We start from the raw sequence: 144,179 nt of genomic DNA on the forward strand, positions 1-144,179 counted from the left end.
ACTAGAGGGCACAGGGGACAGATTTAAAGGGGCAATAAACAACCTGCTGGAGGAACTCAATGCGTCGAGCAGCACCTAGAACATAAAACAGTACAGCACAGGAACAAGCCCTTCAGCCCACAATGTTGTGCCAAACCAATTACATTAGTGATTACGTTAGCTAAACTAATCCTTTCTGCCTACACAATGCCCATATCCTACCATTTCCCTCACATTCTTGTGCCTATCTAAGAACTTCTTTAACATCCCTATCGTATTTGCCTCCACCACCACCCCAGGCAGCACATTCCAATCTCTGTATAAAAAAAACTAACCCTGCACATCTCCTCTGAACTTACCCCCTATTACCTTAAGTGCATGTCCTCTAGTATTAGACATTTCAACCCTGGGGAAAAGATTCTGACTGTCTACTCTATCTATGCCTCTCATAATCTTATAAACCTCTATCAGATCTCTGTGGGAGGAAAAAAATTGTTGATGTTTCAGGTCGAAACCCTGCATTAGGACTTGCTCCAGATTCCAACATCTGCAGTCTCGTGTCTCTGAAGATTTAAAGGGGACCTGAGGAACAAGTTTTTCCACAGAGGTGGTGGGTACATGGAACAAGCTGCCAGAGGAAGTGGTAGAGGTGGGTACAATTTACAATGTTTAAAAGACATTTGGATGAGTACATGGATAGGAAAGGTTTACTGGGTCAATGGGCCAAAGACAGGCAAATGGGATGAGCTTGGACAGGCACCTTGGTCAGTATGGACAAGTTGGGCCGAAGGGCCTATTACTGTGTTGTATAACTATGACTGACTCCATTGGTCTCCACACTGACTAAATTCATTGGAATCCATCTGCTACTTTCACTTCCGTGACAAACCAATTTTGGTGCAAAACTTTGATCTAACCATTAGTTCTTAAAAGCTAGTGAACAGTACAGAAATAAAACACATTAAAAGCAAATGAATAGAAGGAACAATTACCAAATAAAGCATATTACGTGCTTCTTATGTGCTTTTACGCTCTAAAGGTCCCAAATAATCTAATTCTGCACCTCTCCAGTTTTCAACACAAGACAAAGTTTACCTTTATCCACTTTATTAGGGAATCAGTCAAAATAATGATGTAATATACAAATTAGGAGAAAACATTCACTGGTAACAGGTTCAATCCACCTAACACGATTTAAAAATCATTCAAAAAGACTCGTGTTGAAAGCAATTCAAGCATTAAATTACATGATTTGCAATAATGAAATAGCATCCCAAGTTTTACTAACTCACTGGAATGATACAATATCTTGTAATTCTGTTCTGTATGGGAAGCAGGCAAAAGTTTGGGTGTTTCGAAGCAAAACCGAAAAATCTACATAACTAATAAAGTACAAAAGTGATGCAGCCTAACTACCAGGTAATCACAATATCCATTGGCACTGCTGTTAAGTCATTGAAATGATGAGGTTGGCATTTACAGTTACTTAAAACAGAGTTGCAGCAAAGGCTATTCCATAACTGTCTAAATGAAAAGAAACTGCAGATGTTCATTTTTTAGGTTAAAAATGATTGAAAGTAAAGGAAAAACAAGGTAGGTCAAAATGTGCAGCATGTCCTTCAGTAACCAAAAGAAAAGGCAATGGGGACCCCTTCATCAGGGCTCCATCTAAAAACATTAACCACCATTATATTTTCAAGTAAACAGCATCTTTAGTTTTATGGCTAATATTTGCCATTGGATATTGGGATGCAACCAAGTGTTTTGGGAAAGGAAGAGAAAACATGCTGGCAACTGTTGGATGCAAGTGACTATTGACACAGCAGTGGAAATAAACAACCTCACGCCCTATTTTTGTTAATATAGTTAACAGCTAAACCCTTTAGATACATGATGCCACTGGGTACACTACAATCAATGAAAATAAATAAGTGTAGCTCACACCTATGATCACTCAAGCTAAATTTAGACAGCAGCAAGATTGCAGAAACTAGAATCTCCAATGCAGCTAAAATCCAGTGACACTACCAATGATACATTTACATTTTCCAGGGTAACCTCTTAAGAAATAGTGGAACAAGGTTTTCAATGGCATCAGGGGCAGCATCTCACTGCAAGTCTGGAGAGATGTTTCTTCACTTCTTCCGCTCTTTCTATGACAAAGCAAGCACTACATAAAGGAAAAAAATTGCAGGTTAGATATTAAAAGGAGACAAAATGTGAATGTTCAGTGAATTTAAAAAGGTAATAATCAAAATGTACGATACACTATCTGGATTAAAAAAGTAAACTATGATCACAATTTGGTGGAATTCTAGCAATGGGATCTGTCATTTCTTTGATCTGTACATTTCTTGTATATTACAGGCAAATTCATAATTTAAGATAATTATCAATCTTTATTTCCTGTTGCTTTAAAACCTACCAGCTTCTGCTAACTACTTGATTTGAAAGAAGGAAACATTTTAACTGCACTTCTCAATACTGAAATATTGAACATGAAATACAGTGGAAACATTATGCACAAGCCACTGATATCATACAGAAACATGGAAATGTTATGGCACAAAAGGAGGCTGTCGAGTCTGTGCTGGCTCTGAGTACAGCGACCACATCAATCTTGCTCTTTTTTCATAACCCTTCAAAATATTCTCAGTAAAGCACCTAACTTCTGAAAGACCTGATTGATCCTGCTTTCATCACCCCCACAGGCAGTGACTTCCAGATCATCACCACTTTCCTCGCCCTCATAATTTTAAGGCAAATTTTTACATCTATGTCCTTACTCCTTAATCCATTAATAGAGGCCATTACTCACATCAACAATTAATTTAGCACATTGTGAACCAGCCTGGAACCTTCTGATTTTCTTGAGACATAATACCACAAAATTATTCAAGAGAAAATAGGAAACAAGCTTCTGTGATTTTTGCAATATCAAGTTGTCTTAAAATGCTGCACATCAAATGAATTATTTTAATTGTAACAAATGCACACAAGAGGACCCACTTAGAACAATGTTACGAGCTACCCATAAAGTTGAGTGAGTGAAGCTGGAGGGATAAACATTGACCATAATGCCAAAGAACTCTTGAATGGCACCACTAGATCTTCAACACCCATTCTAGAAGACAGTTTAAACCCTATTACAAAATCCTCCACATCCAACAGAACTATTAGTTGAGGATCTGCTCAGGTTCCTAATTGGTTCTTAAATGTTCAACCTACAAAAACAGTGGGGTGAGACAAGAAACAAAAGTGACAATAATTTAATCATGTCAAATTTGGCACAAGGTTTAGATTTCTGAACAATTATCAATCAATCTACTGGACACTATTCCAAATGTCACTACAGTGTTTTAGCTTTGTTCACAATCTTCTCACCAACTCTCAAAGTTACTTACTTTTAAGAGACTAACCACTTTGGATATTTTCAGAATTTTGAATCCATGTGTTTTATCCCCATTAGCGAACATGCTGAGAACTGCAGAGATTTGTCATGTCCTTCAGAGACTAGTTGCATGTGCAGATTATGATGCACACATCTTTTGGTTAACTAGCCTTTTTTTAAAAAAAATTATGAATCTTCAAGCTGCAAAAGAATGCAACTGCAGCAAGAATCCAGTGAGTATCCAGCTTATGCTTGTTTTCAGAGATCCAGGGGCAAATGTGTGGGATAAAATGCAGGTCTTAAATATCCTTCCTTCAAACAGTTATGCTCATACCAAAGTAGGTCCAAAGCAGCAACTTACCGGTTATAGCTTCCTGCGCGAAGTACTTTACATCCATATCTTGATCCTGACTCAGTTTCTCCAATATTGGTTTGACTTCATTCTGTAAAGTGCTGTGATTTAAAGCAACATTAGTACCCATGACCTTTGAAAAACAAGACAGCAGCATTCTGACTGAAACCCAAAACTATCTTGGATATCATCCAGATCAAAATCTGCTTTCCTGCCTCTCACTCAAACTCTCACTTCCACAACAGATCACTTACTGGTCTGATACAGGATAGAACAACTCATCTAGGGGAGTATCGTCAAAAACTGCAACTAAGCTCATTTGGGCTAGTGGGTGGAAAAAGAAAATCACTCGAATATGCAATTTTAACCTGACTGAAGAGAAAGGGCATAAGTGGATGAACTTCCTTCTATGTAGAAAATAGAAACTGATAGATTGCATAATTTACAATCAAATTATAAATGCACAGTTTCTAGCATGTTGTTAAGTGAAATCGCACTGTGTGGCTATCACTTCTGACCATGATTTGTACTTCATTGGTTGAAGGAGGGAGGTTGAAGGTTTAAAGAGGATTTAAGGGGTAAATTTTCACACAGAGTAGTTGGTATCTGAAATGAGCTACCGGAGGTGGCGGTGGAGGCAGGAATAACATTTAAGACACACCTGGACAGGCACTTTATAAAACTCTGGTTAGGCCGGATCTGGAGTATTGTATTCAATTCTGGTCACCCCATTATAGAAAAGATGTGGAGGCCTTAGAGAGGGTGCAGAAGAGGTTTACCAGGATGTTGCCTGGTACTATAGGTGCAGGTGATGTTGGACGAACTAGGGTTGTTTTCTCCAAAGCGATGGAGGCCGAGGGAAGACCTGATAGTTTATAAAATTATGAGAGGCATAAATAGACAGCTGGTATCTTTTTCCCCCCACAGTCAAAATGTCTAATACTTGATGGCATGCAGTTAAGGTGAGAGGGAGAAGGTTCAAAAGAGATGTGCAGGGCAGTTTTTTTTAATAGAGAGTGATGGGGTGCCTGGAGTGCATTGCCAGAGATGGTGGTGGAGGCAGATACAATAGAGGCATTAAATAGGCACATGAACTTGCAGAGAATGAAGGGATATGGACCATGTGCAGGCAAAGGGATTGTTTAATTAAACGTCATTAATTAGTTCAGCACAACATCATGGGCTGAAGGGCCTGTTCTATGTTCAATGAGGAAGACAGAAGGATATGGAATTAATACAGGCAAGTAGGATTAGCACAGATAGGCATGATGGTCAGCATAGACGCAGTGGGCAAGAAGGCTTGTTTCTATGCTGTACAACTTTGACTATATCTATGGCAATGACTTTGCTTGAAAATGTGCACAATAGCAATCCTCCTGCACCATCTTCTGCCTTCTATTACTAAGCCAATTTTTGATCCACTTTGCCAGCCTGGCCTGGCCCCCATCAGTTCTATCTATTTCGACTAACTTCCCATGCAGGACCTTGCCAAAGGTCTTATTAAAGTCCACACAGACAACATATATTGCATTACCCATGAATAAAAAAGATGCAATCACTATGAGGGGCTCCCAATAGCCACTGGGAGATGGGGGAACATATATGCAGGTAGATCATGGAAAGATGTAAAAATAGGGTTAAGCCCCTCTTGCTTTTAATATATGTACAAAATGCCTTGGGATTCTCCTTAATCCTACTTGCCAAGGACAATTAGTGGCCCCTTAAAGCCCTCTTAATTCCTTGCTTAAGATCGTTCCTGCTTCTGTTGTATTCCTCAAGGAATTTCAGCTTTCCCAAACCTTCCTTTGTTCTTTTTGATTAGTCTTATATCTCTCATCATCCATGGTACCTGAACCTTGCAATCCTTATCTTTCATCCTTAGAATAACATGCTGGTTCTGAACTCCATTCAACTAGCCTTTAAAAAGCTCCCACATGTCAGGTGTGGATTTACCCTCAAACAGCCAGTATCGAACTTCCCCAATATTGAATAGAACTTCCCAAGTACCAAGGGCTTCAATGGGCCAAAATTGCATCCAGGAGGGTTACACAAAACAATAGGCAGATAGTCCAACTAGGCTAGGGCCATAATAGAGCTTACATTGGGGAATGAGCCTGGCCAGGTGATAAAAGTTTTCAGTGGGGAAGCATTTTGGGAACAGTAATCATAAATTTTAAGATAATTATGGATTAAGACTGATCCTCAGGTGAAGGTGCTAAATTGGGGAAGGGCTAATTACTACAGTATCAGGAACAGGAGATAGTAAATTAGGAGCAGCTGTTTGATGGTAAATCCACACCTGATAAGTGGGAGCCTTTTAAAGGCGAGCTAATTGGAGTTTAGGACAGAAATGGTAGGAGGAGATGGATAGCAATGTTTGAGGCATTTAGACAGGCACATGAACAGGTGGGGAATAGAGGGATATGGACCACTGTAGAATGAGAGCACATGGCTGTCCCGTGACCGTAACAACATTGACCCTGCTGGTTGGAGGACAGCATTGCTCTTTGGATCGGAAGTGACACCACTGTCAATCAAGGTGTGGCTCCACCCCACCCATCAGGTGTGGGCATAGGGATTGGCTTTGGAGACCACCTTTGTCCCTGAACCTGTCTGACCATTGGCTGTGGCAGGCACCTTTGTCCTTGATCTCCAAACCATTGGCCTGTCTAAATCACCTAGCTAGGCTCCACCCAGCCTCCTAGCACTATAAAGAATGTTGCAATCCACTGGTCTCTCTCTTGACTGCCCCAGGAGTAGTGAGATAACACTGCAGAGACCACTGGTAAGAATGGGCATCACGTGGTTTGGGAGCGTCTTAGTCAGATTCTAGGGAGTGTTAGGGCTAATGCTTGTTGGGTCAAGGTATTCAGGCATTGAAGTGCTTATCCATTAATTAGCTGTATCTTGTTTATTGTGTGTTTGTGTGTGCGTGTATCTCATCCTTGTTGCAATCCCCCCTCATGTCTGCGGTGTCCTGCGTGTGTGTGAGTGTGCATCTGTTCCTATTCATTCTGTCCCCGCGTTTGTCTTTGTTAATAAAGCATTTTTTAATTACAAAGACTGTGTCTAGAGTTCCTCTACCTTTAAGATTCCAAAAGAACCGTTTCACACAACAACCACGTGCAGGCAGGCAGGTGGGATTAGTTTAGATTGGCATCATGGTTGACACAGACATGATGGGCTGAAGGGCCAGTTTCTGTGCTGTATTATTGTGCTCTCATCAATACCTATTCAAAAAAATTCTAGCAAATTTATGTGACAGGATTTTCCATAAACAATGCTGACTATCCCTAATCAGTCCCTGCCTGTCTGTGTAGATAAATTCTGTCCCTTAAAATTTTTTCCAATAGTTTCCCTACAACTGATTTAAAGCCTGTAGTTATATGTGCTGTCTTCCTTGAACAAAGGAATAAAACAGTTGCTATCCTATGGTCATCTAGCACCTCATCTATGGCTAATGATCACCATTAGAGCCCCAGCAATCTCCTCCCTTGTCTCCCATAACAGCCTGGGATTCATCACATCAGGCTCTCTGGATTTGTTTACCTTTATGCCCTCTAACACATCAAACACCTCCTCCTTCTTAATGCTAACATGCTTCAGAATTTCAGTGTCAACTCACCCCGAACTCTCCATCAACCATGTCTTTCTCCTTAGTGAATACAGATAAGAGGTATTCATTTAGGACCTTGTTCACATTCCCTGGTCCCATGCAAAGATTGCCCCTCTGGTCCTTAAGGGGACCCACCCTTTACCTGGTTACCCTTTTGCTCCTGACATACTTATAAAACACCTTGGGATTCTTAATCTCATCTTCCAATGATATTTCATGGTCCTTTTTGCCCTCCTAATTTCTTTTTTTTTGTTTAAAAATTGTACTCTTCTACACTCTCTATATTCCTGAAGGGAATCTTCCATTTTCAATTACCTATAGCTGTCATGTACTTCCTTTTTTTCCTTCATTAAACTCTCAGTAGTCCTTGTCATCCAGTGTTCCCTAATCTTGCCATACTTACCTTTCAACACTTACAGGAAAATGTTGCCTTTGAAGTCTATCTCCCATTTAAAAGACTCCCATTTGTTAGGTGTTATTCTTAGGTGTTATTCTATCTATAAGCAGCTTCTCCAATCTACTTTTGCCAGGTCCTGTCTTGTTATTGAAATCAGCCTTCCCCCAATTTAGATCTTAACTTGTGGACTATCCTTACCTCTCTTCATAACTATCTCGAAACTTAAGAGAATTATGATCACTATCCCCAATATACTCCCACACTGACCACTTTCCTGGATTCACTTCCTAAGATTAAATCCAGTACAGCCTCTTCTCTAGTAGGACTGACTATGTATTGGCCTCAAAAAGCTCTCCTGGATGCATTTCACAAACTCCCCCCATCCAAGCCACTCATACGAAGTTAGGGAAGTTAAACTCCCCTATCATCAGGACAAATTGCTGTTACACCTTTGTTTACATATCTGGTCCTCTATCTCCCACTGACCGTTTGGGGGCCTGTACAATAACCCCAGTAAAGTGATAGCCACTTTGTTATTTCTAAGTCCTACCCATATAGCCTCACTAGAAGAACCTTCCAAGATACCCTCCTTGAATACTACCATAATGTTCTCCCTAATCAACACTGTGGCGCCCCTTTCCCTTTTACAGCTCCCTCATCATGCCTGAGACATCTACTGTATACTCCGGAACGCTAAGCTGCCCCTCCCACCCCCCCCCCCCCCAGTCTTACCTGTCAAGCTCATCGTGTTAAAGTAAATGCATTTTAGCATACCAATCCTCCCATGCGCCTCATCATGCTCCAGTCTGCTCTGCCTACTGGGCTTGCTTGGGTTATCCTCTATATATTTCATTTAATAAACCTTCTGTAAACTGTTTCCAACAAACTTGTACCTTTCCTTGGGAGACCAATTCTGCACACAGCTTCACCAATGCCCAATTTGACTGAAGAACACTCCCTGCTTTCCCAGCACCAATACCTGTGACACATCACTCGTTATACCTTGCTAATCAGAAAAAGACCAATTTAGGCCCACTTTCCTGTTACCGCCGATCTTCTATCTCTAATATGTTATCTCTTACACCATAAGCTTTCATTTTCCACAATAACCTTTGATGCAATACTTATCAAATATCTTACAGAAATATAAGCTGAGTACACCCACCAATGCTCTTTATCCACATGACATGAGTCCTTCAAAGAATTCCAATGAATTGGTCAAAAATGATTTCCTTTGAACAGTGAAGAAGGTTGTCTAAGGTTAAAACAGGATGGCGCAGCTTGGTCGGCATGGACCAGTTGGGTCAAAGGGCCTGTTTCCGTGCTGTATAACTGTTTGACTCTTTAACCTAAGTGACATCTTTATCACCCAGAGAGTGGTCGGTATATGGAATGAGCTGCCAGAGGAAATGGCCTAGGCAGGTACATTAAAAACATTTAAAAGGAACTTTGACAAGTACATAGATGGGAAAAGTTTGGAGACACGTGGGCTAAATATGCACAAATGGGACTAGCTTAGATGGGAGTCTTGGTTAGCATGGTCCAGTTGGGCCAAAGGACCTGTTTCCATGCTGTATGACTCTATGACTAATTGCCATCACACTAGTGTCTCAATTTCCATTCTAGCTCAAGCAAAAAAAACAACAAATTGGAGACTACAGACTGTCCATGTCCCGAGTTCTGAATCCCAATTAATTTCATGTAATAATTATCCGCAATACTTACTTCGCATCTAAAACCGGTCCTATTTTCTGCAATGATTTAGCCACATTGAAGCGAACATTTGCCACCTGATCACCTGCCATCTGTAGAACCGTTGGCAACATCTGCTTTGCTGTGATATCTTGGCCACAGGCTTCAGACAACACCTGAAAGTTCATCAGAAAAAGCAATGTTTATTCACAGCAATATCTTTAACTAACCAAGACTAAAAAGATCATCTACCTGATTGGTACAAGGCTCAGAATACATTTTGCCCTATTATATGTCACTAGCCAATGGGCGTAGTCCCTGTTGGTACTAATGACGTAAGAAGAGAGATGAGGTTCTGCAAAGAGAATTTACAGAGTTAAGTAGAAAGTTGAAAGGCAGAAGTGGTAGTATTGTGATTTCAGGATTACCCTGTGCCATGTGCTAGCAAGTATAGGAATAGGAAGATAGGACAGCTGAATGTGTGGCTAAAAAGCCAGTGCAGCAGGGAGAGCGTTAGGTATTTGGATCATTGGGATCTCTTCCATGGCAGGGTGACCTGGAGGAGGAGGAAGGGTTGTACCTAAACTAGAGGACCACCAAGATCCTTGCAGGGAGGTTTGCTTGTGCTACTTGGGAGGGTTTAAACTAGCTAGGCAGTTGGGGTGGGACCAAGAACAGTGCAGCAGGTGGCGAGTCAGAATCCTATGTAAAAAAAAAAATTAGAACAGGCAGATCCAGTGGGCAGTGCAGGCAGAGATAGGTGGGGAAGCATGAGAAGGTCAACAGGTTTAACTGTATTTACTTTAATGCCAGAAACCTCGCAGTAACTTGGATGAGCTGAGAGCAATCAATCAGCAGAGGGATTATGATATTGTTGTAAATATAGAAGTGACCTGGATGAGGAAGTGGATGGATGGGTTAGTAAGTTTGCTGAGGACACAAAGGTTGGAGGTGTTGTGGATAGTGTGGAGGGCTGAGAAGTGGCAGATGGAGTTCAACCCAGATAAGTGTGAAGTGGTTCATTTTGCTAAGTCAAATATGATAGCAGAATGTAGTATTAATGGTAAGACTCTTGGCAGTATGGAGGATCAGCAGGATCTTGGGGGTCCAAGTCTATAGGACACTCTGAGCAGCTGCACAGGTTGACTCTGTGGTTAAGGCGGCATATGGTGTATTGTTCTTCATCAATCATGGAACTGAATTTAGGAGCCAAGAGGTAATGTTACAGCTATATAGGACCCTGGTCAGACCCCACTTGGAGTACTGCCCTCAGTTCTGGTCACCTCACTACAGGAAGGATGTGGAAGCCATAGAAAGGGTGCAGAAGAGATGTACAAGGATGTTGCCTGGATTGGGAAGCATGCCTTATGAAAACAGGTTGAGAGAACTCGGCTTTTTCTCCTTGGAGCAATGGAGGACGAGAGGTGAATTGATAGAGGTGCGTAAGATGATAAAAGGCATTGATCGTGTGGATAGTCAGAGGCTTTTTCCCAGGGTTGAAATGGTTGCCACAAGAGGACACAGGTTTAAAGGTGCTGGGGAATAGGTACAGAGGAGATGTCAGGGGTAAGTTTTTTTTTACTCAGAGTGGTGAGTGCGTGGAATGGGCTGCCGGCAACGGTGGTGGAGGCGGATACGATAGGGTCTTTTAAGACTTTCAGATAGGTATATGGAGCTTAGAAAAATAGAGGACTATGGGTAAGCCTAGTAATTTCTAAGGTAGGGACATGTTCGGCACAACTTTGTGAGCCGAAGGGCCTGTATTGTGCTGTAGGTTTTCTATGTTTCTATAGAAATATGGTTGAGGGAAAGGCAGGATGGCAGCTCGGTGTCCTGGGGTATAGATGTTTCAGGGATGGGGTCTTGCACTACCAATCAAGGAGAGCATTACAGCAAGAGACATAGAGAATCTGCAGCAACAAACAATCTCAATTAAGCAGATCTGTGGGAGGAAAAGAATTGTTAGCATTTCAGATCAAAACCCAACATCAGGACAGAGTGGAGAGGCGAGGTGGCCAGTATAAAGAGCAGAAGGGGAATGGTGAGAAAAGAGTCCAAGGTGATTGGTGGACTGAGGAAGGGGTGCAGAATGGCAAGCAAGTTGTGCCAGGTAGGGGAGGGGAGCAGGGTGGAGCTGGGAGACAGTGACAGGTAAATGGTAGATTGAGGTAGACATCTACCATTGTAAGGTTAAGCACTGTAATTGTACCCACCTCTACAGCTTAATCTAGCAGCTTGTTCCACATACCCACTACTCTGTGAAAATTTTGCCCTTCAGTCCCTTTTAACTTTATTCCCCCCTCTCTCCTAGTTTTAGACTCCCCTACCCTGGGAAAAGACTGTGACCATCCACCTTACCTATACCCCGTGGTCTCCCCTCAGCCTCCGGCTCTGCTCCAGGGGGAAAAAAGTCCCAGCCTATTGAGCCTCTCCTTATAGTTCAAGCTGCCAGTCCTGGTAATATCCCTATGAATCTTTTCTGCACCCTTTCCAGCTTAATGACATCCTTCCTTTACGCAGGTGACCAAAAATGTACACAATACTCCAAGTGCAGTCTCACCAATGTCTTATACAGCTGTAACATGACACCCCAACTCCTGTACTCAGTGCCCTGACCAATGAAGGCAAGTGTGCCAAACACCTCCTTCACAACCGTCTACTTATGTCTCCACTTTCAGGGAACTACGTACTTGTAACTCTAGGTGTCTCTGTTCTACAATGCTTCACAGGGCCCTACCGTTTACTATGCTAGTCCTGCCCTGGTTTAACTTACCAAAATGCCACACTTTTAGTTAAATTCCATCTGCCATTCCCTGGACTACTTCTCCAGTTCATCTAGATCCTGTTCTATCCCAGGATGCAATGAGAAGTGAGGGAGGAGATTGTTGGAACTCCAAAGGAGATTTTTGCATCTTTATTAGCCACAGGTGGGGCACCAGAAGATGGGAGGATTACCAACGTTATCCCCTTGTTCAAAAAATGTAGTAGGGAAACTACAGGCTAGTGAGCTTCACATCAATAGGAGGGAAATTATTGGAAAAATTTCTAAGGGAGAGGATTTATGTTACCTTAGAAAGGCAGGACTGATGAGGAGTTCACATGGTTTTGTGCAGGGGAAATCCTGTCTCTCAAATCTGATTTGAGTTTTTTGATGAGCTAATTAAGAATATTGATGATGGCACAGTAGATGTAATTTACCTGGACTTTAGCAAGGCTTTTGAGAAAGTCCCGCACTGTAAGCTGGTCTGGGTTAAGACACATGGAATTCAAGGTGTATTGGCAAACTGGGTCCACAAGTGGCTTGGCAATAAAAGGCACAGGGTAGGGTCGAGGGATGTTTCTCTGACTATGTCTGTAATCAGTGGTGTACTGCCAGGATTGGTGCTGGGACCAAATGACTTGAATGAGAATATAGACAGACTGGCTAGTGAGTTTGCTGATGGCATAAATAATGGTGGAGTAGTTGATGGCGAAAATGATTGTGAAAGGATACAGAAGATCAGTTGGGCAGACCGGTGGCAGTTGTAATTTAATCCAGACAAGTGTGAGGTAATGCATTTTGGGACATCAAATACTAAAGGACATGCACAGTAGATCAGAATCAGATTATCACTGACATGAAATTTCTTGTTTTGCAGCAGTAGTACGATGCAAAAATGTAAAATTACTACAAATTACGAAAATAAATAAATAGTGCAAAAAAAAAAGGAATAATAAGGTAGTGTTTGTGGACTGTTCAGAAATCTGATGGAGGGGAAGAAGCTGTTTCTGAATCATTGAGTGTGAGTCTTCAGGCTCCTGTACCTCCTCCCCAATGGTAGTAATGAGAAGAGGGCATGGAGAAGAGGGCATGTCCTGGACAGTGAGGGTCCTTAGTGATGGATGCTGCCGCCTTGTGGCACCGCCATTTGAAGATGTCCTTGATGGTGGGAGGGTTGTGCCTGTGATGAAACTGGCTGAGTCTACAACCCTCTGCTGCCACTTGAGATTCTGTGCATTGGACCCTCCATACCAGGCTGATGCAACCAGTCAGAATGCTCTCTATCGTACATCTATTGAAATTCATAAGAGTCTTCGGTGACATACCGAATCTCTTCAAACTCCTAACGAAGTAGAGCCGCTGGCTTGCCCTCTTCAGGATTGCATCGATGTGTTGGGCCCAGGGCAGATCCTCCAAGAGGCTGACACCCAGGAACTTTAAGCTGCTCACCATTTCCACCGCTGGCCCCTCAATGAAGACTGATGTGTGTTCTCCCAACTTCCCCTTAAGTCCACAATCAATTCCTTGGCCTTGCTGATGTTGAATGCGAGGTTGTGCAAGGTGACAGGAACCTCAGAAGTTTTGATGTACAGAGGGACATTGGGCTGCAAGTTTTTAGGTTTCTGAAAATGCCAACACAAGTGGATAGGGTCCTGAAGACTTTTGGCACACTTGCCTTTATAAGCCAAAGCACTGAGTACAGGAGTTGTAACATCATTTTGCAGCTATACAAAACATTGGTCAGGCCACACAAAGTATTGTGTACAGTTCTTGCTGCCACACTGTAGTAAGAATGTGATAGCAATAGAGAGAGTGCCAAAGAGATTCACCAGTTGTTGTTGTTTGGAATGGAGAGCTATACTTGTAAGGAGAGATTTGACAGGCTGGGCTTATTCTCACTAGATTGAAGGAAGCTGAGGGGTGACATAGAAGTTTATAAAATTATGAGGGTCATAGGCTAATTAGTGAGGGTCATAAGCTAATTAGTCAGTCTTTTTCCAAAGATTTGGGTGGGGGGGGCGGGGGGAGGGGGTGGTTTAAAACTAGAGGTCATAGGTTTAAGGTGAGAAGGGAAAAATTTAAAGGAGATCTGAGGGCAAATTTTTCCATACAGAGGATACTGGTAATTGGGAACATGTTGCCAGAGCAAGTGGTAGAGGCAGATACAATTACAATGTTTAAGAAGCATTTGAACAGGTACTTGGATAGGAAAAATGTCGAGGGATAGGGGCCTAATGTAGGGAAGTGGGAGTAATCTAGATAGGCATCACGGTCGGTATGGACAAATTAGGCCTAAGGGCCCATTTCTGTGTTACACATCTCTATCCTTTCTCATAATTTGCTGTACGCTATTGAATCCGCCAATATAGATCACCTCCACTACTTCCTCCCTTGGCTATCCATACTTTTGCTACTTCCTGCATCAATTGGTATCAACACACTAATTCATTAATAAGCAGGGTTCAAAAATAAAAAGTATGTCCATACTTCAAAAATGAAAACTATCTAAAATAAAATGAATGACTTTTTAGAAGAATAAACAGCAATAGATTAATAAATCAACAAATAAGGGAACCACTGATTTCCCAGAATCCAGGAACATGAGTTTAAATATCAGATGGTTTAATATATTATCTAACTACTAAAGGTTACATAATCAATACCTTCTTGCAAGTCTTTAAATTTTAAAGAAATAAAAAATTAATCTGTTTTACCTTTAGCATTTCCATAAACTTTAATTATTTTCTTTACACAAATACAGCAGGTACACAAAAATAGGTCTGGATGGAATGATCCTTATGACCAGCATGTTTCATTGAATATAAACACAACAGGAAATCAAACTCCAGTTGGAGAAAGACCAAGTAAGGTACTACTTTAAACAGATTTAAACTTCAGTTCCTTAATCGAGGCTAACATGCTCTAAAATAGACTGCTTTATAGGCAGCTGTTTTCAACCACCCACCCACCCCCAAATACTGGTAGTTTTATAATTCTGGTACAACTCTACTCTGGCAATGCATGATGTGAACCTTTGATAGAATAATTAGATGCTGTTAATTGATTTCTGCAGAATCTAAACATTCACAAAGAGCAGACATAAAAAATATTAATATAAACAGAATTTTTAAACAAATCCATGGTACTTTTTTAAAATTCTTTATATTCAAGTCCGAGTTCTAACTGTATTTTTTACTTCTAATAAAACATACCAGCTTTTGAAGTTTAATACAAGCATCAACAGAATTATACTTACATTAATGCAGAAAAGGGTGGTCATTCTATGAAGGTAGTTGGGATCACTGGCCATGGCAAGTACTTTAGGCACAATGGTAGATTCTGCCCAGTCTTTGCCAAACTTCTCCACCAGTTTGGTCAAGTTGTTGGTTGCAGCCTCTCGAATGGCATATACTGGAAGATACATTCATAATCAAGAAGTGATCTCATCTGATTATTCTTACTACTTGATTTTCAAACAAGTGGAGGAATTCCTTCTTTGTTGAATAAAATACAAATTTCCTCAATGCAAAGCTTGCATTACCTTTTGTTCAATACCAAATTATACACACTGGAAGTTGTGTACTTGGAAAGTAAAATGCAAAGTAAAATTTAGGACCATTGTAATATATCATTAAATATTTTACAAATACACACATCTATTACATCAATAGGTCAACCAATCGCAAATGAATGCAATAAAAATAAAAAGAGGCCAATTAAAATAAATACATTATAGTTGATCCAAGAGGGTGCAACCAATACCAAATAGTCATTATTCAAACCCTAACCGCAATTCAAATTGCAGGGGAAAATGAACCTACACTAAAAGCTAAACACATAGTCAAATCAAATCTGTTGATCATTTTATTGGTCTTTAATCAAAATGTACTTTATTAAAAAAAATCAGCCCTGCCTTTTTGGGAAAAGCACCTTATAATAGAATTATTTGCACCAGGAAAAAAACTCATCTGCATTTCATTTATAAAAATGAAAAGAAATCCAGATTGTAAACATTTGCAATGATAAAATACATCTTTACTAATAACATTACTTGGGAAGCTGAAAGGTCTGAAGGTGGATAAGTCACCTGGACTGGATGGACTACACACTCTAGGGTTCTGAAAGAGGTAGCTGAAGAGATTGTAGAGGCATTAGCAGGGATCTTTCAAGAATCACTAGATTCAGGAATGGTTCCAGAGGACCAGAAAATCGCAAATGTCACTCCACTCTTTAAGAAGGGAGGCAAAAGACATGAAATTATAGGCAAGTTAGCCTGACTTCAGGGGTTGGTAAGATTTGGGAGTCCATTATTAAAGATGAGGTTTCGGGATACTTGGAAGCAAATGATAAAATAGGCCAAAGTCAGTGTGGTTTCCTTATGGGGTGATCTTGCCTGGCAAATCCCTGTTGGAATTCTTTGAGGATGTAATAGGCAGGAGGGCCAAAGGAGAGTCAGTGGATATCGTTTACCTGGATTTTCAGAAGGCCTTTGACAAAGCTTCTAAACAAGATAGGAGCCCATGGTATTAAAGGAAAGGTACCAGCATGGATAGAAGATTGGCTGACTGGCAGAAGGAAAAGAGTGGGAATTAAGGTGGCTTTTTCTGGCTGGCTGCCGGGTGACTAATGGTGTGCCTCAGTGGTCGGTGTTGGGTCCGCTACTTTTCGTGTTATATGTTAATGATGTGCATGATAGAATTGATGGCTTTCTGGCCAAGTTTGCGGATGTTACAAAGGTAGGTGGAGGGGTAGGTAGTGTTGAGGAAGCAGGGAATCTGCAGAAGGACCTGGACAGGTTGAGAACAAGCAAAGAAGTGGCAGATGGAATACAGCATCATGCACTTTGGTAGAAGGAATAAAAGCATAGACTATTTTCTAATCGGGGAGAAAATTCAGAAGTCAGAGGTGCAAAGGGACTTGGGAGTCCTAGTGTAGGATTTCCTAAAGGTTAACTTGCAGGTTGAGTCAGTAGTAAGGAAGGCAAATGAAATGTTGGCATTAATTTCAAGAGGACTACAATATAAAAAGGATATAATGCTGAGGCTTCATAAGGCATTGGTCAGACCACATTTGGAATATTGTGAGCAGTTCTGGGCCCCGTATCCAAGGATGGATGTACTGGCATTCGAGGAGGATCCAGAGGAGGTTTACGAGAATGATCCAGGCAGTGAAAAGGTTAACGCATGAGGAATGTTTGATGGCTCTGGCCCTCACTGGAATATAGAAGGATGAGGGGGGATCTCTTTGAAACCTACCAAATATTGAAAGGCCTGGATAGAGTGGACGTGGAGAGGATGTTTCTAGTGGTGGGAGAGTCTAGGACCAGAGGGCACAGCCTCAGAATAAAAAGACTTTCCTTTAGAACTGAGAAGAAGCGGAATTTCTTTAGCCAGGTGGTGGTGAATCTGTGGAATTCATTGCCACAGACGGCTGTGGAGGCCGTCATTGGATATAATTAAAGCAGAGGTTGATAGGGTCTTGATTAGTAAAAGCAAAGGTTAGGGAGAGAAGGCAGGAGAACAGTGTTGAGAGGGTAAAGTAAATTGGCCATGATTGAATGGTGCAGCAGACTCGATGGTCTGAATGGCCTAATTCTGCTTGTATGTCTTATGGTCTATTACAGAAGTTCAGCTTGAAAGCTCCTATCACATTTAAATGGTTGAGAAATATTAAAATTTAGGAGAGGCCTCGAGCATCAATTAAATACCACAACTTGCTCAGTTGTCATCCATGCAATTTAATTGATAAGACCTTTATCCCAGTTACCGCAGTGCCTATTTTTTCTATTCATTCAACTATCAAGTTGACAGAAGTAACTAGATACCAGAGATAAATTCATGCTTTACTGACATACTTACACCTAGCAAGTGACACAATTCTGAGAATACACAGAGCTATCATTTACAAGAAACAGAACCCGAGAGATACTGCTTAAAGGCAGCTTGAGGACTGCAGAGTTTTGGCAACCACATAACAAAAAAATCATGAATGCACCGAAGATAGTGTAGGGAGTTTCTGAGAATGTAGATAGGACTAAGAAATAAGCTGGGATAAAAAATGTTGGAGATACTCAGCAGGTTAGCCAGCACCTGTCAAGAGAAATACAGAGTTAACATTTCCAGGGCCATTTATTAGCCTGACCTGTTGAGTATCTCCAGAATTTCCAGCTTCTGCAAATGCTTTCTGTGGAACAAGAGGCTGTGAGGGGCGACTTAACTGGGGTGTATGAAATTATGAGGGGCCTAGATAAAGTAAATAAGTACCTTTTTTTTCCCCCCAATTCATTCAAGGGACGTGGACTTCACAGGCTGAGCCAGCATTTAATTGTTCGTCACTAATCACCCATGAGAAGGTAGTGGTGACCTGCCTTCTTGAATTGCTGCCGTGCTTGAAGTGTGGGTAAACCCAAAATGCTGTTAGGAAGGGAGTTCCAGGATTTGGACACAATGAGAGTGAAAGAACAGTGATAAATTTCCAAGTCAGGATGGTTTGTGCCTTGGAGGTGCTCTCATGCTTTTGCTGCCCTTATTTTTCTAGCTGGTAGATTTTGTGGGTTTGGAAGGTGCTGTCTCAGGAGTCTTGGTGAATTGCTGCAGTGCATCCTGTAGATGGTACAGGATGTGCATCGGTGGTGGAGTAAGTGGTTGTGGATGGGGTGCTGCAGGATTTCTAGCCTCTGACCTGCTCGTTGCCACATTGTGGCTTCTCCAGTTCAGCCTCTGGTCAATGGTAACCTCCAGGATACTGATAGTGGGAAATTCAGTGAAGGTAATGTCACTGAATGTCGGGGGTGCTAATTCGTTCTTGTTGATATCACTGCCTGGTACTTGTGTAGCACGAATGTTGCTTGTCACTTATCAGCCCAGGCCTGCACATTGTCCAGGTCTTGCTACATTTGGTTGTAGACAGCTTCATCATCTGAAGAGTTACAGATGGTAACTGAATACTGAGCAATCAGCAGCAAATATCCCTACTTCTGCTCTTACAATTCAAGAAAGATCATTGAAGCAGCAGCTAAAGATTGTTGGGCTTAGCCCACCACCCTAAAGAACCCCTGCAAAGAAGTCATGCAGCTGAGATGATTGACTTCCAACCACCACAACCATCTTCCTTTGGAGAAGACGTGATTTCAACCAGTGGAGGATTTTCCCCCCCGACTCCCATCAACTTAGGAAAGCCAGGAGGGGCCATGAAGAGTCCTTTGCAAGTAGGATTAAGGAGAATCCAAATGCATTCTATAGCTATGTCAGGAATAAGAGGATAATGAGGGAAAGGGTAGGACCACTTAAGGATAAAGAATAACATCTATGTTTGGATGCAGAGGATGTGGGTGAGGTTCTGAATGAGTATTTCTCTTCAGTATTTACCCGGAAAAGAGACATGCAGGACGCAGAAATTGGAACTGATGGCAGAAACATGTTAGGGCATTTAGAGGTCAAGGAGGAGGTAGTGTTAGGTCTCCTAAACAGTATTAAGGTGGATAAGGCCACGGGACCCGATGGGATACACCCCAGGTTATTGAGAGAGGTGAGAGAGTAAATTGCTGGGGCCTTGACCAATATCTTTGTGTCCTCTTTGACCACGGGTGAGGTCCCGGATGACTGGCAGATGGCTAATGTTGTTCCTCTAGGAACAAGGGAAAATCTGGGGAACTATAGACCAGTGAGTCTCACGTCAGTTGCAGGAAAATTGCTGGAGAAAATTCTTCAAGATGGGATATATGAGCACCTGGAATCCAATGGCTTGATTAGGGAAACCCAGCATGGCTTTGTGCAGGGCAAGTTGCGTCTTATTAACCTGGTTGAGTTTTTTTGACAAGGTGATGAGAGAGGCTGATGAAGGTAGAGCTGTGGATGTCGTCTATATGGACTTCAGTAAGGCATTTGACATGGTCCCACATAATAGGTTAATCAAGAAAATTCGAATGCATGAGGTCAGTCGAGAATTGGCTGTGTGGATCCAGAACTGGCTTGCCCACAGAAGACAAAGGGTGGTGGTTGAAGGGACTTAGTTGGGCTGGAGGCCTGGGTAGTGGTGTTCCACAGGGATCTGTGCTGGGACCTCTACTACTTGTGATGTACATAAGTAACCTAGATGAGTATGTTGATGGATGAGTTAGTAAATTTGCAGATGATACCAAGATTGGTGGAGTTGTGAACAGTGTAGAAGACTGGCGATGGATACAGCATGATATAGATCAGTTGCAGATGTGGGCAGAGAAATGGCAAATGGAGTTTAACCCAGATAAATGTGAGGTGTTGCACCTTGGTAGGACTAATGTCAAGAGGCAGTACACTCTTAAGGGCAAGACCTTTAATAGTGTTGAAGAGCAGAGAGACCTTGGGGTACAAGTCCATGACTCATTGAAAGTGGTTACACAGGTAGACACGGTGGTTAAGGCGGCTTATGGAACGCTTGCTTTCATTAATTGGGGTACTGATTATAGGAGTCAAGAAGTTATGATGCATCTCTATAGAACTCCAGTTAGGCTACATTTAGAGTATTGTGTGCAATTCTGGTCACCTCACTATAGGAAGGATGTCGAGGCTTTAGAGAGGGTGCAGAGGAGGTTTACTAGAATGCTGCCTGGATTAGAGGGCATATGCTATCAGGAGAGGCTGGACAAACTTGGATTCTTTTCTCTGGAGCGGCAGAGGCTGAGGGGTGATCCGTTGGAAGTGTATAAAATTACCAGGGGCATAGATAGGGTGGACAAGCAATATCTTTTTCCCATTATTGAGCGATCCAATACCAGAGGGCATGCATTTAAGGTGAGAGAGGGTAGGTTCAGAATAGACGTTTTTATACTGAGAGAGTGGTGGATGCCTGGAATACGTTGCCTGATAGGATAGAGGAGGAAAATTCATTGGGGGCTTTTAAGAGGTGCTTGGATGGGCACATGAATGAGGGGAAAATAGAGGGATATGGGCATTCTGTAGGTAGGAGGAAATAACTATGTCGGCTATTGTTATTGTGGGCCAAAGGGCCTGTTCTGTGCTGTGCTGTTCCATGTTTTATGACTCCAGTCTAGCCAAGGCCCCTCGATGCCATACTCAATCAAACGATGTCTTTATATCAAGGGCAAATACCTCTGGAGTTCAGTTCTACAATCTTTGTTTGGAAGAAGGCTGTAATATGGTCAGGAGCTGAGGGACCCAAATTGAGCTTCTGTGAGAAAGTTGTTGCTTGGCAAGTGCAGCGTGATAGCACTTGATCCTTCCATCACTTTGCTGATAATTGACAGCAGACTTTTGGGGCTGTAGTAAGTTGGGTAGGATTTGTCCTGCTTCTTGTGTACACGACATACCTGGGCAATTTTCCATATAGTTAGGTAGATGCCAGTGCTGCTGTTGTATTGGAACGCCCTGACCAAGGGCGTAACAAGTTCTGGGGCACAAGTCTTCAGTACAATTGCCAGAATATTGTCAGGGTCCATAGCCTATGCTGTATCTAATGCCTTTAGTTGCTTTTGATAGCAAGTGGAGTGAGTCAAATTAGCTGAAGACTGGCTTCTATCATGCTGGGAATCACTGGAGGAGGCAGAGATGGATTATCCACTCAGCACTTCTGGCTGAAGATTCTTGCAAATGCTTCAGCTTTTTCATTTGCACTGATGTGCTGGGCTCTCCCATCGCTGAGAACGAGGATATTTGTGGAGCCTCCTCCAGTGAGATGCTCAAATGTCCACCACTATTCATGGCTGAATGTGGCAGAACTGCAGAGCTCAGATCTGATCCACTGGTCGTGGGATTGTTTAGTGCTGCTCCAGGTGTGCCCATTTGCACTCTTCATTGAATTACCCATTTCCTGTAGCTGATGGACTTAAAAACCAGGGGCATAAAATTAAAATAATTGGCAGAAAGATTGGAGGGGAGGAGATGAAATTATCTTTCAACCAGAGTATGTTAGGTCTTATGTGGCAGAGACAGAAATCCTGATCACATTCACTTGAAGTGCTGTGACCGACAGGGTTGAGGAGCTAGTGTTGAAAGGTGAGATTAGCTTGGGTGGTTCTTTCCTGCTCACGGAGAAACAATAGGTTGAATGCCTTTCTTGTGGGTCATAAATTTTGTAGTACTTCTATGAAAGTAGTGATATCTTGTTACAGGCTTGGGCCAAATTTGGCACTACTTTGATGCTGTGAACTAAGCACCAGCACAAAATCCATGTCTTCAGTACAAATCCCTTACCCAACCCAGTCACTAAAGCTTAAAGGAACATTCATCTAATGAGTCCAATTTTAGGCCAATTCTGGAATTCTATTAAATAATAGCATTAGTAATTTTCCATTAGGTTTAATACCACAGTGACTTCTGCTGCAACATAATATGGTTTTAGAGAAAGGGCTTCAGCAAACAAGGAATAAAACCAGGGTTTACCATGCAGAGATAATGGCATTAAGGGAGCAAGATAGTGTACAATTTCTCTTTTGTTTAGTCAGATTTCATTGAAGCATTTTTGCTCTAAGAGTGCACATTTTATTTGAAGTTAGCCAAATGGATCCTGAACAGAACAAAAGTGAGTGGCCTTATTATTATTTTCTCCAATTACTTAAATACATTTAGATCATGCAAAAGATGTGGAAAGCACATGCATCATTTAGAAAACAAAATTTTAATCCACTAAAACAGGGGAAGTTGGTGATCATTGATTCTCACAAGCATAGAAATCTATTATTCAGCTGTTTCTAATGAGAGCTGACAACTTAATAAAAATATTTACTCATGTGGATCTAGGGCTATTAAGTGTTTTATTATCATTTGCATGAAAGGAGAGGCATTGAAATAACTGTGGCTCTCATAGAACGTTGTCATCGTCTTTCACAAGATGTCAATATACTTTACAATTGTCAAGGAAGCAATGATATAATCCAATTATCCATTGGTACCTGGGTGATGAGTCACATTAATTTGCTCCTTCATCCAGATTAAAGCTGCATTTATATTCACTAACGTCACAGCTATAGGAGGCTGCAATATCTCATACAGGTGATCCCTATTCCTAGAAAATGGGCCATATCAGGATTTTCCACAATGTAAAGCCACATATCTGCCTATGTGTCAAGAATCACGAGTTTAAAAAAAAATTGATTCATTTACTTTATCCCCCCTCACAAATTCTGAGAGCGATTTTTATTTCATCTCAAATTTTTGGGTCATGATTTGTGTATTCTGCAAGGATGAATTTCCATTACCAGAATGACTGTAATGCAAGGGTCAACTGTACTAACTCTCCCAAAGGCTGTGACAGCTTCCTGCAATAATTACCAAGCTTTCCCTTGCCCTGACAGAGGCAGTGTTCTGGTCACAAAGAGACCAGAATTTGGTGGTATGATAATTACAGCCATGAATTTGTAATTTGACAATCTTTGTAATCAAATATAGTATTTTTTAGATTTCATTGCAGTATTAGGCAAGGAAATACTACATCAGTAGTTCCAAACTGTGCAAACACAATTGATGGTTCACTATTTTAGAGGCACAGCCTTCTTGAAAACGTAACAACTTTGACAAAAAAGCCTCATTTACCAATGCAATGCCATATCAAAAACACCCCAGTTATTCACACATCAAGCAAAGATAATGCAAAAACTTCCATCACCTAATTTCTTTTTGTTTTTCTTAAGGTCCCTTTGAAGGTCATCAGTTGCAGCACACAACTAACCAACAACTCATCACCCTGGATACACAGAATCAAAAGCAATTGATACTTATATTGTGCTTCATTGCACATATATTCCCTACACCCAAGTCCAAAGCTTCCAGTACCGGAAGGCTCCCTTCTGCATTATGTTCTGACAAATCCAAACAGAAATACAAAATCTCAATTTTATTACTCAGTCACATCTTGACTGTTGAACAGCTCTTACAGATGGCTGTGGTTTTATTTATCAAATTTTGCTTATGAGTTAAAATGCACATTTGTATTAATTTATAATGTGAGTTCCAGGTTATTTATCTTGTGACAATGGAGAAGGGGTCCCACCACATATCATACAGCGTTCCCCAAGGGCATACTTTAACCAATCACTCAAAAAGGAACGAGGCGTGTGAAGTTATTCCTCCCTCAGAAGTGCATTCTCCTGTTCACTTCTGGAGAAATAACTAACTTTTTCTCACCATGCTCCACTTTGAGATTTTGTAACACTTCAAGTCTAAACTGAACACCTCTATTGTACTCTGTTACCCCAGCAACACACTAAACACCAAACTCCAGTTCACCCTCAAAATATTTTGCATTAATTCAACTGGATCAGTATGAATTTATAACTAATTTTACAATTAGAAAATTGGGAGGATGGAGAAAAAAATTTACTGTTAGAAACGAAGTCTTTTAAAAAAAATATATAAACAGGGACATTGGAAGCTGCTGAACTGCACGTCTCCTTGGCCTTTGTTTACTGTTCTGCAAATTGCTGATTTGTCGTACTCTTCCTGGGTTGCCTGCATTTCCAGTCACCCAGCATAGCTTACTGCCAGTAACAGTAACACATTCCACAAAAGGTTGGATGTTTACTGTAAACTAACCTTAACTAAACCTTCATAGTCAGCCAACCACTACTCAAACATTTGTCCCATGCACAGAATTCCAACCACCAGTAAATGGTGGGCAGAAAACACTAATGTGTCTTCTATCCTCTACATCACTGATGTGTCTTCTAAATATGCATTTTAAGATCTAGGACAAGGCTGAGTGTACATTGTTTTAGAAAAGAATGATTAAAATGTCTTACTTTACTAGAGCACGATATCCATAAATCCAAAACATTCAGTAACAACAAAACACTGGAAATACTCAGCATATTCTTACTTTCTTAGGAGGTTAAGGAGGCAGGGCTTGTTACCGAACACTCTAACAAACTTTTACAGATGTGCTGTTGAAAGTATCCTGACTGGTTGCATCATGTCTGGTTTGGCAATTCAAATGCAGAGGAACACAAGCTGCAGAGTTGTGGATTCTGCCAAATACATCACGGGCACATCCCTCCCATCATTGGATAGATATACAGGAGGTGCTGCCTCAAGAAGGCAACATCTATCTTCAAAGATCCCTACCATCCAGGCCATGCCATCTTCTCGCAGCTACCATTGAGCAGGAGGTACAGAAAGAAGCCTGAAGTCCCACATCACCAGGTTCAAAAACAGCTACTTCCCTTCAACCATTCAGTTCTTGAACCAACCAGCAAAGCCCTAATTACTACAGTTTAGCAATACTATGACCACTTTGCACTAAAATGGACTTTATTTTTTTGTTCTAATTGTGTTCCCTCTTGTAAAAATTGTTTAATTTATGTTTTTCTTGTGAATGCTGCATATGATGCTATGTGCCCATGATGCTGCTGGAAGTCAGTTTTTCATTGCACCTGTGCACACATGTACTTTTGCATATGACAATAAACTCGACTTGAACTTGTTAGGCAGCATCTGTGGAAAGGGAAACTGTTAATGAATGTTTCAGGTCAAAGACCCTTCATCAGAACTAGGCAAGAAAAAATAACTAACTGTAAGAGTAGAGATCCAACGGTGCAAAGCCAATTGATAGTTTTCTCTTCCCCCATTCTGATGGAGGATCTTCGACCTGCATACGCTGCTGAGTTTCTGTTTTGAGTATTTTGTTTTTATTTTAGATTTCCATCATTTGCAGGTTTTTAGACTTTCATTTACTATTCTTCAATGGTAGATATGATTTGAAATTCCACATTTTCATTTGACACCAATCTTTTATTCTGATTTTTGGATAGCAAAATGAATTAATGTGAAATATTTGCAGTAATAGGATGCTGGCTAAGTACATTTATTTAAAAAATCCATTTGGAAAATATGCATAAAAACTTGTAGAATGTATTTTACAATGTTTAAAGAAGTGTATAGCATTAAGCACAAGTAGCGCAGCACATTTGGAACAGCCACTATATATGTGGAAGGAATAAGTGTTTCTTGAGTGGGGAGAATGGAGTAGGAAAGAGAAACTGAAGGGGACAGCCTAGAAGTCAGCGTCATATAGCACAGAAACAGGCCCTTTGGCCCACCATGTCCACGCTGATCATTAGTTACTCATCTACATTAATCCCATCTACCAGCACTTGGTCTGGCGCCTTCTAAGCCTCGGCAATTCAAGTGCTTGTCTGGATATTTCTTAAATGTTGTGTGAGTACCAGCTTGAACCACCCACTCTGGCAGTGCATTCCAAATTCAAAGACTCTTTGGGTGTAAAAATTCTTCTTCAGGTCCCCTCTAATCCTCTTCCTGCTTCCCGTAAACCTATGACTGTCCTGATGCAGGGTTTCGACCCGAAATGTTGACAATTCCTTTCCTCCCACTGATGCTGGTTGACCCGCTGAGTTCCTCCAGCAGTTTGTTGCTATGACTGTCTGACTCATTTGTACCTCATAATTTTGCATACCTCTATCAAGTCTCCCCTTAGCTTCCTCCACTCCAAGTAAAACAAACCCAGTCTAGCCAGTCTCTCCTCTAAACTGAAAAGCTCCATCCCAGGCAACACCCTGGTGAATATCCTCTGCACCTTCTCTAGGACCTTTAAGTCCCTTCTATAGTCTGGTGACTAGTATTCCAGCTGTGACTTAATTACAAAATTGTACTACATCCTCCCTGCTCTTATATTCTATGCCCTGGCTAATGAAGAATCCCATAATCTTCCTTCAACACCTTATCTACTTGTGCTGCCACCTTCAGAGATCCTTCAACTTGTACACCAAGGTCCCTCTGCTCCACAATGAGAATATACTTCCAAGTCAGGATGGTGTATGTCTAGGAGAGAAACTTCCAGTTGGTAATGTTCCTAAGATTCTGCTGCCCTTGTCCTTCTAGGTGGTAGAGGTTGTGGGTTTGTAAGATGCCTCCTAGAATATCCTCCTCATTAATCAATATTGCAATACCACCCCCTCTTTAACAGACCCCCATCATGCTGAAAATTTTATCCACTGAAGTGTTGAGTTAATAGTTCTGCTCTTCCTTCAACCATGTCTCTGTGACAGCAGCAATATCGTACTCCCATGTGCTGATCAACAGTCTCAAGTTAGTCTGCCTTACTAGTCATACTGCTTGCAATAAAATAAAATATAATATTGCCTTGCATTTCTCCCATATACCTTATTGCACCTATGTTTGCTCTCCCTACTGAACTGACTGTTTCCCTTCAAAATCTGACCACACCGCCCCTCAACTGTACATCTACTGTGGCCCATTCCTACTTAATTAGTTTAAGTCTTTCCCAACAGCACATGCAAACATTCACACAGAATGTGCTGGTTCAATTGTAATCCAACCTACTTTCCTCAGAAGCATTCCTGTTGATCCAGAAATCTAAAGCCCCCCACTCTTACACCATCTATTTAGCACACATTCACCTGACCTATCCACCTATTCCAATACTCACTAGGAGGAGGAACTGGTTAGAATTAAATCTTTAATCTAGACTCAAATGCATCCCATGATTACATTCCCTTACGCATCTGGTTAAGAAGCTGGAACTGCTGTCGTTTCATTACTAATATAATTTAAAGTATCATGGAAGGAGGTACATTATGCCAGAATTAAAATCATAAACTTTTGTTTAGGTAGACTCTTCCCATTAATCAGTTATTTTAAAAAGACTGATCTGCCATCTGCATTACAGTCAAGGCCATTTTGGAACTGGAACTCCAACCTAAGGTACAACCACAAACTTCACCTTAAATAAGACATGGAAAAAAAACTAAAGATCCCATGGCCTTAAGTACACTTGTAAATTGAAACTAGTTGTGGCAAAACATTTAAAAATAATCCCTCAGCTAGATAATGTGGAAAGTCCATTTCAATGTATTCAAATCTGTAGCCAAATGTGAAAGCAACAACATGAAATAAAACTTGAAAGCTGTAAGCCAGCCAGCAAGTGGGTCAGCGGGTCAATGAAAAAGCTGTCCTTCAGTAACACTGCAACAGTTCATTTCCCCATGGAGACAATATGATAGTGATGATTAGAATTTCTCCTCCATGAAATCATAAAAGTCTCTCCCTCAAGTTAATGTTTCTTTACATCTACTCTAGACACCACAAAAATATCTCCTTGCTGATTAAACACCAAACATCACTAGACCAGAGTAAATAATACAAGCCTAGACACAAAAACAACAGAACTTTATATCAAGTAGATATTAACAAAATAACTGCTTTTGTAAAGTTGAGAAATTAGACCTGAACAACTATTAAGAACTGCTCTACAGCGAATGTAATACTTTATCAAGCTTATACTCACCGTGATCCACTAGCCATGTCATGCACAAGGAGTTCAACTTCTCATCAAAAAACTCTACCCCCTAAACAGGTTTTAAAAAAAGAATGTCAATAAAATAACACTTTGAATCTCAGACAGATTAATATTATTCAGTGGTATGCAAATTTGTGCCAAATATTCTCATTCCAGCCCTCTTCACCTGTTTCTCTACTTAACAGCATGCTTGGCTAATTTCTTTGAGCCAATAGGGTAGGGAGTGAAGGAGTGGAATGAGAAAGAAGAGTGGCAACGTGTTCCGATAAACGTTACAAAAGTCGATCATATAGCAGCAGAAGGCTATACAATATATACTTGCATGTGATTTCATTTATTTAAGGTACTTGCATCAAGTACTTTGAACATCCCTGAATAAATTTGTTAGTGCCAATATAACACCAGGGCCATGATCCAAGAAAAACAGGAAAAAAAATGTAATAGTTTAATGAAAATAGTCAGAGCATTACCAAGTACTACCCTACCAAGTCCATAGATGGAGGCAACAAATTTCAATTTCATTTTTTAAAAATTGTTATACGTGTTTCATGTGCTGGATCTGAGTAGCCAGGGCATCAAAGGTTATGGTGAGAAGGCAGGGGAGTGGGGCTAAATGGGAGAATGGATCAGTTCATGATCGAATGGCGGAGCAGACTCGATGGGCCAAATGGCCGACTTCTGCTCCTTTGTCTTATGGATTATTAGGATTACAGATCCAATACTTCTGACCAGTGTAGTATCTCCTCCTTCACATTGCAATGCATTATCCACTTTCTAGCTTGTCTTCTTTCATGCAATTTATAACTTTCTATATTCAGCAAGGATTTAATCACTGGGAATAAACTAGCATTTTCCCACGGTGTGGTTACTTGATTGCACAATTCTCAGATTATTTTGCTTTCATATCCAACCCAATTAAAAATTCCCAAGGGAAACTATGCAGCTGTGTTTTCAACCACGATCCATGCACATTACTTTTATCAGGACCATGTCAACTCCTTACTTGCAAAGGTAAAAACATCACTGAATAGTATTATTATTAACTATAAAACATGTTAGCACAGCACAATAGATATGAAGTTAGTTTCTAGCTAAGAAAATCTATTTATTTTGGTATCTTCATATAGAAACCGACAGCTATTTGCTTCTTTAATACCAATTAATTACAAAATCTGGTACGATACCCAATATTACAGGAAATGGTGATTACTCCCAAGAATCTGCTACGGTATTTTTCCATTCAGTTTGATTGACTGTAAATCAAAACCTTGTTCGGGTAAGCACAGATGTCCTAGGAGATGAGGTGTACTTGCAAAGCTGTTGCAAGTGGCAAATGGATAAATATGCAATCCCCTTCCTGGGAACCCAGTGAAGGCTGGCATCAAGTCCTTCAATGAGGATTATGCGAGGATAGTGCAATATTTTGTGGTGCCACTGATGGTTCAATCTGTACTGAGAAGCTGCCTTGCACAGATTTTGTTACCTTTCAACCAGCCTACTAGATCCTCAAATTTATTTGCCAGTAATAGGAAGAAGTCACATTGTAAACTCATCAACATTACCACAAGTTTGCACATGGGGTCTTTTTTAGGTTCAGTTTTAATCCAAGTATCTGGCTAGTAAAAAAAAGCATTTCTTTTTCTCCAGTGATGAGGACAGAAATGTAATTACAGGTAATTGACTAACCATCTTTCTAAGTACGCCCTTAGCTATTTACTGTTTAATGGAATACAAAATATAGTAGGTGCTACAAATACAGAAGGCTGGAAATACTCATCAGGCCACATCTGTGAAGAGGGAACGAAAGTTAACATTTTAGGTCATTGACCTTTCATAAGAAAAATTTGATGGAAGGTCACCAACCAGAAACAATGCTGCCGATGACTGAGAACTTCCCTCCTTGAGAAGATTCCCAAGGTTAATTCGCAGGTTGAGTAGGTAGTAAAGGGGCAAATGCAATGTTAGCACCCATTTCGAGAGTACCAGAATATAAAAGCAAGGATGTACTGTTGAGGTTTTATAAGGCACTGGTCAGATCACATTTGCAAATTTGTGAACAATTTTGGGCCCTATATCTAACCCTAAAGGAAGGACCTGGAGATGGTCCAGAGGAGATTCACAAGAATGGCCACAGGAATGTAAGGCTTAACATATAAGGAGTGCTTGATGTCTCCGGACCTGTACTCAATGGAGTTCAGAAGGATGAGGGGGGAATCTCACCGAACCTACTGAATACTGAAAAGGCCTGGATAGAGTGGATGTGGAGAGGACGTTTCCAGTAGTAGGAGTCAAGGATCAGAGGGCACAGCCTCAGAATAAAGGGACATCCCTTAAGATTAAGATGAGGAGGAATTTCTTCAGCCAGAGGGTGGGTGAATCTGTGGAACTCATTGCCACAGAGGGGTGCAGAGGCCAAATCTCTGGGTGTATTTAACGCAGAGATTGATAGGTTCTTGATTGGTAAGGGGATTAAGGCAGGTCAATAGGGATGAAAATAAAATCAGGCATGACTGAATGGCAGAGCAGACTTGAAGGGCTGAATGGCCTAATTCTCCTATATCTTTTCTCCTACTGCTCCCACCTCCCATTTCCAACATCTGTTGTATTTTCCATTCTCTTATATCGCAAGTAGCCAAGGGAATGCTGCCTGATCAACTGAGCATTTCCATATGCTGTTTTTAAATACTGTTTAATAGATCTATTGTAGCCTAGTCTAATAGTGTTTCGCTCTTATCATTTTCCTTAAAGTAAAAAATCACATGGAATCAGCTGATATATTCAGCAATTCAGAGACAACAAAGATTTCTGTTCAATCCTCAGCTCACCACAATTACATAGTTACTGAACCAGTTCAAGAACTCTCCTGACCACAGATACAAATTTGGTGAAGTAAAAGGTAAAAGTAACTGAGACATGGGTGGAAAAAATTCTTTGTTGCAACAATAGAAAACAAATTTTCCTCAACTGCTTGGGAATATTAGGGACAATATAGCAATTTTAACTTTAGAAAGTTTCATCATTGTAACATGGGTATACTTTTTTTTAAGTAATTTGATCTAATTATTGCACACTGAAAATATCTAGCCTAAGCTTTCCTTACTTACAGGATAGAAACATTTTCTATGAAAACAGCAAAATACAAATGTACAGAAGTTCACTGTATTGAAAAGTTAATATGTCATAAGTAACTCTTTTCATTCTAAATAATGCAAAATTACAAAATTTTGAATGTGCAATTTTTAACTGAAATGAGGGCAGTGAATTTAACAATGATTTATAGACATGACTAGTTGAAGTAAGGCAGCTGAAATTGTGTGAATTAGCTGACCAACTCAATACAGGACACTGCAGCAGTAAGATTTCAGTGTTCTCCCTTTTTTAACCAGTGTAGAAGTAAGACACTGGCAGGCTATTTGCCCAGGGATGGTATCACAAACACATACAATTTTGGCATCTGACAACAAATGCAAGGTGGAGTTCATTCCAAATATAAAAGTTAAGAGTTGGCACCTGACACCTTGCCCCCTCCCACCGCCACCCTGTCTCCTCCAATCAGGGATATATTTTAATATCAAAACGAAGGTTTGGAAGTCAGAATAAAACAAACTAAGACTTCCCAGGTCTGTGGGCTACAGGTATATATGTAACCATTACCGATTTGCTTTTGGTACAAAAGAAAGCTAGATGCTCAAAACATACACCAAGTTATTTCCTTCATTAAAATTAAAAAAATAAATTTAATATGGGTGTTCATTTTCATTTAATACAAAGCGCCATTCTGAAAATCATCAGCATGGAAGACATATATTAATTACTGTTAATACATCATAAAAACATTTAAAATAAATCACATACCAACTGTCCTGCAAGCAGAGGCATGTACTCTATTATTGCAAGACGCACTCTCCATTTGGCATCTTCTGCTAATTCTACAATGGCTGGCAAGAGAGACTGTGATAATTGGCGAATTCCAATAACTTCATTCACGCAGTCCAGATTGGAGATAATGTTCAAACGAACTTCAGGACACTAGGAAAGAAAGGAAATTTTCTTACTACAGCAAAGATGAAAAATGTTCTCAACTCAAGAGATGCTGACAACACTGTCAGACTGAACAAATACAGAGATCAACAATTGGTTTTCCTGAGACTTTCTCCTCTTCAATTAGTTTTTCCAGACATTCATGAAATATTAACTCCACAAAAGAAATATGAATGCCACTTTCGTGCCTACATCATGGTCCATTGTGAACTTGCTGCTAGAGTGCTTTACCAACAGAATCTATAAAAGGCAAATCCAGGTTGCAGCTAACTACAGAAATTGACCACCATGGAGTTGGAATGAGTACACAGAGGTCTAATCATACCATGCTAAACTAGTGGCCTGTGAATTTTCCTTGATACCAGCTTTCTAAACAAACTTGAAAAAAGACTAAATTTTGGAAATCTGAAAAAAGAGAATATGTTGTAAATATTCAACAGGTCAAGCAACACCAATGAAGAGGGAAGCAGAGTTAATGTTTTAAGTCAATGATGAAGGGTCATTATTTCTCTCTTCACAAATAATGCTTCACTTGCTATCCCCATACTTAATAAACCTAATGCCAAATTATATAGGGGGGAAAAAAAATCAAAATTTGATCAAGCATCTGACTACAAATACAATTTGTGTCAGTGGCTCAAAGCATTGCCTACATTTGTTGAATGTATAAAAGAAGTGTTGCACATGCAGGGATTCATTTTAATTATTTTGTAAAAATAGATATAAAAATCAATTTTTTACATTAATCAAAACAGAACCCAAAATTTGCATTGCAGCACCTTTTAAGGCTCATTTCAAGCCAAAATTAATAAGGAATATTACTTATGGAAAAAAGATGGTTTCTTCACACCATTAAGCAATTCACCTTTACCAGAATACACACTAAGATTGCAAACTAGCTCTACAAACATTGTGGACAAGAATGTTCCCATGCCAACATTTCGCTGCTTCTGAAGAATGCACTACAGGTTAATTCTTATCTAAAGCTCTCAAACTGAACAAAGAACAGTTAGAAAGATCACACTCTCAATAGCAGTTGTCATTCCTTTCAATACGATACACAGAATAAAATGTTAGATGTTGAATATCACAGTGCAGTTTCAAGCAATCAGTAGTTAATTTAACAAATGCCAGATACAACACTTGTTTGTCAACAGAACAGATCTCAGATATACAAGGGCTGACTGCTGCTTCTTTCTAGGAATCAATCACAGTAACAATAATCAGGAAGACACTAACAGCATCATGCATCAGTGCCAATTTCAGTATGCATTCTGACATATCACATACTAGCACATTAATCCAAGTATTATCAAGTTAAACATGGATTCCTCATCACCCTCAGCTGATGCCTAAATGTACAAGGTCCTCTGTCAAATTCTAGGATCTGGATAGATAAGTAGCTTTTTAATTGCTTAATGAGCAGTAAATGTGCTTTCATCACCACTTTGATTTGACAGCAGTTTCAAAACAGTACATGAAGTTTTTTCAGTTCCCTGTGTGAAAGTTTTGTTAGTCTATTACAGTAATTTCCATTATCTATAACTGTCAAGCAGCAGCTTTATCTAAAACCAGTATACTCATTTTTTTCTTCATGATATAATTACCTCATCTTTGAGCTGAGCCAAAAACAAAGGAAGCAAGTGTTCAACAGTGCTGTCCTTGCCCAAGATGGTGGATAGACCCATAATAACAGAGGCCAGAGCTGACTTCACATGTTGATTGGTATCAGAGACAAGTTCCTGGAAAGGAATCCATAAAATCATCAAATGAAAACCTAGACATATCTCAGAGCAGTGTTCCCCATAAAGCACTGCGAGCAACAACCGCTCTAAAGTTGGACAAATTGCACACACACACACACACATAACGATATACAAGGTGATAACAACCTTTGCTTGCCCAAATCTTTATAAATGCCAAAGCCCAATCTTTTTTTAAACTTGCAAAACACAGATCAAAAATTAAACTATGTATTGACATTTCCCATAAAACACTTAGCCCTATCAATGAAAAAATGACAACCCTTAAACTGACCTGCAGAAGAATTTGGAATGGGAAGGGAAAGATCCAGTTGTCGTGGTCCATGAGGGTACCAACAACATAGGTAGGACAAGGAAAGAGGTTCTGCTGAGGGAATTTGACAGCTAGAGACAAAATCAAAAAGCAGAAAGTATGTGAAGCATAGGAGGATGACTAAAATGAGGGTAGGCCCGATCAGGGATAAAAGAGAAAACGTGCATGAAGTCGGAAGAGGTAGTAGAGGTCCTCAAATGAATAATTTGCTTCAATATTCACCAGTGAGAGAGACCTTGACATTTGTGAGGATGGTGTGCGACAGGCTGATACGCTAGGGCACGTTGACGTGAGGAAAGAGGATGAGCTGGAACTTGTGAAAAACATTAGAACAGATAAGTCACTGGGGCCGGATGAGATACATCCAAGGTTTAATAACCTTTAAGGAAGCGAGGGAAGAGATTGCTGCATCTTTGGCAATGATCTTTGCGTCCACACTGGTCGCAGGAGTAGTGCCAGATAATGGGAGGGTGGCAAATGGTGTTCCTTTAAGAAAGGGAATAGGGATAACCCTGGGAATTACAAACCGTGAGTCTTACTTCAGTGGTGGGTAAATTACTGGAGAAGATTGTTAGACACAGGATTTATGGGCATTTGGAGAAGCACAGGCTGATTTCAGATAGTCAGCATGGCTTTGAGAGGGGCAGGTCGTGCCTCACAAGCCTGATTGAACTCTTTGAGGATGTGACAAAGCACATTGAAGAAGGTAGAGCAGTGGATGTGGTGTACATGAATTTCAGTAAGGCGTTTGATCAGGTTCCCCATGGAAGGCTCATTCAGAAAGTCAGGAGGTATGGGATCCAGGGAGACTTGGCTGTGTGGATTCAGAATGAGCTCACTCACAGAAGACAGAGGATGGTGATAGATGGAGCATTTTCTGCCTGGAAGTCGGTGACCAGTGGTGTTCTGCAGGGATCTGTTCTGAGACCCCTGCTCTCTGTGATTTTTATAAATGACTTGGATGATGATGTGGAAGGGTGGGTTAGTAAGTTTGCTGATGATACAAGAGTTGGTGGTGTTGTGGATAGTGTAGAAGGTTACTGTAGATTACAACAGAACATTGATAGGATGCAGAGCTGGGCTGAGAGGTGGCAGACTGAGTTCAACCTGGAAAAGTGTGAAGTGATACACTTTGGAAGACCAAATTTGAAGGCAGAATGCAAGGTTAATGATAGGACTCTTAGCAGTGTGGAGAAGAACAGAGGGGTCTTGGGGTCCATATCCATAGATCCCTCAAGGTTGCTATGCAGATCTATAGGGTTGTTGAGAAGACGTACGGCGTATTGGCCTTCATTAGTCGGGGAATTGAGTTCAAGAGCCGTGAGGTAATGTTGCAGCTCTATAAAACTCTGGTTAGACCACATGGAGTATTGTGTTCAGTTCTGGTCACCTCATTATAGGAAGGATGTGGAAGCTTCAGAGAGGGTACAGAGAAGATCTACTAGGATGCTGCCTGGATTGGAGAGCATGTCTTACATGGATAGGTTGAGTGAGCTAGGGCTTTTCTCTTTGGAGAGGAGGATGAGAGGTGACTTGATAGAGGTGTACAAGATGATAAGAGGCATAGATCGAGTGGACAGTCAGAGACTTTTTCCCAGGGCGAAAAAGGCTAACACGAGGGGGCATAATTTTAAGGTGATTGGAGGATGGTACATGGAGAATGTCAGAGGTAAGGTTTTTTTTACACAGAGTGGTGGGTGTGTGGAACACACTGCTGGCAGAGGTTTGTGCAGGAGGGAGGGTTTTAGATTTCTGGATCATTGGGATCTCTTCTCGGGAAGGTGGGACCTGTACAGAGAGGACGGGTTACACCCGAACCAGAAGGGGGCCAATATCCTTGCGGCGAGATTTGCTAAGGTGGTACAGGAGGGTTTAAACTAGTTTGTGAGGGGGAAGGGAACCGGAGGAGTAGGTCAGAGGAAGAAGGGGATGGGGAAAAGTTAGATCAAACAGGTAGAGAGGCTTTGGGGAAGGAGAAGCAGAATACAGGCTGTAAAAGTAGTAAGGTAGATGGACTGAAGTGTGTTTACTTAAATGCAAGAAGTGTCAGGTAAAAGGGGGATGAACTGAAGGCTTGGATAAGTATGGGGGACTCTGATATCGTGGCTATTACTGAGACGTGGCTGACGTCAGGAGAGGAGTGGATATTGAATATTCCTGGTTTTCAGTGTTTTAAGAGGGATAGGGAAGGGGGGAGAAGAGGTGGAGGGGTGGCGATACTGGTCAGGGACACTGTTACGGCTGTGGAAAAGATGGATGTTGTAGAAGGATCATCTCTAGAGTCCGTATGGGTGGAGTTAAGGAACAAGAAAGGAGCAGTTACTCTACTAGGAGTATTCTATAGGCCCCCCGGTAGCAGTAGAGATATAGAGGAGCAGATTGGCAGGCAGTGTTTGGAGAGAAGCAGAAATAACAGGGTTGTTATAATGGGAGACTTCAATTTCCCAAATATAGACTGGAACCTGCTTAGTGCCAAAGGTTTAGATGGGACGGAATTTGTTAAATGTGTCCAGGAGGGATTCCTGACGCAGTATGTTGACAGGCCAACTAGAGGGAATGCCATGTTAGATCTAGTTTTAGGAAATGAACCGGGACAGGTGAAGGATCTCTTGGTGGGTGAGCATTTGGGGGACAGTGACCATTGCTCCATAACCTTTAAAATTGTCATGGACAGGGACAGGTGCAGAGAGGACAAGAGGTTTTTCAATTGGGGAAGGGCTAACTACGAGGCTATAAGGAGAGAACTTGGGAGTGTAAATTGGGATGTCCTTTTTGAAGGAAAATGTACCATGGGGATGTGGTCGATATTCAGGGATCTTACGCAGGATGTTAGGGATAAATATGTCCCGGTAAGGCAGAGAAGGAATGGCAGGGTGAAGGAACCGTGGGTGACGAGAGAGGTGGAACGACTTGTTAGGGAGAAGAAGGTAACATACGTGAGGTATAAGCAGCAAGGTTCAGACAGGGCCCATGAGGAATATAGGGTAGCGAGGAAGGAACTTAAGAAAGGGCTGAGGAGAGCTAGAAGGGGACATGAAAAGGCTTTGGCTAGTAGGGTTAAGGAAAATCCCAAGGCCTTTTTCAAGTACGTGAAGGGTAGGAGGATGGCTAGGGTAAAGGTAAGTCCGATTAAGGACAAAGGTGGGAGAATTTGCCTGGAGGCGGCGGAAGTGGGAGAAGTTCTGAATGAGTACTTCTCTTCGGTATTCACCAGGGAGAGGGATCTTGATGATGCGGAAGGGAGTGCTGGTAGGGGTAATGTTCTCGAGGTTGTAGATATCAAGAGAGAGGATGTGTTGAAGTTGTTAAATAATATTAAGACAGATAAATCTCCGGGGCCTGACGGGATTTTCCCCAGGCTGCTTCGAGAGGCTAGGGAGGAGATTGCTGTTAAGGATCTTTGAGTCCTCGTTGTCTACGGGGGTGGTGCCGGAGGATTGCGAATGTGGTCCCCTTGTTCAAAAAAGGTAATAGGGATAGGCCAGGGAATTACAGACCAGTGAGTCTCACGTCTGTGGTGGGTAAGCTGTTAGAAAGGATTCTAAGGGATAGGATTTATGAACACCTAGAGAATCATGGACTGATTAGGGACAGCCAGCATGGCTTTGTGAAGGGAAGATCTTGCCTCAAGCCTGATAGAGTTCTTTGAGGAGGTGACCAGGAAGATTGATACGGCAGTGTGGTGGATGTGGTTTACATGGATTTTAGTAAGGCATTTGATAAGGTTCCTCATGGTAGGCTTCTTCAGAAGGTCAGAGGCCAAGGGATCCAAGGAAGCGTGGCTGTGTGGATTAGGAATTGGCTTGCATGTAGAAAGCAGAGGGTTGTGGTGGAAGGAGTGCCCTCGGATTGGAAGGCAGTGACTAGTGGTGTCCCACAGGGATCGGTTCTGGGACCTCTACTTTTTGTGATATTTATAGATGACTTAGATGAGGGGGTGGAGGGCTGGGTTAGTAAGTTTGCGGACGACACTAAGATAGGCGGTGTTGTGGATAGTGTGAAGGGCTGTCGGAGCTTACAGAGGGATATTGATAGGATGCAGAGCTGGGCTGACAAGTGGCAGATGGAGTTCAATCCGGAGAAGTGTGAAGTGGTACACTTTGGAAGGACAAACTCCAGGGCAGAGTACAGGGTAAACGGCAAGGTACTTGGCAGTGTGGAGGAGCAGAGGGATCTGGGGGTTCATATTCACAGTTCGTTGAACGTTGTCTCACAGGTGGAAAGAGCAGTTAAGAAGGCCAATGGGATGTTGGCTTTCATAAGTCGTGGGATTGAGTTTAAGAGCCGCGAGGTTATGATGCAGCTTTACAAAACTCTAGTTAGGCCACATTTAGAGTACTGTGTTCAGTTCTGGTCGCCTCATTATAGGAAGGATGTGGAGGCATTGGAGAGGGTGCAGAGGAGATTTACCAGGATGCTGCCTGGATTGGAGGGTATTGAATATGAGGAGAGGCTTAAGGTGCTAGGGCTTTATTCACTGGAAAGGAGGAGGATGAGAGGAGACATGATAGAGGTATATAAAATATTGAGAGGAATAGATAGAGTAGACAGTCAGCGCCTCCTTCCCAGGGCACCAATGCTCAAGACGAGAGGTCATGGCTTTAAGGTTATGGGTGGGAGGTTCAGGGGAGATGTCAGAGGGAGGTTTTTCACCCAGAGAGTGGTTGGTGCATGGAATGCACTGCCTGGGGTGGTGGTGGAGGCAGATACATTGAAGCTTGTTGGATAGGCATATGGAGGAACGTGAGATAGAGGGATATGCGGGAGGAAGGGGTTAGGTAGTGTGAGGGTGGTCTGATGGACGGCACGACACGGTGGGCTGAAGGGCCTGTTTTGTGCTGTATGGTTCTATGGTTTTGGGGGCAGATACATTGGGGACATTTAAGAGACTCTTAGATATCCACATGAATGATAGAAAAATGGAGACGTATGTGGGAGGGAAGGGTTACATATATCTTTGAGCAGGGTAACATGTCGGCACAACATCATGGGCCGAAGGGCTCATACTGTGCTGTAATGTTCTATGTTCCATAAAAAAGGTAATCTCTGGATTGCTACCCGAGCCACGTGCAAATTGGCACAGGGTCAATAAGATCAGAGAGTTAAATGTGTAGCTCAAAGATTGGTGTGGGAGAAGTGGGTTTGAATTAGTGGGACATTGGCACCAGTATTGGGGAAAGGGGGAGCTGTTCCGATGGGTCGGGCTCCACCTGAACCATGCTGGTACCAAGGTCCTGGTGAATCACATAACTAGGGCTATGGATAGGGCTTTAAACTAAATAGTAGGGGGTGGGTTCAACAGATTGGAAAAGTATGGATAAAGTAAAAGGGAAACAGTGTGCAGGAGAGGTTACTGAAATCTCCAGAATAAAGAATAAGACAGAAAGTTTATTTAACTTCAGGCAACAAAGAGACAAATTTAAGAAGGGTGGAGAATACAGGATTGAAAGTGTTATGTTTGAATGCACGCAGTATACGAAATAACATAGGCGAGCTTGTAGCACAGTTAAAAATTGACATCCCAAAGAAGCAGCAGCATTCTAAAGGGAGGATGAGGTAACAGCGGCTGACAAGATATCTTTATTAGTCACGTGTACATTCTGGGGCAGCCCACAAGTGACGCCACGCTTCTGGTGCCAACACAGCATGCCCACAAATTCCTAACCCGGATATCTTTGGAATGTGGGAGGAAACCCATGCAGACACGGAGCGAACATACAACCTCCTTACAGACAGTGGCTGGAATTGAACCCGGGTTGCTGGCACTGTAATAACATTACCCTAATCGCTACACTACCATGCCTGTCAAAGACAGCATAAAAGCAAAAGAGAGGGCATACAATATTGCAAAAATTAGTGGGAAGCTAGAGAATCGGGAAGCTTTTAAAAATCAACAGAAGGCAATAAGGGGAGAAAAATTGAAATATGAAGGTAAGCTAACCAATGATAAGAGGATACCAAAAGTATTTTCAGATATGCAAAGAGTAAAAGAGATGCAACAGTGAACATCGGACTGCTGGAAAATGATGCTGGAGGTAGGGGAACAAAGAAATGGCAGACGAACTGAATAAGTATTTTGCGTCAGTCTTCACTGTGGAAGACACCAACATGCCAGAAATTCGAGAGAGTCAGGGAGCAGAAGTGAGTGTAGTCGCCATTACTGAGGAAAATGTGCTTGGGAAACTGGAAAGTCTGAAAGTAGATGAGTCACCTGGACCAGATGGACTACACCCCAGGATTCTGAAAGAGGTAGCTGAAGAGACTGTGGAGGCATTAGTAGTGATCTTTCAAGAATCACTAGATTCAGGAATGGTTCTGGAGGAATGGAAAATCGCACATCTCACTCCATTCTTTAAGAAGGGAGGGAGGTAAAAGACAGGAAATTATCGGCCAGTTAGCCTGAATTCAGTGGTGGGTGAGAGGTTAGAGTCCATTACTAAGGATGAGGTTTCGGGGTACTTGGAAGCACATGATAAAATAGTCAGCATGGTTTCCTTAAGGGGAGATAGTGCCTGATAAAGCTGTTGGAATTCTTTGAGGTATTAACAGGCAGGATAGACAAAGGAGAGTCAGTGGGTGTTTACTTGGATTTTCAGAAGGCCTTTGACAAGGTGCCGCATGTGAGGCTACTAATTAAGATAGGAGCCCATGGTATTACAGGAAAAGTACTAGCATGGATAGAAGACTGGCTGACTGGAAGAAGGCAAACAGTGGGAATAAAGGGGGCCTTTTCTGGTTGGCTGGCAGTGACCAGCGGTATTCCTCAGGGGTCAGTGTTGGGTCTGCTACTTTTCACATTATATGTTAATGATCTGGATGATGGAACTGATGGCTTTGTGGCCAAGTTTGCGGATGATACAAAGATAGGTGGAGGGGCAGGTAGTGTTGAGGAAGCAGGGTGTCTGCAGGACTTGGACAGGTTGGTAGAATGGGCAAAGAAGTAGCAGATAGAATACAGCATAGGGAAGTGAACAGTCATACTCTTGGTAGAAGGAATAAAGGCATAGACTATTTTCTAAACGGGGAGTGGATTCAGAAATTGGAGGTGCAAAAGGACTTGGGTGTCCTGGTGCAGGATTCCCCAAAGGTTAACGTGCAGGTTGAGTCAGTAGTAAGGAAGGCAAATGCAATGTTAGCATTCATTTCAAGAGGACTACAATATAAAAGGATGTAATGCTGAGGCATTATCAGACATTCGTCTTACCACATTTGGAGTATTGAGAGCAGTTTTGGGCCCCATATCTTAGGAAGGATGTGCTGGCATTGGAAAGGGTCTAGAGGAGGTTTACAAGAATGATCCAAGAATGAAAGGGTTAATGTATGATATCTTTATTAGTCACATGTACATCGAAACATGCAGTGAAATGCATCTTTTGTGCAATGTGTTCTGGGGCCAGCCCGCAAGTGTTGCCACGTGTCCGGCGCCAACATAGCATGCCCACAACTTCCTAACCCGTACGTCTTTGGAATGCGGGAGGAAACTGGAGCACCCGGAGGAAACCTACACAGACACAGGGAGAACATACAAATTCCTTACAGATAGTAGCCGGAATTGAACCTGGGTCACTGACGCCACAATAGTGTTACACTAACTGCTACACTACCGTGTCTACCAGTTCTATCCTGTATGAGGAGCATTTGATGGCTCTGGGCCTGTACTAGCTGGAGTTTGGAAGGATGAGGGGGGAATCGCATTGAAATTTACCGAATATTGAAAGGCTTGGATAGAGTGGACGTGGTGAGGATGTTTCCATTTGTGGAAGAATCTAGAACCAGAGGGCACAGCCTCAGAAAAGAAGGACGTCCCTTTAGAACAGAGATGAGGAGGAATTTCTTTAGCCAGAGGGTAGTAAATTTGTGGAATTCATTGCCACAGATGGTTGTGAAGGTCAAGTCATTTGGCGTATGTAAAGCAGAGGTTGATAGGTTCTTTATTAGTAAAGGTGTCAAAGGTTACAGGGGAAGGCAGGAGAATGGGTTCGAGTGAGAAAAATAAATCAGCTATGATCGAATGGTGGAGTAGACTCGATGGGCTGAATGGCCTAATTCTGCTGCTTTGTCTTATGGACTATTTTCACTCTAAACAAACTGAGAACTCAAAATCTTTAATTTTCCCTCCATGAGATACAAATAGTTCTCTGGGATTTGAGGTGGGATCTTTGGACTAACCAGTAAATCAAACATTATAGGGAATTAATCAGCATGGCAAAGGCCAATGATCAGCTGAACCGTGATCTAACTTGAACAGCACAGCAGATTTGAGGGAGCTTATGGCCTAACCATCACTATTTCATGTATTCAAAACTGGATGGTAATGGAATATTGATAGCTTTAAGTGGAAGATGTAATGGTTTAAAATCAACTGTATCCAAGGTTTAGAAATTTCAACAACTAATATGCATAAAAGTTAACATGTTGTATTTCAGAAGCTCTTGTTCCTCAGGCAATAGTCACATGGAATACTAAGGAGAGGATATTCATTTATCTGAATTGAAAAACAATAAGTCTTGTAAACCTTTATGGAAATAGATCCATCTACTGTCCTGTATTCTAAGAAACCAGAAAAGTATTAAAGCACATTCTATCTTTACATTCCATCAAGGCTGCAAAACTTATGGATTCTACTGTTGCTAACTGACATGCAATATATTTTTCAATGTACGTCATTAGCTGCTTATGTGTACCAATCAAGAATACAAGGCAGAGTATACAATCATGTGAAAACTACAAAGACAACCACAATATAAATACGTTTGGAAAAGCTCAGATAGCTCAAAAGGGGAAAAATAAAGGCATAAACACAGAAATTATTATTAATGGTATTTATGCCTCATCTCTTACTGATTAGCAATTAGATAATGCCAGATTTCAACCCTTACATTGCCCTGCCACTCTGAAACAAGTCACAAAGCATTACAGAATTACAATTCACAGAAAATATTGTGAATTATCATTTTAGGTTCGAACATAGAACACTACAGCACATTCCAGGCCCTTCGACCCACAATGTTGTGCCGACATTTTATCCTGCTCTAAGATCTATCTAACCCTTCCCTCCCACATTCATATGTCTATCCAAGAGTCTCTTAAATGTCCCTAATGTATCTGCCCCCACAACCTCTGCAGGCAGTGCATTCTAAGCACCCACCACTCTCTGCAAAAAAACTTACCCCTGACATCCCCCTTATACCTTCCTCCAATCACCTTATAATTATGTCCCTTCGTGTTAGCCATTGTCACACTGGGAAAAAGGCTCTGAATGTCCATTCGATCTATGCCTCTTATCTTGTACACCTCTATCAAGTCCCCTCTCATCCTCCTCCTCTCCAAAGAGAAAAGCCCTAGCTCGCTCAACCTATCCTCATAAGACATGCTCTCCAATCCAGACAACATCCTGGTAAATCTCCTCTGCACCCTCTCTAAAGCTTCCACATCCTTCCTATAACGAGGCGACCAGAACTGAACACAATCATTTTTCAAGAAATGAAAAAGGAGCCTATTAATGGACCTGGATGTCCCTTAAAATCATTCACTGCTATGAAAGTCACAGTACAGGGTACCACATAAAGGACATAATAGATATAGGCTGGCACCCCAAAAAAATGCTCACCCCATCAGTAAGAAAAAGTCTTTAAAAAAAACAGAAATAAGTAACAGTTCAACAAATAAATGATCTATGCAAAATCTTCCACTGGATGGCCAGTTTCTGTCCACATACCTTTAATTCTTACAGTCAGGAGTTTGTTATTTTTTTGTACTCATTCATTCAAGTTGCAACACCAACAAGTCCAATTCAAATGGCCCATGATAATGGGAATAATCATGGGCAATATACCACTGGCTTTCACCAACAATTTGCTTTTCAACTTTTGTACCTAGCCCTTCAATTCCCTTAACAAATATTCATTATAAAGCCCACGTTTTGTGGGAGGTTTAAATATTGTCCATCATGCCCATCTGAACAAGATGTACAAACATATTCACAGCAGGTGATGCTCCTCATTTCCAGCCAATAATATCCCTGCTTAGTCAGAATTATACAGCATGGAAACAGGCCCTTTGGCTCAACTTGTCCACGTCGAACAAGATGCCTTCCTGGGCTGGTCTCATTTGCCTGTATTTAGCCCATATCCCTCTAAGCCCATCATATCCATCTTGCTCATTTCCCAATGTTAGAGATTATAAATTGCCTTAAATTGATTTTTTTGCCACTATTTTGCAGACATCACCCCACACATGCCCCTTCCACTTTGTATCCATGATGCCTCCATTCCAACAAAGACTTCAGAATTCTGAAAGCTTTTATCACTCAGCCCTGCTATTCACCCCATTCTACCTAAACTTGGTATCACTAAATCACTACTTCCTGCTTTACTTCAATGTTCCCTGCACTTTTCCATTTTTGTCAAGTTGTCTGCTTTGACAATGTCCCTTTCTTTCACAACAGAAATTATATTGAAAATACTGGAGCAAATTTTAAACTAATTGTTTAGAATATTAGGAGCAATTTTGCAAAAATTAACTTTATGAAAACTCATTACAGCACTTTTCTGAATCTTCCTAGTTTTGCGACCGTGGCCCAGGACTTGTGGTTGTAATGAGAGCAAAACTGACTACTTAAAAGATGAGACTGCCTGTAACATCAGGATCCGCAAGTGTCTTGTTGAGCAAAGAAATCTCCCGGGGGAGGCCATTTGTAACATTCACAATAGTAATCAGCATAGAAACAGCAAGTTATTTTGCAGTTCATTAAAGTGTAAACACTACTGAAAAAGTTACAATTGATTAAGTGTTAAACCTGACTGAATTTTCAAACAACATTCATGTGTTAATTTAAGTCAATGATCTCCCCAGTCCTGAAAAAGTAATCTAAAATATGTATTAATCTATCCATTCCATGATGAAAGTTCCACAAATATTTGTTAAATAATTTCTTTAAAGTTTGATATTTCAGTTTATATCAACCACATGCATTCATTCTTTATTAGAGTAAAATGTTCGTTATGAAGTGAGCATTTATTCTGTACTACGGTGTACAGAGTAAAATGCTTGGTTCATACCCATTCTGTGTAACTCAGTACGTTTAAACCCTGTAAATAACATCAGACTGAAAGTTGTAGCAGAACAAGAGAAACAGTACCTGCCAAATGTTTGCATATACCTTTTTCTAAAAGTTAATGGCGAGATGTACCTTCCTTTTGACCACAAAATCAGGCCAATGTTGTAAGGTGCCTTTAGAAATTACTCATTTTAATTAGATACTTGGATATTGAGCTTTTCCAGTTACAAGCAGTTCACAATGATAAAGCCTGAATACAAAAGGCACCCATGTACCATTAATCCTTGTTTCAGACCCACCCCAAAATTGGGATTTTTTTCCCCTGAAGCAAATGAGATCAGTACTACATCATTTTTAGTATATAATCAGCCAAGAATTTGAGAGGGCACATTACCTTAACATATGGCAAGATGTGATTCATTATAACAGTCTCTCTGCAATCTGCAGGCAAGTTTTCACAAAAATCTGCAAAATAATGTATCATATATTAAAGGGTTGTTCTCACACAAAGCAATGACAAATTAATAAATTTTATCAGATTAAGCAATTACACACCTGAAAGTATCTGCCTATTTATAAATCATTCCAGAAGATGACAGCAAGAAAAACACATTCTAAAACACAATTTAAATAGCACAAGGAAAAGCAAGGCTACCATCTGTAGTATAAACGTCAAGATTTTTTTTTAAAGAAGGTATCAAATTGCCCCATTCCCTTTGGATACTCTTGGCAAAGTTGTGCTAGTGCAAAGAATGCAAATTAACTCAGATAGTGAGTTGGTATCAATGGAGGCACTGTACCAGCTACAGCACTAAAGATGACCGGCAAAGAATTTGGGCAGGTTGATTTATGGAGACAGTCCTGGATGACTGATGCAGTGATACTTATCCCTGCTAGCTCCACTTCCACTCAGGCAGCAATGTCAAAATATTTCCATCTTTGTCTACTAAAGTAGTAAATCCACACTCTGTCATGTAATTCCCCAAAAAATGCAAGCATTATTGTCCAAAAGGGGAAGACAAACTCAGTAACGGACAGAAGACACCATAGCACAAGGATCAGATTTTATAAAATACAAACTATAAATGCAATTCAGGTAAAACAAAATGCTAGAATACAAAGTTCATCAGCATCAAATAGCACAAACAAAATTAGTTTGCTTGTGAAAATTAGTTTGTTTCTGGGGAGTGTGGAGGAGCAGAGGGATCTGGGGATTCATATCCACGGATCACTGAAAGTTGCCTCACAGGTGGATAGGGTAGTTAAGAAAGCTTATGGGATGTTAGCTTTCATAAGTCGTGGGATCAAGTTTAAGAGCCCCGAGGTAATGATGCAGCTCTACAAAACTCTGGTTAGACCACACTTGGGAGTACTGTGTCCAGTTCTGGTCGCCTCATTATAGGAAGGATGTGGAAGTGTTGGAAAGGGTGCAGAGGAGATTTACCAGGATGCTGCCTGGATTGGAGAGTATGGATTATGAGGAGAGACTAAGGGAGCTAGGGCTTTACTCTTTGGAGAGGAGGGGGGTGAGGGTGGACATGATAGAAGTATACAACATATTAAGAGAAAGGGAGTGGACAGGCAGTTCCTCTTTCCCAGGGCACCAATGCTCAATACAAGAGGGCATGGCTTTAAGGTAATGGGTGGGAGGTTCAAGGGAGATATCAGGATGGAGGTTTTTCATCCAGAGTAGTTGGGGCATGGAATGCAACGCCTGGGGTGGTGGTGGAGGCTGATACGTTGGTCAAGTTCAAGAGATTGTTAGATAAGCATATGGAGGAATTTAAGATAGAGGGATACATGGGAGGAAGGGGGTTAGTCAGTCTTAGGCGTGGTTTAAAGGTCGGCACAACATGGTGGGCCAAAGGGCCTGTATTGTGCTGTATTGTTCTATGGTTAAATACGAGGAGGTCATCAACCCCAAAAAGTTAATGCTTTTTCACACTCCATGGATACTGCCTGATGTTAAGTATTGCTAGCATTTTCTGATATATTTTTTTTTACCTTGCATTTCCAACATCTACAGTAATTTGTCTTACATCTGTTAGGTTAAAATGGACAAAATTCAAAATCCCCTATCACCCCAGCTTCTGTAAGCGCCTGGAATACTACACCTTTCCAATACTGGGGATATCAAATATGTTAGGAAAGTAGGGGCAAAGCACCTCTGCAATCTCCATCTAAGTGATGAGGTGCAGTTGCAGACATAATTGGTGGACAGGGTTTAGGTGGGTAGCTCCACATCTACCAGTTTCTTACGATGAAAAATCTGATCAAGGGCCATGTAGAGGGATCACAAAAATATGATGCAGCTACTACATACTGAATTTACCATCTCACAGACGATAAAGACTGAAAGAACACATTTACTCTTTTTCACAATCTCACAGCCTTTCAAAACACTTCACGACCAATGAAGTACATCTTTCAAAGAGCAGCCACTATTGAAATGGCAGGAAACACAGAAGGCAATTGACACACAATTACTTTCCATTTACTACTATCTATTTCTGTGATGCTGGTTTAAAGATCAGGTCAGGGCGCCAAAGGGGAGACGTCCTGCTCTTGTTTGGAATAATGCCACCTAGCAGTACCTCAATGTACTAGGAGGGGAAGACAAAAAAAAATTTCAAACCAACCTTTAACTTTGTTGGCTCCAGCTGCACGGACCTCAGCCTCACAATCTTTCAACAGGTTTTGAAAAGCTGGAACCAGATCATTTTCTGTAATTTCAGGACCCACAGCTTTCTGAAGCTTTAAGACAAGAGAAGTGAAATGAGTAACAAAGGTAACGCAGCTTCCTTGCAAAGATATATTACCGGCAATCTATATATTAGCACAAGAAGTATCACAGAGAGTTTCACATTTCTGTTTTAAACTTGAAAATAACTGCAGTTTGGTTACAGACTTTATTCCAAAGTTAGTATACAAGTGGACACTTTGGAAATTGAGAAATACTAGATGAGTATCTTTGGTTACAGGTCTATCATTGGTAACTGAAAATTACAAAAAAGTTACTAAATCTATACCATTTTTAAATGCAATTATTTTCCAATAATGGTATGGTACCAACTACATTATTTTTCTGGTAACATTGTATAGAACTTGAACCTTATTTCTGAATACAGTTTAGTTATCATATACTTATAAAGACAGTTTCAAAAGAAGCAACCCTACAAGACAAAATGGGTGTGTTTTCTGCATGCTTTTGAACTCAGGCCCATCTATGCTCTGCTTTAATTTGTTGAATATTCTTCAATCATGTTTACAGTTTTGAATTACGTCATTTTATCTTGATGCAGAAATCAATTTCAATATTGGTTGCCTACTGAGATCTTCAGGACAGTTTATAGCTTGGGCAGACTATTAACTGAAAAGAAACATGAGGAAATCTCACTGTTTTGTTTAGCTTTTTAATTAGTTGGATCACCTCATGTTCTGGTAAAGAAAGAAAATAAATAACCATGGTACTTCCAAGAAATTCTGGTCAGATAAATGGTATCTGGAGTCCATTTAAAAGAAAAATGGAAGAGGCAATCATCCACTGAATTTTCATATTATTCGGGTAGAATAGCTGCAATAATCCATGTTTGAAAATATATCCAAAGACAAACCAGCTGCTTCAGTATAGATTTTATACTCAAATTCAAGAATGGAAAATGTATTCTCAATGCTTTGGGTTGGAACCAGAATTTTCCAGCCACAGAAGAGATGAAATTTTAAAATGGTCTATTTTTAAAGAAAAACAAACCTGAGAAAATATTAAGTCTTTGATCCCACTGAATCCTAAAGCACACTACATGGGCAACAACACAAGAAATTGTAATCAGCTAGTTCCTCAGGTCAAAGAGCAACAAATAAATTGTTACTTGATCATTATTGATTGGGATTCATTTTTGTAGGCAATGTATATTTATTTTGAAGATTTGAATTATACTGTGGCGAGGAGGGCATAAATAGGATAGATGGTCACTGTTTTCCCCAGGGTAGGGAAGTCAAAAAACTAGAGGGCATAGATTTAAGGTGAGAGGGGAAAGATTTAAGGGAGATCTGAGGGGCAAGTTTTTCCACATAGGGGATGATGTGTATATGGAACAAGCTGCCAGTGGAGATAATAGAAGCAGGTACAATTACAATATTTAAAAGACACTTGGACAGGTACATGAATAGGAAAAGTTTAAAAAGATATGGGCCAAACGCAGGCAAATGGGATTAGCATAGATAAACGCCTTGGTGGATGAGTTGGGCTGAAGGGCCTGTTTCCATGCTGTATAACTTTGAATCCCATTAGTTTTATTTCTCCTCCTCTTATTTCCCTGCACTATTGTAATGTTCCCCTCATACAGGCCCACCTACTCCCATTTTGATTCTTTTTGCCATTAACCTGCACTAAGAGATAAATTATAACCTGCCTGCATTTCTTGGTCTAATATTCTCAAACTCCATTAACAGCAACACATGCCAAAAAGTGGGCTTGGTCTGACTGTTTGAGTTTGCAAGGATTGTCTATATTGTATCTGATATCGAATTATATTCAGCAACAGCACTGTAGAACAAATAACATATTCAACTCCTCTCTTTCAAAATTTTATCAATTAGTCCTGTTTCCCTCCCTTTTCCCCACTATTCTGCAATTGACTTTTATACAGAAGTAATTACTCAATTTGTTTTGAAAAGAATCAAATCTCCCTCCTATATCCTTTCTGATAGAGCATCAGATCATGATTTGTTGCATACATTTGTTTTGTCTTAAGACAAAAAAGACTGCAGATGCTGGAAACTGGAACAAAAGAACAGAATGCTATTAGAACTCAATGGTCAAGCAGCATCCAAACCGTACTCCGCAGGAACATAGAACGATACAGCTAAGGAACAGGCCCTTCAGCCCACAACATCTGTGTGGACCATGATACTAATTTAAACTAATCCCATCTGATGGCGCATGGTCTATTTCCCTCCATTCCCTGCCTGTTCATGTGCCTATCTAAATGCCTCTTAAGCATCACTACCGTACCTGCTCCAAAACCTTCCCTGGCAGCACGTTCCAGGCACCTACCACTCTGTTAAAAAAAAACTTGCCTTGTAAATCTCCTTTAAACTTCCCCCCTTTCACCTTAAATCTATGCCCTCTAGCATTTGATATTTCCACCTGGGATAAAAAAATTTTATCGACCCCATGCCTCTCATAATCTTACGTACTTCTATCAGGTCACCCCTCAGCCTTTGAAGTTCCAGAGAAAACAATCGAAGTTTGCCCAACCTTTCCTTACAGCTAACACTCTCTAATCCAGACAACACCCAGGAGAACTTCTTCTGCACCCTCTCCAACCTTCACATCTTTCCTGTAATGTGGTGACCAGAACTACACATAATACTCCAAAATGAGGCCTAACCAAAGTTTTATACCTGCAACATGACTTCCCAACTTTTATACTCAATGCTTGACCGATAAAGGCAATTATGTTGTACAGCTTCTTAATCAAATATTTACTTGTTTTGCCACTGTCAGGGAGCTATGGACTTGCACCTCAAGATCCCTCAGAGGGAAGAGGAAAGGATAGCAGAACAAGGAAGTGGGGATAGAGGCTGGTAGCTCATAGATGGCACCAGATGGGGAGGGGATGATGGCAAATCAAACCAGCTGGATACAGGTTGGGGAGGGCGGGGGAGGAAGCATTGGGAAGGTGAACAAAGCAGTGGAACTGGAAAATTCAAAGTTCATACCTTTAGGTTGTACATTACCCAAACAGAATACAAGATGCTGTTTTTCCTATTTGTATTTGGCCTCTCTATAGCAAACATTGAGGACAGACAGGTCAACATGGGAGTGGAAAGAACAGTTAACAGTTGCCTTGTCTACACTTGGCTTTATCAATGTAGTAGAGGCCACACTGCAAGCACCAAGTGGCGTTAGACCAGATTGAAAAAGGTGCAGTTGGACCTTGTGTGCCGGGGACAGGGAAATGGTGGGTAGGGAGGGCTAAGTAGATGAGTGGACCAGGGAGTCAGATAGTGGACCAGGGAGTCAGAGAGTGATCCTTGCCAAAAGCAGGGAGCGAGGGTGGTCGGTAAAGCAGAAGATGTGACTGGTGATGGGATCATGTTGGAGCAGAGTCTGGTGGGATGAAAGGTTAGGATCAAGGGATTCTTTTGCTCTGTCTGGGGAGAGGGGCCATGAGAGCCCATACTGAATCTCCAGATCCCTGGCATTATTCCAGCAAATCTATTCCAAACCCTTGTCACAGGATTATCCTTCAGATACATTGAAAAAAGTTAGATATAAAGTTCAATTCAGACCAACTTTATTATATTTTAGATTTTTTTTCAGTAATCCAAGTTATAACTGACAGTACGAAACCAAAGTTTGATCATGTTTAACAACAGGCCAATTAAATGACTCTGAAAAAATCTCACCAGTTTTCAGCACGTCAGTCAAAAAGCTTTTTATATAATGCACAAGTGCTCGATTCTAATAATTTTTTAACTATATTAGAGAAAACATTTGTGTTTTCATGGCTTTTGACAGAATCATAAGAGCTCAGCTGAAATAGTAAAGTTAAACAATGAAAAGACTACAGTTTCAAAACATAGATGCACAACATGATCACCACCCCAAAAATATGCACTTGGTGCTTAAATCAATAAGCCAGTCACAATACATACTTCAGAAAATTTGTCTGCCACCATATAGCGAACACGCCAAGATTTATCCTCCACTGCTTGCCGTAGGGTAGGCATCACTAAAGCTTCCAGATCTTCCTGGGGCAGTAGCTGGGCTATGCTCACACAAGCTTCAACTGCCAACAACCTCACTGAATCCTGTGAAAAGATTTTCAAAACCAGGTTTGGTCTTAATTAAAAACTAAGTTACTGAATTTAACATTAGCAAGAACTAATCTCATCAATAAACTTCCAAAAATAAATCCCAATAATATTACAATTGTTGCAGAAACATATACTCAATCAGCTGGAAAGTAGCAACACGTTTCCTTACATTGCAACATGCACTGACACCTTCCCAGGATACATACATGCAATGGAAATCTGAAATGTATTAACATCCAAAAGCACCTTTGATAGAAGCATTTCACTGATCAGTACGTTATGGTATACATCGAGGTTCTTTGGGATTTAAATAATTGAATACAGAAGTGATATAAACTGAGAGTTACAGCAGTTTTAGCTAGACTGAAGAGACAATCATGAGAACAGTGGGAAAAAAATGTACCCATGCAACAAACAATTGAGAATGCACTCAGGCTGGGCAGGGGGCAGACTGCTTAAGTATTGACACAGCCATGAAGAAGTCCGCTAAAAGCTGAATGTGTGCAGTATTAACTTCTGAGGAAGTTTCCCATCATATTTGGAGTCTTTTACCTTTTATTGAGAATGAGAACATGTTAAGAGTCAGATAGTTATACAGAACAGAAACAAATCCAACTCATCCATGCTGACCAAAATATCTATCTGAGCTTGTCCCATTTGCCCACATTTGGACCATATCCCTCTACACTTTTTCCATCCACATACCTGTCCAAATGTCTTTTAAACATTGTAAATGTATCCCCCTCTACAGCCTCCTCTGGCAATTCATTCCATATACCCACCACCATCTGTGTGAAAATGTTGCCCCTCAGGTCCCTTTTAAATCCTTCTTCTCTCACCTTAAATCTATGCCTTCTCATTTTAGACTCCCCTACCCAGGGAAAAAGACTGATTATCCAGCCTCTTCTTATAACTCAAGCCCTCAATCTTTTCTGTACTTTCCAGCTTAGACATCCTTCCTATAGCTGGGCAACCAGAACTGCACACAATATTCCAATTGTGGTCACAATAATGACTTGCACAGTTGTAACATGACATCTCAAGTAATGAACTCAGCGCCCTGACTGATGAAGGCAAGTGTGTCCAAAACCTTCTTCATCACCCGGTCTACCTGTGTCATCAGTTTCAGAGAACTATATACTTGTACCGCTAGGTCCCTCTGTTCTACAACACCCTGAGGCCCTACCATTTACCATGTCTGTTCTGCAACCACATACCTGCTCATCAGAAGCCAGGGAAGTGAAGAGAGGTATAATGTCACTTTTTAAAAATTCCAGCTCCAGGACCTTTGCAAATTCACCCAACTTTGATGCTGCAGCTCGGCGGACCATTGGTGTGTCATCTGAACACAGGCTACGGAAATGTCTACAGAAAAGATCACGCAGGAGTAATGGCTCATTTATGTAAAACTAAACAGTTCATAAATAGAAATACAAGAACTGATAATCCTGATTCTTTAAAAAATTAATGTTTCTGAATCAGAAAGTCAGAAGCTACTAAAACATTTTGCTAAATCCAATATTTGTAACACTTAAACATTCGGCTTTTGTCCATAAGTGCTCCGAAAATACCATTCTGAAGCAATTTAGTATTACTGTGGAAGTGAAAGCTTATATAAATCACACCATGTAAAATTTTAACTAAGAGAGTAAAATTGCTGGAAACAAACACCAGATGTGGGACAAGAGAGAAGGTAGAGGAGCAGCAGTAGAATGGCAAGGTTTATCATATTGCTAGAACACAAATATGGCTCCATAAATATTAATGCAGAGGACTGTTGCACTTGGAGCAGGGCAGTGATTGGTTATGGATTGCACTCACAGAGGTACCAGAGCAACCGTCTTCTGTCCTATAAAACTCAAGTTTCCAAACAAGCCTATTTTTGAACAAGTGAAATCCTTTGTAAGCCACATTGATCAAAAAGCTCTCGAGCATAACAACAGGCTTAGAATATAGAACACTACAGCACAGTACAGGCCCTTTGGCCCACAATGTTGTGCCGACATTTTATCCTGCTCTAAGATCTATCTAACCCTTCCTTATAGCCCCCTATTTTTCTATCAAAATATGACTCTCAGGGTACTCTTTGTAAGTTACAAGGCCACTTCAATGATATAGCCTAGAATAAGCGAGTTCAGAAGACCATTTAACCATGACACACCTAGGCCATTGCCCCTTTCTTACTGAAAAGACCCACAAAAAGCTAATGACATGAACAATTATTTTGTTCACGTCATTAAACAAAACTGCTGCTACATTTTCTGCGATATTCGAGTTGGTTATTCCCCAAAATAATAGCTTCTACCCACTCAATTAAAACAAAGCCATGCACCTCCCATCTCCTCCAATTAAACAAATTATACTGAAAATGACCCCAATCAATGTAGATTTGCCACTTTAATATTTTAACATTTCTAGCTAACTTTTAATTGATATCATGAACCCGTGTAGCATCCCAAGTGAAACATATACTTACTGGCGCAGCTCAGCTTTTACAGAGCTGGATACCCGAGGGTAGCAGACACTGAAAAGGCCGCATGCTGAAGTTCTGGATGTGAACCAGTCACCACAAGCCAAGCGTTTGACCAGTGGTACGAAGTGAACTTCTAGGTCTGCAGGAGAATGCTCATGCGAGATCGCTCGCAGTGAATCAACAGCTTTATCTCGTACTACGGTTTCTTCCACAGTTGCAAGGCTCTCCAAGGGAGGCTGGTTAGTGGGAAAGAATTAAACTGAAATGCATGCCATGATTTTTTTTTTACTCTGCTTAAAAAAAGTTTACAAAACAATCCTTAAGACGAACTCTTGAGTGAATTACTGAGAATTAGGAATTAAAGAAAATGAGGCAGAGAAACATTAAAACACAAAAGAATATATAGATGTGCCAGAAAACAAAACCTGTCAAACTGTCATACACAATTTGCTGGAGCAATAGATGATTTCCATTCATTTTGTAAAGTCGATATTCTCTGAATCACAGAAATTCATAAGGTTCATGATCACAAAACACGGCGCAAATGTTAAATAACTGGTAATTACGCTGACATGTTCGGAATTGTCAGTAATTAATGTTCTTCAAATCATGCAGCAATAATGGGTTAATCATACATAGTTTTAATGTGCAAATAAATATGAAGTTACATATTTTAGCTGCGGCAATAATTTCTCCAAAATATAATCATTGAAGCAACAACTATGTCCATGTTTCAGTTTAGAACTGCAGGGATGGACAACTGCAGCATCTCGGTGGGGGGTGGTTCCTAGAAAACGATCCATATTGCAATTTTCTGTAATGCAAAGCTGTGTCATCTGAGCATGCATCAAGAAACACAAGTTGAAAGTTTTGTGTTGTTTTATTTAATTTCCTCCCACATTAATTCCATGAGCGAATTTTATTCCTTATTTCAAATTTTTGGGCAGTGACTTGTGAATTCTGTAAGGTCGAATTTCTGTAACTTGAAAGGTTGTAACATGGAGAGCACCTGTACTAGCAAGTCATTTTACAAAAGCAGTTTTTTGGAAGAAGTGAGCAGAATATCAATACGTAAGGAATGTACACTAAATCTGCACTCAAAAAATATTGAATTCTGGAATAACTAATTTCTCACTACTTCAAATAATAACATTTAGATATTGATAAAAACATTACAGTCTGCTTTGGTTTAATAAATCCATTGAATTAGTTCAATTCTGTACTGTCCACATTCCAATCATGATTTGATCACTGAAAAATCAGACAGTTTAGTTAGAATCACGTCCTACAATAGTATTGAGGTCCTCATTATTTAAGTTCAAAAACTTGTTTCCCATTATAACTATTTAAGATTAACGTAATTACATTATTTTAAAAAGTTGTTTTAATACATGGAGCAAAAACTATTGCAACTGGCCATTTAAAATGTGTTTGGGTTCCACCAGCTTGGCTCACCTTGAACACATATTTGATCAATACAGACTAGAAGCTTCAGTGTTTGGGTGACTATCAGTCTGTGCACATTAATGGAATAGACTACACTTGTGAACTTGGAGCAAGGGGAAAATAATTAGGCTTAACTGTAATGATTCTCAATGAAATAAACCTCCAATATTTCAACCAGTCTACAAGTATGTTAGGTAGTTATGAGGAAAGCAAAGCAATGATCAGTTTTTATAAATAAGGAGGAACATTGTTTTAATAACCCAATAAAAAAGGAACAGACAGCTTGCGATTCAGCACTTTATACCCAAACTTGGGTAAATCTGATAACACTACACTCAATATTGCTAATAGTCTCATATTTTTCACAACATTGAGACCATTCAGTCAATGCCAGTTTTCAGAGCAGCCCTATTCTTCCCCCAAGTGATTTCCTTGCAACTTATTCCTTCTCACATATCCATCAACTCCACCCCCCGGTTCTCCACCTATATAGGGATTAAATTACAATAGCCAATTACCACAATTACCAGCACACCTTTGAAAAGTGGGAGGAAACTGGAGTATCCAGAGGAAACCCATGCAATTAAAGGGAGAATGCACAAACTCCACACAGATAACACCAGAGGTCATGATTAAATCTGGTTCACTGGAGCTATGAGGCAGCATCACCACTTTCTGTGCCACTGTGTTGGCTAGATGGATAATATTCTATTATAATAGTATTTTCTATCATATTACATCGTTGTTAATGAGACCTTACTGTGCATAAGCTAGCCTATGTTTCCTAAATTACAACAGTGACCATACTTCATGTAAATAGCTTCACTGGCTACAAAGCACTTTGAGACAACTCAGTCATAAAAGTCATAATATAAACAAGAGCCTTACTTTCTCCTATATTGCTGCTTATGTCAAAGTAAAATTACTTGCTAACCTGAATATTACCGATAATTTAGCAGTCCATGGGTTCAAAATTCACTCAGTAGACTGGACCACATCAGCTAACACCAAGGTAGTACTAAGGAAGTGTTAAATGATAGCTGCACCTTTTCTTGAGCCAAAGACTCATCTGCTAAAGATTTTACTGCAAAAATTAGAAGCAGAGCGAGTTCCCCTTGTGTCCATTTACCCCTTAAGCAACCTATTATAATTGAATTATGAAGTCATTTATTTTATTGTTGCTAGTGGAACCCTGCTGGCTGCTTTAAGAATCAGCTTCTGGATTAACCTTCATTAAAACAGTAACAATGCTTCAGAAGTACTTAACTGCCTGACCATTCTGTGTGGTGCTTTCTACATGTACGTTCATTCTTACCAGCAAACAATGAACATATTCTGGTCCACCAACAAGAACTGTGAAGCTTCCCAATTGCTCTGCCAAAGCCAACAGCACTTCATCTTCATCATAAATGGTGTCTGCATTGAGACAAGAAATCAGTAGCAAATAGTTCCAAAAGACAATTCAGATAGACACTTCTTAGGCAAATTGTTAAAATAAAAACAGTCCAAACTCTAGCAACTTTGTACGCACCAGTCAAAAATGGAAGCAGCTCACTTCGGGTCCGTTCAACTCCTAAAGCCAAGGCAATCGTTGACAGTTTCTTTATACTGTTCAGGCGTAACTGGGGAAAGGAAAAATGTAATTTATGAATGCCAGCTAATCCTGAAGAGAAACTTGGAAAAAGTAATTTTCTGTAAATCAAACAAAATTAGACAAATATGTCAAAAGCAAACTGCATAAGAACCTGGTCTTTGTAACAATTAAAACCAGAAAATGGTGATGAAATGCTCATAAAACAGAAAAAAGTAACAGCAATCATATTTCCAAATAAGAGTTAGTTTATTCTTGTGACAAAAAAATTGGATCTCATGATTTAGCAATTCATTCTATTTCTTGCTTAGGTATGATTCTTTAATAGTTGATTAGTGACATGAATACCACAAGTCATTCCATTGTGATTTGCACCAAATTATTCCCATCAGCATTTGGGTTCTGAGGAAGGATTCCTGATATGAAACATTAAATAGCTTTTCTTTCCACAGATGCTGCTGGACTGGCTGTGGTCTTTCAGCAATTCTGCTTTTGTTACACATTTCCAGCTAAGGTCGCCATTAGAAATAGGAGAAGGTGACGTGACTTTCGAATCATTCGATAAGATTCTGGCTGATCTGAACTTGGCCTTAACTCCACTTTCCTACGTGTTCCCTTAATCCTACATGGATCAAGTTAGCACAGGCTGAGTTAATATCACTTACTGTGGCTTGGTGTGATGATTCTAGTACAGTATCTCTGGATTTGTTTTTAAACTTTGTGTTGCTTTATAAATGCAAGATGTTGTTGGAAGTGAAAGAACTTCCAGTGATAACCTGCCTTACAGGCTCCACACCATTACTATCTCTGTAATCACCAGAGAATTTATTCTCAGTCCTCTCCCATTTCTCAATTACAAGCAGCACCTCACTGATCTCAAATGAAGTCATGACATTAGGTTACACAATGCTTTGAGGCATTGGATACAGTGAAGGCTATGGGCCATGACAACATTGCAGCAATAGTACTGAAGAACTTGTCGCACCCTTGGTCAAGCTGTTCCAGTACAGCTACAACACCAGCATCTACCTGACAATGTGGAAAATTGCCCAGGTAAGTCCTGTCCACAAGGACAAATCCAACCCGGCCAGTTACCACCCCATTAATGTACTCTCGATCATCAGCAATATGATGGAAGGGATAATCAATGGTGCTCACAAGTGCACTTAGCCACAACCTGCTCACAGAAGCTCACAATTTGGGTCCTGTCAAAGTCACTCAGTTCCTGACTGCAATAGAGCTTCAGTCCAAACATGGACAAAAGAGCTGAACACCAGAGGTGAAGTGAGGGTAACAAGGCAGCTCTTGATCGAGTAAGGCATTAGGAAACTCTGGTTAAACTGGAGTCAAATGGGAATCAGGGAAAACTGTGCATTGGTTGGCATACCTAGCAAAAAGGAAAAATTGGAGGTTCATCACCTCAGCCACAAGACATCTTTGCAGGAGTTCTTCAGGGTAGTGTCCTAAACCAAGCTATCTTCAGCTGTTTCATCAATGACCTTCCTTCAATCATAAACTCAGAAGTAGGGACATCTATTGATGATTGCACAATGTTCAGCACCATTCACAACTCAAATAACGAAGCAGTCCATATACAAATGGAGCAAGACATGGACAATATCCAGGTCTGGTGGCAAGTAACATTCACGCCACACAAGTGCAAGGCAATGACAGTATCCAACACGATAAAGTCCAGCTTTCACCCTCTGACATGCAATGCCGTTACCATCTCTGAATCCCCCACCATCAATATCCTGGGGATTATCATTGACCAGAACCTGAACTGGAGTAGCCATGTACATAATGTGGCCACAAGAGCAGGTCAGATCCTAGGAATCCTGTGGCAAGTAACTCCCCTCCTAGCTCCCCAAAGCCTGTCCGCCATCTACAAGGCTCAAGTCAGGAGTGAGACGGAATATTCTCCACTTACCTGAATGACTGAAGCTTCAACAACTCAAGAAGCTCATCACCATACAGGACATTGCAGCCCGCTTGAAAGGCACCTCATTCACCCACTCCGCCACCGAGGCACAGTAGTAGCAGTTTGTACCATCTACAGGATGCACTGCAACAACTCACCAAGACTCAAGAGACAGCACCTTCCAAATCCACCACCTCTACCAGCTAGAAGGACAAAGGCAGCAAAAGCATGGGGAACACTACCACTTGGAAGTTGCCCTCCAAGCCACACACCATCCTGGCTTGGAAATATATCACCGTTCCTTCACCATCACTGGATCAAAATCCTGGAATTCCCTCCCTAACAGCATTGTGGTATACGCACACCTCAAAGACTGCAGCGGTTCAAGAAGGCAGCTCACCACCACCTTCTCAAGAGTAATTAGGGATGGGCATTTTAATGCTAGCTCAGCCTGCAAAGCCCACATCCCTGAAACGAATATAATAAAAAAAGTACATTGATGAGACTCGATTCTAACTTTTGTGCTCTCAACCACTTTCCTAACTTGTAGTCCCAGATTAATGGCAATTTCACCCAATTCAATTGCAGGAAGCCCAATGCTCAGAAACTATCTGCCTAAAAATGTAAGTCTTTAGCTATTTAAGATATTCCTACTCCTTCAACTAAGTTTTCATGTCTGATTCTAATTTCTTCCTTGGTGTCAATTAATGATTCATTCACCCAAATGCAAACTAGCATTCTACAACTTTTGGTCTATGCTGATTTATGTGAAAGCTATAAAATATTGGTAGGAGAAAGTGGAGAGGTTCCTCTCTTGATCTCGATTGACAAAAACTTCATCCATAGGTTTTAGATGATGACACGATTAAACTTGATTACAAGATCTGACACTGTTGAACAATCTATTGAATTTTTTTTAATCCTGATATCAAGACCAGCTGTGGAACCACATCCCAGGTTGATTCAGCATTTTCAGAATACACAAAATCAGAAGCAGCAGCTTACTTTAACTGGATAACACATAAAAATCGGTACCAAATAGTGATTGTAGGAAAATTCAAAGCATCACCAAACACTTCATAAAATAACTAGCTAGGATCCCAAAATAGAAATAAATTGATGTCCAATAAATTTTTATTTTCATTTAAATTATACAGGTTGAAGGATGAATCCTGCCCAGATCACTAATATTTTAAAATCAACCAAACTGCCTGTACTTCTGGATAATGCTTCAGTAGCTACAGTGCACTTGCTGGCCATGCCTCAGCTCATATAGAGGGTCATTGATTTATGCTACCCGTCGTCATTTTTAAAATATTTTCTTCCCTCCTGATGGACAAACAGGTCTATAATTATAGTCTATCTATTTCTTCTTTTAAGCAATTTAAAAAATCCCCCATCTGACAATGCAGTGTGCCCTCACCCAGAACTAAACAGGAGTACTGAATGTAGGTCCATGAGCAGAGGTCACACTTTTTTGAATCTCTGAAGGTAACAAGTTAAAAAGGTAATTTTAAAAATGTGGTTATCTAGGTTTTATAGAGACAAGCATACAGTAGCAAGGTGGTTATAATAAAGCTCAATAATTACTGGCTAGCCCTCAGCTGGAGTATCATGCCCAATTCAGGAATTTTACTCAAGTAAAACGCTGGAGGAGAGATTACCCAGAACAATAACAGGATGAACAACTTCAATCATATCAACAGCAGATGAAAACAAAAGAGACAAGGATGCTTTTTAAAAATCGATTTAAGATCAGATACATGGTCGGTAATTAGATTCAATAACATTCAAATGCAAACCCAGATACTTGAAAAAACAGTTTTGAGGATTTCAGGGAACTTTCGGGAATCTGGCTGAGCAGCCAGCAGCTGGAGACTGAAGGTCAAGATGCAGGAACAGAGCTGAGAAACTGAGGGAAAGGAAGGAAGGAGGATGTACTGAAGATGGTGCAGGGACAGGCAGCAAAGATTCATTACACTGGTCCTAGGGTCAGAAAGAGTAAGCAAGTAAAAGTGTAATTGCAAAGGGCCTTGATGAAACAGCACCTCGAGCAGGTGTCTCCTTAAGATAGGATAACCTAGAAGGGCACTGCTGCAGCAGCCGGGTCAGTGGCACTCTGGCCCGCTCTGAGGCTCAGTAGGGAAGGGCAAAAGTGATAGGAGACTCTATAGTTAGGGGGACAAACAGGAGATTTTGTGGCTGTAAAAGAGACACCAGGATAGTGTGTTGCCTCCCGGGTGCCAACGTAGAGGACATCTTGGAGCAGGTACAGAACATTCTCAAGGGGGAGGGTGAGCAGCCAGAGGTCATGGTGCACACTGGCAAAAACAACATGGGTAGAAAGGGGGATGAAGTCCTATGCAGTGAGCATAGGGAGTTAGGAAAGAAGCTGAAGAGCAGGACCTCAAAAGGTAATAATCCCTGCATTACTCCCAGTGCCAAGTGCTAGTTAGGGGAGAAATAGAAAGATAGAACAGGTGAATGCATGGCTGAGGAGCTGGTGCAAGAGACAGGGTTTCAGGTTCTCAGATCATTGGAATATCTTCTGGGGCAGGGGGACACGTTGCACCTTAACTCGAGGGGAATCGATATCCTGGCAGGGTATGGTTTGTTGTTATAACTTGGGAGGGTTTAAGCTAATTTGGCAGGGGGATGGGAACCAGGGCACCAGGTCAATAAGTGGAGAGATTGAGAAGGTGATAGATGTCATGACCAGCAAGTTTTTAAGGAAGGACAGGCAGAAGCAAGATAAAAGATAAATGGGACAGACTGGTTGCAGTGTGTTTATTTTAATGTTAGTATGAAGAATAAGGAAGGTGAACTTAGAGCATGGATCAGTGCTTGGAACTATGATGTGGCCATTACAGAGACTTGGTTGAGAGACGGACAGGAATGGATGATCTGTTGCCTCCCTGGTGCCAGGGTCCATGATATCTCGGATCGAGTTCTCAATATTCTCAGGAGGGAGGGTGAGCAGCCAGATGTCGTGGTCCACGTGGGGACCAATGACGTGGATAGGAAAGAGGAGGAGGTCCTGCAAAGAGAGTTTAGGGAATTAGGTGCAAAGTTGAAGGACAGGACCTCCAAGGTTGCAATCTCAGGATTGCTACCTGTGCCACGAGCTAGTGAGGCTAGAAATAGGAGGATCACGCAGCTAAATACGTGGCAAAGGAATTGGTGCAGGAGGGAGGGCTTCATGTTTCTCGACAATTGGGCTTTGTTCCAGGGAAGGTGGGACCTGTTCCGACGGGATGGTTTGCAACTGAACTGGAGGGGGAACTAACATTCTTGCGGGTAGGTTTGCTAGTGCTGCTCCGGGGAGGTTTAAACTAGATTTGCAGGGGGAGGGGAACCAGAGTGTTAGAGCAGATAGTGAGGTGGAGGAGGAAAAAGGTCATGCGAGGACTGCAGGTATTGAAAGAAATCAAAGGTTTGTGTGTGATAGAAATGTTCTCAGGTGCATCTATTTCAATGCAAGAAGTATTGTAGGTAAGGCAGATGAGCTTAGGGCGTGGATTGGCACGTGGGATTACGACATTATTGCTATTAGTGAGACTTGGTTGGAGGAGGGGCAGGACTGGCAGCTTAATGTTCCGGGGTTCCGTTGCTTCAGATGTGATGAGGGGGGTGGGGGGGATGAAAGGAGGAGGAGTGGCATTACTAGTCAGGGAAAATATCACAGCCGTACATAGACAGGACAGCCCGCAGGGCTCATCTACAGAGGCCATATGGGTGGAGCTGAGGAACGGGAAAGGTATGACCACACTAATAGGGTTGTATTGTAGACCGCCCAAAAGAGAGAATTGGAGGAGTAAATCTGTAGAGAGATAGCAGACCAATGTAAGAAACAGAAAGTTGTAATAGTAGGGGATTTTAACTTTCCACATATTGACTGGGACTCCCACACTGTGAAAGGACTGGATGGCTTGGAGTTTGTCAAATGTGTTCGGGAAAGTTTTCTAAATCAATATATAGAGGTACCAATGAGAGAGAATGCAATACTTGATCTCCTTTTAGGGAACCAGACAGGTCAGGTGACAGAAGTATGTGTAGGTGAACATTTTGGATCCAGTGACCATAATGTCATTAGTTTCAAGTTAATTATGGATAAGGATAGGTCTGGTCCTTGAGTTGAGGTTCTAAACTGGAGAAAGGCCAATTTTGTGGAAATGAGAAAGGATCTAGGAAGAGTGGATTGGGATAAGTTGTGTTCTGGCAAGGATGTGCTCAGTAAGTGGAAGGCCTTCAAAGGCGAAATTTTGAGAGTGCAGAGTTTGCATGTTCCTGCCAGGATTAAAGGCAAAGTTAACAGGCATAGGGAACCTTGGTTTTCAAGGGATATTGGGGATCTGGTTAAGAAAAAGAGAGATGTGTATAGCAGGTATAGGCAACTAGGAATAAATAAGGTACTTGAAGAGTATAGAAAAAGTAAAAAAATACTAAAAAGGAAATCAGGAAGACAAAAAGACATGAGGTTGCTTTGGCAGATAATGTGAAGGTAAACCCGAAGGGCTTCTGCAAGTATATTAAGAGTAAAAGGATAGTAAAGGACAAAATTGATCCCCTAGAAGATCAGAGTGCTCATCTATGTGTGGAGCCTCAGGAGAAGGGGGAAGATTTTTTTGCATCAGTATTTATTCAGGAAACTGGCATCGTGGATATGGAAGGAAGGGAAACAAGCAATAGTGTCATGGAACAGATAGAGATTAAAGAGGAGGAGGTGCTTGCTGCATTACAGCAAATAAAGGTAGATAAATCCCCCGGGCCTGATATTTCCTCGGACCTTGAGAGACACTAGTGTAGAAATTGCAGGGGCCCTGGCAGATATATTTAAAATGTCCTTAGCCACGGGTGTGGTGCCGGAGGACTGGAGGGTAGCTCATGTTGTTCCGTTGTTTAAAAAAGGCTCTAAAAGTTAACCAGGTAATTACAGGCCGGTGAGCCTGACATCAGTAGTAGGTAAATTATTGGAAGGTGTTCTGAGAGATCAGATATACAAGTATTTGGACAGCCAAGGGCTGCTTAAGGATAGTCAGCATGGCTTTGTGCGTGGTAGATAGTGTTTAACGAATCTTGTAGAGTTTTTCGAGGAGGTTACCAAGAAAGTAGGTGAAGGAAAGGCTGTGGATTTTGTCTACGTGGACTTTAGTAAGGCCTTTGACAAGGTCCCACATGGGAGGTTAGTTCAGAAGGTTCAGACACTAGGTATCCATGGAAAGGTTGTAGACTGGATTCGAAACTGGCTGTATGGTAGAAGACAGAGAGTGGTAGTGGATGATTGTTTCTCAGACTGGAGGCCTGTGACTAGTGGTGTGCCTTAGGGATCTGTGCTGGGGCCATTGTTGTTTGTTGTCTATATCAATGACCTAGATGATAATGTGGTAAATTGGATCAGCAAGTTTGCTGATGATACTAAGACTGGAAGCACAGTGGACAGCGAGGAAGGCTTTCAAAGCTTGCAGAGGGATCTGAACCAACTGGAAGAATGGGCCAGAAAATGGGAGATGGAATTTAATGCAAACAAGTGTGAGGTGTTGCATTTTGGAAGGACAAATCAAGGTAGGACATACACTGTAAATGGTAGGGCACTGAGGAGTGCAGAGGAACAAAGGGATCTGGGAGTTCAGATACGTAATTCCCTGAAAGTGGCGTCGTAGGTCGACAGGGTTGTAAAGAAGGCCTTTGGCATCCTGGCATTCATAAATCAAAGTATTGAGTATAGGAATTGGGATGTTATGGTGAGGTTGTATAAGACATTGGTAAGGCCAAATTTGGAGTATTGTGTGCAGTTCTGGTCACCCAACTATAGGAAGGATATTTGTAAGATTGAAAAAGTGCAGAGAAGATTTACTAGAATGTTGCTGGGTCTTCAGAAGTTGAGTTACAGGGAAAGATTGAACAGGTTAGGACTTTATTCCTTGGAGCACAGAAGAATGAGCGGAGATTTGATAGAGGTTTACAAAATTATGAGGGGTATAGACAGAGTTAATGCGAGTAGGCTCTTTCCACCTACAGTAGGAGAGATAAGTACGAGAGGACATGGCTTTAGGGTGAAAGGGGAAAAGTTTAGGGGGAACATTAGGAGGAACTTCTTCACTCAGTGGTGGGAGTGTGGAATGGGCTGCCCTCTGATGTAGTAAATGCGGGCTCACTCGAGTTTTAAGAATAAATTGGATAGATACATGGATGGGAGAGGTCTGGAGGGTTATGGACTGGGTGCAGGTAAACAGGACTAGCGGAATACCGTTTTGGCACAGACTAGAAGGGCCAAATGGCCTGTTTTCTGTGCTGTGTTCTATGGATGCTTAATGTTGCAGGGTTTCGATGTTTTAGAAAAGGTAGAAAGGGAGGTAAAGGTGGTGGGGAGGGGGGAGAGGGAGGTAAACAGGGCAAGAGGGGGAGGGTGGAGAGGGGGATATATAAAATCATGAGGTGCTCATAGAAGGTGAATGGTCATGTCTTTTTCCCAGGATAGGGGAGTTGAAAACTAGAGAACAGATTTGAGGTGAGAGGGGAAAGATTTAAAGAGGACCAGAGGGGCAATTTTTTTCCACAGGGGGTGGTGCCAGAGGAAGTGGTAGAGCCAGTTACAATTACAACATTTAAAAGATATTTGGATAGGTACATGGAAAGGTTTGGAGGGATATGGGTCAAATACAGACAAATGATACTAGCTTAGATTGGCATCTTGGTCGGCATGGATGAGTTGAGCCAAAGGGCCTGTTTCCATGCTATACTATTCTATAAACTAATACTACACACAATATTTCAAGCATGTTCTCACCAGCATCTTGTCCAATTGCAACCAACTCTGTCTACACTTCTCACTGCCTCAGTAAAGCAGCCAACATAATCAAAGACCCCTCCCACCCTGGGCATTCTCTCTCCAGCCCCCCCGCCCCACCCCCATCAGGCAGAAGATGCAAAAGCTTGAAAGCATGTACCAGCAGGCTCTAGGACAGCTTCCACCCTGCTGTTATAAGACTATTGAGTACAGTACAGTAAGATAGACTCTTGACCTCGCAATCTACCCGATCATGGCCTTGCACCTTATTGTCTGTCAGTACCACACTTTCTCTGTAACTGTAACACTTTATTCTGCATTGTTATTGTTTTCCCTTGTACTTCAATGTACTGATATGATGAAATGATCTGTATGGATGGCATGCAATACAAAGTTTTTCACTGTACCTCAGTACATGTGACAATAATAAATGAATTTACCAACTCTTGTAAACAATTCCCTGACCAATGAAGGCAAGTGTGCCAAACACCTTGTTTCTTCTTTTATGTCCAAATTCCAGCATCTACAATTGTTGTTGATTTTCTGCATGTGACATTTTTCAAGATCTAAGTAAACAAGTATTTTAGCTAGAAAGTGACGATTCAGGCTTTATAAAACAGAAATATAGGAAATAAAACAGAAAGATGAAATAGATGAAATATGTCTTATATCTCTATCCCCATATACCTCGACAGCCTCCAACCTCATAATTCCTCTACACCACACTGCCTGTTTCTACCTCCTACCCAAGATTCACAAACCCAACTGCCCCAGTAGACCCATCGTTTCTGCCTGCTCCTGCCCCACTGAATGTGTCCTCATAGCTTAACTCCATTTTGTCCCCATTGGTTCTGTCCCTACCCACCTACAGTATGTCCGCGACACTTCCCATGCCTTCCATCACTTCAACAACTTCCAGTGCCCCAGCCCTGCCTGCCTCATTTTGATCATAGACGTTGAGTCTCTGTACACTTCCATCCCCCATCAGGAAGGCCTTAAGGTTCTGTTTCTTTCTCGATAACAGACCCAACCAATTGCCTCCACCACCATCACCCTCCTCTGTCTGGCGGAACCAGTACTCACCCTTAACAACTTTTCTTTCGGCTCCTCCCAGTCTCTCCAAACTAAAGGTGTAGCCTGGGTACTTGCATAGGCCTCAGCTATGCCTGCCTCTTTGTCGGCGACGGGTAACAGTCCACGTTCCAAGCCTACAGCGATGACACCCCCCAACTCTTTCTCTGCTACATTGATAACTACATTGGGGCTCCTTCCTGCACCCATGCTGAGCTATTCAATTTCATCAACTTTACCTCCAACTTCCACCCTGCCCTCAGTTTCACTTGGTCCATCTCCAATACCTCCCTCCCCTTTCTGGATCTCTCTGTCTCCATCTCCGGAGACAGATTAACCATAGACATCTTCCACAAAACCACTGACTCCCACAGTTACTTTGACTGCATGTCTTCCCACCCTGTCGCTTGTAAGGACACCATCCCCTTCCCCCAGTTCCTCGCCTTCACCGCATCTGTTCCTATGATGAGGCTTTCCATAGTATGACATCAGAGATGTCCTCCTTTTTTCAGTAACCGGGGTTTCCCTTCCGTCACCATCAATGGTGCCCTTACCCACATCTCCTCCACTTCCCACACGTCTGCCCTCACCCCCTCCGACATAACAGGGACAGGGTTCCCCTTGTCCTCACCTAACACCCCACAAGCCTCCGTATCTGCACATCACTCTCCACAACTTCTGCCACCTCCAACAGGATCCTACCACCAGGCACACCTTCCCATCATTCCCTCTCTCCGCTTTCCAAAGGAACCGCTCTCTCTGTAACTCCCTTGTCCACTTGTCCCTCCCCACTGATAACCACCCAGCACTTATGCCTGTAACCGCCACAAGTGCTACACCTGTCCCTACACCTCCTCCCTCACCACCATTCAGGGTCCCAAACAATCCTTCCAGGTGAGGCAGCACTTCACCTGAGAGTCCAAGGGAGTCATTTATTGCATCTGGTGCAGCCTCCTGTACATCAGTGAGACCAGATGCAGATTGGGTGACTGCTTCATCAAGCACCTTCATTCCATCTGTCACAATAGCCTGGACCTCCCAGTGGCCACCCACTCCAATTCCACATCCCACTCCCCTACTGACACGTCTATCAATGGCCTCCTCTACTGCCACGTTGAGGCCAGATGCAGGTTGGAGAAACAACACCTCACATTCCACCTTGGGAGTCTCCAACCTGATGCCTCAACATCGATTTCTCCAACTTCCAGTAATCCCACCCCTTTTTTCTCCCCCCCCCCCACCCCTTTTTTATCTTCCCTTATTCCTGTGGCTCCCTTCCCACCTATCACCTGAACTCACCTCTCCCCTGCCAGTGTGCGCTCCTCCCCCTCCCTCCACCTTCGTATTCTGCTTCTGCCCTCTCCCTTTCCAGTCCTGATGAAGGGTCTCGGCCCGAAACATCGACTGTTATTTCCCACCATAGACGCTGCCTGTCCCGCTGAGTTCCTCCAGCACTTTGTGTATTGCTCCAGATTCCAGCATCTGCAGAATTTTGTCCCCCAGGTACTGCCTGACCTGCTGAGGATTTCCAGCACCTACCTTGATTTTACACAATATCTAGCATCCGTTGTATTTTTTTAAAATTAAAAACCGGACTTTGGGGTGAGGAATTAGTGTTCTATCCGACCCCCTCTGTACTGGGTACACCCACTTTATCCATTAGGCCCGTGTCGGCCTGAAACCTGGCGACACAAGAGTCTGCTGGAAACCTGCAGCAACACTGAAATCCCATTCTTCACACTTCCCCTAAAGCGTTTACAAGGAGCCCTCCCTCACCCCCCGGGCCCCTCCCGGCCCCGGGGCCCCTCCCTCACCCCCCGGGCCCCTCCCGGCCCCGGGGCCCCTCCCTCACCCCCCGGGCCCCTCCCTCACCTCCCGGCCCAGCCCCCTCCCTCACCCCCCAGGGCCCTCCCTCACCCCCCGGGCCCCTCCCGGCCCCGGGGCCCCTCCCTCACCCCCCGGGCCCCTCCCTCAGCTCCCGGCCCCTCCCTCACCCCCCCGGCCCGGCCCCGGGCCCCTCCCTCACCCCCCCGGACCGCCCCCGGGCCCCTCCCTCACCCCCCAGGCCCCTCCCTCAGCTCCCGGCCCCTCCCTCACCCCCCCGGCCCGGCCCCGGGCCCCTCCCTCACCCCCCGGGCCCCTCCCTCAGCTCCCGGCCCGGCCCGGCCCCGGCGCTGCCACACACGGTGTCCGGCCTGAGCACAAAGCGGCGCCGGCGCCCGCCCCTACGGCCCAGGCGGCGGGAGGGGCTGCCTGACCCCGCCGTCCCTCCCCCCGCCGGTTACCTGCACGTCCTCGTTGCGCAGCTCGTCGATGAGGACGGCGATCGGGTACAGCGAGTCGTCGCCATCCGCCACCTCCGCCGCCGCCATCTTCACCCGCTTCCTGCCGGACTACGGGTTCGCCCGACGGCCGACAGCAGGAGCGGAAGTCGTCTCAACCAGTTCCCGCGACATCCTGGCGGGCGGGCGAGCAGGCGCATGCGCTCTGTACGTTGTGAGAACATTAGAATGGCGCCATCTTTCATACAGGCATGAAAGCGCTGGCGCCGCCGCGACGGCGCTGGGTCTTTGCCAAACTTCGAGCTAATTAATTTAATCGACGTTGGGAGTATAATGAGCACCATCCTGCGTCTTATTTTTCTACTTAGCGTCTTCCTCAGGGTGAAGACCTCCTGCCCTGCAGTCTGGGGTGACCAATGTGGGGCAGATGGGCAGCAGTCAGGGCAGTGTTGGGGCTCCGGGGGCTGGTGCTTGCCTTCTGTCGTTACACTGGGCAGTGGTGTTGCTTCGTCATTATCCTGTGTACCATGACACAGCGAAAAGCTTTCTTTGTGTGCCATCCAGGCAGATCATGCCATACACAAGTACCTCAAGCTAGTGAAAAAGAAAGAGAATGCAGAATCTAGTGTTGCAGTTGCAGAGAAAGTGCAAGGGCCACCGTGAGGTAGATTGTGAGATCGAGAGTTCATCATTAGTGTACGAGAGGTCTGTTCAAGAGTCTGATAACAGCAGGCTAGACGCCGTCCTTGAGTCTGGTGCTACGCACTTTATGTTCCTGCCGCATTGTCTCGGGATTCTCAATGCCACCCAGAATGCTCTTTCTCCACTCCGAGTGGTTGTGGGTCACAGATTCCTAAGAATCATTTTTTCCAGGAGGCCACATCTTTCCCATGGAAGAAATTAAGATAACTGTCACATTAATTTAGATAACTTATAAATGTGAAAAAAAATGAAGCAGTGCATTTGACTCTTGCCTGATCCACCATTCATGGCTGGTCCTGTACCTAAAGATCTATTAGCTGCCCAATTCTCATATCCCTTGATTCATTTGATGGCCAAAAAAATCTACTGATCCCAGCCTTTAGTACACTCAGTGACTGATTATCCACAGTTTTATGAGGGGTAACTTTCAATTGGTTACAATCCCTTGTGCTGCTGCCTGCAAGACTTGGGAGCCAATTAAATAATTTTGAGAAATATGGGCCGTGGCTATTGCTGGTTAACCGAATACCCTAGAAGACTAAAGAAAAACTTATATTTTTTGATGCCTTTGGTACCTCTTTCAGAGCAACATTTAGAGTTTCACAAAGAATAAAGTACTTTTGAGGAGAAATGTTATAATGAAAGAATGTGACATCTGATTTTTCTTTAACTTCACATTTATTTAATTACTTGAATTTAAATTCCCATGGTAGAATTCAAACTCACTGTCGCTGGATCAACTTTGCTGAGCCACGCGAGTTTTTAAGACAATCCAGCTGTCAGTTTCATGACATCAGAAACACAGTTGCTATTTAAATTCCTCCGTTACCAGGGTAGGATTCAAATTAACATTTCTGAATTTTTGGTCCAGGCCTCTGAAATTCTTGCCTGGTAACACAACTGCTCTGCCACCACTTCTCAATTGCACAACAGTGCAGTTGACTATTAACCGCCCAATGAAATATTCCAGCAGATTGCCCAATCGCAAGGGCAATTAGAGTTTTTCCACAGCACCCACATCCTGTGAATGAATTGAAATAAATGCTAGCATTGTCCCATCTGAATATTTCTAAATTGAGTTCACTCAACACTACAAATCAATTAACTATTTGGTGTTGTTCCAAATTTGAAACAAAAATTGAATGAGAACGATAAGTAGCTGCGACAAATTACAGAGCAGTAATCTAATCCAGGTTTTTAGATAGCATCATTTAAGCATGAAATAGACAAATAAAAATGTAACGGAAAAGTCAAAGTTGAGTTTATTGTCCACATGCAGCACGGTAGCGTAGCGGTTAGTGCAACGCTATTACAGCGCCAGCGATTGGGGTTCAATTCCGGCCACTGTCTGTAAGGAGTTAGTATGTTCTCCCCATGACTGTGTGGGTTTCCTCCGGGTGCTCTGGTTTCCTCCCACATTCCAAAGACATATGGGTTAGTAGGTTGACACGGGTGTAATTGGGCAGCGCTGGCTGGTTGGGCCGGAAGGTCCTGTTACCATGCTGTATAAATAAAGTTTTAAAAATGCACAAGTCCATGTGTGCACAGGTGCAATGAAAAACTTACTTGCAGCAGCATCACAGGCACACAGCATCAGATACACAATATTCACAAGAAAAACATAAATTAAACATAAATTGTACACAATTTTTATAAGAAAGAACACAATTAAAATTAAAAAAAGCAAATTCAATTTTAGTGCAAAGTGATCAAAGTGGTCACAGTGTTGCTAAACTGTGGTGATTAGGGTTTTGCCGGTTAGTTCATGAAATGGATGGTTGAAGAGAAGTAGCTGTTCCTGAACCTGGTGGTGTGGGACTTCAGTCTTCTGTACCTCCTGCCCGATGGTAGTTGTAAAAAGATGGCATGGCCCGGATGGTGGGGATCTTTGATGATGGTTGTTGCCTTCTTGAGGCAGCACCCCCTGTAGATACTACTGATGGTGGGGAGGGGTGTGCCCATGATGTATTGGAAGCAGTAATAGGCCATGTGGCCTCTCAAGCCTGCTCCACTATTCACTTAGATCTAATCTGCCTCAACTCGATTTTCCTGCCCGTTCCCTATAACCCTTGATTCTTGTATAGTCCAAAACTCTGTCTCAACATTGAATATTTTCAATGACTCCATCTCTTTGGGGTAAAGAATTGCAAAAGTTAATTGCCCTGAATTTATGTGTTAAGTCATGATCTCTCCTCTGGAGCAGAATAGCAAAGATTCACTCCAGGCACATAATTCAAATTGACGCACTGTGCAGTGCCAAGAGAACGCTGCTTTGTTGTAGCTGCTACCTTTCAGAGGACCATTGAATTAACTGAGACATTAAACTAAGGGCCTGCCAACCTGCTCAGCTGCTCTCCTTAAACCATCAGTTGTTGAATTTGAAAGAGAACAGAAGAGTTCTTCTGCCTCATGTAGGGTAGTGGGGGCTTGGATGTGGGAGCACAGTAACTTGGGGGAAACTTGGCAAAACTGGCATGTGGAGGTTCTGCTGTAGATTATTTTCCATTTCTCAAAGAACAGCCGGCAGATTGATCTGCCACAGTTTGGGAATTCTTTAAATCCTGTGCAAAATCGATAAAATTTAAATCAAAAGTTAAACCACATGTATTTATATTTCACTTTTCAACCCCTTTCAGGAAGGGACAACATTTAAGTTAATAATTCCAGACATACTGTATGCTTCAGTTAAACAGCTTATTTGTCTGCTGCAGATAGCCCTATTTCCCTTCTTGAATAATGAGATGATCATGGAAACTATAGATTGGTGAGTGTCACATCAGTGGTAGGGAACCTATTGGAGAGAATTAATTCTTAGGGACAGGATTTATCAGCATTTGGAAAACCATGACCTAATTAGGGACAGTCAGCATTGCTTTGTGCAGGTCAAGTCATGTCTTACTAACTTGATTGAATTTTTCGAGGAGGTGACGGAGGTGATTGATGAAGGTAGAGCTGTAGATGTTGTCTATGGATTTTAGTAAGGTGTTTGACAAGGTCCCTCATGGCAGGGTCATCCAGAAGATTAAGGTGCATGGATCCACGGTGAATTGGCCGTTTGGATTCTGAATTGGCTCACCCGTATCGATTACAGCTTTACAGCTCGGTTTATCGATTACAGCTCGGCATTCAACACCATCATCCCCTCAGTACTAATCAACAAGCTTCAAAACCTGGGCCTCTGTACCTCCCTCTGCAACTGGATCCTTGACTTCCTTATCGGGAGACCACATTTAGTGTGCATCAGTAGTAACATCTCCTTCTCGCTGACAATCAACACAGGCGCACCTCAAAGATCACTGCTCTACTCTCTCTACACTGTGGCTAGGCACAGCTCAAGCACCATCTATAAATTCGCCGATGGCACCACTGTTGTTGGCAGAATCTCAGATGGCAATGAGGTGGCATACAGGAGTGAGATAGATCGGCTGGTTGACTGGTGTCACAACAACAACCTCGTCAGCAAGACCATGGAATAGGGGTCAGCAGTGGAAAGGGTGAACAGCTTCAAGTTCCTGGGCATCAACTTCTCAGAGAATCTATCTTGGGCTCAACACATTGATGCGATCACAAAGGAGGCACACCAGCGGCTCTACTTCATTAGGAGTTTGAGGAGATTTGGTATGACACCAAAGACTCTTGCAAATTTCTACAGATGTATAGTGGAGAGCATTCTGACAGGTTGCATCACTGCCTGGTACGGAGGCTCTAACATGTAGGATTGAAAGAGGCTGCAGAGGGTTATAGACTCAGCTAACTCCATCAGGAGCACAGCCCTTCCTGCCATCGAGAACATCTTCAAGAGGCGGTACCTCAAGAGGTGGCATCCATCATTTAGGACCCTCACCACCCGGGACATGCCCTCTTCATGGCACTACCATTGGGGAAGAGGTACAGGAGCCTGAAGACCCACACTCAACATTTCAGGAACAGTTTCTTCCCCTCCACCATCAGATTTCCGAATGGTCCATGAACCCTTGAACACTACCTTGTTATTCCTCTTTTGCACTATTTACTTATTTTTGTAACTTATAGTAATTTTTATGTCTTTATGTCTTGCACTGTACTGCTGCCACAAAACAACAAATTTCACAACACATGTCAGTGATAATAAACCTGATTCTGATTCTGATTCTGAGAGGGTAGTGGTCAATGGGCCTTATTCTGGCTGGAGGTCTGTGACTAGTTGTTAACATTTACCTTCTCTACAAAATGAACAACAAACCCGTCTCATTCTTGTCATCAGGCCAAGCAGAACATATTCCTGTATAATTTTAAAATTATTTTGATAATCTGATGAATTTCCTTTTAAGAAGGGGGAATAAACATTGGAATATTAATGAACATAAAGTTAATTTCCAGTCATACAATGCCCTTGACATTGTAAAGCACCTCAGAGGTCTTCAGCTGAGAGAACACAGACACCAAATAGTCATAAGGATTTAGGAGAGATGACAAAGATGTGAGGAGAAGTAAAAAGATTCAGGAAGAGTCTTGCAGAGACCAAGGCCACAGTAACTGAAGGTTATGTGGCTGAAGGTGGGACAGAGAAGGGCAGGAATTGTGCAAAAGGCAAGAACTGAAGATTGAGGCTCATACAACTGAAGGCAGGGAGAAGCCAAAACATGGAAGGATTTGTATACAGGGTTATAATTTATAAATTGTTTGAAATGTGGATGAAGATGGCCAAGAGAGTGAGGATAATAAAGAGGGGTATTTACTATGTTGAAATAGTTGGAATTTAAACAGAATGAGACCATGACGCTGCATAGATGTTGGAGAAGCTAGACCTTGCATCTTCGAACTCTGGGCAAAGGTTTGTTGGCACTAAGAGGAAAGTAGGAGGTCTAGTTGCTTTTCCTTCAATTCCTGTTTTACAGTTTTATTAATCCAACTAATTTCTGTAGTCCTTCAAGCCTGATGATTACACTTTCTTTGTTGAAAACAACTGGAAAAGTTGAGGTGAATAGAATCATACAGCACGGAAATGGGCCCTTTGGCCCAACTGGTCCATGCTGACCAAGATTCCCATGTAAGCTAGTTCTATCTGCCAGTGTTTGGCCCATATCCCTCAGCATACAGCATTGATCCATTTAAACTCATCTATGTCAGCAAATGAGGAAGAAAGAACTAGAAGGCATGGGATAAAGAGGATTGGACAGCAGAGTGATACAGCATGTAGGACCACTGCTTCACAGTTCCAGTGACCTGGGTTCAATTCTGACTTCGGGTACTGTCCCTGTGGAGTTTGCAAGTTCTCCCAGTGACCTTTTAGTTTTTCCTCAGGTGCTCTGGTTTCCTATCACCTTCCAAAGGTACTTTGGTAGGTTAATGTACCACTTGAAATTACCTCTTGGTGTAGCTTAGTGGGAAACATTCAGAGGGGTGTTAATGGGCATGTGTGAGAAAGTAAGTTGTCGGGATATAACGAAGTAAGAAAAGTGGGAATGACTATGTTGGTAGCTAGCATGGACGAATGGGTAGAATAGCCTCCTAAAGTGGTGCAGTAAATGTGGCAAACCTGCTCGGACTGCTTCCCCTGCTTTCTGTTCTGTACATGCAATGGAATTCCACATAAAGGTAAAAGACAAGGCTATCCTGCCCTTTCTAATTAGATTGCTGGACCAAATGTTCTCCTTCTGATACCATACAATCTTATCTCTTGTTCCCATAATCGATCCTCTGTGCTAATTTTATATCCAAACAGTCAATTGAAAATCAACCAATTGATTTTCTAAATGAGTTGTATGCTTTACTTGCAAATACTAATAATTTTTGTTAATCATCAAACAGAAGGTAAATACACTTCAGACATATGAGCCTCCAGTTGCAATCTGGACACACTTAACTGATACGAAAGTTACTCTGAAGGCACCAAATTGTCATTGGGACGACATTACCCGATCATACTCAAAGGAAAGGCGCACATTTCATATCCCCTTCTGGATCTCACAAGTGTTTTGAAGGCACTTTTGCAGCATAGGAAACCAAGCAGCCAATCTGCATACAGCAAGCTCCCACAACAGCACAAAGTAATGACCAGGTAATCTGGTTTTGTCAGATCTCTAGCAGGACATATATTAGTCATGTCCCTGGGGATAACTTCCTGCTTTCCTTCAAAATAGTGCCTTAGAATCTTTTACGTCCATCTGAGAAAGGGCCTCATCTGTAGGACAAATGCTCCGAGAGTGTAGCACTTCCTCTGCACTGCACTGGAGCTTCAGCTTAGATTTTTGTGACTGAATTCACAACCCTCTGACTCCTTGATGTGTTCCACCAAGTGACACAACCAAATACATTAACAGAAAGAAGCACTGAAAGAGTAAACTCTACTTTGCCTGCCAGAGAATCTATGTGAATCTAGAGAAACAGCATATTAGAACTGGTTCTTACCAGCTGAAGGAGAAGTTGCTGTGACTGGAGGAGACACAACTTTGGGGCCTCCCCTGCGGAGCACAGGAACCTGAGTTTATCAAAGGTTGTTGCATCATACCAATTAGCATATCATCTGATTTCCAGAGATCCCCAGGGAGGCTCAGGAGTTTGAAACAAAACAGAGAATAATTCCTCTCTAAGCAGATCCATTTGTTCAGCTGGCACTATCTTCCTTGAGTCAGTAAACTGTCATGCCAAACTGAAGTGTGTAATACAGTTTGATGTGTTGATGCGGCACACAGGGGCCTGCTGAGTACTTCCAGACTTCTGTTGAAGGTTCTCCACAAATCAGTTGGGGCTGGATTTTGAGGAGTAAGAACCCGTGATGATGAAGGTGTGGTGAAACATTTCTGAGCCAGGATAGCATAGACCTTGGAAGGGAACCTTCAGGTAGTGGTAGTGGTCACATATGCCTTCTGCCCTTAGTGGTAGAGGTTGCAGGTTTGGGAGGTGCTGTTGGAATAGCCTAGGTAAGTAACTGCAGTTTGTGTTGTAGATGGTACATATAGAATGTAGAACAGTACAGCACAGAAACAGGCCCTTCAGCCCATGATGTTGTGCCAAACTAATTAAACTAGTAAATAAACACATAACTAAACTTATCCTTTCTGCCAACACAATGCCCATATCCCTCCATTCTCTGCACATTCATGTGCATATCTAAGAGCCTCTTAAATGCCTCTATCATATTTGTCTCCACTACCATCCCTGGCAGTGCATTCCAGGTACCCGCCACTCTCTGTGTAAAAGGTTTCCTCTACACATCTCTCTTGAACTGCAGATAGTCAAGGACAGAAGAAAGTGGTAAATGGAAGAACTAAAAACAACAAAAGAGACTTGGTTGGTGTGAAGCTGAAGGAACAATGTGAAGTGGGGTCATGCTGACAATTGAACACTTGTTTAGTGTCAGTGTGAAAGCAAGCTGCAGTCATTTTCCACCTGAGACAACTTTACAGTGCTGTGTTCCTGCGCCCCCCCCAGACCCCCACTATGCCTAATATCAAGATACCATGTACCAAGGACAGTATTGTACAAGTCTAAACTCTGATAGCTGCCAACCAAGAGGTTAAGATCATTAGGAGAACCAGCAAGAATCTGAAAGTTTCAAACAACAGGTACATTTATGGAAAAGGAGTTGACTTTAGCCATATAATAGGCTATGAAATCAAAGCCATGTCTGAAAAGTTTACAAAGAAATGTATAAAAAATGTGCCTCATGAGACGATTGACAACAATAACTCCAGAGACTAACAGCTGCAGAAGAAGACCCTAAGTTTCTGACTTGGAGAGGCACTTGCCGCATTGAACCCTGGCTAGGTTCATCTAGAGTGGGTAGTATCTGAATAGACTTAATGTGTTTTGGAGGCTGTGAAACTGCTAAAAGAGGTGTGTAACCAAAGAGTTAATGAAGTTTGTTTTGGTTCTACAGAGTGAATATTTAAGTTGTTTGACTAATTGTGATTAATCAAGGAATACAGGTAATGGGCAAAGTCATTGTCTGGTGTGGTTTGTCATGTGCTGCATTTAATTTGGTTTAATTGGCAACAGAAATTCTTCCCCCCCCTCCCCCCCCCCACCCCCCACACCTGAAATGCATGCCCTCTAGTGTTAGACATTTCAACCCTGGGAGAAAGATATCGGCTGTCTAGATAATGCCTCTCATAATCTTATAAACCTATTAGGTTTCCCCTCAGCCTCTGCCGCTCCAGAGAAAACACACAAGTTTGTCCAACCTCTCCTTATAGTACATGCCCTCTAATCTAGGCAGCATCCTGATAAACCTCTTCTGCACCCTCTCCAAAGCCTCCACATCCTTCCTATGATTGGGTGACTGGAATTGAATGCAATACTCCAGATGTGGCTAACCAGAGTTTTATAAAGCTACAACATAACTTCCTGATTCTTGAACTCAGTACCCTGACTAATAAAGGCAAACATGCCATACACCTTCTTTACTACCTATCAACCTGTGCAGCCACTTTCAGGGAGCTATGGACTTGAACCCAAGGTCCCTCTGTAGATGAATACTGTTAAGGGTCTTGTTATCAACAGTGTACTGTCCCTTTACATTTAATCTCCCGAAGTGTAGTACTTCACATTTGTCTAGATTAAGAGGAATAGATAGAGTGGACAGCTAGCGCCTCTTTTCCAGGGTACCAATGCTCAATACAAGAGGGCATAGCTTTAAAGTAATGGATGGGAAGTTCAAGGGAGATATCAGAGGAAGGTTTTTTACCCAGAGAGTGGTTAGGGCATGGAATGCACTGCCTGGGGTGGTGGTGGAGGCTGGTACATTGGTCAAATTCAAGAGATTGCTAGATAAGCATATGGAGGAATTTAAAATAGAGGGATATGTGGGAGGAAGGGGTTAGATAGTCTTAGGTGTAGTTTAAAGGTCGGCACAACATGGTGGGCAAAGAGCCTGTATTGTGCTTACTGTTCTATGATTCTATGATAAACTCCATCTGCCATTTATTCTCCCATACCTGCAACTGATCTATATCCTGTTGTATCCTTTGGCAATCTTCTACATTATCCACAACATCACCAATCTTCTATTGTCTGTGAACTTACTAACCCACCCATCTACACTTTCATCCAGGTCATTTATATATATCACAAGCAGCAGAGGTCCCAGTACAGATCCCAGCAGAACACCACTAGTCACAGACCTCCAGTCAGAATAAGACTCATTGACCACTATCCTCTGTCTTCTATGGGTGAGTCAATTCAGAATCCAAACAGCCAATTCACTGTGAATCCCATTCATCTTAATCTTCTAATGAGCATCCCATAAGGGACCTTGTCGAGCACCTTCCTAAAATCCATAGACAACATCTACAGCTCGACCTTCATCAATCACCTTCATCATCTCATCAAAAAACTCAGTCAAGTTAATAAGACATGACGTAACCTGCACAAACCCACGCTGGTCATGATTTTCCAAGTGCTCATAAATCCTATCCCTAAGAATTCTCTCCAATAGGTTCCCTACCACTGATGTGACACTCACCAGTCTACAGTTTCCAAGATCATCCCTATTTCCCTTCTTGAATAATGGAACAACATTAGCTACTTGCTAGTCCTCCAGGACCTCACCTGTGGCTAAAGAGGACTCAAAGATCCTTGTTAAGGCCCCATCCATCTCATCTCCTGCCTCTTGTTTATTGGTTTATTATTATTATTGTCACTTGTACCAAGGTACAGTGAAAAATTTGTCTTACATACTGTTTATCCAGATCAATTCATTACACAGTGCATTAAGGTGGTGCAAGGTAAAACAATACAGAATGCAGAGTAAAGTGTAACAGCTACAGAGAAAGTGCAGTGCAGGCAGACAATAAGGTGCAAGGTCATGATGAGGTAGATTGTGAGGTAAAGAGTTCATCTTATCGTACTAGGGAACCATTCAATAATATTATAACAGCGAGAGAGAAGCTGTCCTTGAGCCTGGTGGCACGTTCTTTCAGGCTTTTGTATCTTTTGCCTGATGGGAGAGGGGAGGAGGGAGAATGTCTGGGGTGGGTGGGGTCTTTGATCATGTTGGCTGCTTTACTGAGGCAGCAAGAAGTGTAGACAGAGTCCATGGAGGGGAGGCTGGTTTCCATGATGTAGTGAGCTGTGTCCACAACTCTCTGCAGTTTCTTGCGGTCACAGGCAGAATGGTCGCCATGCTCTGGGGATTTATCCACCTTAATGTTCTTTTAGAGATCCAACGCTTCCCCCTTTTTTATCTCAAAATGCCCCAGCACATTAGCACGCTCTACACTGATCTCACTATCCTCCACATCCTTCTCCTTGGTAAATACTGATGCAAACTACTCATTTAGGATCTCGCCCACATCTTCCACCTCCAAGCACATGTTCCCTCCTTTATCCTTGAGTGGTCCCATCCTCTCCCTAGTTATCCCCTTGCTCTTGATGTATATATAGAATGCCTTGTAATTCTCTTTAATCCGACCTGCCAAGGACTTGTCATGGCCCCTTCTGCTCTTCTAATTCCCTTCTTGAGAGCTGTGACACTTGGCTCTGCATTCTGTATTGTTTTACCTTATACTACAACCTCAATGCACTGTGTAATGGATTGATCTGTGCAAACTGTACGCAAGACAAGTTTTTCACTGTACCTCGGTACAAGTGACAATAATTAACCAATTCAATTCAATTCAATTTCTAGCTTCTTTATAATCCTAGAGGGCTCCATTTGATTTTAGCTTCATAAACCTTACATACCCTTCCTTTTTCTTCTTGAAAAAGTTCTTTGCAGAAAAGATAGAGAGTCCCAAAGGCTGTCTTGCCTGCCTGGTGCTGGGGTTAATGACATCTCTTCTGGACTGGAAAGAAACTGGCCTGGGAGGGGGACAATCCAGAGGTTATGGTCCATGTAGACACTAATGACAGGTAGGATGAGGAAGGAGGTTCTGCTGAGGGATTATGAGGAGCTCGGAGCAACATTGTAAAGCAGAACCACAAGGGTGATGATCTTCCCATTATTGCTTGAGTCACGTGCAAATTGGCAAAGGGTAAATAAGGTTAGAAAGGTAAATAGGTGGCTCAGAATTTGGTGGAACACTGGTACCAGTTCTGGGGAAGCAGAGAGCTGTTCCCTTGGGATGGGCTGCACCTGAACTGCGCTGAGACCGGTGTCCTGGCCAATCACTTGACTATGGTTGTAGACAGGTGTTTAAACTAACAAGGAGGGGAGAGGGCTCCAAAAATGGAAGGTTTAATAAATCAGGAGGAAGTGAAAGTGCAGGGACACAGGATAGTGAGGGGCAAACAGACAATCATCATGTGATAGGTCAGGGCAAATGATGTAAATGAATATATGCAAAACAGAGCAAGTCCAGAGTTAGAACATAGAACAGTACAGCACAGAAAAGGCCCTTCAGCCCACAATGTCTGACCATGATGCCAAGTTAAACTGCACATCTGCCTGCACAAGGTCCATGTCCCTCCAGTCCCTGCCTGTTCACGTGTCTGTCTAAACGCCTATTAAACATTGCTATTGTATCTGCTTCCACCACCTCCCCTGGCAGTGCATTCCAGACACCCACCACTCTCTCTGTATAAAAAAAATGTGCCAGGTAAATCTCCTTTAAACATTCCCCCTCTCACCTTAAACCTATGCCCTCTAGTAATTGATGTTTCCACCCTGGGAAAAAGACCCTGATTATCTACCCTGTCTATGGCTCTCAGGTCACCTCTCAGCCTCTGACACTCCAGAGGAAACAATCCAAATTTGTCCAACCCCTCCTTATAGCTAATACTCTCTAATCCAGACAACATCCTGGTGAAGCTCTTCTACACCCTCTCCAAACCTCCACATCCTTCCTGCAATGCAGCAACCAGAACTGCATATAATACCCCAAATGTGGCCTGACCAAAGTTTTATACAGCTGCGGCATGACTTCCCGACTTTTATACTCAACATCTCGATCAATGAAGGCAAGTATGCCATACGTCTTCTTTACCACCCTATCTACTTGTGTTGCCACTTTCAGGGAGCTATGGATCACAAGATCCCTCTGGACATCAATGCTGTTAAGGATCCTGCCATTTACTGTATACTGTCCCCTTATTTTTGACCTCCCAAAGTACAACACATCACACTTATCCAGATTAAAGTCCATCTGCCATTTCTCTGACCACATTTCCAACTGGTCTATATCCTGCTGAATCCTTTGACAATCTTTCTCACTATACAACTTCACCAATTTTTGTGTCACCTGCAAACTCACATATCAGTCCACCTACATTTTCAGCCAGATCATTTATATATATCACAAACAATAGAGGTCCCAGCACTGATCCTTGTGAAACATCACTGGTCACAGACCTCCAGTCAGAATAACACCCTCCGCCACTACCCTTTCTCCTCTTATGGCCAAGCCAATTTTGAATCCAATCTACCAATTCTCCATGGATCCCTTGTGCCTTAATCTCCTGGACCAGCCCACCATGAGAGACCTTGTCCATGTAGACAACATCCACTGCCTGACCCTCATCAACGACCTTTGTCACTTCCTCAGAAACTCAGTGAAGTTTGTAAGACAGGACCCCCCCTGCACAAAGCCATGCTGACTATCCCTAATAAGGTCATTCTTTTCCAGATGCAAGTAGATCTTAACCCTAAGAATCTTCTCCAATAATTTCCCGACCACTGATATAAGGCTCACCGGCCTATAATTTCCTTGTTTGTCTCAATTGCCCTCCTTTGTGTAAGAGGAACAATATTGGCTATTCTCCAGTCCTCCGGGACCTTGCCTGTGGCTGAAGAGGCTACACAAATCTCTGTCAAGGCCCCAGCAATCTCGTCTCTTACCTCCCTCAGTAACTGAGAATTGATTCCATGAGGCCCTGGGGACTTACCCACCTTAATGTTTTGCAAGAGATTCAACATCCTCCTCCTTGATATCAATATGCCCAAGAATATCAGCACACCCCTCCCTGATCTCGCTAGCATCCGTGTCCTTCTCCTTGGTGAACACTGATGTAAAGTACTCGTTTAGTACCTTGCCCACTTCCTCTGGCTCCAGGCATAGATTCCCTCCTTTGTCCTTGAGTGGTCCTACCCCTTCCCTGGTTACCCTCTTGTTTCCAATATAAGTATAAAATGCCTTGGGATTTTCTTCAATCCTACTCACCAAGGACATTTTATGACCTCTTTTAGCCCCCTGATTCCTTGCTTAAGTTTTCCCCTGCTTCCTTTATATCTCTCAAGGGCCCTGTCCAATTTCAGCTTTCCAAGCCTTACGTCTGCTTCCTTTTCCTTTTTGACTAAATTCAGAATATCTCTCGTCATCCAAGGTTCCTGAACTTTTTCATCCTTGTCTTTCTTCCTTACAGGAACACATTGGTCCTGAATCCTGACCAGCTGGCACCAAGCAAATTCTGCCCCATCACCCTCCCACACTAAGGGAATCTCAGACAATATTACGGAAATTAAAGTCACCCATTACAGCATAGAACATAGAACATTACAGCAGAGTACAGGCCTTTTGACCCACAATGTTGTGCTGACATTTTATCCTGCTCTAAGATCTATCTAACCCTTCCCTCCCACATAGCCCTCCATCTCTCTATCATTCATGTGTCTATCTAAGAGTCTCTTAAATGTCCCTAATGTATCTGCCCCCACAACCTCTGCCAGCAGTGTGTTCCAAGCACCCACCACTCTCTGTGTAAAAAAACTTACCACTGACATCCCCCTTATGTCTTCCTCCAATCACCTTAAAAATATGCCCCTCGTGTTAGCCATTGTCACCCTGGGAAAAAAGCTCTGACTGTCCACTTGATCTATGCCTCTTATCATCTTGTACACTTATATTATGTCACCTCTCATCCTCCTTCTCTCCAAAGAGAAAAGCCGTAGCTCGCTCAACCTTTCCTCATAAGATATGGTCTCTAATCCAGGCAGCATCCTGGTAAATCTCCTCTGCACCCAGTCTAGAGCTTCCACATCCTTCCTATAATGAGGTGACCAGAATTGAACACAATACTCCAAGTGTGGTCTAACCAGTATTCTATAGAGCTGCAACATTACCTCGCGGCTCTTGAACTCAATACCCCGACTAATGAAGGTCAACACACCATACGTCTTCTTAACAACCCTATCAACCTGTGCGGCAACCTTGAGGGATCTATGGATGTGGACCCTAAGATCCCCCTGTTCCTCCACACTGCTAAGAGTTCGAATTCGATCTCCTGAAGTGTATCACTTCAACAACAACCCTGTTGCTTTTATATCTTTCCATAATCCGCTTACATATATGTTCCTCTATATCCCACTGGCTATTGGGAGGCCTCCAGTATAGTCCCATCATAATGATTGCACCTTTCTTATTCCTGAGCTCTACCCATACTGGATGAACCCTCCAGGATGTCCCGTCTCTGAGTGCTGCTGTGACATTCTCCCTGATCACTATTGCAACTCCCCCACCTCTTTTACATCCTTCTCTATCACGTCTGAAACACCTGAATCCTGGAACGTTGAGCTGCCATTTCTGCCCTTCCCTCAACGAAGTCTCTGTAATGGCTATACCAGTGACAATATTTAAGACATTAATTAGTTGAAAGCATCTTTGGGACTTCTGAAAAGGCATGTGAAAGGTGATATTTTTCTCTTTTAGAACAGCATGAGTAATGAGTTCTGAAATGGAAACTCTTCAGAACTCCATTATCTGTTACCTACAACTGTATATTCATTAGCTATAACTGTATACCCATTACATATAACTGTATACCTATAACCTATAACTGTATACCCATTACCCATAACTGTGCCCCATCAGCAGAGAAATAAGATTTTTTTTTCTGTTTTATTTGTTTTTGGCCTTCAAAACTGTTCAATGTGGTAGTTAATTTACCATATCATCTTTCAACACATCTTAAATTCTACACTCTTCATAAACATGGTGTAATGTAGAAATATTGGAGGCCATGGTTAACAAACCTGCTTTGCCAAGCATGATATCCGCAGTATCGGATGGAATGGCAGTTTTATTCCCCAGCAAGCACTAACTTCAACGAAAAGCAAAATAGGATCAGGTGTAAAGCCAGGTTCACACCTGATCTTGACAGATTCCTGGAAGGTCTTGTTAAAATTGCCCCTACCTCTCTACTGTCTAACTTCAGCTAAGTCAGACCATAAACTTAGCAACAAAGATCACTTTAAGACACAGCAGATATCCCACTACATTTTTTATTAGATTCCACACATGTTACTTCTGTGGCTGCTTCCCAATTGTATTTCATTAATTACTATGCAGCAGCACAAAGGAACAGATTGCACTGAGCGAGGTTATTTAAAGTGGCTCCATGCCTGCCTTCTACCCCAAGACACTAAAGCCCCTGACTCCTCTGTTTTATAAATGGGTTCCCCAAACTCAAACAGGTTTGGCATTATTAATGGAAAGATCCAATGTTCTGTAAAATGTCTTGGATTTATTTCTTGAGGATTTGTATCCTCCAATGTAAATAGTCATTTTCCCACCATGGTTCCTTTTTGACAATATCCCTCCTGCAATTTAGGAATAAAAATACTTGATGTTTTATGGCCATGAGCACTGACAAAAAATTACTGACACACATAGTACAGAAGCAGGCCACTCAGCCCAACTAGTCAAGGCCCGTATTCACATTCCACTCCAGTCCTTGCGAATGTCCTTCCATTCCCTTTTCTCTCACGTGCTTCTCTAGTCTCCTTCTCAAAGTGTTTCAGCCTCTTGCCACAATCATTTACCGTGGTAGGCACTCAGCATTCTGATCTCGGAGTAAAGGAGTTTCCAATTTTTTCACTTTGGATTTATTAACAAGTGTCCAAGTTCTTGACCAACAATGACCATGCTGACATTTAATGTAATTATTCAGTAACTAGTTCCTTACAAGTAGAATCTAAGAGATAAACAGTACTCACTGAAGGAGGGTTGCATTCTGTGGGAAGTAAAATTGTCATCATCTTACTAATTTCATTCTCACTGTGTTTTTCTTTCTTGTTCTCTCTTTTAGCATTATAGCAGCAAGGACACCCCATGTGCTGAAGTACAAAGCACTGGCACATTTCATGGGGACCATAGAACCATACAGCACAAAACAGGCCCTTTGGCCCACCATGTTGTGCCGTCCATCAAACCACCCTCACACTATCTAAACCTTTCCTCCCGCATATCCCTCTATCTCACATTCCTCCATGTGCCTATCCAACAAACTCGTGAACCTGTCCAATGTATCTGCCTCCACCACCACCACAGGCAGTGCATTCCATGCACCAACCACTCTCTGGGTGAAAAACCTCCCCCGACATCTCCCCTGAACCTCCCACCCATAACCTTAAAGCCATGACCTCTCGTCTTGAGCATTGGTGCCCTGGGAAGGAGGCGCTGACTGTCTACTCTGTGTATTCCTCTCAATATTTTATATACTTCTATCATGTCTCCTCTCATCCTCCTCCTTTCCAGTGAATAAAGCCCTAGCACCTTAAGCCTTTCCTCATATTCCATATGCTCTAATCCAGGCAGCATCCTGGTAAATCTCCTCTGCACCCTCTCCAATGCCTCCACATCCTTCCTATAATGCGGCGACCAGAACTGAACACAGTACTCTAAGTGTGGTCTAACTAGAGTTTTGTAAATCTTTTGGACTTTTTCATGCTGCAGAATCACTGAACACTAGAGCACAAGAAAATAGGAGCAGGAGTAGGCCCCTGAAGCCTGCCGCACCATTCAGTATGACCATGGCTGATCTATGCTGGCCTCAACTCCTCTTCTGTTCCATTTCTCCATGTCCCTTTATTCCTTGATCTTTCAAATATTTATCCACCTCCACTGTAAATACCTCTAATGGTCCAGCTTCCAACACTTGTTGGGGCAGAGAATTCAGAGATTCACTACCCTCTGCCAGAAGAAATTTCAATATACCTTTGTTTTAAATGATTGGCTCCTTATCTTGTAGTTATGTCCCCCTGTTTGAGACTCTCCCACTAATGAAAACGTCCCAACATCTAGCCTGTCAAGCCCCCTTAGGGTCTTATATGTTTTAAGGTCACCCCTCATTCTTCTAAACTCCAAGGAATATGGGACCAAACTATTTAGTCTCTCTTGGTAGAACAGCTCCCTCATCCCAGGAACCAGCCTGGTGAAGCTCCTGTGGACTGCCTCCAATGTTACTGTATTTTTTTTAGGTAAGGGGACCAAAATCATGCCTAGTATTTCACGTGTAGCCTCACCAACACCCTGTACAATTGCAACAAAGTCTCCCTATTCTTAAAGTCCAACTTCTTTGCAATGAAGGCCAAAATGCCATTGACCTTCTTAACCACTTGTTGGACTTGCCTGCTAGCGTTTTGTGATTCATACACTAGAACACCTAGATTCCTCTGAACTTCACCCACTTACAGTCTCTCCATAAATTGCCTCTTGATTCCTCTTCCTGAAGTGCAGGACCTCGTACTTCCCCACATTAAACTTCATTTGTTAATCTTTTCCCACTCACTCAATCTATCTATATTAGAGGTATATAAAATATTGAGAGGAATAGATAGAGTAGACAGTCAGCGCCTCCTTCCCAGGGCACCAATGCTCAAGACGAGAGGACATGGCTTTAAGGTTATGGGTGGGAGGTTCAGGGGAGATGTCAGGGGAGGTTTTTCACCCAGAGAGTGGTTGGTGCGTGGAATGCACTGCCTGGGGTGGTGGTGGAGGCAGATACATTGGACAGGTTCAAGAGTTTGTTGGATAGGCACATGGAGGAATGTGAGATAGAGGGATATGCGGGAGGAAAGGGTTAGATAGTGTGAGGGTGGTTTGATGGATGGCACAACATGGTGGGCCGAAGGGCCTGTTTTGTGTTGTATGGTTCTATGGTTATATCCCATTGCAGAATCACAGTATCCTTATCACAACATGCCCTTCCACCTATTTTCTTATCATCAGCAAATTTGGAAACCTTACACACTGTTACTTCTTCCAGTTCATTAACAGTGAACAGTTGTGGGCCAAGATCCCTGTGGTACTTCATTAGTTAGTTCCTGCCCATCTGAAAAGGACCCATTTATTCCAACTATCTGTTTTCTATGAGACAGACAGGTTTCAATTCATTCTAACACACTTCCTCTGATACCATGCGCTTTTAATTTCTGCATCCGCCTCCTATGTGACACCTTGTCAAATGCCCTTTAGTAATATAATTGCACTACATCTATCAAGGGAGTCACATTGATTACTTTCCAATCTTCTGGTACCCTCTGGGAGTTTAGCAAGTTACGAAAAATTTTCACCAATGTGTCCACACTCTCTGCAGCCACTTCCTTTAAGACCCCAGAATAGATTCCATCAGGTCCCAGTGACTGTTCTGCATTTAGCCCCTGAGTTTCTCCAATACATTATCCCTTGTAATTGGGACTTTTGTAAGTTCTACCATGTTATTTGAAGTTAGCCTGTCTCATGCCCTAGGGATATTGGCAATGTCTTCCACGGTGAAGACTGATGCAAACAATTTATTCAACATATCTGCCATTTCTTTGTTTGCCGTTATTAATTCACCAGCCTCATTCTCTAGAGGTCCCACACTTACATGTGTCACCCTCTTCCTATTTATATATCTACTGAAACTTTTACTTTGGTTTTCTCTCAAAATTCATTTTCTCCCTTCTTATGAGCTGTTCAGTCTTCTGCTGCTGGGTCTTAAAGACTTTCTAGTCTTCTGGTCCACCACCAGCCCATGCTGCTTTGTATACCCAAGTTTTCAATTTAGGCATCATGGGGGAGAGAGGCTGGAGATAGTTGGAGATGAGCAACCTTATGAACACTTGGTTGATCATGTGTAAGAACAAGGTGCAGTTCAGAACATTGACCTCTCCTGATAACGTCTTAAATGAGGGTTTCACATGAAATGATGTCTATCCACTTGCATTTGGTGCAAAAGCAAGTGCCAGTTAAATTTCTAGAGAGCTGTGATTCAACCTGCAACTCATCATGATCATGTTCCACCCCAGAGTATACATAGTGCTGTATACAGTACAAGAACAGTGACAGGTGGAAAGCTCAAGGACCAAAGAAGGAAAAAGATCAGGGTATCAGAGTTGTAAACAGGAACAACAGGATCATTGTCCGAGGTTGCTGAGCTCAATGCTAGAAGGCTGTAAAGTGCCCAGTCAGGGAATGAGGTGCTGTTCTTCAAGTTTACATTGTATGCTGCCATGTCTTTGGTCATTCATCAAGGTGAGGGCAACTATCTATAAAGATATTGACCCTGCTCTGCATGCTCCAACTTTTGCTGCATTTACCCTAAAGGAGTTTCAGAAGAGTTAGTGATTCCTATTCACAAGCCAAGGGAGACAGAGGCTAAACACACATAGAAAGTAACACAGCAGAAACTGAAGCTGTGACCTTTGCATGAAGACTGTAATAGAGTTAAAGCTCAGAAGTCATATCCCCAGTGATGCCTTCATAGAAGTACTTTTCGATGCTTTTAAAACCGGCCTATGTAGGTGGCCTCCTGGGTCAGATAGAAATGTCATGGAACAGATTTTAAACCTGCTGATAATTCAGCTCCTGTGTCTGAAAGAAGAAATTTCACAGAAAAACCCTGCAGCTCCTCCTAAGGCAAACTGTGAAATGAAATATGTCCGGTAAACTAAAGTTTCATGAATATTCAAGCAGCAGTTACTGGTAATTGAATCCTAATTAGATATAACAGTGAAATTCACTGGCAGAAGCATCAGAGAGTGACAGACCTGAGCACATTTGAATAATCACTGCAGAGTGTAGACAAATGCCAGCATCGGAAAGCCGGCAGGTGATTGACAAGATAAATTCTGCTCTCCAATTCATCCCAATAATTAAGACTCAACCAACTTACTTTCAGGGTAAGAGTTCTTTTCAAAATAAACAGACTATCCCTAAATTGTTTTTGTGCAAATTTAAACTGAAGATATCCCAAAGCACTTCACAGCCAATGACTCACTGTTGCAATGAAGATAAAGGACCAGCCAAGTTTAGTACAGCAAGCTCCCACAAACAGCAATATGATAACCACTGAACAATCTTTTCTCATGATGTTGATTGAGGCATAAACGTATACTGACCAGGACACCAGGGCCACTCTTGCTGTTGGATTTTTTTATGGCCACTTGAGAGATTTATTGCATACTGCTTACTGCAGTCAAGGTTTCTTCAAAAGTACTTTCTGACCTCCAGCAGCTAGAGGGATAAGGGAAAAGGCCTGATGAGAGGTTCCCCTCCAAGTCACACATTCCAAGTCAGTTACTCAGAGTCAGGACCTACTTGCGCTTCTGTTCTTGTTTTCATTTATACATTCATAAGACGTGGATGTCATTGGCAATGCCACTATTTATTCTAATTACCCATGAGCTGAAAGGGAAGTTAAGAGTCAACTATAACAATGGCATAAGAGACTGCAAATCCTGGAATCAGGACTGATGGGGGGTTTCAACCCAAAATTTTGCCAATTCCTCCCCCCCCCCCCCCCCAGATGGTGCTTGACCTGCCAAGTTCCTCCAGCAAATTGTTTGTTGGACTATAATGGTGGGTCTGGAGTCACCTATAGGCAAGATTGGGCACGGATGAGAGATTTCTTTCCTTGAATGACATTAATAAAATATGCATTTTTATGCAATATTTGTACTTTCAATATCATCATTAGTGAAACAAGCATTTCATTCCAAATGTATTTAAATACTTGAATTTACATTTCCTGTCTGCTGAGGTGGGCTTTGATGCAGGTCACTGGAACAAAGGTTCAGGCCTCTGGAAGCTAACTCAGTAACTTAAACACTATCGTGGTTTCGCTGGTGGTGAAATTACTTTCTTTCTTTGATCTACTGCAAAACATAAGAAACAGCATTACTCTAATATCAGAAGGTATCATGCCTCTGGGAGAACTGGCCCCAGGAGGGTCACGGTGACATTGAATGGACTGGGTGGAGGACTGTTCAAGATTTACCATGTGCGCACTTATATACAGTTACTTGTCACCACTGTTCATCTTAATGTATTAATTCACAGGATATGGGTGTTACTGGCAAGCTCAGCATTTATTGCCCATCCTGAACTACCTTTGAGAAGGTGGAAATGAGCTATTCTTTTGAATGAACCCAGTCTCTGTGACGAAGGTGCTCCCACAGTGCTGTTAGATTGTGAGTTCCAGGATTTTGGCCCACTGACGATGAGGGAACTATCAATTTATTGCCAAGTTTGGATGATTCAAAGGGGAACTTGCAGGTGGTGCCATTCCCTTCCAACTTTTCCACTTGATAGAGCTCAAATATTGGAATGTGCTTTCGGAGAAGCTTTGGCTGATTGGAGCAGTGCACCCTATAATACCATAATAACACCTTGTACTCAAAACACTGAAAGGAACAAGAAACCCACACAAGCCTCAAACAGAATTAGAAACTATGATGAGTATTAATAGACTGGAATTATGTTGCAAGTATTAAGTTAAACTAATTTAGTTGAGGTGACTGTCTAACCTTAGTTAATCAGCACATTCTAAACATTCCTCAGTTTTGACTTTCATCTCTAGTTGCTTTCTTTGGTAGGTTTTGGTAGGGAGTAATTGGATCGCTCTTTCAATGGTACATCATAATCACAATGGAATGAATGGACTCTTTCTATATTGTATCATTCTATGATTGTAAATTGAGGTCAGATTACCCATGGAGAAAGGACATGGGAGTAGAAAATTAAATCCTGCTGCAGAAAATCAATTTATTCTGAATTAAGAACACTGTCAATAATTTCAATGATCATATACACTGTTTGGAAATTTTGACTGTACATTTATGTGAAGTTGTATTGTTGAGGATCTTTCCCTCACTCTGCATTTCGTGCTCTCCAAGTCATCTGACTATAAACACTAGGCTTCATTTGGGAGTCACGGAATGAATGTCTATATTTTGCTGTTACCTCACAATGAAAAATTATAAATTTGCTGCCTTTTTACAAATGATTTTCTGTAACATAATCTTGCTTTGGTTTTACCCACTGCTTTTCCTGTTGCAATCAAACCCATTGACACTGTAATGCATCATATTGGTCTGCTTTCTGCTGTGCATAACAATATAGTCAGTATTTAACTCTTTCCTGACTGGAATCTTTTTGACAACAACAAACCAGAAACACTTTGATTGATTGATGCCAATTGTCAAATACAATATTTCCTTGCAATTTTGGGATAATGCAGCACAGAAGGACCATTCAGTTCATCAAGTCAATTCTGAACAGTTACCAAATCTGTCCCACACTCACGCATTCACCATATCCCCTTCATCAGAATATAAGCTCCAAACCCTACCCCATCATCTGGCCTCTCAGTGCACCATGTTACTTACAACCACATTTCAATGGGTGTAAAGTTATTCACACAAAAAGCTGCTATATAAATATGAATCTTGATCTTTGAATACATTTCTCCGCAATTGACCAAAGGCTGTGCTGGCATACTGAAGCCAGTGGTGAGTTTCATCATTGATGTCTGCTTTTACTGAGAGCACCTCCTGCCAACCTTTATGCTTCTGAGACCAGAATACCTACAGCTGACACCTCAAGGCACTGGAAAATAACACCAACACTATCCCTGTAAAATCCTCTAAACTCATTGGAATGATAAAAGAACAAATGTCAGTGTCCTCCCCTAAATGTAAATATTCCACTGACTCCTAGGAATTTCTGGTTTATAACCGCTCAGAAGTAGGGAAGGAAAGTTGGGATGGTATTGAGAACTCTGGACTGTGCATGAGGAGCACACAGAGTCTCTGTTCAAGTGGTGGAAGAAGCCCACCGCATCACAAGCTACCCATTCAACTGTCCCATCAGCCACTATCTGTGGAAGAATCTGTGGCTCCCACATTGGCCTCATCAGCAACCCAAGAACCAACAAAACCAGAGCAGAAGGAAGTCATTTTCAATTCTGTGAGATTATTTAAAAAAATGCTGCATCAGACAATGAGTTGGTGGTGAAAGTTCAGATACTCATGGCAAACAGGTTTCTGATCAGCAAACTAACTCAATTTATTTAGAAAAAGAAAGAGGAAATAGAGAGAAACCTCTCCAAGTCATCAGGATCACTTTACAAGAAAAATATATTGAGTGAAGGACAGTTATATAAATTCAGCCTCAGTCACTTGTAGCAATGTAATATTCAGGTTTGATTGACGGTGTTAACCACAGTGCTGTCATTATATACAACTCTCATTGTTTCTCGTAATGAGCTTATTGATTGCTGTCCTATTGACAGTGAAAGAAATGTCCTGGTGGTGCAACGAGATGAAGTGCTTGAATTCCACAGACTAGGATGGGCCTACTTCTTAAATTAATATTTCTCATTTGTGTTTACCTTGGGGAAATTCGTTGAAACTAGGGAACTCAAGGAAGACAACAGTGATGTCTTGAAACATATTCACTAAAAAAATTGGAGGTGCTGGTGCTTTTAAAGTGCATAAAGGTGGATAAATCCCCAGGGCCTGACCAAGTATATCCTAGAACATTGTGCAAAGCTAGGGAAGAAATTGCTGGGAAGATATTTGCATTCTTGTTAGCCACAGGTGAGGTACTGGAAGACTGGGGGGTGACTAATGTTGTGCCTTTACTTAAGAAGGACTGAGATGACAAGACAGGAAACTACAGGCTGGAGGCCCTAACTTCAATAGTGGGAACATTACTGGAGGTGGTTCTGAGAGACAGAATCTACTTGCGTTTGGAAAGGCTAGGAAAAATTAAGGATAATCAGCATGGCTTTGTGTATGGAAAACTGTGTCTCACAAATTTCATTCAGCTTTTTGAAGAGGTGAGCAAAAGGATTGACAGGGGCAGGGTGGTAGATGTTGTCTACATGGACTTTAGCAAGGGAACCTCCTGCCCCATCTGTGGAAGAGTCTGTCGTTGCCACACTAACCTCTCAGTCACCTGAGAATTTATAGAAGCAGAATGGGAGTAAGTCATCCTCCATCCCAAGAGACTGCATAAGGAGATCCAGCACAATCCCATCTTCCTGCACTAGATCCTTAGCTCAGGAGGCCAGGACTGGATCATGTGACTAGAGAATAGGTCACAGAGAAATAAGCAGAGGAATGGGATTGAGGGGATTGCCCTGAGAGCAGGCAGAGAAATGATGAGCAGAATGACCTCCTTCCACATTGTGAGAAAATATACAACATGCAACTCTTCAACTGCATGTCCAAATACACCTGAGGGGTAGCTTTACAGAGTTCACTGATCAAAGACAGATTGGTAACACTGTAGCTCTGAACTTATACCCACTGTTGTCACTAATGAAGTCCACAACTAGAGCGCCAAACAATCCCGTGGATGAGAGGAATTCCTGAAACAGTTGACATTCTGAGATAATGTTGACAATTCCTTTTACTGCAAGTAATCTGGTGACCAGAATGGCTTGTTTTATTTGTTGAATAGATTCAAAGGGAATCAGCAATGAAGCCAAGATCATCCACGTCACTAAAGTGAGGCCAGTGAAACCAATAACAGCCTGCTTAGCATCTGGATAGGTCCACTGGATGTGACCGAACTGGCAAGTGGTCAGGGCAGTGTTATATTATTTATATTTACTAAAATTATGACTAATGCTTATTTTCACACAGTGCTGCCATTAACTCAAGTAATAACCTCATTGGGTGAACTGAGAGCTATATCTGAGCGAAAGAGTTGGTGAAACTGCCCATTGGCAGCCAGAGTCTTAATGGAACCTCGTCCATTAAAACAATGTGAAGCTTTGATTACAAACTAGGCCTGATTTTAACCACATCTCCAGTCCATCCCCTCCTTCCAGTCTGGGATGGACAGTCCTGGAGGAGGAGCAGTTAAGATGAAGAGAATGAGCTTCTCTGAAACTAAAATGAGAGGGCATAGGTTTCAGGTAGGGGTGAGGGGATTTAAGGAAGCATCTTTGGGAAGTTGTGGGCATGCTATGTTGGCACCGGAAGCATGGCGTCACTTGCGGGCTGCCCCCAGAACACTACATAAAAGATTCATTTCACTGTGTGTTTCAATATATATGTGAAATATCTGAGCGAAAGAGTTGGTGAAACTGCCCATTGGCAGCCAGAGTCTTAATGGAACCTCGTCCATTAAAACAATGTGAAGCTTTGATTACAAACTAGGCCTGATTTTAACCACATCTCCAGTCCATCCCCTCCTTCCAGTCTGGGATGGACAGTCCTGGAGGAGGAGCAGTTAAGATGAAGAGAATGAGCTTCTCTGAAACTAAAATGAGAGGGCATAGGTTTCAGGTAGGGGTGAGGGGATTTAAGGAAGCATCTTTGGGAAGTTGTGGGCATGCTATGTTGGCACCGGAAGCATGGCGTCACTTGCGGGCTGCCCCCAGAACACTACATAAAAGATTCATTTCACTGTGTGTTTCAATATATATGTGACTAATGAAAATATCTTATCTTATCTTAAATCTGGAAAATACTGCCTGAGGGGTTATGGAGGCATCATCTAGACATGCACGGGAATTACCAAGGCACAGAAGGCTATGGACCTCGTGCTGGTAAATGGGATTATCATGTATGGATGCCTGATGTTTGATATGGACATGGTAGGTTGAAGTTCATGTGACTCTATGACTCTCTATCTGCTGGTTCGTTTCTGTATTGTAATCTCAACCTGCTCTTCTGTGCAGGGAAACAGGTTACCAAGGACCATTCCCGCAATCTCCGTCGAGGCTCAGGTAGGCTGTGAAGGGAGAAGTAGCCATTTCCTCTTCAGTTTAATCCATCTGAGATAGCAATCATAGTGTAGAAGAGGTTAAGGAAGCTAAGTCTTGTAATTTTAGCAACTTAGGTTTCCTTGCATTATCAGGGAGAACAGTTTAATCTTCCTCATCATGTCAGTTAAATTCTGTATTTGGTTCATTAATGTCCTTGAGGAATGCAAATCTGCCCAGAGAGTGACTTCCGGACCAACCAAAGTGGCTGACAGTTCAAGAGCAATTAGGATGGGCAATAAATGTCAGCGTTCCCAGGGACATTGAATAAATGTGTTCAAAAAACATTTTGCTGCTCCCACCTGTGTTTTACTACAATTCATTTTATGGTTTCCAAATTGTGTCTTGAGGTTACACCTTTGTTCTCAAGCTGGTAACGTTTCTGAATTTGCCAACTAAAGTGGATTTCTAAATGCAACTGGTTAGATAGATGCCACAGGATAACTCCTTTTGTACTAAGTATGGAAGATGAAATCTCAAACAATGAAGAAATATCTTTTCACATCGTCTCTCATAGTTTCATTTCCTCAGCCCTTTGTCACTTCGACCTCTCACCTCCCAGCTTCTTACATGATTCCAGCCCTCATCTGTCTATCAATCCCTCACCTGGATCCATCTATCACCTGCTAGTTCTTGCTCCACCCCTTCCTTCTACCTTTTTATGCTGGCTATCTCCCCTTAACTTCCAGTCCAGATGAAGGGTCTCAACCCAAAATGTCAACTGTCCATTTCCCTCCATAGATGCTTCCTGACCTGCTGAGTTCTTCCAGCGCCTTTTGTGTTTCTAAAGAAAAATTGATTTGATCCTTGAATTACACTTGTTGGATTTTTCCGTGTGCAAATAGACTACCTCATTTCCTATATGTCAGCAATGCCTACACTTCAGGAGGACTTCTTTGGCTCTAAAGCACTTTGGAACATCTCAAAAGAACACAAGGAGCTAGAAAACAGCTAGAAAAATGCAAGACTTCTTTCATTTATCAACAATCACTGACCCTATTGTCCAAATATGCTTTCATTTTCAGGTAGAGATGTTCATGTTTCTGGCTGTGACCTGTGACATCACCCCACAGCATCAAAGAACAACTTTCCAAAAAGGAATGAATTTCTCAGCACATTGCTGTTAACAGAGACAAGGTGCCACCATCTGATCCATTTTCTGTTTGAATACCTCAGCAGTTTCTACTGCTCACACCACCAGCAGGGACTGCACTTGCCTCTGCTCCCAGATTCTTCCTGGAAGTATTCAGAGTACAGATGGAATTCATGGACTGTTAAGCCAAGTTTCCTGATGGATTCCCTCTGATGGATGGGATGGAATGAAAGCTCAAATAACAAGAGAAAATAGATCCATGCCAGAAGCTGTAAAATATAACCCTGAATCAGCAGGCTTTTTTTATATATGTACTCATTCAGGGGACATGGGCTTTGCAAGCTGAGCCAGCATTTAATTGTCCATCCACAGTTGCCCTTGAGAAGGTGGTGGTGAGTTGCCTTCTTGAACTGCTGCAATCCTTGAGCTGTGGGTATATGCACAATCCTGTTAGGGAGAGAGTTCCAGGATTTTGATCCAGTGATAGTGTAGGAACTGTGATATATTTCCAAGTAAGGATGGTGCGTGGCTTGGAGGGCAACTTTTGGATGGTGATGTTCCCATGCTTTTGCTGGCCTTGTCCTTCTGGCTGGTAGAGGTGGTGGGTTTGGAAGGTGCTGTCCAAGGAGTCTTGGCACAAAACTACAGGATGCTCTGCCATTCCTTCAGTATTGACACTATATTCTTAACATCCATGTCACCGGGATTATTCATGCAGAAAGGGCAAGTTTAACACTAGATTGGAATACTGTCAGTGACTCTACTTCCACCACTCTCTCCAGCAGTGTGTTCTAGTACTCACCATTCTCTGGGTGAAAAAGCCCCCTTCAGCTCCCCTCTAAATCTCTTCCCCCTTACCCTAAACCTGTGACTTCTAGTTTCATCCATCTATGATATGGGGAATAGTTTGCTGCAGTCTATATCTCTCAAAGTTTTATACCTCACTTATGTCCCCTCTTAACCTCCTCCAGGAAAAACAAACACAGCCTTTTTAGTCGCTCCTCATAACTGAAACCCTTCATCCCAGGCAACATCCTGGTGAACCTCTTCTGCACCCGATCCAGAGCCATCACATCCTTCCTTCTGTATGATGACCAGAACAGCACACACTCCTCCAGCTAAGGCCTGACCAATGTTTTATGAAGTTGAAGCATAGCCTCCCTGCTCTTGTATTCAGTACCCTTAGAAATGAAGATGATTATCCCACATACCTTCTGAACCATGTTATCTACCTGCAACGACATTTTCAAGGATCTTTGGACTTGCATACCTTGGTCCCTCAATACTCCCTAGGACACCATTCATGGTGTACATCCTTGTTTCATGAGTACACCCAAATCCATCACCTCACATTTATCAGGATTAAACTCCATCTGCCATTTAGCAGCCCATTTCACAAACTGCACATCCACATCACCCTATAACCTAAAGCTACCCTCCACACCATCAACAGCTCCACTAATCTTTATGTTACCTTTGAACTTACTGATCGCACCTCCTACATCCATATCATTCACATATATTACAAACAGTAAGGGTCTTGCCTGTGATCCCTGTGGGAGACCACCAGTTACAGGCATCCAATCACAAAAATAACCCTCTACCAACACCCTCTGTCTCCTATTGCCAAGCCAATTTTGGATCCACTTGGCCAACTCGCCCTGGATCGAATGGGCTCTAACCTTTTGGACCAGTCTTCCATGTGGGGCCTGGTTGAGTAATTATTGAGTAGATGTCAGGCTGATATCAGAAGCTTTTTGGATTTCTTTTTAAACTCATGTTCAGGATATCTGTGTCACTGACAAGGCCATCAGTTACTGCCTGTCACTATTGGCCCCAAGCAGGTAAATGTGAGACACCTTCTGAAGCCACTGCAGTTCTTCTGGTGAAGGTGCTGCCCGCAGTGCTGTTGGGTTGGATTTCCATGATTTGACACACAAAGGATGAAGTACCCATGATATATTTCCAAATCAAGTAGGTCTGGGACTCAAAGGGAAACCTGCAAGCAGTGGTGCTCCCATGCACTTACTGCCCTTGTCCTTCTTGGTGGGTGCAGATATGGGAGGTGCTGTCAGGCTGGCCTGCGCAGTGCATTTGTAGCTGGTGCACACTGCAGCCACTGTGTACTGGTGGTGAAAGCAATGTTTAGGGGAATTGATTAAAGGGGGCAGAGGAGGTGGGGACCAGGCATGAACATGAACAAAGTGAAGGGTGTATGATGGTAGAGTTTCTATGGTCAGTCTGGAAGGCCAAGCTTTCCTGTAAGGAATCACAAGGATGAATTATATTATGCAGCATGGAACATTCAAAGGCCCTCTTAATATTGGAAACAAAGCCACAAAATCTTCTTATTCTTCTGAGAGAGTTGACAGAGACTCAGCTTAATATCTCCTCTAGAAGATGGCACTTCCAAATGTGCACCACTCCTGTAGCAGGGTCAACCCTGGTTTGCGTTCAATTCTCCGGAGTGGGCGCAATAAGTTTTGATTTCTATTCATGATACAACTGAAAGATACAGGAATGGAATGTGGAAAGTACTAATGTAGGCTCGGCTATAAATTCCTCACACCCATCCTTTGGTAACTTGGCAGGATAGGCAGGTAACTGGAGTATGTGACTGCTTAACCCTAGGGTATAGGCCTAGTTAACTCTGGAGCCAAGGTCTAGAAACTCTGAAAATTTCTCCGTCTGGTTAACTTTGGGGATGGTGTCTGTCTGTTTATCTGGGGAATACAATGTGATTATCTTGGGGCTCTATGTCTGTGCAACTGAGGGATAGAGTCATCCAGCACAGAAACAGGCCCCTCAGCCCATTATGTCCATGCTGACAGTTACCCATCTGCACTAAACCCCCTAATCCCATTGGTCTGTAGCACTGACAATTCAAGTGCTTGTCCAGATACTTCTGTCTTCATTACCTCTAGGCAGTGCATTCCAGAGTTCAACCACCTTGTAGGTGAAAACATTCTTCCTTAGTTCCCCTCTAAACCTCTTTCCCTTACCCTAAACTTATGTCCTCCTGTTTTGATACCTCTGTTATGTGTAAAGTTTCCTGCTATCTACCCTATCTATGCTCCTCATAATTTTGTAAACCTCTCTCAGGTCCCCCCTCAGGCTCCTCTGCTCCAAGGAAAGCAAACCCAGACTATCCAGCCTTGACTCATAATTGAAATGCTCCATACCAGCAACATCCTGGGGAATCTCTCTGCATGCTCTCCAGTGCAATTACATCCTTCTTATAGTGGTGAACAGAACTGCCAATGTTTAATAAAGCTGTCCGTAACCTCTTCCCTTATCTTCTGTGCCCTGGCTAATGAAGGCTAGTATCCCACATGCCTTCTTCACCACTTTATCTCCCTGTTTTGGAATCTTCAGGGATCCCAACCAGAAAGAAGGATTCCATGGGAGAGAGGAACCAGCCACAATTAACAAAGAAGGTACAGGATCACGTGAAAATTAAAAGTCAGGGACACAAGTGGCAGGGCTGGTGGTAGACCACAGGATCTGGATTTTTTCAGGAACCAGCAGGGAAAGACTAAAAAGCTCATAACCAAGGAGAAAACTGATTTTGAGAGAAAACTTGTGTGCAGTATCAGAATGAACAGTAGAAGTATCTGCGGATATATAAAAAACAAGAGGGTGACTGTGGTCAGTGTGAGAGCTCTGCAGAATGAGGCTGGGAATTAATATCATGAATCAAGGAAACGGCAGGTACATTAAGATGGTTTTTGTATTAGTTTTCACTGTGGAGCATGTTGCAAATATCCTAATAAAAACAAATGGACTTGTTTAAAATAGCATGGAAGAACTTGTAAAATATCCCAATCGCAAAGGGCAAAGTATTAGAAACCTTACAGAATTAAAGACAGACAAGTTGCCAGGTCTCAATGGCTTGCACCCAAGGGATTTAAAGAAAGTGGCTTCAGAGATAGTGGAGTCATTGCTTGAAGCTTTTCAAAACTCATTGGATTCTGGGAGGGTACCAGAGGATGGAAAAACAATTAACATGATTCCCCTGTTCAAAGGCAAGAAAATAAAAGGCAGGAAACTTTAGGCCAGGTAAACATTTGTTATTGGCAAGATGCTGAAGTCCAAGATCAAAGAAGAAGTAACTAATCATTTAGGAAAACTTCATGCAATCGGACCAAGTCAACATGGTTTCATGAAAGGCAAATCATGTTTGACAAATTTGCTTGAGTTCATTGTGGATGTGTCAGTGAGAATCAATAGAGGAGACCAGTAGATGTGGTGAAATTGATCTTCTAAAGGGCATTTGACAAGGTGCCACATGAAAGGCTGATGCATAAGCTAGGAGATCATGGTATTGGAGGAGGTGTGTTAACATGTTGTTATGAGAAAGGTTCTTTTGGATCTTAAAGATAGAGGTATCTAGACACAGTCTTTGTACTTTAAAAAGGAGAATTTTATTTACAAAGACAGACGCAGGAACAGAATGTGAAAGAACAAATGCACACTCGCACATGGGTGATCGCGAAATGTGGGGGGAATCGCAACAGGGGTGAAGTGCACACACGCACGCACACACGCACGACAAACTAGTACAACTGATCAGGAAACGAACAAATACATTGTCTGAACCCCCTGAATCTGGACAAACAACGGCTCCACGCTACTGGGGATCTACTTAGGATGCTCCTAGACCCCTGAGGAAGTGCAGCCTCTCACCTGTGGTCTTGACCCTGGCAGAAATCAGAAAAGAGGGAGAGCTGCCCACATGTACCATCTTTTATAGGGCTGTAGCTGGGTGGAGCCGCTCAGGCAATTCAAACAAGCTAATGATTCAGGGTCAAGAACAAAGGTGGGTTACAAGCCAATCCTCAGGTGTGCTCTTAATGGGTGGGGCGGAGCCAGACCCTTGATTGACAGTGGTGTAGCTTCCTACCCGATAGGCAATGCTGTCATCCAACCATGGGGGTCAGTAGTGTTGTCACTGTCATCTGACCCAGGCCTCTCATCCGACACGTGTCAGGAATGGCAAATGGAGTTTGCATTTTAGGAAGACAAATGAGGGTAGGACTTTCACAGTGAATAATAGTGCCTTGGGGAGTGTTGAACAGAGGGACCTAGGAGTACAAGCACATGGTTCCTTGAAAGCGGCATTGCAGGTAGACAGGATGGTGAAGGCGGCTTTTGGTACTCTGGCCTTCATCAGTCAGGGCATTGAGTATAGAAGATGGATGTTATGTTGCAGCCATACAAGACATTGGTGAGGCCATATTTGGAATATTGTGTTTGGTTTTGGTCACCCTGCTATAGGAAAGATGCGATTAAGCATCATTTCTATAGCAGGATGATTGCAGAGGAGATTTATGAAGATGTTGCCGGGACTGGAGTTATGGAGAGGGGTTGAGCAGTTTAGGACTTTCTTCACTGGAGTGTAGAAGAATGATGGGCGATGTTATAGAAGTGTATAAAGTCATGAGGGGCATGGATAGGGTGAATGCGCATGGTCTGTTTCCCAGGGTTGGGGAATCAAGAACTAGAGGGCATAGGTTTAAGGTGAGAGGGGAGATATTTAATATGAATTTGAGGGGCACCTTTTTCACCCAGAGGGTGGTCAGTATACGGAATGAGCTGCCAGAGGAAGTGGTTGAGGCAGGTACATTAACAATATTTAAAAGACACTTGGACAGGTACATGGATGGGAAAGTTTAGAGGGATATGGTTCAAATGCAGGCAAATGGGATTAGTTTAGATGCAAACCTTGGTTGGCATGGACAAGTTGGGCCAAAGGGCCCATTTCCATGCAGTATGACTCTATCACTCTAAACTGAAAACTGGCATTGAACACTGGCAAATTCACATAGAAAACAGTTGGAATAAATGGATCCTTTTCAGGAAGAAGGAGTGTAACTAGTGGAGTACCCGAGTGATCAGCTCTTGGCCCCCAACTCTTTCCTATTTATATTTATGACCTGAGATGTAGGGATCCAAGTTTGCCAATGATACAACAATAGGTGGAAGGGCATGTCATGAAGAGAACATAGTGATTCTGCAACAGGATGTAGAATATCTGGCAAATGGATTTTAATGTTGGGAAGACTGTGGTCATTCACTTCAGTAAGAGGAATCAAAAGGAAGTTATTACCTAAATGGAAAGAGATTGCAAATGATTGATGTACAGAGGGATTGAGGTGTTATTGTGCATGAACCACAAGAAGTTAGCATGCAGGTTCAAAAATAGTTAAGAGGCAAATGGCATATTGCCCTTTATTGTGAATGGGTTGGAGTTTGGAAAAAGGGATGTTTTGTTGCAACAGTACAGGTTGTTGGTGAGACCACACCTGGAATACTGTGCACAGTTTTGTTCCCCTTAAGAAAGGATATAGTAGCATTGGAGGTAGTCTAGAAGAGGTTCACCAAGCTAATTCCAGGGATGACTGAGTTGTCCTACCATGAGAAGCTAGACATTTTGGGCCTGTATTCTTTGGAGTTCAGAAGATTGAGGGGCGATCTTATTGAAACATATAAAATCCTAAGAGGCATGACGGAGTAGACATTGAGATATTTTCACTGGTGGGAGAGTCTCAAATGAGGAGACATGGTTTCAAGGTGAGGGACCAGTCATTTAAAGCTGAGGGGTGTAGAAACTTCTTCTCGCAGAAGGTAGTGAACCTTTGGAATTCTCTGCCCCAAGGAGTTGTGGAGGCTGGATCATTAGAACTATTTAAAGTGGACAGAGATACATTTTCGAAAGATCAAAGGATGGGGGATTTAGCACAGAGGGGGATTTGAGGCCTGTGATGGGTCAACCATGACCATATTGAATGGTGGGGCAGGCTTGAGGGGCTGAGTGGCCTACTGCTGCTCATACTTCCTTGTGTTCTTGAACTTGTACACCAAGGCATCTCTGTTCATTAGTGTTCCTTAAGGCCCCACCATTTATCGTGTATACTGTATCCCAGCATACTTCTACATTCATATCCAAATTGTTCATGTACATAACAAACAGTCAGAGTCCCAGCACTGACACCAGTGGTACACCACTGGTCCTACACTTCCACTCACAAATCCTCCACAATCACTCTCTACTTTCTATCGTCAAGCCAGGTTTGAATCCAAATTGCCAACTTGCCTTGGATCCTACGGACTTCAACTCTTTAGACTAATCTTTCATGTGGGACCTTTTCAAAGGCGTCACTGAAGCACATGAGGCTGCATCAACCAGACTGCCCTCATTAACACACTTCGTAGCTTCTTCAAAGAAATTCAATCAAATTGATCAGGTGTGTCTGTGTGTGTGTCTGTGTACCTGTGAGTGTGTATCTCTCTGTGTGCGCAGCTCTGTGTGTGTGCATATGCGTCAGTCTGTGTCTGTGAGTGCGTGTGTGTGTGTGTGTGTGTGCACCTTTGTGTGTGTGTGTGTGTGTATGCCTGTGTGTGTGTGTTTTGGTATTGGAATTGGTTTATTATTGTCACATGTACTGAGGTACAGTGAAAAATTTGTCTTGCATACCGTTCATACAGATCAATTCATTACACAGTGCATTGAGGTAGTTAGTACAGGGTAAAAACAATAGCAGAATACAAAGTAAAGTGTCACAGCTACAGGGAAGTACATTGCAGTTAGACAATAAGGTGCAAGGTCACAATGAGGTAGATTGTGAGCTCAAGAGTCCATCTCATCGTATAAGGGAACCGTTCAATAATCTTATCACTGTGGGATAGAAATTGTCCATGTGCCTGGTGGTATGTGCCCTCAGGCTCCTGTATCTTCTGCCTGATGGGAGAGGGGAGAAGAGAGAATGACCTGGGTGGGTGGGGATATTTTGCCACAATGATGTCAGACTTGCATTACTATAGAACCTTTTGTCTTTATTTCATGATATACCAAAGGCTCTTGCAGACAATTAGGTATATTTGCACTGTGGTCACTGATATAATGTAGGGACCACAGCAGCCAATTTGTGCACAGCAAGCTCCCATAAGCAGGAATGTGACAGCAATCAAATCAGCTGCCAAAGAAATATTGACCAAGAGATAATTATCCACCTGTACACAGAATAACCAGAATAGCAGACAGTAAGATACTATATGCAAACTATTGCTGTTCTTAACAGTATAATAACAAAAATTCAGCTAAAGTTTTTCTGACGAGTTGGGGCACATTCCACACTCCTCCACCCACTGGGAGATGTGACCTTCGAGGAAAGAGACTGATGGTATCATACCCCACCATCCCTCTCAACCACAGAATTATGTCCACCTTGTTCCCCTTAATGGATTGCTATTCCTCTGAGGTTAGTAACAAGAGCCTCTCACTGCCAACAGCATACACTGTCAGTCCCTCCCACTGCTTCCTCCAGGAGCTGCCCTGCTAGGCAGCGCAGTCAGAAACACAGAAGCTGCTTGCACAACACACAAGGGAAATTGATGCTGAGTGATCTCACGCTGCACAATAAACGGAACACCACGGTGTGTGAGACGTGCCCAGAGTGGCACAGCGGGTTTCACTTTTATTAAACAAGTGGAATCCCATCATCTGTGCTCGAGGGTGTGTGAAGCTCACTGGATTTGTTTCCCAAAGGGGGTGGGGTGGTGCACACAGAACATTGCTTCTCCTTGACACCTCCCATTCAGTGGTATTTATGGATTGTGATGGCAGGAATAGGGGCAGCACATGAGAGACAGAATCATCACCTTTCTCCATTGCCAGCATTCTAATTCTTTAACTCATCTATGAAATCTGGGCATTGCTTACAAGGCCAGTGGGTAATGCACCTCTGTAACCGCCCTGGAGAAGGCTGCCCCTTGAACTGTTGTGGTTCGAATGCAGCTGCGTCCATGGTGTTGTAGGGTCAGGATTTACTCCAGTGACACTGATGGAACAGTGATGTATTTACAGGTCCGGATTGTGAGAGGGATCAGTGGGAGATGCTGTTCCCTTGCACCTATTGCCCTTATCTTTCTATGTGGCACAGGTCATGGGTTTGGCGAGTGAAATCTGAATCAAGTGTGATATCTTTCCCAGAGTGAGCCAGCTTTTTAATAATAGGCTCAATCAAATATCAGAGGAGCAACTCGGTGTAGTTTGAACAAACCCAATGTAAAGGGCAAGAGTGGACGGTGTAATTTACCAGATCTTTTTAGCTGAGAGAAACAACAGCCAAAAAGGAGCTTTGTTTGGTCAAAATCGAATAAATGCAAAAGAATTTAAACCTTCAAACAAAACTTCCAGTAACTTGGAACTAACTGTACTTTTGGGTAATTTCACACTGAGCCACAGTGATTTATTACGATAAAATATTGCAGTGTGGGAGGTTATCCCCTGAAACGTGGATTTGATACTGAGGTGGGACTCCCCCTGTGCATCTACCCTGAGCTAAGTGTTCCCAGGTTTTGATGATGCATCCTGCTCCTTTCCATTACAAAACTTCCATTAGTTTGAATTTGAGAATTGTGCATTTTTTTTGTCACCCAATTATTCTATTTAAATAATGATTTTATTGGCTGTGAGCAGAAACATCTCAGTACATCAAGGCAGAAGGATAAGATGCAAGGTCATTAATTTTGCTTAGTTCAACAGAAGTGAAACAGATTAGCAAAAGCATAAAAGGCCTCTTTTCACATTAAAACAAGGAACCATAAAACTATATGGCAGAGGAGGAGGCCATTTGTCCCAATGTGTCTGTGCTGGTTGAAAAGCTGCGGCCCAGCCTGATCCCACCTTCCAGCACTGGGTTCAGAGCCCTGCAGCCATCATCCCTCAAGCGCTTTTTAAATATGATGAGGGTTTCTGCTCCTCCCATCCTTGTGAGTTCCAAACCTCCACCACCCTCATCCTCCTCTCTAGTCCTTCTAACAATTATTTTAAATGTATTCCTTTGCTGAGGGAAATAGTCCCTTTCAATTTACCTTATCAAGATCTCTCATAATTCTATATGCCTCAGTTAAGTTTTCCCTCAGCTTCCTCGACTTCCATTCAACCCGAGCTGTTCTCATAGATATCATTTTCCAGCCTTGGCAATATCCTTGTAACTCTGAAATTGAATTTATTGCTCTGTAATTATTAAGCAGGAACTAAATCAAGGATAAACCTGAGTAGTTATTACAACACCAGCAACTCACTGGTCATAGAGTCATAGAGCACTACAGCACTGAAACAGGCCCTTCGGCCCATCTAGTCCATGCCAACCTGATCTTCTGCCTGGTCCCATCTACCTGCACCTGGGCCATATCCCTCTAAACCCCTCCCATCCATGGACCTATCTAAACCTCTCTTAAATGTTACAACTGAACCCACATCTACAATTTCTGCTGGCAGCTCGTTCCACACTCGCACCACCCTCTGAGTGAAGAAGCTCCTTCTCAGATTCCCCTTAAATATTTCACCATTCACCCTAAACCTGTGTCCTCTGGTTCTAGTCTCACCCAACCTGAGGGGAAAAAGCCTGCATGCATTCATCCGATCTATACCCCTCATTATTTTGTACACCCCAATAAGATCTCCGCTCATTCTCCTGCACTCCAGGGAATAAAGTCCTAACCTATTCAACTTTCCCTAGAACTCAGGTCCTTAAGTCCCAGCAACATGCTAGTAAATTTTCTCTGCACTCTTTAAAGCTTATTGATATCTTTCCTGTAGGTAGGTGACCAGAACTGCACACCGTACTCCAAACTCGGCCTCACCAATGTCTCAGAACATAGAACATAGAACATTACGTCACAGTGCAGGCCCTTCAGCCCACGATGCTGTGCAGACCTTTTAGCCTACTCTAAGATCAATCAATCCCTTCCCTCCCACATGGCACTCCATTTTTCTATCATCCATGTGTCTATCTAAGAGTCTGTTAAATGACCCTAATGTATATGTCTCTACCAGCACCCCTGGAAGCGCGTTCCACACACCCATCACTCTCTGTGTAAAAAAAAACATTACCTCTGATATTACCCCCATACTTTCCTCCAATCACCTTAAAATTATGCCCCCTTGTGTTAGCCATTTTTGCTCTGGAAAAAAGTCTCTAGCTGTCCACTTGATCTATGCCTCTTATCATCTTGTACACCTCTATCAAGTCACCTCTCATCTTCCTTCTCTCCAAAGAGAAAAGCCCTAACTGGCTCAACCTTTCCTCATAAGACGTGCTCTCCAATCCAGGCAAATCTCCTCTGCACTCCCTCTAAAGCTTCCACATCCTTCCTATAGTGAGGCAACCAGAATTGAACACAATACTCCAAGTGTGGTCTGACCAGAGTTTTATAGAGCTGCAACATTACCTCACGGTTCTTGAACTCAATCCCTTGACTAATGAAGGCCAATACACCATATGCCTTCTTAACAAACCTATCAACTTGCACAGCAACTTTGAGGGATCTATGGACTTGGACCCCAAGATCCCTCTGTTCCTCCATACTGCTAAGAATCCTGCTGTTAACCCTGTATTCTGCCTTCAAATTTGACCTTCCAAAGTGAATAACTTCACACTTTTCTGGGTTGAACTCCATCTGCCACTTCTCAGCCCAGCTTTGCATCCTATAAATGTTCTATTGTAACCCTCAACAACCTACACTATCCACAACACCACCGACCTTCGAGTCATCCACAAACTTACTAACTCACCCTTCTATTTCCTCATCCAAGTCGTTTATAAAAATTACAAACAGCAGGGGTCCCAGAATAGATCCCTGCAGAACACCAGTGGTCACCGACTTCCAGGCAGAATATACTCCGTCTACCACCACCCTCTGTCTTCTGTGGGCAAGCAAATTCTAAATCCACACAGCCAATTTTCCCTGGATCCCATGCCTCCCAAACTTCTGAATGAGCCTATTGTGGAGAATCTTATCAAACGCCTTACTAAAATCAATGTATACCACATCCACTGCTCTACCCTCAACAGTATGTATTGTCACATCCTCAAAGAATTCATTCAGGCTTGTGAGACATGACCTGCCCCTCACAAAACCATGCTGACTGTCCCTAATCAGACTATGCTTCTCAAAATGCTCATAGATTCTGTCCTTCAATATCTTTTCCAATAATTTGCCCACCACTGAAGTAAGGCTCACTGGTCTATAATTCCCAGGGTTAACCTTACTCCCTTTCTTGAACAAAGGAACACCATTTGCCACCCTCTAATCTTCTGGTACTACTCCTGTGACCAGTGAGGACTCAACGATATCGCCAAGGGCTCAGAAACCTGTAGTCTCCTGGGATATATCCCACTCAGCCCTGGGGACTTATCTATCCTAATGTTTTTCCAAAAGTTTCAGTACATCCTCCTTCTTAACATCTACATGTTCTAGCTTAGCAGCCTGTTTTACGCTGTCCTCACAAATGTCAAGGTCTCTCTCACAGTGAATACTGAAGCAAACTATTCATTAAGAACCTCCCCTACTTCCTCCGACTCCAGACACGTTTCCTCCTCTGTCCCTAATCGATCCTACTATCACTCCTGTCATCCTCCTGTTCTTCACATGAGTACAACGCCTTGCGGTTTCCCTGATCCTACTCACCAAGCTCTTCTCATGCCCCCTTCTAGCTCTCTTAAGTCCATTCTCAAGCTCCCTTCTGGCTACCTTGTAATTCTCTAGAGGTCTGTCTGATCCTTGCTTCCTAAATCTTAAGTAAGCCTCCTTCTTCCTCTTCACTAGATATTCCATCACTTGTCAACTATGGTTCCCTCACCCTACCATCCTTTATCTGCCTCAATGGGAGAAACCTATCCAGAACCCCCTGCAAGTGATCTCTAAGCAACCTCTGCATTTCTATTGTGCATTTCCCAGAGTATGTCTGCTTCCAATTTACACTCCCAAGTTCCTGCCAAATAGCAGCATAACTCCCCCTCCCCCAATTAAATACCTTACCATACCATCTGCTCCTATCCCTCTCCAAGGCAAGGGTAAAGGTCAGAGAGTTGTGGTCACCGTTTCTGAAATGCTCTCCCACAGAGAGATCTGACACCTGACCAGTTCATTGCCTAGTACCAGATCCAGAATGGCCTGTCTACATAATGTGTCAGGAAGCCTTCCTGGACACACCTAACAAATTATGCCCCATCCAGACCTTTTGCACTAAGGAGGTGCCAATCAATATTAGGGAAGTCGAAATCACCCATGAAAAAAACCCTGTGATTTTTGCACCTTTCCAAAATCTGCCTCCCGATCTGTTCCTCAGTGTTTCTATTGCTATTTGGGGTTCTATAGAATACTCCCAATGGCGTGATTGCTCCCTTCCTGTTTCTGACCTCCACCCACACTGACTCAGTAGATGACCCCTCCAGGACGTCTTCCCTTTCTGCAGCTGTGATACTATCCTTGATTAGCAATGCCGCTCCCCCACCTCTTTTACTTCCCTCCCTGTCCCTTTTGAAACATCTAAACCCCAGAACATCGAGCAGCCCTTGTGACAGCCAAGTCTCTGTAATGGCCACAACGTCGTAGTTCCATGTACTGACCCATGCTCTGAGTTCATCAACCTTGTTCCTGATACTTCTCCCATTAAAAAGACACACATCAACCCATCCAAGTGACTGCAATATTGCCCAATCAAATGCCTATCCTTCCTCACAGTCTCTCTACATGCTGCATCAACCTGTGCACCAACTGCCTCATCCCCTGACCTATCACTCAGGTTTCCTTCTCCCTGCCAAACTAGTTTAAACCCTCTGCAACAGCTCTAGCAAACCTGCCCACAAGAATATTGGTCCCCCTCCAGTTCAGGTGTAACCTGTCCCTTTTGTACCTAGTTTCCCATATTCACTTTTCAGGACCACATCCTTTTTCCTACTCACGTCGTTGGTACCAATGTGTACCACAACTTCTGGCTGCTCGCCCTCCCCCTTTAGAATGCTGTGGACCCAATCTGAGATGTCCCTGACCCCGGCACCTGGGAGGCAACATACCATCCGGAAGTCTCTTTCATGTCTACAGAATTTCCTGTCTGCTCCCCGAACTAAAGAGTCCCCTATCACTATTGCTCTCCTCTTCTCCCCCCTTCCCTTCTGAGCCATAGAGACAGACTCAGTGCCAGCATCCTGGTCACTGCAGCTTTCCCCTGGTAGGTCATCCCCCCACAACAGTATCCCAAGCGGTATACCTGTTATTGAGGAGAACAGCCACAAGGGTACTCTGCACTACCTGCCTATTCCCTTCCCCTCTCCTGACAGTCACACAGCTACCTGCCTCCTGCATCTTAGGTGTGGCTCCCTCCCTGTAGCATTTATCTATCACCTCCTCATTCTCCCGTATGAACCGAAGGTCATCCAGCTGCAGCTCCAGTTCCCTAACACAGCCTGTTAGGAGCTGCAGCTGGATGCACCTCGGGCAGATGTAGCTATCAGGGAGACTTGAGATCTCCCACATCTGGCAGGAAGAACACACAACTGACCCTAGATCCATTGTCACTACTTTAGCTGGGCACTAGAGACCAAGAGTCCCACTTCTCACTCCAAGTCATGGCCCTTGCTACCTGGAAAAGCTTGCACAACTTCAACATATCATCCCAACTGCTGTATCTCTTTACTACCCTATCTACTTGTGATGCCACTTTCAAGGAACTATGGATCTGTATTCCCAGGTCCCTTTGTTCTACCGCACACCTCAGAGCCCTACCATTCACTGTGTAAGTCTTACCCTGGTTTGTCCTCCCAAAGTGCATCACCTCACACTTGTCTGCATTAAATTCCATCGGTCATTTTTCAGCTTATTTTCCTAGATGGTCAAGGTCACGCTGCAAGCTTTGATAGCCTGCCTCGCTGCCCACTATGCCCCCAATCTTGGTGTCATCTGCAAATTTGCTGATCCAGTTTACCACATTATCATCTAAATCATTAATATAGATGATAAACAACAACGCGCCCAGCACCGATCCCTGTGGCACACCACTAGTCACGGTGTCCAGTCAGAGAGATAACCAGCTATTACCACTCTCCGGCTTCTCCTGCTAAGCCAATGTTGAATCCAATTGACCATTTCATCCTGAATGCCAAGCAACTTAACCTTATGGACCAGCCTCCCGTGTGGGACTTTGTCAAAGGCCTTGCTAGAGTCCATGTAGACAACGTCCACCGCCTTTTCCTCATTGACCTTGGTAACCTCCTCAAAGAGCTCTATAAGATTTGTTAGACATGACCTACTGTTGTGAAACAGATTCGGGGTCTCAGAAGGCAAGGACTCTGAACACAGTCTGGAGATGATTTATTTAGAAAAGACAAACGTGGGAAAATGGTAACAGGGATAACACACACACGCGCACAGTTTATAGCGAGCATGGGAAAATTGCAACGGGGTGAAATACACACGCACACAAAACAAACAGACAATCAAGGAAAAACAATATGATACCCGCCACCCCTTGACTCAGTGCAGGCATGGCCTTATGCTACCAGGGACACTAACTAAAATTCTCCCAACCCTTTTAACAGTCCACACCTCACCAATGATTTCTCCAGCGCCGTTCCACTGTCCTCGGCCTGGAATGAAGCAGGGTGATCCTTCAGACCAGGCAAAGAGGGAGAGCCGAGCACATGTGGCACCCTTTATAGTGCTGGAGGGCTGGGGGGGGTCCAGCCCAGGTAATTTACAAAGGCCAATGGCCTGGTGCCTGCAAGGACTAATCGATCACAAAGGCCAATGGCCCACAGCCAAGTACAAAGGTACTTAAAGGGACCGCTGGTGAGGTGTGCGCTGATGGCTGGGGTGGAGCCAAATCTTGATTGGCAAAGGTGTGTCTTTCGACTAGGTAATGGGCAGTGCTGTCACGTGACAGCCACGACCCTCCACAATACACCTACCATGCACAAAACCATGTTGACTATCCCTAATCAAGCCCGATCTATCCAAATACTTATATATCCTGTCCCTTACTATACCTTCCAATAATTTACCCATGACTGACGTCAGGCTCACCAGCCCATAATTTTCCCACTTATTCTTAGAGCCTTTCTTGAACAATTGAATGACACTAGCTATCGTCCAGTCCTCCAGCACCTCACCCATGGCTAAGGACATTTTAAATATCTCTGCCAGGGCCCCTGCAATTTCTGCACTGGCCTCTTGATTTGCCCAAAGACAGCCAGCACCTCCGCTTCTGAAATCTGGATATGGTCCATGACCTTGCTACTCTTTTGCCTCAGTTCTATGGTCTCTGTGTCTGTCTTCAGAGTAAATACAATGCAAAAACTTCATTTAGGATCTCCCCCATCTCTTTCGGCTCCATGCATAGATGAACATGCAGATTTTCAAGATGATCAATTTTGCCCCTTGCCACCTGTTTGCTCTTAATATAGCTATAAAAACCCTTTGGATTCTCCTTCACCTTGTCTGCAAGAGCAACTTCATGTCCTCTTTTTGCCCTCCTGATTTCTCTCTTAATTGCTCTCTTGCATTTCTTATACTCCTCAAGTGCCTCATTTCATCCTAACTGCCTATACCCGATATGTGTCTCCTTTTTCTTTACCAGGGCATCAATATCTCCCAATAACAAAGGTTCCCTAAACCTGTTAGCCTTGCCTTTTATTCTAACAGGAACATACAGATTCTGTACTCTCAATATTTCACTTTTGAAGGCCTCTCACTTACCAAGATTCTGTACTCTCAATATTTCACTTTTGAAGGCCTCTCACTTACCAAGTGTCTCTTTGCCAGAAAACAGCCTATCCCAATCCACACCTGCCAGATCCCTTCTGATGCCCTCAAAATTGGTCTTACTCCAATTTAGAATCTCAACCCGAGGACCAACCCTATCCTTCTCCATAATTATCTTGAAACTAATGGAATTATGATCATGAGATCCAAAGTATTCCCCTACACACTTCTGACACCTGCCCTGTCTCGTTCCCTTAGAGGAGATCCAGTATTGTGCTCTCTCTAGTTGGGACCTCGACATATTGATTAAGGAAACTTTCCTGAACACATTTGACAAACTCAGTATGTGGAAAGTTAAAATCACCTATTATCACAACTTTATTTTTCTTGCAACTGTCTGCTGTCTGTCTACAAATTTGCTTCCCTAAATCCTGCTGACTATTGGGTGGTCTATAATATAGACCCATTAACGTGGTCGTCCTTTTCTTATTCCTCAGTTCCACCCATATTATCTCAGTAGTTGACCCCTCCAGTATGTCCTTTCTGAGTACTGCCGTGACATTTTCCCTGATGAGTAATGCCACCCCTCCCCCTTTAAGACCTCCATCTCTATCATGTCTAAAACAACAGAACTCAGGAACATTGAGCTGCCAGTCCTGCCCCTCTTGCAACCAAGTCTCACTAATGCGGAGCAAGCTCGATGGGCCAGATGGCCTGCTCCTGCTTCTATTTCTTATGTTCCAATGAGTTAATGGGGCTGAAATTTGATTTTGTTGAGACAGGGAGGGTCGTGTGGAACAACAGTTCAATGGGAAAATCATAAGAGATGTACAATGAATGCATTATTTCAGTCACAATATATCTGCATACATTACTTGACCATTATTTTAGCCTTAATACAAATGAAAATACTACAGATAATGGGAATCTACACTAACACAGAGACAGAAAGGCAGCATCTGTGGAGGTCTGATTTAAGGGCACTGACCTATAACTCTGTTTCTCTCCTCAACAGATCCTACCTGACCTGGAATGCTGTTTTTAACTTTATTATTTTGACTTCTCTATTTTGTTGTATGTTTTTACCCAATTTCATTGGTGGAACATATACTTAGTATTCGGAATCTCTGTATATAATCTCAGCCTTCCTGATGCAGAGCTATCATCAGTATGTAAAGCATGTTGATTGGCAGATAATTGAGTCAATGTGGATGATTCAGCAATGTAGTGTGCAGTTGTGCACTAACGACCTGGCGATCTGGATGCCTCTAAGTGAGGACCAGAGGCATGCTGCCATTGTCCAATTATTACACTGCTGTCTGTGGTAGCTTGTTGGATTGACATTGGCTGCTGTGCTGCTCTGCATTACAACAATAATTATGTTTCAAAAGTACTTTGTTGACTGCAACATTTTTTGGGCTACATAAATACATAACCTTTCTTGTCAATCACAGCACACAAAGCCTTGAGACATCACATTCTGTTGCCGAATTTAGAGCCCGGCCATTTCTCCAACGAGTAGCCAATTGGTGAATAATTCTTCTTGTACAGTTACACAATAAGATCTTCCAAACCAGACAACACCAGACATTTAGATGGTGAATCCTTCATAGAGAATCACACACCCATTGGCCTGGGTTGGGTTAGATTGTTTGTGTCTCACTGCATCAGTTTACAGTTCCTGGAAATGGGTGAAAATATTCCTGGAGTTTCACTACATGAATCTGACCTGCAATTGCTCTAAACAGCCAGATAGCCACTTCCACAGTTTCAATATTTTATACCCAATACTGAGACAAACTTGAATTTATACAGTGCCTTTAACAAAGTAAAATAAAATCCCAAGGTGAGGCTGCAGATGCTGGAATCTGGAGCAAAAGTAAGCTGCTGGAGGAACACAGTGGGTAAAACAGCATCTGTGGAGGGAAAGGAATTTGGGCCGAGACTTTGTATCAGGACTGCAGTTCATAAGACCACAAGACCATAACAAATAGGAAAAGAATTAGGCCATTCAGTCCATCGACTCTGCTGCTGCCATTCAATCATTGCTGATTTTGTTTTTTTCTCAACCCCATTCTCCCATCCTTCTCCCTGTCACCCTTAACCCCTTTACCAAACAAGAACCTATCAAACTCTGCCTTAAATACACCCAATGACTTGGCCTTCACAGCCGTCTGTGGCAATGAGTTCCACAGATTCACCACCCTTTGGCTAAAGAAATTCCTCCTCATCTCAACACTAAAGGGACATCCCTCTATTCTGATGCTGTGCTCTCAGATTCTGGACTCTCCTACTGATGGAAATTTCCTCTCCACGTCCACTCTATCCAGGCCTTTCAGTATTCAGTAGGTTTCAATGAGATCCCCCCTCATTCTTCTGAACTTCATTTCTAGGCCCAGAGACATCAAACACGCCTCATGCATTAACCCTTTCATTCCCAGGATCATTCTTATGAACCTCCTCTGGACCCTCTCCAGGACCAGCACATCCTTCCTTGGATATGGGGCCCAAAATTGCTCACAATATTCCAAATGTGCCTTATAAAGCCTCAGCATTACATCCTTGCTTTTATATTCTAGTCCTCTCAAAATAAATGCTAACATTGCATTTGCCGTTATATGTTGCAGTTGCATAAGTTGTTGGTGAGGCCACATTTGGAGTACTGTGTACACTTTTGGTCACCCTGTCATAGGCAAGACGTGGTTAAACTGGAAAGCGTGCAGAAAAGATTTACAAGGATGTTGCCAGGACTAGAGGGCCTGAGTTATAGGGAGAGGTTGGCCAGGCTAGGTCTTTATTCCTTGCAATGTAGTAGAATGAGGGGCAACCTGTTTAAAATTATGAGAGGCATAGATAAAGTGGATGGTAACAGTCTTTTCCCCAGGGTAGGAGGGGCCAAAACTAGGGGGCATAGATTTAAGTTTAGAGGGGAGATTTAAAAGGGACCTGAAGGGCAACTTGTTCACACAGAGGGTGGCGAGCACATGGAACGAGCTGCCAGAGGAAGTGGGTGAGGCAGGTACAATAGCATCATTTAAGATGCACTTGGATAGGTACATGGAGGGGAGGGGCTTAGAGGGATATGGGCCCAACGCAGAAACTAGCTGAGTGGGCACCATGGTCAGCATGGACTGGTTGGGCCGAAGGGCCTGTATCTGTGCTGTATTGCTGTCTGACTCTATGACTTATTGAATGCAGCTTCCATCAGAGTCAACAGAATCTGATTTCAGTCAGATTTCTTCACGCTGACATGGCTACATTGCATCTTAGTTCATTAAACAGTTTCATGGAAACATAGACTCAGAAACATACAGCTCAGGAGGAGGACATTCATTGCATAGTGTTCTTGCTGTACCAAAATAGACAAAGTTAACCCTACATTCCAGCTATTGGTCCATTCCCCTGGGTATCCCTCTGCAGCTGATAGGAAAACCAACCCCAAATGGCTCTTTGGCTCACGTTATTGGTCTGTTCTGTTTGGAATGTAATATGTCAATGGTCAGCTCAATGCTCTGCTGAACATGATATTATTCTCAGCAACAACGTCATCTCAGACTTTCAAACAATGAGGCCTTTACATATAATTCAGTCCTTTCAGCCAGTGGGTTCATGGGCTGCTTAGTCTCTTGCCTCATTCAAACCCCACAGCTAGTGCTGACAGTTGGGTGGATGTAATATGGTGGTGCATTGAAAAACCATGAGAACAGAGATATAATCCATCATGTGCCACTGTCATGTGTTTGAACAACTGCTGATCAGGAGATCTGGCAAGAAAACAATCAAAGCAGCAGGCGAGATATCAGACAAATCAAGTTCTGTGAATGGTGAACTGTGCAACCAAGCTCCATGCAGTGATTACAGAGACTTTTGCACTAAGAACCAATGATAGCTGGTGAGTCTTCCCTCAATAATTTGGGCTTGCACAAGAATAACAAATGTGATCTTACATTTCTATAGTGTCTTAAAAGTATGAAAAAATGTCCCAAGGCCTTTACAACATTCTGAGATTGCTGATTCCGTAATAATACTGGCACAACATCATGGGCCAAATGGCCTGTCCAGTGCTGTACTGTTCTATATTAACAGCAACCCTTGCTTTAACTCTGGCTTCTGAAACTTGGTTTGATTGACTTCAATGAGCCATATATCAAAATAGGTACAACACACATTGGCTTCTGTATCACACTTGAAGCATGTGGCTGAGGATGAATTTCTACCAAGGTCTTTAAGGAGGGACAGGAGGACAGGGGTGAGGCAGATTGCTCATGCAGAGAATGTCAGACTGCAAGGCAGAGGTTGCTGTGGCAGATGTGAGGAGGGAGGAGGTGGAGAAAAGGAAGGAGTCACATATAATGGCAACCATTGTCCTTCCACGATGAATCATCAAGTCACCGTGCAAATTGGCTTTTCAGTCCGTCGTGTCCATGCCGACTATCAAGTGCCAATCTAGACTAATCCCATTTTCCAACACTTGGCCCATAGGCTCCAACGCCTTGAAGATTCTAGTGTTTGTCAAGATACTTTTAAATGTTGTGAGATTACCAACACCCACCACCCCCTCAGGCAGTGTGTTCCAGATTCCAACCATCCTCCAGCTGAAAAAATTCTTCCTCAGATCCTCTCAAAGCCTCTTGCCCTTGAAACCCATACCCTTTGGTTTTATGCACCTCTGTTATGGGGACAATCTTCTTGCTATTTACCCTTTCTATGCCCTGATAGCTTTGAATCTCCTCTGCACCATCTCCAGTGAACCCATGCCCTTCCTATTGTGCGATGATCAGAACTGCAGACAGTACTCCAATTGTGGCTTAACCAGTGTTTTAGAAAGCTGTCCTACAACCTCCCTTATAATCTATGCCCTGGCCAATGAAGGCAAGTATTTCAGTGACTAGTGGTGTTCCGCAGGGATCTGTTCCAGGATCCCTGTTCTTTGTGATTATTATAAAAGACTTGGATGAGGCAGCGGAGGGGTGGTTAGTAAGTTTGCAGATGAAACAAAAGTTGGAGGTGTTGTGGATAGTGTAGAAGGTTGTTGCTGGTTACAATGGGATATAGACATGATGCAGAGTTGGGTGGAGAAGTGGCAGATGGAGTTCAATTTGATCGAACTTGAAGGCGAGTACAAGGTTAATGGCAGGATTCTTAGCACTGTGGAAGAACAGAGGGATTTGGGGTCCACGTCCATAGATCCCTCAAAGTTCCCATGCAAGTCGATAGGGTGATTAAGAAAGTGTGTGGTGTGCTGGCCTTCATTAGTCAGGGGATTGAGTTCAAGAGCCATGAGGTAATGTGGCAGCTCTATAAAACTCTGGTTAGACCACACTTAGAGTACTGCGATCAGTTCTGGTCACCTCATTATGGAAGGATGTGGAAACTTTAGAGAGGGTGCAGAGGAGATTTACCAGGATGCTGCCTGGATTAGAGAACATGCCTTATGAGGAAAGGTTGAGCAAGCTAGGCTTTCCTCTTTGGAGTGTAGGAGGATGAGACGTGACTTGATAGAGGTGTATAAGATTATGAGGGGCATAGATAGAGTGGACAGCCAGCACCTTTTTCCTAGGGAAGCAATGGCCAATACCAGAGGACATCCATTTAAGGTCAGAGGAGGAAAGTTTGGAGTCGATGTCAGAGGTAGGCTTTTTACACAGGGAGTGGTGGGTGCCTGGAACGCACTGCTGGGGGTGGTGGCAGAGGCTGATGCAATAAGGACACTTAAGAGACTCTTAGAGAGGCACATGGATGAAAACAAAATGGAGGGTTATGGGCTGTGTAGGAGGGAAGTGTTAGATTGATCGTGGAGTAGGTTTATAAAGGTCGGCACAACATTGTGGGCTGAAGAGCCCATTCTATGCTGCATTGTGCTATGTTCTATCTTCTATCCTGTGCACCTTCTTCACCACCCTATCTACCTGTGTTGCAACCTTCTGGAATTCTTGGACCTGTGTACCAAGGTTAGCCCATTTCTCAATACTCCCCATGGTGGACACTCACTGTGTAAGACAAAGCCTTATTGCTCCTCCCTTAAAGGGGGCACCTCACACTTACCAAGATTAACTTCCATCTGCCTATCTTACCAACTCATAATATTGTTCTGTATCCGAGATCACCCTCCTGATATCAAACATGCCATGAACCTGTGTCATGTGCAGATTTGCTAATCATATCTCTTATATTCATATAGGTTCCAGGACAATTCAGAGACTTGGCTGTTGGAAGCGCAGGATTGGCTGCTTGATGTTCTGGCATTTAGAATATTTCAAAAGGGATAGGGATGGGGGTAAAAGAGTGGGTGGGGGAGTGGCATTTCTAATCAGGGATAGTATCACAGCTTCAGTAAGCGAGGATGTCGTGGAGGGATCGTCTACTAAGTCAGTGTGGTGGAAGTCAGAAACAGGAAGGGAGCAATCACGCTATTGGGAGTATTCTATAGGGCCCCCGATAGCCATTGGGACATTGAGGAGCAGATCAGGAGGCAGATTTTGGAAAGGTGTAAAAATAACAGGGTTGTTGTCACGGGTGATTTCAACTTCCCTAATATTGATTGGCACCTCCTTAGTGCAAAAGGTTTGGATGGGGCACAATTTGATGGTTGTGTCTAGGAAGGATTTCTGACACAATATGTAGACAGGCTAACTAGAGTAGAGGCCTTTCTGGATCTGGTAATAGGCAATGAACCTGGTCAGGTGTTAGATCTCTCAGTGGGTGAGCATTTTGGAAACAGTGACCACGACTTCCTGACCTTTCCCCTTGCCTTGGAGAGGGATAGGAGCAGACAGTATGGGAAAGTATTTAATTGGGGTAGGGGGAATTATGCTGCTATTCTGGATAGGATTGTCCCCACTGAGACAGGGAAAGGATGGTAAGGTGAAAGATCCATGGCCGACAGCAGAGGTAGAATGTTTAGTCAAGAGAAAAAAAAATGCAGGCTTAGGAAGCAAAAAAATCAGACAGGGCTCTTGAGTGTTATAAGGTAGCCAGGAAAGAGCTTAAGAAGGGACTTAGGAGGGCTAGAAAGAGACATGAGAAGGCCTTGGCAAGCTGGATTAAGGAAAACCCCAAGGTGTTCTACACATATGTGAAGAAAAGGAGGATGACTAGGGTGAGGGTGGACTGCTCAGGGATAAAGGGGGAAATAGTCCTGGAGGCAGAGGAGGTAGGGGAGGTCCTTAATGAATACCTTGTTTCAGTGTTCATCAGGGAGAGGGACTTAGACAAACGTGAGTTCAACATAGGACAGGCTAATGTGCTGGAGCATGTCAAGGTCCAGAAAGAGGTAGTGTTGGAGCTTCTGAAAAGCATTAGGATAGATAAGTCCCTGGGGCCGGATGGGATATCCCCCAGGTTATACGGGAAGTGAAGGAAGAGATTGCTAGGGCATTCACAATGATCTTTGTGTCCTCTCTGGCCACAGGAGTGGTACCAGGGGATTGGAGGATGGCAAATGTTGTCCTGTTGTTTGAGAATGATAATGGGGATAATCCTGGGAATTATAGGCCAGTGAGTCTTACATCAGTAGTAGGCAAACTATTGGAGAGGATTCCTATGGACAGGATCTATGAGGATTTGGAGAAGCATAGTCTTATTAGGGATAGTCAGCATGACTTTGTGAGGGGTAGGTCATGCCTCACAAGTCTAATTGAGATTTTTGAGGAGGTGACAAAACATATTGATGAAGGTAGAGCAGTAAATGTGATGTAAATGGATTTTAGTAAGGCACTTGAAAAGGTTGTCTATGGTAGGTTCATCCAGAAAGACATGAGATATGGGATCCATGGAAACTTGGCTGCATAGATTTGCAATTGGCTTGCCCATATGTTGTGTGAAAAGGTTCTTTTGGAATCTTAAAGATGGCAGACTCTGGACACAGTCTTTGTAATTTAAAAACAGTTTATTAACAAAGACAAACGCGGGGACAGAATGAATGGGAACAGGTGCACACTCACACACACGCAGGAGACCACGGACGTGAATGGGGATCGCAATGAGGATGAGATAAACACACACACAATACACAATAAAAAAGGTACAGATTATTAAGGGATAAACACTTGAATGCCAGAATACCTTGACCCAACAAGTGTTGGCCCTAACACTCCCTGGAATCTGACTAAGATGCTCCCAAACCACGTGGTGATGCCCACTCTTACCAGTGGTCTCTGCAGCGTTATCTCACTACTCCTGGGGCAGTCGAAAGAGAGAGACCAGGGAATTGCAACACTCTTTATAGTACTAGGGGGGGCTGGGTGGAGCCTAGTCAGGTGATTTAGGTCAGGCCAATGGTCAGACAGGTTCAAGGACAAAGGTGCCTCTCCAAAGCCAATCCCTATGCCCACACCTGATGGGTGGGGTGGAGCCACACCTTGATTGACAGTGATGTCACTTCCAATCCAAAGAGCAATGATGTCCTCCAACCAGCGGGGTCAGTGTTGTTGCGGCCATGTGACAGCCATGTGCTCTCATACTACACCATAGAAGGCAGAGGATGGTAGTAGATGGAATGTATTCTGCCTGGAGCTCGGTGACTAGTGGTGTTCCACAGGGATCTTTTCTGGGACCCCTGCTCTTTGTGATTTTTATAAATGGCTTGGATGAGGAAGTGCAGGGATGGGTTAGTAAGTTTGCAGATGACACAAAGGTTGGAGGTGTTGTGGATAGTGTAGAAGGTTGTTGTAGATTCCAATAGGATATAGACAGGGTACAGAGTTGGGCGGAGAATTGGCAGATGGAGTTCAAGCTGGAAAATTGTTAAGTGATACACTTTGGAAGAATGGACTTGAAGGCAAAGTACAAGGTTAATGCAGGATTCTGAGCAGTGTAGAGGAACAGAGGGATTTGGGGTCCATGTGCATAGATCCCTCAAAGTTGCCATGGAAGTGGATATAGTGGTTAAGAAGGTGCATTGTGTGCTGGCCTTCATTAGTCGGGGAACTGAGTTCAAGAGCCGCAAGGTAATGTTGCAGCTCTATAAAACTCTTGCTAGACCACACCTAGAATCGTATTCAATGCTGGTTGCCTCATTATAGGAAGGATGTGGAAGCTTTAGAGAGGGTGCAGAGGAGATTTACCAGGATGCTGCGTGGATTGGAGAGCATGTCTTATAAGGAAAGGTTGAACGAGCTAGGGCTTTTCTCTTTGGAGCAACATGGGATGAGAGGTGACATGATAGGCCAGTTAGCTTAATGTCTGTAGTCAGGAAAATGCTTGAAGCTATCATTAAGGAAGAAATAGCAATACATCTGGATAGAAGTGGTTCCATCAGGCAGACACAGCATGGGTTCAGGAAGGGTAGGTCCTGTTTGACAAATTTACTGGAATTCTTTGAGGATATAATGAGCGCAGTGGATAGTTGTATACTTGGATTTCCAGAAGGCATTCGATAAGGTGCCACATAAAAGACATGCATAATATAAAGATGCATGGAGTTGGGGGTAATGCATTAGCATGGATAGAGGATTCGTTAACCAATAGAAGGCAGAGAGTTGGGGTAAATGGGTGTTTCTCTGGTTGGCAATCAGCAGTGAGTGGAGTGCTGCAGGGGTCAGTGCTGGGCCTGCAACTGTTCACGATGTACATTAACCATTTGGAAGAGGGGACAGAGCGTAGCGGATCTAAGTTTGCTGATGACACTAAATTGAGTGGAAAAGCAAATTGTGCAGAGGATGAGGAGAGTCTGCAGAGAGATATAGATAGGTTCAGTGAGTGGGCAAGGGTCTGGCAGGTGGAGTACAATGTTGGTAAATGAGAGGTCATCCACTTTGGAAGGAAAAATAGAAGATCAGATTATTATTTAAATGGTGAAAGATCGCAGCAAGCTGTTGTGCAGAGGGACTTGGGAGTGCTTGTGCATGAATTGCAAAAGGTTGGTTTGCAGGTGCAACAGGTTATCAAGAAGGCAAATGGAATGTTGGCCTTCATTGCTGGAGGGATTGAATTTAAGAGCAGGGAGGTTATGCTGCAACTGTACAGGGTACTGGTGAGTTCGCACCTGGAGTACTGTGTGCAGTTCTGGTCTCCTTACTTGAGGAAGGATATACTGGGCTTTGGAGGCAGTGCAGAGGAGGTTCACCAGGTTGATTCCAGAGATAAGGGGGTTAGCCTATGAGGAGAGATTAAGTCGCCTGGGATTATACTCACTGGAGTTCAGAAGAATGAGTGGGGGGTCTTATGGAAACATAAAATTATGAAAGGCATAGATATGATGGAGGCAAGAAGGTTGTTTCCACTGGTAGGTGAGATTGGAACTAGGGGACATAGCCTCAAGATTCATGGGAATAGATTTAGGACAGAGATGATGAGAAACTGCTTTTCCCAGAGAGTAGTGAATCTGTGGAATTCTCTGCCAGGGAAGCAGTAAAGACCACCACATTAAATATACAGTATTTAAGACACAGTTAGATAGATTTATGCATAGTAGGGGAAATGAGGGTTATGGGGAAAAGGCAGGTTGGTGGATCTGAGTCCACGGCCAGATCAGCCATGATCTGATTGAACGGCAGAGCAGGCTCGATGGCCCAGATGGCCTCCTCCTGCTCCTATTTCTTATGTTCTTATCTTTGATAGAGGTGTATAAGATTATGAGAGGCATAGACAGAGTGGACAGCCAGCACCTTTTTCCCAGGGCGGCAATGGCCAATAGCAGAGGACATCCGTTTAAGGTGAGTGGAGGTAAGTTTAGGGGAGATGTCAGAGGCAGGTATTTTACACAGAGAGTGGTGGGTGCCTGGAATGCACTGCGAGGGGTGGTGGTGGAGGTATTTAAGAGACTTTAGATAGGCACATGGAAGTGAGAAAAATTGAGGGCTATGGGCTGTGTAGGAGGGAAGGGTTAGATTGATCATAGAGTAGGTTTATATAGGTCAGCACAGCGTCGTGGGCCGAAGGGTCTGTATTGTGCTGTACTGTTCTATGTTCTACGTTCAATATTGGCATTCAAATTGTTAATGCATATCACAAACAGTAAAGGTGCCAGCACTGATAGCCGTAGTACACCACTGGTCACAAGCTTCCAATCACAAAAATAACCCTCCACCATCACCCTCTGCATCTATTAACTGCAATTGAGGACCCAATTTGCCAACTTGCTGTGGATCCTTTGAGCTCTAACAAGTTGGATCGTTTTTTCCAGTGACTCCTTGTCAAAGGTCTTACTGAAGTCCATATAGACTTCATCAACCACACTGCCCTTATGAATGGATTTTGTTGGTCCTTGAAAAAAGTTCAATCAAATTGGTCGGAGAGGATCTCCCCCAAACAAAGCCATGCTGACCACCTTTGATTAATACCTGTCTTTCCAAGTGTAGATTAATCCTTTCCTTCAGAAACGTTTCTAGTAGTTTTCTGACCACTGACATTAAGCTCATAAGCAAGGAATTACCTGGTTTATCCCTTCTGCCCTTAGGAACATAGATACATAGAAAACCTACAGCACAATTCAGGCCCTTCAGCCCACAAAGCTGTGCCGAACATGTCCCTACCTTAGAAATTACTAGGCTTACCCATAGCACTCTATTTTTCTCAGCTCCATGTACCTATCCAACAGTCTCTTAAGAGACCTTATCGTATCCGCCTCCATCACCGTTGCCGGCAGCCCATTCCACGCACTCACCACTCTCTGAGTAAAAAAACTTACCCCTGACATCTCCTCTATACCTACTCCCCAGCACCTTAAACCTATGTCCTCTTGTGGCCACCATTTCAGCCCTGGGGAAAAGCCTCTGACTATCCACACGATCAATGCCTCTCATCATCTTATACACCTCTATCAGATCCCCCCTCATTCTCTGTCGCTCCAAGGAGAAAAGGCTGAGTTCCCTCAACCTGCTTTCATAAGGCATGCTCCGCATCCCAGGCAACATCCTTGTAAATCTCCTCTGCACCCTTTCTATGGCTTCCACATCCTTCCTGTAGTGAGGTGACCAGAACTGAGGACAGTACTCCAAGTGGGGTCTGACCAATGTCCTATTATAGCTGCAACATTACCTCTTGGCTCCTAAATTCAATTCCACGATTGATGAAGGACAATCCACCATATGCCTTCTTAACCACAGAGTCAACCTGCGCAGCTGCTTTGAGTGTCCTATGGACACAGACCCCAAGATCCCTCTGATCCTTCACACTGCCAGGAGTCCTACCATTAATACTATACTCTGACATCATATTTGACCTACCAAAATGAACCACTTCACACTTACCTGGGTTGAACTCCATCTGCCACTTCTCAGCCCAGCTTTGCATCCTATCTATGTCCCACTGTAACCTCTGACAGCCCTCCACACTATCCACAACACCAACAACCTTTGTGTCATCCGCAAACTTACTAACCCACCCCTCCACTTCCTCATCCAGGTCGTTTATAAAAATTACAAAGAGTAAGGGTCCCAGAACAGATCCCTGAGGTACACCCTGGTCACTGACCTCCATGCAGAATACGACCCTTCAATAACCACTCTTTGCCTTCTGTAGGCAAGCCAGTTCTGGATCCACAAAGCAATGTGCCCTTGGATCCCATGCCTCCTTAATTTCTCAATAAGCCTTGCATGGGGTACCTTATCAAATGCCTTGCTGAAATCCATATACACTACATCTACTGCTCTCCCTTCATTGATGTGTTTAGTCACATCCTCAAAAAATTCAATCAGGCTCGTGAGGCAGGACCTGCCCTTGACAAAGCCATGCTGACTATTCCTAATCATATTATACCTCTCCAAATGTTCATAAATCCTGCCTCTCAAGATCTTCTCCATCAGCTTACCAACCACTGAGGTAAGACTCACTGGTCTATAATTTCCTGGGCTATCTCTACTCCCTTTCTTGAATAAGGGAACAAATCCGGAACCACTCCCGTCTCCATTGATGATGCAAAGATCATTGTCAGAGGCTCCGCAATCTCCTCCCTCACCTCCCACAGCAGTCTGGGGTACCTCTCATCTGGTCCTGGCGACTTATCCAATTTGATGCTTTCCAAAACTTCCAGCACCTCCTCTTTCCTAATATCTACATGCTCAAGCTTTTCAGCCTGCTGCAAGACCTCACTACAATCACCAAGATCTTTTTCTGTAGTGAATACTGATATAATATATCCCTTCTTGAATAAAGGAACCACATTTGCTGTCCTCCAGTCTCGCATCTCACTTGTGGTCAGTGAAGATGTACAAGTCTATATCAGGGTCCCTGCTAGTTCGTCCCTTACCTCCCATAGCAGCCTGGGATATACCTCATCAGACCCTGGATTTTTCCACACGTTCAAGCCTGCTCAGACATTAAATATGTCTTTCTTTTTTATGGAAACTTGCTCCAGAATTTCATTGTCCCCCTCCCTAATTTCTCCTGCCACAGCGTCCTTCTCCTTAGTGAATACAGATAAGAAGTTCTGGTCCTCTAGCTCCACACATAGATTGTCCATTTGGTCCCTAGTGGTCCTTAGTCAGCCCTGGTTATCTTCTTGCTCTTAATACATATAAAATGTTTTGAGATTTTCCTTTATCTTGTTTGCTAATGATATCTCCTGCCTCACCTTTGCCCTCCTAATTTCTTTTTGAAGCACCCTCCTACACTTCCTACACTCCTGTCTGGTCTTCAACAGGTTCACGTTGGTGAACATTAGTGATTACAATAATCCAGTGACCTCCATTACTGATTCCTGCATTGTTAACGTTCCATAATTACTATTTGAATTGATAGTCCACTTGGGGGATTTGAACTCATATCTCTTGGTCAGAGGCCCAGAACTCTGGATATTACTGTGACAGCTTAAACATGACACAAGCATACCCACAAATGAGAATGACCCGGAGGGGTATATCTGTGGTATTCAAGACCGGCAATCCAGGACCCTACAAGAAGTCCAGATACGACCTACGGAAGGCCATTGTGAGAGCAAAAAGGCAATTCCATGTGAAGTTAGAGACACAATCAGACGCACGACAGCTGTGGCAGGGTGTACATGCCATTACTTCCTATAAGGCAAAACCTAACAGCTTAAATGGCAGTGATGCTTCACTCCCCAAATGAGCTCAATGCCTTTTCTGCACGCTTTGAAGGGGAGAATAACACTACACCTGTGTGAATCCCCACAGCATCTGGTGACCCTGTGACCTCTGTCTCAGGAGCCAACATCAGAACATCCTTCAAGAGGGTGAACACCCGCAAGGGGTCAGGTCCCAACGGCATACCTAGCAGGGTACTGAAAATCTGTGGCAACCAACTAGCTTGAGTGTTCAAGGACATCTTCAACCTCTCACTGCTGCAGTTGGAGTTTCCCACCTGCTTCAAAATGGCATCAGTCATACCGGTGCTAGAATTAACTCCTGCCTGAGCAAGGACTTGGACCCGCCTACTGCCACAACAAGTCTACAGCGGACGCAATCTCACTTGCTCTTCAGTTGGCTTTGGAGCACCTGTACGGCAGCAAAACATACCTCAAGCTGCTGTTTATTGATTACAGCTCGGCGTTCAACACCATCATCCCCTCAGTACTAATCAACAAGCTTCAAAACCTGGGTCTCTGTACTTCCCTCTGCAACTGGATCCTCGACTTCCTTATCGGGAGACTATAGTCAGTGCAGATCGGTAGTAACATCTTCTCTTCACTGACAATCAACACAGGCACACCTCAAGGATGCGTGCTTAGCCCACTGCTCTACTGTCTCTACGCTCATGACTGTGTGGCTAGGCACAGATTAAATGCCATCTATAAATTCACCAATGACACCACTGTTGTTGGCAGAGTCTCAGATGGCGATAATGAGGCGTACAGGAGTGAGATAGATCGGCTGGTTGAGTGGTGTCGCAACAACAACCTTGCACTCAATGTCAACAAGACCAAGGAATTGATTGTTGAATTCAGGAAGGGGAAGTCGGGAGAACACACACCAGTCCTCATTGAGGGGCCAGCAGTGGAAAGGGTGAGCAGCTTCAAGTTCCTGGGTGACAACATCTCAGAGGATCTATCTTAGGCTAAACACATTGATGCAATCACAAAGAAGGCACACCAGCCGCTCTACTTTATTAGGAGTTTGAGGAGATTTAGTATGTCACCAAAGGCTCTTGCAAATTTCTACAGATGTGCAGTGGAGAGCATTCTGACTGGTTGCATCACTGCCTGGTATAGAGGCTCCAATGTGCAGGATCGAAAGAGTCTACAGACGGTTGTAGATTTGGCCAGCTCCATCACGGGCACAACCCTCCCTGCCATCGAGGATATCTTCAAGAAGCGGTGCCTCAAGAAGGCCACATCCATCATTAAGGATCCTCACCATCCAGGACATGCCCTCTTCTCATTACTATCATTGAGGAGGTACAGGAGCCTGAAGACCCACACTCAATGTTTGAAGAACAGCTTCTTCCCCTCCACCATCAGATTTCTGAACGGTCCATGAACCTATGAACACTACCTCAATATTCCTCTTTTGCACTATTTATTTATTTTTGTAACTTACAGTAATTTTTATGTCTTGCACTGTGTTGCTGCTGCAAAACAACAAATTTCATGACGTGTTTCAGTGATAATAAACCTGATTCTGATTCTGAAATATTCACAAGGTATAACTCCCCTAATTCTGCCTCAAAATGATGCCTTTGGGATGCATCTCGTCCCTTCTACGAGAAAGTTGGGACCTTGGTTTAATTGTTGTTCCATTATTTGAGAAGGGGAACAGGGATAATCCTGGAAACTATAGACCTGTGAGTCTCATGTCAGTGGTAGGGAAGTTACTGGAGAGGATTCTTAGGGATAGGATTTATGAGCATTTGGAAAACCATATCTTAACTAGGGACAGTCAGCATGGCTTTCTGCGGAGCAAGTCATGTCTTACTAAATTGATTGAACTTTTTTGAGGAGGTGATGAGGGTGACTGATGAAGGTAGAGCTGTGGATGTTGTCTACATGGATTTTAGTAATGCGTTTGATAAGGTCCCTCATGGGAGGCTCATCCAGAAGATTGAGGTGCATGGGGACTATGGTGAATTGGCCATTTGGATTCAGAATTGGCTTGCCCATAGGAGACAGAAGGTAGTGGTTATTGGGACTTCTTCTGGCTGGAGGTCTGTGACTAGTGGTGTTCTGCAGGGACCATATTGGGACCTCTGCTGTTTGTGATGTATATAAATGACCTGGATGAAAACGTAGATGGGTGGGTTTGTAAGTTTGCAGAAGATAAGAAGATTGGTGGTGTTGTGGATCGTGTAGAAGTCTTTCAAAGGATAGAGTGGGATATAGATCAGTGGCAGATATGGGAGGAGAAATGGAAGATGGAGTTTAACCCGGCCAAATGTGAAGTGTTGCACCTTGGGAGATCAAATGTAAAGAGACAGCACACTGTTAATGGCAAGACCCTTAACAGTGTAGATGTGCAGAGGGATCTTGGGGTCCAAGTTCATAGCTCCCTGGAAGTGGCTACACAGATTGATAGGGTGGTAAAGAAGGTGTATGACATGCTTGCCTATATTAGTCAAGGCATTGAGTTCAAGAGTCAGGAAGTTATGCTGCAGCTTTATACGTCTCTAGTTAGGCCGCATTTGGAGTATTGCATTCAGTTCTGGTTGCCCCATTATAGGAAGGATGTCGAGGCTTTGGAGAGGGTGCAGAAGTGGTTTATCAGGGTGCAGCCTGAATTAGAGGGTATGAGCTATAAGAAGAGGTTGGACAAACTTGGGTTGTTTTCTCTGAAGTGGTGGAGTCTGAGGGAAGACTTGACAGAGGTTTGTAAGATTATGAGAGGCATAGATAGACAGTCAGTATCTTTTTCCCAGGGATGAAATGTTTAATATCAGAGGCCATGCATTTAAGGTGACAGGGGGTAAATTCAAAGGAGATGTGCGGGGTATATTTTTTACACAGAGAGTCCTGGGTGCTTGGAATGTGTTGCCTGGGATGATGGTGGAGGCAAATACGATAGAGGTGTTCAAGAGGCTCTTAGATAGACACAAGGATGTGTGGGAAATAGAAGGATATGGACATGGACATTGTGTAGGCAGAAGGGATTAGTTCAGTTGACATTTGATTATTAATTTATTTAGTTCGGCACAACATTGTGGGCTGAAGGGCCTGAAACTGTTTTGTGTTCTATGTTCCATCTCATTTGAAAACAGCACTTCTGACACTGCAGCCCTTCCCCACTACTGTACTGAATCTCAATGTAGGGATGCAGTCTCCAGTGTAGGACATGAACTGGAATCCGCTGACCATCAGGCAACGGCTCCAAGTCACAGTTAGCACTGAGACAAGTGCTCCCTTGAGGCTTCCTGTTAAGTTAATTGAATGAAGATTAAGTAAGAATAGAGTGACAGTGACATGAGAGAATCATACCCTTTGTTAAATAAATATCTCAGCAGTCATTATCTGTGAGGGTCTGGTGAACACAGACATGCCCATCTCCAGCAGAGCTGACATTTTCCTCACTGAATTTTGTGGAGTGAGGTTATACAACTACCTTCCAACACTGAGCTGAAAATACTACCAAATGACTGGCCTAAGTAGACAGCTCATTGTACACAACTCATTGTACACCACTCATTGTACACAGCTCATTGTACACCACTCATTGTACACCATTCATTGTACGCAGCTCATTGTACACCACACATTGTACACAGCTCATTGTACACAGCTCATTGTACACAACTCATTGTACGCAGCTCATTGTACACCACACATTGTACACAGCTCATTGTATACCACTCATTGTACACAGCTCATTGTACACCACTCATTGCACACAGCTCATTGTACACCACTCATTGTACACCATTCATTGTACGCAGCTCATTGTATGCAGCTCATTGTACACAGCTCACTGTACGCAGCTCATTGTAAGCAGCTCATTGTACACCACCCATTGTACACAGCTCATTGTACACAGCTCATCGTACAAGCTCATTGTACACAGCGCATTGTACACAGCTCATTGTACGCAGCTCACTGTACGCAGCTCATTGTACACAGCGCATTGTACACAGCGCATTGTACACAGCTCATTGTACGCAGCTCACTGTACGCAGCTCATTGTACACAGCGCATTGTACACAGCGCATTGTACACAGCTCATTGTACGCAGCTCACTGTACGCAGCTCATTGTACACAGCGCATTGTACACAGCGCATTGTACACCACTCATTGTACACCACTAATTATACACCACCCATTGTACACAGCTCATTGTACACAGCTCATCGTACAAGCTCATTGTACGCAGCGCATTGTACAAAGCTCATTGTACGCAGCTCACTGTACGCAGCTCATTGTACACCACTCATTATACACAGCTCATTGTACACAGCTCATTGTACGCAGCTCATCGTACACAACTCATTATACAAGCTGACTGTACACAGCTCATTGTACAAGCTCATTGTACACCATTCATTGTACACAGTTCATTGTACGCAGCTCATTGTACGCAGCTCATTGTACACAGCTAACTGGGTCATCAATCACATACAAAGCCCTAACCTTCCAGTGTGTCTCCCCCTGGAAGTGCCGCCTGGTTTTGTGCACAGCATTGCCACAATGTAGAGGTGGAAAATTGTTGTAAATGATCAAAACAATCAAATAAAATGGTCAAATGTTCAGCAATAAATTGTTCTGTGGTTTCAAGCCACCTGGCCTGAGAAATGCTTTGAAAACAACACAGTTCTATAATACTGACAGCTAATTTGATCTGAATCAATAAAACTCATGACTGATTGACTGTGTTGACTGCTCCTTACAGTATCCAGGGAAAGGTTACACATTGTGTGTACATCCCTTAGGAATATTGTCAACAGTGTTGGAATGGACAGAGTTCTATCTGATCAGCTGTGTGTGTGTGTGATCCAGCTGAGATGGCTTCACTCTAGCTGGCCCTCAGTTCTTGTTCAAATGCTTTTCCAAGAAATAAAAAAAGAGAGTAGAATTTTATTAGCCCTTTCCTCAAAAGATTCCTCCATTTGGTTGATTTTGGCTCTCTAGCAGCTGAACGCTCACCAGCAAGAAGCTGCAGGTTTTATAGACTGCAGTGGGCTGTAATTGTCCAATACTGAACCACTCCAGTGCCCTGTCCAAACACAACAACATCTCTGATATGTGGGTGTGTTGTTGGAAATGCAGTGACAGCGCTCTTGATTGTTTGGGTGTAGCGAGAGGAATTGAACAACTCTTCCAGAGTGGAAGAAGTAGGAGCAGGAGTTGAAACTTCACCCCTTGAGCTGGCTCTTCCCTTTGGTAAGATCTTGGCTGATCTAATCCAGGGTTCAGCTTTTCATCCTTATCACTCTGATTCCCCTCAACTCTAAATATCAGTTGATCTCAGATGTGAATATTCTCATTCAACAACCCTCTGGCAGAGAATTCCAAAGATTCTCAAGGAAAATACTCCAGATGTTGGAAATTTAAAATAAAAACAAAAAATTCTGGAAAAGCTCAGCCAGTCAGTCAGCATCTGTGAGAGAGAAACAGAGTTGACCTTTTAGACTTATGCAGTGTTCAAGAGTCTGCATGTTTCAGATGAATTGGTTGAGTTCTGTTTTATTCCAAAGATTCACAACCCTTTTAGTGAAGAACCCTAACCCTTGTCTCAGCCTTAAACAGGCAACCACTTATTCTGAGATTTCAGGGTCTCTGATATTCAATAACTTTTTTCAAAGTCAAGACTATTATTTAATTAAGTATAAATTCCTCACCTGCCAACTATTGCCTCTGGATTAAAAGTCCAGACTCCTGAATATTGCAAAAGTCAGAAAGGTAACCATCAGACTGCGTCGGTGCTGAGTGATGAAGGTAATGAGTTAGAAGTTCCTGCTCCTGACTCCATCGGCAGGGGAATTGTGGGCCAGCAGACCAAGAAACCACGATCTGCTGATGTTGGGCAGCAATGGGCAGGAGGCTGATGACTCTCCCAAGGTCTGCTCCAGGCCATCGGATCTAGGCTTTATTCCAGTTGGACCCAGAGGAGAGAGAGGAAGCATTCAAGGAGGCAGGCTCTCTCTGGGAAAGAGTGGGTGGCTGCAGATGGAGAGGGGGGAGGTTGTAGATGGGATGGAAAAGCAGGGAAATCAGAAAGGAAGTGGAAAGGAGTGGGATTAGTGGTGGGGGAGGAGGGAGACAGAGGGGAGACAGGGAAGGAGGGGGCAGAAGTGGGGGACTTGAAGGAAGGACTATATCAGGGCAGGAGAGTGGGCAGGGAGGCAGGGAGGGAATGGTAGGATTGTGTGTGTGCACATGTAGATGTAAGTCTGTGCAGCAGAATCTGGTCTCCAATTCTCTTGCCCTCCTTGCCACTGGACCAAGACCTCATTATGTCTAGCCCAAGTAGTGGCACAGATTGGAATGGAAGCGAGGTATTGTTGGCATGGAGAAAACTGCTTCAGATGCAGAAGAAGAAAATGCTTCCTAACTGCATAAAATAGATTAGATTATCCCTCACCTGGATTAAGGTACCTCCAAGATTAATGCCCAGAATCTGTGCCATTAGCCATCCTCCAAAGCTAGAATTAGTCTCAGTATCTGGGAGTGAAGGAGTAGATAACTAAGCCCTGATTCCAATAGGCATGGGTTCACCTGTCCCTGAGAAGTATTTGATCCAAGAAGTTCAACTATTTTCTACTTCAAATTTATTGACATCTGGTTCCCAATATTTTATGCTTTTGTTTTTTGACCAACTATCCTGGATTCCATGTTTCTGCCCACAATTAGGCTTCAATGCAGCTCATGTCACTGTTCACAGATGCCAGAGAGAAGATTTTGATGTTTCTCTTCAGAAAGGTCAGTCAGGAGTCTGGATTCCTCTCCTCTAACCTCCTTGTGATCAGTAAAATACCATACTTCATTTAAATAGGGATCAACCCACAAAGGGTTAAAGTGATTTCCCTTGTTCGAAGAAAACAACCAGCGATGTCTTGCAGCATATGTCACTGCTGTAGGTGAACACAAGAAAACGGTGCCTGATCCTTATTAGTTAACTTCACAACACTGTGAAAATGCATATTAATATTTTCTCACCGTGGGATCAGGTATTACATATTCATTACATAAAAGATTGCTCGCTGAGATGGTCTTATCTCCAAGGTGCCACCATGTGCGTCACTCTCGTTGTATTAAACACTGTCAGCAGACCATGAATTATTCAAGTTAATCAAAAAACTAACAAATATGATCCCTCACACAGATGGGCAGCAGCCAGCCTGTGTTGTTAACCACGGATGGTCCTGATTGCAGTGTTGGTTTCTGGCAGGCGTTTCCTTGGTGCTGTGGGAGTGTTAGTAGATCTGCCAAAGCAGGACCTTCCACTGAACGGCCAAAACATCTGGTCAGGGAGAAAGTGGATGTTAGTTTCTTTTTGACTGGAACTCATAATGACGTCGGACAGTTGAACTGTGCAATAAATTTAAAACACCCTTTGTTTCTAAATACCTGAATTAAGATTCTATATCTCAAAGAGATGGGACTCTGAAGCCCTTCAAAGTTTGCTTGGAATAATGGGATAGGGTCTTCCATTTAAGAGAGAAAAGATTGTCTTAAGATATTATCCTTAATAGAGTAATATTTGTAGCAAGTTTTGCAGTGGGTGTTAGTCAAGAGCAGGGATCTGCCAGTAATTCAGTATGACTTTAGTCTGACTACTGGATTAGACCACAGTATAGTTATAGTGTTATAAAATTATTCAGCGCAGAAACAGGCCCTTCAGCCCAACACATCCATACCGACCAAGTCCCATTTGCCTGCTCTTGGCCCATATCCCTCTGAAATTTTTCTATTCATGAACCTGTCCAAATGTCTTTTAAAAATTGTAACTGTCCCCACCTCTATTAGCTTCCTCTGGCAGCTCGTTCTATGTACCCACCACCCTCGGTGTGAAAATATTTCCCCTCAGATCCCTTTTAAATCTTTCCTCTTTCACCTTAAACATGTGTCCTCTATATGGGGCAAACTTTAAACTGCATTCACCATGACACAACCCATCCTTTGGGGGACTGTACATCATATAGATCTTAATTCTATGCCCACAAACAACCCAATTCCTTACTAAAGTTAAAAGAGAATTTTATATCTCACTTAAAGACGAAACTGATGTAAAATCCACCACTTGCAGAAGTTGAACTGTTGAACGGCCAGGTTCTCACATCAAGGTGTTGGTCCCTTGTTCTGGACTCCCCATCAAGGCCAATAGCTTCTCCATTGCTCTGGGGCAGGTGATCCACCTAGATCAGTCCTACAATGTATCTGACAGGAAGACCTCTGACAGACTGCCGCTGTTCTAGGAACCCACACATGGGACAGGGGATGGACAATTGCATAGTCAGCTTGGACCAGGAGAATTTTACAAAACATTGCATATGTTCTCCAAACTTTGAGCAGGGAATCCATAATTGGATATAACTGCTCTACACAGACGTCAGGAGCACAGTCCACATAAACTGGTAGGAAGTGGAATCCCAATGGAATCTGGAGTCAGGCGAGGCTGCCTTTGCTCCTCTGTCTTGTTCATGTGTTGTATTGAGCCCTTTGCTGAATCCATCAAGAAGGACACAAGCATAAGAAAGGTTGATGATCCCAGTAAGTGGGACTCTCAGGTTAAAAGCTCCCTGTATATAGATGATGTGACCACTTTCGTGGTCGGCCCTCAAGATTGATCAACAGCTGTGATCAGTTTGAGCTGGCCTGGGGTCAGTGGGTGGGAGGTGGAGCGGCCTTGTGTCAATTGCAAAAAAAGTAAGGCCATGTTCTTTATCAGCTGGCCCAACCAACCTCTTCGTCCTTTCACCATCAGACTAAGATGTGGGGATCTGGTTAGGAAGACCTGGGACCTGCAGCAAGAATTGGCATGGGCACCTGCCAAGGACATGAGAAGGCCTTAGTGAGTAGGATCAAGGAAAACCCCAGGGTGCTGTACAGATATATGAAGAATAGGAGGATGACTAGAGTGAGGGTAGGACCGATCAGGGATAAAAGAGGAAACATGTGCCTGGAGTCGGAAGAGGTAGGGGAGGTCCTTAATGAATACTTTGCTTCAGTATTCACCAGTGGGAGAGACCTTGACGTTTGTGAGGATTGTATACGACAGGCTGATATGCTAGGGCGTGTCACCGTGAGGAAAGAGGATGTGCTGGAACTTTTGAAAAACATTAGGATAGATAAGTTACCGGGGTGTGATGAGATATATCCAAGGTTATTACAAAAAGCTAGGGAAGAGATTGCTGCATCTTTGGCGACGACCTATGTGTCCTCTCTGGCCACAGGAGTAGTGCCAGATGATTGGAGGGTGGCAAATGTTGTTCCTTTGTTTAAGAAAGGGAGTAGGGACAACCCTGGGAATTACAGACCATGAGCCTTACTTCAGTGGTGGGCAAATTACTGGAGAAGATTCTTAGAGACAGGATTTATGGGCATTTGGAGAAGAATGGGCTGATTAGGGACAGTCAGCATGGCTTTGTGAAGGGCAGGGTGTGATTCACGAGCCTGATTGTATTCTTTGAGGATGTGACAAATCACATTGATGAAGGTAGAGCAATAGATGTGGTGTATATGGATTTTAGTAAGACGTTTGATAAGGTTCCTCATGGAAGGCTTATTCAGAAAGTCAGGAGGCATGGGATCCAGGAAAACTTGGCTGTGTAGATTCAGAATTGGCTCACTCATAGAAGACGGATGGTGGTGGTAGATGGAGTGTATTCTGTCTGGAGGTCAGTGACCAGTGGTGTTTCGCAGGGATCTCTTCTGGGACCCCTGCTCTTTGTGATTTTTATAAGTGACTTGGATGAGGATGTGGAAGGGTGGGTTAGTAAGTTTGCTGATGATACAAAGGTTGGTGGTGTTGTGGATAGTGTAAATGGTTGCTGTAGGTTACAGCAGGATATTGATAGAATGCAGACCTAGGATGAGAAGTGGCAGATGGAGTACAGCCCAGAAAAGTGTGAAATGATACACTTCAGGACATCGAATTTGAAAGCAGAATACAAGACTAATGGCAGGATTCTTAGCAGTATGGAGGAACGGAGGGATCTTGGGGTCCATGTCCATAGATCCCTCAAGGTTGCCGCACAGGTCGATAGGGTTGTTAAGAAGGCGTATAGAGTGTTGGCCTTCATTAGTCGGGGTATTGAGTTCAAGAGCCATGATGTGATGTTGCAGCTCGACAGAAGTCTTGTTAGACCACACTTGGAGTATTGTGTTCAGTTTTGGTTGCCTCATTATAGGAAGGATGTGGAAGCTTTAGAGAGGGTGCAGAGGAGATTTACCAGGATGCTGCCTGGATTGGAGAGTATGTCTTATGGGAATAGGTTGAGCAAGCTAGGGCTTTTCTCTTTGGAGAGAAGGAGGATGAGAGGGGACTTGATAGAGGTGTACAAGACGAATAGAGGCATAGATTGAGTGGACAGTCAGAGCCTTTTTCCCAGGGTGACAATGGCTAACAAAAGGGGACATAATTTTAATGAGATTGGAGGAAGCTATACCATAGAACCGTAGAACCAAAGAACAATACAGCACAATACAGGTCCTTCAGCCCACCATGTTGTGCCGACCTTCAAACCACTCCTTAGACTATCTAACCCCTTCCTACCACACATCCCTCTATCTTAAATTCCTCCATATGCTTATCTAACAATCTCTTAAACTTGACCAACGTATCAGCCTCCACCACCACCCCAGGCAGCGTATTCCATGCACCATCCACTCTCTGGGTGAAAAACCTCCCTCTGACATCTCCCTTGAACTTTCCACCTTAAAGCCATGCCCTCTTGTATTGAGCATTGGTGCCCTGGGAAAGATATAAGGGGGATGTCAGGGATAAGTTTTTTACACAGAGAGTGGTGGGTGAGTGGAACGCACTGCCGGCAGAGGTTGTGGGGGCAGATACATTGGGGACACTTAAGAGACTCCTGGATAGACAAATGAATGATAGAGAAATGGAGGGCTATGTTGGAGGGAAATGCTAGATTGATCTCAGAGCAGGATAAAATGTTGGCACAACATTGTGGGCCGAAAGGCCTGTACTGTGCTGTAATGTTCTATGTTCTATGTTCTAATTGGCTGGGAGGAACAGCCAAAGTGAATCAGAAGCTGGGAATGTGGGAGTGAAGGTCCGCCTTGATGGTGAGATAGAACCTGGTCATCAGGTGTGAATGGCTCTTGGTGTTGTTGTATGGGAAGTAGATGTGGTCCATACCCACTCCCGAACCACAACAGTCACGCTTCCACTTCGCCTGGAGAACCAAAATGGATTGTGTCTGCACTTATATGAGGTGCAGCTCTCCAGAAAAAGTACAGAAAAATGTAGCCAACATAGTCCTCATCCTGATGGCCACTGTGTGTGAGACTGTGTGAAGAATTGTGTACACACCCCAAGTGTCACGACATGCTGAGGTTCTACCTGTCCCCAGTGCTGCAAAGGATGGGCCTGGCCTTGTTGTTGCAGATGTAGCATTCGGTTGGACTATTGTGCACTAACTACCTCTCATAGGGAAATTTATGCTGTAAAACCCCTTTGACCAGAAGTCAATCAGGCATTGATCTACATGGAATGTACCCAAGGCCCCATGGAAGCAGGAGACAGTAGATCCTGCCAGATAGTTTCCTGAACAGACTGTCAAAGTCATTTGGCAGAATGCCTTATCACCAGAATTCTCAAACACGCACCAATACCCAAGTAACTGCCTAACACAGGACTCTGTGCTTTATGAGCTGTTCTTGGCCACTACAATGGCTCTGTGGGATGAAAAAACACAGGATAGTGTCCTCTCATCACTGGGTACTGAAGGGCTGAGATCTGTGTACTAACTTCTCAAATTTAACTGCCGAAAGAATAATTTAAATGAAAAATTGATGCCATATTGACACGATGTAAATATTGTAAGCGACTGTATTGCGCTTGGTACAGTAAGTATCCTGGATGGTATAATTTCAATGAGTAAAGTATATTTTTGGAAAATAATATTATTTTCCTATCTTAGCAACTCCTGAGACATCTCTGTGGATTACACCTTGGTTCTGCACAATGGTATATAATCCAAACTATCCCTATCAGTCTTTCAGTGATTGTTGTAACCTGACGCCAAAATGTAATACCTCATTCATAATTCTGAGCCGCTCATCATTTAGGAAATATTCTGGCCTAAAAATTAGATTGTGTGAAGTTGCTTCTTTCAGTTCTATGTAATTGAGTATGTATTAACATGGGGTTGTTTCACATCAGTTTTGACCAGATTTGACCAGACAATCCTTGGCATCTGATGTGACTTCTGTGGTAGGCACACATCAAGTTACATCAAGTTACATCATCCCCGTAAAATAGTCCTTTCTGCATTTTGCAAAGGAAGTAGATGATGCTGTCCTGGGAGCCGCTATCCATGGACATTGTCATCACAGAGCATCACCAGATGTGAGCCCCCAGGTAAGTCCCATTTTATCGTTTAGGTCATCCCCCATGATACCAACACTACCCTACCAACTCATGGATATTCCTCTCAACTGACTGTCCAATGTGCCTGGCACTCTGATCTCAGGCTCCCACTAGGGATGCCCCCTACCCCACTGACTCTATCGGGCAGAAGGTACAGAATCCTGAAAGCATGTAACACCAGGATCAAGGACAACTTTTATCCTGCTGTTATAAGACCACGAACAGTTCCCTGGCATGATAAGATGAACTCTTGACCTGACAATCTACCACATTATGAACTTGCACCTCGTTGTCTGCCTGCACTGCACTTTCTCTGTAATTGTAACATTTATTCTGCATTCTGTTATTGTTTTACCTTGTACTATCTCAATGCACTGTGTAATGAATTGATCCGCATGAATGGTATGCAAGACAAGTCTTTCACTGTACCTCGGTACATGTGACAATAATAAACCAATTTACCAATTTACCTGTTCACAAAGCTGAGCAGACAGTCCTCATCCCCAGGCCCTTCGACAATCCTTGGTCCAATTCCAGATTCCAAGTGTCGGCCCTCTCGCCCTGCCCAGACCTCACCTTGAACCCAGCCCTGTTCCTGGGCACAAGGTAAGTGTGTAAAATTGTGCTGCCCTCTCAGTAGTCTCTGAGTCCATAGCCTCAGGTGCAGGTGACGTTTACAGCAGAAGGTTACCACAGGCCATTGGCAGTATCACACACCCGATGGGACATTCAGGAGTTTCTTGGTTTTCTTAATTTCAAAGTAAATGACCTGACATTGCACCTCATCAAACTCCAGTTGGCACAGACATGTCCTGTATTAATAAATATGGAAATGGCTGTGGATCCAGTACAGGCCTCTGAACCACAACAGCAGTTACAGCCTGCTTACTTCAAAGTCCACTCACCTTCGCTGTCTCTTAAACTAAAACTATGTCAAGAAATTGCATTTTGTTAGCAGTCTCTTATGATGAACCTTATTGAAAGTGTTCTGAAAATCTACATAAATATCAGCCATTATCCAACATGTTAGCTACTGTAATAGCGCCCACATATAGCTGGAGGAATTGCTCTGATCAGACTAAACTTGATGACCATTGTGTACACACGTGCAATATATATGTATAATAATCCCTGCAAAACATCACAGTTTGGCAATGAAGATGAGGGTTACAGATTCCTTAGCTGAGTGTTTTTATATTGAAAGATAATCCTGTTAAACATTCAAAGACTTCATGTTGCTCTTTGAGAAAGGCAAGTAAAGGGGGTGAATGTGGTTGGTCTGCCACAGAAGGACGGAGATCCCATGAGAACAGTTCTTTGTTCGGGATATACAGCTGTAGCTGAAAGTGTTTTGGTGTATTAGTGGGGCATTTAGAGAGATTGCCTGACCATATAGTGTGTGGGATGACGAATGAACACACTTAAAGCAAACTGTCGGCAACGTGCTGAATACACACAGTACCTTAGGCTCTGAAACACAGAGCAGGTGGCACGCAGCACAGCGGGCAGAGCTGCTGCCTCACAGCTCCAGAGACCCAGGTTCAGACCTGACCCAGGGTGCTGTCTGTGTGGAGTTTTGCACGTTCTCCCTGTGATCATATGGGTTTTCTCTGGGTACTCTGGTTTCCTTCCACATCACAAGATGGATAATTGGCCATTGAAAATTGCCCCTGATGTGTTGATGAATGGTTGGATCTGGGGGGAGTTGATAGAATGTGTGGGGAATGGGATTAATATAGCATTGGTGTAAACAGGTGGTTGATAGCGCAGAATCATTGGGCTGAAGAGTATGTTTCTGTGCTGTATCTCTCTTTGGCTCAGACTGAACAGTCATTGGACAATGGATAGTCGTAGTGTCAAAATCAGATGGTTGTGTAAGAGAAACAGAAAGTACTGGAAATATTCAGCAGGTCAGGCAGATGGGAAGAGAAACAGAGTCAACATTTCAGGTCAGAGACCCTTCATTAGAACGGCTTGCGTAAGAGTACATTGTAATTATAGACTAACAGTTAAGTCCTTGCAAGCAATCCATCTGATATAGTATCAGATCTAGAAGATTAGCTCATAACCACGATATGGAGCCAGATCTTTTCAAAGTTAGAGGGGAGACCTGATAGAAATATATAAATCTATGAGATGTATGGATAGGGTAGATAGTTAGAATCATTTTCCTAGGGTGGAAATGTCAAATACTAGAGTGCATAGCTTTAAGGTCAGAGGGAGAAACTTCAAAGTAGATGTGCAGTGTAAGTTTTTTGCACCAAGAGTGGGAGATGCCTGGACTGTATTGCCAGACGAGCTGGTAGAAGCAGATACAATAGCAACAGTTAAGGTGCATTTAGACAGGCACACGAACAGGCAGGGAGTAGAAAGATTTAGACCATATGCAGGTACATGGTCAGTGCATACTTGCTGGGCCAAAGGGCCTGTTCATGTGCTGTACTGCTATTTTGAGTTAAATAAAGAACCCGAGTATTATTTAATTATCAATACACACTTGGGTCTTTTACATCTCAGGCAGTCATTGCTTCTTCCACACCAGGAATTCTTCAGAGAATAATGAAACAAATTTTGTAAGGAATTGGAAGGTGAGTGAGTTATTTAGATGATACTGTCTTTTCAACCCCAAACAGACAGATGCATAATGACAAACTGGAAATGAGTCTCAGTGGTTACAGTATGTGTTAACGTACTCAAAATTGAGATATTTCAGAAGTTTATAAGGTAGACAAGGATTGTTTCCATCCTATTAAGAGTTGGTGCAGTCAAGGAGCTAAACCCATTCCCAGGAACTCCCAGAGCTCAGACCCTTTATGGGTTTAGTGATTTACTATAGAAAATTTGGCAACATGGTTACTTCCATGGCATGATTATGGGGGAAAGATGTTTCATGGAATTAATTAACTAATCGTGACAAAGCATTCCCACTGTGTATGGATCACCTGTAGGGAGTACCATGCTATCACACCCTTTCCTTAACACAAAGAACAAAGAACAGCACAGCACAGGAACAGGGCCTTCGGCCCACAATATCTGTGCCAACCATGATGCCAATTTAAACTAATCCCAACTGCCTGTTCAAGTACCTGTCCGAATGGCTCCAAACTGTTGCTACCGTATCTGCAAATGTGGATATGATATAATGCATTTGATTTAATGTACGAAGGGGAATCAATCTAATTTTTGATACATCTCCATACAACATTGGAGCAGTGATCTCACACATGCTAGATAAAGGGGAGTGAGACCTATGGCGTTTGCTCTCACAATGTCTGTACCAGTGAGTGGAACCATGCTGAAAGAGAATGTGAAGTGTTCCTGCCTTGTGTGACTAGAAAGGTCCATAAATACCAGCACGGTTGTTAGTTTACTATCATAATTGAACATACGTAAACCCCTGAAAATAATTCCATTCACATTGACCCATAGTACAACTGTAAAGATGGGGTTTAATCCTTTTAGATTCCAAATGTAATGTTGAGTACAGAAAGATCAACAGGTTCTACCAATCTTCTAGTGTAATTTACTCAAAGTAGGTAACGAGTATTTCACTTCTCATACTTGGATGGATAACCTGTCACTGGAGATTATATTGGCAGGACAAGTCAAGTTGAGTTTATTGTCACATGAATAGGTACACGTATACACAGGTACAATGAAAAACTTACTTGCAGCAGCATCAAAGGCACACAGCATTAGAGATTCAGAAGAAGCATTCATAAGAAGCCTTCTTTTAGCTGAGGTATGTGCCTACAATACT

The 144,179-nt window shown here is 42.9% G+C and overlaps 1 protein-coding gene across 1 annotated transcript; it reads right to left on the bottom strand.

Moving 5' to 3' along the window:
* Positions 1–1,069: 1,069 nt before the first annotated feature.
* Positions 1,070–70,161, bottom strand: ppp2r1ba (protein phosphatase 2, regulatory subunit A, beta a). Its single transcript, XM_052040110.1, has 15 exons — positions 70,030–70,161; positions 57,906–57,996; positions 57,690–57,790; positions 54,932–55,164; positions 53,673–53,820; positions 52,294–52,449; positions 48,270–48,384; positions 46,025–46,095; positions 34,103–34,237; positions 32,310–32,483; positions 28,443–28,503; positions 15,445–15,599; positions 9,461–9,603; positions 3,732–3,823; positions 1,070–2,149 (listed from the first exon to the last, which is right to left on the bottom strand). Exons 1-15 carry the CDS (start codon positions 70,114–70,116, stop codon positions 2,133–2,135), a joined length of 1,779 nt encoding a protein of 592 aa, XP_051896070.1. The 5' UTR covers positions 70,117–70,161; the 3' UTR covers positions 1,070–2,132.
* Positions 70,162–144,179: the final 74,018 nt, after the last annotated feature.

This window comes from Pristis pectinata, chromosome 27 (assembly GCF_009764475.1).
Source record: "Pristis pectinata isolate sPriPec2 chromosome 27, sPriPec2.1.pri, whole genome shotgun sequence".
NCBI classification, from domain to species: Eukaryota; Metazoa; Chordata; class Chondrichthyes; order Rhinopristiformes; family Pristidae; genus Pristis; species Pristis pectinata.

Excerpts from the sequence above, each read along its gene's own strand:
- ppp2r1ba (XM_052040110.1), bottom strand. The coding sequence starts at position 70,116 with ATGGCGGCGGCGGAGGTGGCGGATGGCGACGACTCGCTGTACCCGATC. Across the intron at positions 52,450-53,672 it reads CCCTGGCTTCTGATGAGCAG|GATTCAGTGAGGTTGTTGGC; the intron begins GTATGTGGTTGC and ends ATCTTTTCACAG. Across the intron at positions 34,238-46,024 it reads ACATCTTGCCATATGTTAAG|GAACTTGTCTCTGATACCAA; the intron begins GTAATGTGCCCT and ends ATTCCTTTCCAG.